General features: G+C 40.5%; 2 protein-coding genes across 2 annotated transcripts; both read right to left on the minus strand.

The window, feature by feature from the left end:
* Positions 1-401: 401 nt before the first annotated feature.
* LOC121326865 (G-protein coupled receptor 54-like) lies at positions 402-64,695 on the minus strand. The gene is made up of 9 exons (XM_041270455.1): positions 64,599-64,695; positions 38,403-38,569; positions 37,940-38,025; positions 19,680-19,754; positions 18,226-18,443; positions 17,649-17,773; positions 16,653-16,788; positions 1,573-1,811; positions 402-834 (listed from the first exon to the last, which is right to left on the minus strand). Exons 1-9 carry the CDS (start codon positions 64,693-64,695, stop codon positions 484-486), a joined length of 1,494 nt encoding a protein of 497 aa, XP_041126389.1. The 3' UTR covers positions 402-483.
* A 10,094-nt stretch (positions 64,696-74,789) lies between these two features.
* Positions 74,790-83,757, minus strand: isca1 (iron-sulfur cluster assembly 1). The gene is made up of 4 exons (XM_041227177.1): positions 83,598-83,757; positions 77,196-77,249; positions 76,864-76,969; positions 74,790-76,295 (listed from the first exon to the last, which is right to left on the minus strand). Exons 1-4 carry the CDS (start codon positions 83,676-83,678, stop codon positions 76,147-76,149), a joined length of 390 nt encoding a protein of 129 aa, XP_041083111.1. The 5' UTR covers positions 83,679-83,757; the 3' UTR covers positions 74,790-76,146.
* Positions 83,758-109,288: the final 25,531 nt, after the last annotated feature.

The following is a 109,288-nucleotide window of genomic DNA, read 5'->3' on the forward strand; positions in this document are numbered from 1 at the left end:
TTAACTAACGCAATATTTTAAAACAGTGCTTTAACTTAATTTTCAACAATATTTACAACACAACCCAGTACACAACAAATGTTATCAGTGTTTCCCATCATGTATTCATTTTGGTTCTAAACATTTGGCACATTTGTATTTATCAAACTATACTCAACACAGAGTTGCACCTATGAATAAATACCTTTTCATATTTATCCATCACTGCTTCCTTCAATATGAACAAATATTACCAACCAAGGAGTGATAATACATTACTTAGACTAAGGGTCTAAATCGATCAGAAAAAAAACTAACTTTACGTTAATGTTTAGAATGAGTAACAACATAATGAATCAAATCAATCCTCTACTACTTGAGATTAGCTGTAATGCAGTCTCAATATACATGTGCGGTGAGTGGAGGAGATAATCATTAGATTCAAAGATTTTTTTTTTTTCTTTTTTAATTCTAATTTTATGAAACCTCCATCGGGCCTTGTGTTTATGTTCCAGATGAAACAAAGTGCATTTCAGTGTTGACAACAGCTTCCCCCGTGGTGCCAACTCTCTGTTTGAAGATAAAAGGAAATGCCTTTTTAAAAGACTTTCTGAAGTTGGCCCCCATGAAAGCATACACGATGGGGTTGACAGATGAGTTGGAGTAGGACATGCAGTGGGCCCAAATTTTGATCTTGTACGTCTCATAATTCTTCTGAAAGTTGGAGTCAAAAGCCTGAAAGAGGATGAAGAACTGAATGGGACCCCAGCAGATTGTAAAGAGCAGGACAATCACCACCACCATCTTGGAAATCTTGATGCGTATAGCCTCAGATCTTTCTGCTAAAAGCTGGACCTGCAAGATATTAGACATAGGCAAGCTGTAGATATTGTCATTGGTATCATTTGCATCTCTTGACCAGAATTATGATTTTTTTTTTTTTTAAATAAACTGATATTAATAGATAAATGTACCCTATATAATTATAATATTTGACAATTTTTCATAAAGTTACAGAGGTATTGGGCTTGTTTTATGGTCTGAAGTCCCTTTTGATGTCCCATTTGGTTGGTCTCCCACTTTACTCACTAATTACTTCTCACTGTTGCCCCTTTTCTATGTGTAACATACTCTCTTGGCTAGTGAGCACACAGCAACCCTCTTTGACTGGATGGCACCAAGGTTTAATGAAGGGAAGGTTGTTTTAAATTTTTAAGTTGGATGCCATTTTGTATCAAAGTGTTCTGTAAGTGTGTGAGTAATTTTACATGCTGGCAGTTGATACAAAAGTTATGCCTCATGCTCACATAGCCTCTTTTTTTCTTTACACATTTCACTGCACCCCCCTGATGTTACAGCATTTCATCTGACACAGTTTCACTGTGTGTCACTTCTGTGCTCAGAAATAGAGAAACCCTTATAACAATCTACTAGTTTTCCATTGTGACAGGGTAGAAAATCAGACTAAAATGGCAAACCAATTATAAGCATAGTAAAGACGATAAAAAAAAAACAACATTGTTGGCCCTGATTAAGAACACATGACATTATACAAGACTGTATTGTTCTATTTTTATCATGCACAAATCTTACCTGGTAGTTGTTATCTGATGGTTCAACCACTGGTCTGCTCATTCTTTGCAGCATGAATGCATAGCAAACACAAATTGTAACAAGTGGCAGAAGATACACAACCAAAAAGGTGTAGAGAATGAATGTCTTCTGGTGGTACACTGAAGGGAATGCCTCAATACAGTACGTCTGAGGTCCATACCAGTATCCTGTGTCTAGCGTCTGATACGCAGCAACAGGAACAGACAGAACAAAGGAACCTGAAATACAGACATTAAAACTTGGAAGACTCTCTGTTGTGACTATCTGGAAGGGGAATTAGGTTGTAATAAACAATTAAGTTTACAGTTCATTATTAGTTTTTTTTTATTCAGGCATAAAAGAAACCCTGTGACAGAGAGCAAATGAGTCCTAATCAACAAACTCCCTCCCGACCTGTGAGGGCGCTGTATACCAGGAACACGGTGCCCAGGACTGGATGGTTTGGCAGCTCATTCCAGGGTCAGTCGGAAGCCGGTCATTCAGGAAGGGGGCGGAGTTACAATGCCAGAAGTCATCACCCTAATGCGGTACGCGAAGTCAGTCATGGATTGGAGGAGATGTGATTGAACTAGCTATCGCAGGGGGCGTGACTGAAGGTATAATAGGGGATATGATGATGTAATCTGTTCCTTTAATGTGGTTACTAAAAGGATCCATATAGGAGACGGAAGTAATTTATTATCATGAGTGTTTCATGTTTTGTTGTTCTAACTGTTTTGTCATTTCATTGTTAGTTGGCTAAACACTAACCGGGAGCTGTCACTACAAGCCAGCACCAAACCCGGACAACACTGCACTACTGTTTCGCAAACTGTTGTCTTTCACCACACCTGCAAAAGAGCACTCACTATCTAGAGAAGTGATCGTATCTGTGTTGTGTGTTAGTTATTAGTGTCTTATTGTTTCGGGACTGAAACCCTGGTTTTGCAATGTGTATCGCTCCGTGCAAAACCAGGGTTTCAGTTCCGTGCTTATTATATAAGTGTTGTTAACACACAACCCTGTCACATAAATAAGTGTTTTATTGAACTTTCACTGTCTTGTGTGTATTATTCCAGCACCAACTAAATCTATACACTGCAAGCCACCTGTCACAGACCCCTGTGGCAACAGTTTCACTGTAGTCTCCAGGACAGAGGAGTAGTAACTCTTTAGTTTAAGGATTTGTTTTAAGTGTTTATATACATGAATTATGTTATAATGTTCATATACACCTTGATATTCTTAAATGTGTGTACCTGTGACACAGTACATTACTTTTATATATATATAAGCAGAAAGTAAATTATCCAAACTAATTGGGACCGATACTAGTTTGCATAATCGATTTGTATGGGTAATCAAACAGGTATTAATAACACTTGCTGTACCATATGTCACCTATTTCACATTGCAATCTGATTATATTATAATAAAATACATTATAATCGTGTTATAAAAATATATATGTATCATTTATACTTTTGCGCTGTAACTGTAAGAAATTTACAATCGCAAAGCTTTTTTTGAGTGCTTCCGACAAAAAAAGCCCTGATGTCGAATCTTGACATCAGTGACGTCACTATGGGAAAACACGAACCATAAACCATAATCCATGCATATGTCCATGGCATAAACAAAACGATCATACATACAGGCCTATTTCGAAATGGTTAAACTGTGTCAAAAATACATTTCACCTCAGATAGGTGCATTGAAAAAAAAGTACTGCTTTACCTAAAAGTAAAATCAACGAGTTTGTCAGTACAAAATGTAATGATCACTTCGTACAATACGGAACACAGAGACTAAAGCTTTTGTTTGTTGGTTTCTGGCAGGTACAAATTTTATTTTTTCTCTGTTGTAAGGCACTGGTGCACAAGTTCACAAACACAAGCAGACCTTTACAAAAACAGCTGTTAACGAAGACAATCATAAAGTGACCATTGATTTATTTTCCCCTGACGACAGCAGAACTGTTTAGAAACTGTTATACTTTTCTTTTTTTTTTTTTTACCAGCCTTAGCTAAACAATTTCATACCGTTTACTTTTATATCAAAAATAAATTTTTAAATAGCTGCATTCATACAGATATAAAAATGATTACCATAGATTTTTTTTTTCTTACCCTGTGCACTAGTGCTCAATATTACTAGGCTATCTACTGTGCATAATCAGTTCTCTGCAAGTGTTGCATTTGTTTTTTTAGACTGCAAGTAGGTCCTGAGTCGCTGCTAGATGAGCCAGGAAACAACGCCTCCTCCCCCTGCTGCTCAGAAAACAGCTCCTATTCCCAGTCCTTCTTTCACTGGCAGTGCTGGCAGCCTTCCTCCGCACGGGGCCGTCGTGACAGGGAATCCACATTGGTGTGGTGGATCCCAGCACGGTGCTTGACTGTGAAGTTGAAGGGCTGCAGCTGCTCAATCCATCGAGCAACCTGGCCGTCTGACTCCTTGAATGTTAGTAACCATTGCAGTGCAGCATGGTCTGTGCAGATGGTAACTGGAAGGACACAGAGGTAATGGCTTGCCACCATAGCTAGCAACTCCTGCCGGATGACACAATATCGCCTCTTGGCTTTGGACAAGCCCCGACTATAGTACGCCAAGACCAGCTCTCCATCCGGCCCTTGCTGGGAGAGGACCACCCCAATCGGCAAGTTGCTGGCGTCCGTATCAAGCAGGTATGGCAGCTCTGGTTCAGGGTGTCCTGTAGCCGCCTGATTGCATCCTGACAGTCGGGGCTCCAGCAGAAGGGCTCCCCCTTCTTCAGTAGGGGAGCTGCGATGTCCGCGAAATGCACCACGAACCGGTGGTAGTAGGATGCCAGTCCGAGGAATGCCCGCAGGTGCTGCTGGTCAGTGGGGGTGGGCCAATTCCGGACCGAGCTGACCTTGTCTGCCTCAGGGCTGGTGCCGTTGCCCCCTACCCAGTGTCCCAAGAAGGTAACCTCCTGCTTGAGGAAGCTACACTTGTCCACGTTCAGCTTTAGCCCCACCATTTCCAGGCACTGCAGCACCTGCTGCAGAGAGGCGATGGCTTCTCCGAAGGCAGATCTGCCAGGGAATACCATTCAGGGTTCTTTCCATCAACCGCTCAAGTAGCATTGCAAAGCCCGAATGGTATCACGCGGAACTGCCAAGGACCCTGCCTGGTGGAAAAGGCAGTCTTTGGCCAGGCTTCAGGAGCAAGGGCTACCTGCCAGTAACCAATTTGTAGGTCCAGAGACGTGAACCAGGATGATCCAGCCACCAGGTCCAGGGATTTGTCAATGCAGGGAAAGGGGTAAGAGTCCTTCCTAGTCACCCCGTTCAGCCGCTGGTAGTCAACACAGAACCTCCACTCGCCGTTCTTTTTACGTACCATGACTATCGGAGCCATCCAAGGGCTTTCAGAAGGCTCCACCAAGCCAGCGTCCACCATTCCCCACAGAATCTTTTCTGCCTCCGGCTGCTGAGCCAGCGGGGTCACAGTTTTATCGGCATGGCATCCCACGTGTCGATTTTGTGCTGGACCAGGTGTGTCCGCCCTCCTTGCTCTGCTTTTGTGGTGAAGCTGTGGCGGAAACACATCAATAGCTCCCGCAGCTGGCTTCGTTGCTCCAGGCAAAGCCCCTCACAATTTCGCTGCCATACTGCGGTTGTTGTCTCGTGTGCCACTTTCTCCATATTTCAGAGCCAGAGCTGGACCCAGTGGTGGTGTTGTCTGGTGGCAGGAGTTCGGCAAGAGGCTGCTCCTGGTGAGGTGGGGAAATCGGGGTACCCTTCTCCCAGGATGATCGCCGGGGTGACCGATTTCTCTTACTGCAAGCCACCGGAGCTGGAACGCGGACAGACACAGTTGACGAGTCGGGGAGGGGCTTTGTGGTGGCTGCACTCCGTCAGCCGATGGGCCTGATATTCTGGGTCCAGCCAGGGTAAGGGCTGGCCCTCCAGGAAGACGCAACATCACTGCCTGTAAGTCCACCTGGCCCCCGATGCGATGGAGGAAATCCAGTCCCAGAATGCAGGAGTCCTGGACTGGGGCAAGCCACACAAAGTGCTTTATTAACTGCCCCCCAATGTGGATAGTCATTGTTCCTTTTCCCTCTATCGGCACCAGCTCCCCTGTCACAGTCAATAACTGGGCAGTGGTCCCCTCCATCAGCCATCGTCTCTCTTGATGCCTTTTCAAGATGTCCGACCACACAATGGTGACTGTCGACCCAGTGTCCACCAAGGCGGCGCAGGTCACTCCCTCCAGTGAAACCAGGACATGGCAATGGTCTTCCACGGTGGTCCTCCTGACCACCATCCCTGAGGGACCTTCTTCTGCTGTGACAGGGTTTCTTTGCGGAGTCCGCTGGCCTCCAGTTAAACGGATCCCTGGGCATTTCCCAATGCTGGCCGAAGGTTGCTGGCATTCACAGCACGACCGCTCTCCAGACACTCAGCATACTGATGCACAGGTTGTCCACATCTGCAGCACAGGAGGGGTGGTCGCGGATGGACTCCCAGGATCTCGGCCGCTAGGCCACTACTGCCCTGAGAAGAGTGATGACCTCGGGGAGCCAGTCCGGTGACCCCTCACAGGGAACAGCCTCTTCTGCCTCTACCTTTGTGGTCCGGACTCGTGGTGGCCCAGACCACCTCCCACTTGTACGCCCGTTCCACCACTTCCCGGAGGCTTTGGGTTCAGAGAAGTCTCACTTCCACCCGCAGTTCTCCCATCCCAATTGCCTCCACAAATTGGTCCCTGGCCAGCTTGTCCTGCACCACAGGGGGCATGTCGCAAAGGCGCGGCGCGTAAAGACCTCTATCGCCACGGCTAGCTTACAGAGGGTCTCCCCCTGCTCCCCGAAGCTCATTGCAGTAGCCCTGGCTGTTGGCTGCTGCCAAACCGGTTCCAGAGTGCTTTACTCAGTGCCCCGAAGTCCATCTGTTGCTCCGGGGACAGAGTGAGCAGGCAGGGTAGTGCATCCTCTGCCAAACACCCGGCGAGTTGGAGAGCCTTCTCCTCCTCAGTCCATCTTTCCAGGCGGACCACCAGATTGAACTGGGAATGGAATGCATCCCAGTCCACCTTCCCATTGAACTGGGGGGTGGGTCTTTACACCACTCTGCCCGCCGCAATGCAGTGTTGGGATCACTGGCGCCAGTCCTCCTTTGGATACGCTCCCGGGGTTTGATGGCTCACACCCCTCTGGCCGTTCGGCCAGCAGTCCCCATCTTTCCAGTAGGGGCAGCTCTGACTCCTCCCCAGGTTCCTTCTTGACTGGTCGCCACATCCTGCTCCTGACGCCAAATGTAGCGATGTCAAGAAGGAGACAAAACAGAGCTTCTCAAAGTACAACACCTGGCTTTATTTCACACACAAAGCACTGAACAAAATAACAAGTTTAAACAATTTCCAGGTCTCGGTCCCTTTTCTCTAGTCTAACCCCAATGTTCAGCTCCTAGCCCCTTTTATAGGGGAGCCGGAGGAAGGCAGTGCCCACTTCAGCCAATCCAGAGCGGACGCTTCACCAGCCGGGAAAGTCCCTGCCCGGCAGCTGTGGGGAAACTGCCCAGCCCAGGGATCCTGGAAAGTCCCTTCCCAGCAGCTGTAGGGAAACTCCCCAGCCCAGTGATTTTGGAAAGTCCCTGCCTGGCAGCTGTGGGGGGAATTGCCCCAGCCCAGGGATCCAGGGAAAGTCCCTGCCTGGCAGCCGTGGCACCCGCGGTTACATTATGCACATTACTGGGTAAGGGCGTCTGCCAATAATAATAATAATAATAATAATAATAATAATAATAATAATAATAATAATAATTGCGTGCTGTTCACAAGGAGGTTAGGCCTATTTAATTTCACTAAATCGGGGAAAGCATAGGTGTGTATTTCATGAAGTTGAAGAACTATAACCACGCAATTCATCTCGGCCCTATACTATAAACAGTGCCTTATTATTGAAGTGGATGGGAAACGGTAAACAACATTTGCAAGATATAAATGCTACAACAAACCAAATATAGAAATACGCTTTTTTTGTATTGCCATAAAATAAATGTTAGCCGGGGTTAACTTTATACAAAAACTCTTTGCCGACCTGCAGACAATGGAGCCTGTCGCTTGTATTCTTGATGCCAGCGTGATTATTTTCTCCTGCTGGAGGTTCAAAACAGTTTGGAATCGGGCCTCAAACCACTCATTCTTCCTTCCCACAATTTCTTTCATTACACACCACACTCCCGCTATCCTTATTGTAATATAGACTACTCAAAACATCAGACAGATTCGTAATGATCGCTTTCACAGTCTAAAGCCATGTATATCTCTTATCTGTTCCTGATACTTCGTGCATCATCGGTACATTGTTGGTATTTTCCGGAATTATTGATAGTTTTATTGATCATGGAGATTTAGTTTCTTGCTCACTGTGAAAGAAAACCCAAGTATGATGATTTTCTATGTGAGATATGGACTTTAATAATGTATAGAGTAAAGTTAACATACACAAGTACTTAGTACACACATACCTACTGATGATGTATAGCTAGTAACCTATTCTATCACATCAAGCATACAAAATTATAAAGCTTTACAAATAATTAAATTAATGCAGTTCAGTAAAACTTTAACACCTACAGTTATGGTAATGAAATATTAAACATACCATATCGCCTACCAAACTTTGAAAACCATCAAAGAATACAATTCAGTACAATTGTGACACATTACAGACCTTTAGGAATCATTCAGTAAAATGTTTCTATACTTTGATACTTGTTGTTAAGGCATTGTAAGTTCTTAGCTGCTCAATGACATAGACAGGATGTCCAGCCCTTACTGACAAATTCGAAGAAAAATCAAGAACAAAATTTTAGTGGTCTGAATAATTCTGTAACTTTCATTTGCCTCAGTCTGCTGGTCCTTTTTTGGCAGCACAATCTTGTGGCCTTGTTAGCAACAGAAGCTGCTAGAGAGTCAATTATCCGATCTTTGATCAACCGTACTGTTTAATCAACCGAACCGTGTGTTGTATTATGCACACAGTTTCAGCAGTAGACTGAAGCAAATGAAAGTTTCAGACCACTAAAACCTTAGATGGAGCATTGTGTGCTATAAATTGTTGGAGATCCTGGAGATCTTGTCTATGTTATTAAAATCTAAGGTTTTATGGATCACTGTGCCATTCACAATCTATATTTATATTGTTTAATGCCTGTCACTGGCTCCTCTGCGTATGCGCTGCGGAAGCAGCTGGAACGTGCAATGGGAGATGGGAGAGGCAACCAATTGAGCAGGGAGGCTTGGGGCTTTGCTGATCAAGAGTCCCTGATTGGCTAGAGGCCATACCATTAGGAGCCTACAGCCAATTCAAAAAGCAGTTGCTCCCCATATCTTGTCTGCCTGCTGCTAGGCCACTGACCCACAGATGTGTACTGCTCTCACGTTTTCGGGTTTCACTGAGGATGAATGTCCGCTCCGGGGAAAAAGACTACTACGGAACCCTTCATCTGCCAGACAAATTCAGTGAAGGCACTGGCCAGCCGGGATCATTGGAAGGAGCCAAAGTCGCAGGGCAGATGCTGAGACTCCGGGAGCAGTCGAGATAGTTTAGTTTAGGGATGTTTCTCCCATACCAGTATAGTGAAGATTTCATAATGTACAATTAGCACTCACATATCTGACCCTATAAAATTGTGACTTCAGTTTCGGTTAAATGAATGTGACGCTGTGGAAGGGGTGTGGGTAATTCACTGACCAGGAGACAGACAGGTGTATTTGGAAACACCACACAGGTGCCCAGTTTTATTTTAGACCGGTTCTTATTTCTCTCCGGCAGAGGGCACTGTTGACCGTGGGCTGCCTATGAACGATGATAGACAGCACCACGGAAATACCACAGTCGGTACGTGAACAGCAAGAGCACTCGCAGGTGCTCAAAGAAATAATAATGAAAACAGAAGGCGAAAAGAACAAGGGAAAATAAAACAGTAATAAAACTACAAATAAAAGGTGCTGCACTCGGCAGCATTACCCCGGTCACCGCTACCCGCACGACCCGGATCACCGTCCTATTCTATCGGCTATCTAGCCTGCTCTTTTACAATACGCCAGGGTCTGCCCAAGGATTCCCCGCTCTCTCTCTCTGTCTCGCTGTGAATCTTTATTTTTCTCCCGGCTGATTCCCGGTCCTGAATCAAAGCTTTCGCACTCTTGGCGCGTCTAAGTGGGCAGACCTGAGGAAACAACAGAGCGTTATTTTATAGGACCAACAATCACCCAAGACCCGCCTCTCAGCCATTCAGAGAGGTGGAAAGTCCACACACCCACTTTCCCACCTCCCCGTGTCACTGCCATGACTCACAGGCGGCTGTTGGGCGACTGCCGCCCTCTTCCTGCAGCCCGTGAACAGACCTGCAGAGTCAGCACAGATCTCTCCCTGTTATATATCCTTCCCCTCAGAATGACACCACCGGTTCATTTGAAATTCTTACACCCCCATGCCTTCCCGAGAGAAAAAGTCTGTGTTTTGATGCAGCTTTCCTGCTCGGTGGACTACCCTGAAGGCATAGGGCTGCAAGGCCAAGTACCACCGTGTGATTCTGGCGTTGCTGTCTTTCATCCGGTGAAGCCATGCTAAGGGGGCATGATCTGTAACCAGGGTGAAGTGTCGCCCCAGGAGGCAGAACCTTGAACTTTCTATAATAGCCCGCTAGTCCCAAGAAAGAGCACACCTGGGTTTTGGTTGTAGGAACCGACCAGTCAGCCAAGGTTTTCACCTTAGCAACTAGTGGTCTGATCTGGCCGCCCCCTACTCAATACCCCAAATACTCCGACTCACTCTTCCCTATGGCACACTTCTTTAGGTTAGTAGTAAGCCCCGCCTCCCGCAAGGATTGCAGCACCGCCGCTACTTTACACAGATGACTCGGCCAATCCTCACTGTGGATAACCACGTCATCTATGTAAGCAGCGGCGTACTGCTGATGGGGCCACAAGATGCGATCCTTCATCCGCTGGAAAGTGGCAACCCAAAGGGCATGGTCCTGAATTGGTACAACCCGAAGGGAGTTGAAAACGCTGTCCTCTCTCTAGATTCCGGAGTCAGGGGTATCTGCCAGTACCCCTTCTTTAAATCCAGTGTCGTCATAAAATGAGCCATGCCTAGACGCTCCAGCAACTCATCTACTCGGGGCATTGGATAAGCATCAAATTTCGATTTCTCATTGATCCGTCTGAAATCAATGCAAAATCGAGTTGACCTGTCTGGCTTATCGACTAAAATGATTGGACTGTCCCAGTTTTAGTCGATAAGCCAGACAGGTCAACTCGATTTTGCATTGATTTCAGACGGATCAATGAGAAATCGAAATTTGACGCTTATTACCCCCAGTCTCAGCATTTCGTTACGCTCAGGTATACGATACGGCCTCTGGCGAACTAGCGCCCCCGGCTCAATATCAATGTGATGATGGGCTACTCGAGTCTGCCCCGGGATGGAAGAGAACACGTCAGGAAACTCCGCCACCAGACCGCGAGCCTGACATTTCTGCGTTGGTGTCAGATTCTCAGCAATCTGTACCGATCCTTTTCTTGCCAACACAGAAAGATCAGGTCCCACGTCCGTGACGTCATCTGCATGCGCCACTAACAACGCCTCTGGTTGTAACCAAGGCTTTAAGAGATTGATATGGTAAATGTGTTTCTCTGTCCATCGCTCCGGCTGGCAGATCTCATAGTCCACCTTCCCAACCTGGCGTGTAACCTCAAAGGGTCCTTGCCACTTAGCCAAGAGTTTTGACTCGGAACTGGGTAATAACAGAAGTACCTTATCCCCCGGCTGAAATGTGCGCAACCCGGCTCCTCGGTTATATTGTGTCTCCTGTCTGTGCTGCGCCTGCTGCAAATTGTCATGCGCCCATTTTCCAACAGACTCAAGACGTTTGCGCAGGTCCAACACATACCGGACGGTATTGGTCGAATTGTCCTGCTGCTCCTCCCACATCTCTCTGACCAGGTCGAGCACGCCCCGGGGTCTCCGCCCATACAGCAGCTCGAATGGTGAAAACCCCGTAGAAGCCTGGGGAACCTCTCTGATCGCAAAGAGAAGAGGAGGAATCAGCTGGTCCCAGTAACGCACATCACTACGAATAAATCTGCGCAACATGTTCTTAAGGGTCTTATTAAAGCGTTCCACCAAACCGTCGGTCTGAGGATGAAACACCGAGGTCCTAATGGTCTTAATTCCCAAAAGCTTACATGTTCCGCGGATTAGCCGGGACATAAAATTGGTGCCTTGATCGGTTAGTATCTCTTTGGGAATCCCCACCCGGGAGAAAACCTTCACAAGCTCGTTGGCAACAGACTTAGCGGACATAGATCGGAGGGGAATTGCCTCTGGATAACGCGTAGCGTAATCCAGAATGACAAGTAGGTGGGTGTATCCTGCCGCACTCCTTTCTAGTGGCCCAACTATGTCCATCCCAATACGCTCAAACGGAGCTTCCACTAGGGGCAAAGGCACCAGAGGGGCTCGTGGAACGGCTCTAGGGCTGGCCTTCTGACATTCCCCACAACGCTCACAAAACCGCTTAACATCGCCATCCAGCCCCAGCCAGAAGAACCGTGACACAAGCCTTGCTTTAGTTTTATCCCTTCCCAAATGACCAGACAGGGGAATAGCGTGAGCCAGCTGCAACAAATCCTCCTTAAAGGGCTGAGGAATGAGCAACTGATGACGCACTTCACCGGTCTGGGGTAATTTATCAACACGGTACAGTAGGTCTCGATCAATTTCAAAGTGGGGGTACGTGGCGGCGCGTCTGGGCTCGACCACCCGACCATTAACCACTGCTGCTTGGTCAAAGAGCCTGCCCAGCACGTCGTCACGCCATTGCTTGAGTCGGAAGTCACGGGAGCGAGCTAAGAAATCAGCTCCCATGGCTTCCAACTCGGGGTCAGGTCGGTCCCGAGCAGAGGCAGCCGAGCCAGACCCCTGCGCTGGCTCCCCGACCTCCCCCCCGGACTCTTCACCAACCGCCCCCACCTGAAACTTCTCCGACTCCCTCCATTGCCAGCCCTCATTCTTAGCGATCCGGCGCTCCCGTTTAGTTTTACGGGGTTTAAATCTATGGCAAAACCATTCTGGATCGCGAAAGGGAAAAATCTCTCCAATTACTTCCTCTTTCTTAGCCAATAAAGAAGACGGGGCTGTCAGAGCAGCCAACCAATCTTTAAACTGCTCACAGTCCCGTCCCAGAACTACTGGTACCGGCAATCGAGGACATAATCCTACCTGCACCTGCGTCACCTGCTGGCCAATAGTCATACACACATTTATCTTGGGATAGGAGCGGACATCCCCATGAATACATTTAATATGCACCCGTCCCAATATACGTTTATGCCCCGGTGAGATTAGGGTCTCCTGTACTAGAGACTGACCACACCCTGAGTCCAGGAGAGCCTGGGTTTTTGTACCATCCACTGTCACAGGAATAACAAAACCTGTGTGCTGAAGTGACTGAGGTAATTGAACGTGCCTACCTGGTCGGCTGAGGTCACACTCCATCACGGGGTAGTCCCGGGAGAGGTGGCCCACCTCCCTGCACGTCCAACACCTCGGTGGGCTGGTTTCTCTCCCCGAAGTTTTGGAAAGAGGGGAAAACACTGGAGCCATAAAAGGGGCCCGCCGATAAGGCGTCCGCGCGAGACCCCGGTCCGACACTGCAGCAGCCCGTGGATATCCCCACCCTGCCCCAGTACCCGGGCCGGGAGCTCCTGCCGACACCCCCCGACCAAATCCTGGACTACCCCTTCCCCCCAGTCCCTTCGCCCTTTCCGGGGCCAGTTGAGGGGATGATCCAGTAGCCACACTCCTCCCGGGCAGTTTCGCAGGCGTTGGCTCCGCTGCCTGGTACTGCTTGGCAAGTTCAACCACCCGGTCCAGCGTGTCCGGCGCCTGCCGCTGGACCCACAGCCAAGGTCCCAAGGCTAGACACTCCAGGAAGCACTCCACCACGATCATCTCCACCACCCTGGCTTTGGTGTTTAGATCGGGATTCAACCAACCCAGGGCGTAATCCTTCAGACGGTGGGCGATGGCTCGTGGGTGCTCCCCTGCCGCAAACTGCTCCTCCCGGAATTTCTTCCGGTAGCCCTCCGGTGTGGCCCCCACACGATATAGGATGGCTGCCTTCAGCTGGGGGTAATCCAACATGTGCTCCGGGGACAGCGTCCTCGCAGCTGCTTCAGCCTCCCCGGTGAGTTGGGGCAACACATAACTAGCCCACTGGGCTTGGGGCCATCCGGCCGAGATCACCATAGCCTCGAACACCTCCAAGTAGGTGTCCGGTCGATCCTCGGCCGTCATTTTGGTGGGTCTCTGGATGGAGTGGTCTGGAGCTGCGGGTCTAGCCGCCCCCTGTACTGCCGCGGTGAGCGTCTGGTGCAGGAGGTCCATCATTGCGGCAAACTGAGTCGCATCCATCGCTAGTCTGCTCCTTCTATAGCTGCACTGCTTGGGGCAGTGCCAGTGAATCCCACTGCTGACACCACGTGTGGAAGGGGTGTGGGTAATTCACTGACCAGGAGACAGACAAGTGTACTTGGAAACACCACACAGGTGCCCAGTTTTATTTTGGACTGGTTCTTATTTTTCTCCGGCAGAGGGCACTGTTGACCGTGGGCTGCCTATCAACGATGTTAGACAGCACCACGGAAATACCACAGCTGGTACACGAACAGCAAATGCACTCGCAGGTGCTCAAAGAAATAATAATGAAAACAGAAGGCGAAAAGAACAAGGGAAAATAAAACAGTAATAAAACTACAAATAAAAGGTGCTGCACTCGGCAGCGTTATCCCGGTCACCGCTACCCGCACGACCCGGATCACCTTCCTATTCTATTGGCTATCTAGCCTGCTCTTTTACAATATGCCAGGGTCTGCCCAAGGATTCCCCGCTCTCTCTCTGTCTCGCTGTGAATCTTTATTTTTCTCCCGGCTGATTCCCGGTCCTGAATCAAAGCTTTCGCACTCTTGGCGCGTCTAAGTGGGCAGACCTGAGGAAACAACAGAGCGTTATTTTATAGGACCAACAATCACCCAAGACCCGACTCTCAGCCATTCAGAGAGGGGGAAAGTCCACACACCCACTTTCCCACCTCCCTGTGTCACTGCCATGACTCACAGGCGGTTGTTGGGCGACTGGCGCCCTCTTCGTGCAGCCCGTGAACATGCCAGCAAAGTCAGCACAGATCTCTCCCTGTTACAGACGCATATCTGATTATTTCATTTTGGCCCTTTCCACCCTTATCTGTTTTTTCAGGGCATGCAAAAAAGGTACAATGTCAAAAATACATAGCTGAAAGGACTGTGTTATAAAAAAAGTAGGCTTCTAGCTAGATGTACCGTATTGGTTTTGATGGTACAGTACTATCTTTTCAACAGAAGTATTTTAATTCAGAACCATATGGTTCTGAAAATATCACTTGCCAAAAGAGACGGCAGGCAGACTGTAATAATTACATACTTTTAAATCCAGTATGTATTCTAACAGTATGTAAATTTCCCCGTTAACGTTCCAACAGCAAAATTAAATAAAAAACCAAGCACAGAACTGCATAAAACCTAAAAGGCAATGCAATTTAGCAAAAGATAAAAAAAACACACTTTTCAGAATTAAAACAATATCATATGTTAGTATTAAAAATTGCACAATATAGTGCTCGATATGGCCCTAATGTTACAGTTCACTTGCAAATGAAAATGCACAAAAGCAACTAAAGATCACTTTTTTTTTTAAATGCATCACAGTATCTAAAACTGTTTAACTGTTTTACATTACTGTAGCTTGTCTCTTTTCATTTGTTTTGTTTTTTTTTTTGCTGCATTTTCGTCATGTGAAACTGGAGGAAGAGCTATGTAAATGCACAATAAAGATAAACATTTTGGCATACGAGAAAAAAATGTGGGCTGTGATGGATAAACCACTAAATTGTAACATTGAAGACATGGGCTTTGTATCAGAAAACTCGTGATGGAGTCAGAAATCGCATGTGACAGGTAAGTTCATGAATTTGTTACATATATATGGGAATTAATTTGTTTTTTAATACAAGAACGTTATCTGAGTACTGAATGTAGTAGGTTCTGACATGTATCTGAGTGTCGTATATCCGAGTCTTGACTGTAGTAGGTTCCTGGCCGTCAGTGGACAAACTTTTATTTGATAGCTGTGTTTTTTTTTAAATTAAATCTGGTACTAGGGCTACCATTGTTGGTATGCTAGTGCCGGCACTTGTATGTTTATTAAATATGCACTCCTGTGTGGTGTGTCGAACACCAGTACTCTGTGTCTTGGCTCTTATTATCAGTGACGAGCCACAAAGATAACATCTCCCCCTGTTACACCTACATCAATAAATAGCTTTGGTATCTGCTCTATATTTGATGTGTTCAAAACATAATTCTGCCTTTCGTTGAATACAGGTTATATATAAACGATTGTTTATGCTTCCAAATACATATAAGTATTGCTTTGACCTGTTTTGCTCTATCAAAGATTAGTTTTACTTTTGTTCTATTTAAAAGAACTACAGTGACCTCTAGTGTATTAAACAAATACTGTATGTGTTTGGGGCAGTGGTGCAGGAGGACATGTTAATTGTTATACTTGGATGTACCAGCTGTAATAAGAGAGAAGACATGTTGAGTGGTATTGAGGCGTGCTTTAAACTGTTGAGTTTTATAAAGTCACCAAGGTGTGATGGCTGAAACAGAAAATGACATACTTCAGAATACTTCAGTTGAGGTAACTGTGATATTTCATACCAAGTTTCTCTTTAAGCAATGAAAAGCTAGTATCATATTATGACAACAGCTACAGCACAAACCTTAAGGGCAGGAAAATGATAAGCATAAAAGCAAACAGACTTTGGGATATATTTTTTTTTAAAGCTGTAAAGGAGGCCCAACAATTAAATCAATTATGCACACAAATTATAAAAAATAATATATGTATTTTTGTTTCATTTTATATAATATTCTGCTCCTCGTGGTACTTGAAGACAAAAATACTTTTGATCTAAGATATAGCAATAGACAGATACCTATCCAGATGCCAACACTGACTGCCATCGCCACTCTGGGAGTACGATGCCGCAATGATTGTAGTGGGTAGACAGTGGCGTAGCAGCGGTCCACACTCATGGCTGTAAGGGTGATGCAGGTTGCTTGTGCCGTCACCTGCAGAGGTAGAAGAGGATATGTAGTACAAAATGATTACTGTTCTTACATATGATTACCAAGTTAAATAACCTGTATAAAAAAGAATATCTGTCTATAATGATCAATTTAAAATTATAAGGGTATTTACAAAGTGTTTTTTTTTTTTTTTTTTAAAGGAAAAATAAACTGCAAATATTCTAGAATTAGCAAGACACATCTAGGGTACCTGTAGGAGAGCTTAAATTAACCTGTGGGGATATTTATTGGAAGCTTTGGAATCAGTACTTCCTTGAAATGTAAAATACCACAGCAATACATAAAAGCTAAAAAAATACATGTACTGTAATCCTAATTTCACACTTCCTAATAAAAAAAAAAAAATAAAAATATGTTACCTGTATTATAATATGAAACAATAACATAAAGCAATTATTAGTAATAATAAATAGCAAGGGTAAAGGTCAGCGTAAACCATTTGTAATTGTAAATGCTGTCTCATAAGCAATATCTGGGGTTGTTTATTAGAAGCTTCAGGACATCAGTGCTCCGTTTTATATTTTAAAAATAAATACAAAATCTAGATCTTAAATGTAAAAAAGAGTACGTAACTGCCTCTAAAGTCTACAGTACAGTATCACAAAGTTAAGTTATTGGTGCCTGCTCCACGGTCAGCATATTCTACCTTGATTTTCCAGTGTTGGGCCATATTAACAAATCAGGCTTTCAATGTGAATATGCGTGAATAAATTGCTTTATACTGTGTGTAATTGCATTTTCTCCACCTCATATTGCTTACATCAATAATATTATATTAATTGGTTGCTTAGTTATTTATAAGTGTTAACCCAATGCCAGCATGAGTTACATAAGTCACAAACCTGTTGCAGGTAGTTGACGATTCTGCACATGAAGTCTCCAAAGACCCAGCTAGGCAGAGGGTACAGCGTGGCAGTAAAAGGCACACAGCAGACAAGGAAGAGTATGTCCGTGGTAGCTAAGTTTGCTGTTGAAATAATACAATCATATATAAATTAAATTACAAATTAAAAAATTATTTTGCATTAACTTGTGATGTACTTCACATAATTTGAAATGTGTGGGTAAGACTGGTGGAAATCACTGGGTTGTTTTTAGTCCCTTGTAAAAGTTTATCATGGTAAATCTGTTTAGATCAATTATGTTTGATATAAACTAACTGTTCTTGCAGAAACCAGAGACAATCTAGAACAGCTTCATATGTTAGTAATGAAAACTGCACTGTGAGTTTTTAACCTCAAATCAATTATTAAATTATGTGTTGTTGTTTTTTTTTTGTGGTATTTGTTTCTTTTTTGCTGTAGTTTAGACATTGTTATCCATTAGACCAAGTGGAAATATAATAAATGCTACTTGAACAAAGCAATCAAGATATCTGGATCTGTACCAGTTTTGGAATTAAATCTTGTTAGATCTTACCTATGTAAAAGTTAGTGACGGTCCTCATCTGTCTGTGTTTGGTAATCACATAAATAACCAAAGAGTTCCCCACCAGCCCCACCAACATGATGAGGGCAAAAAAGAGAGGAACCAGCCATGCATCTACCAGAAAAGGTGGGCTTTGGTCCAGTTCGACAGCAGACCCATTAAAACCTGAACTCTGATAGGGTTGAGCTCCTGGTCCCTCCAAAGGAAGGCTTGAATCAGTTCCACAAACAGGCAACCCAGTGTCATTTATTAATTTCATTTCAGCTTGATCTGTACCCATCAGAGGATCCATGATAAGTCACTGCTGGTAACTCTGACTTGCAGCTAATATGTTTCAGTACAGCCAATCAGCACCAGCCAGGTTTTACGTAGCACAAGCAGCTATTAAAACATGATGCTCACAATTGTTTATTCCAGTAGTATCAAGGATACTCCTTTAAAAAGACAGATCTCAAGTATAATTAACACTGCGACACATGTAAGTGCTTCATTTAATAGCCTTGTCTTTTAGTTATCAAACAATACCACGAGGAACAAACACAGATTACCTTTTTTTAATTCCATTCAAATAACAAACCTGTCATTTCTGATACCAGCCTCAGTTAATCTAAAATCTTCAAAGGGGAGCTTTCCCCTATTCATCAGTGGAATCCCTATCCCTCTGCAATCTCAGAAAGATCAGTGAATTACTTTTATATAGTGACACTCCATCTAACACTTTTTAGCAATCAAAGGTCAACAACAAACTGTTATTGTAATGCATCTCATTGGTTTAATTTCATTGCTTTCCTTGTCTCTTTTAAATAAAATAGGTCTATATATCAATGTTATTATATACTAGGTAATTACTTTTGTGTAAGTTTGATGCATTTATCGGGGGTGGCATATTTATTGCTTCAGTTTTTCACAAAGGGGCTGTGGTACACCAAATATTGTCAATTTGTTACTGTGTAAATGAATTTTTAATAAAAAAAAAAAATGTTTGCATGTATTTAAAGAGATGACAAGTATATTTTCAGTGTAGCATCCAGTCACTACTCGCACTGAGCCCCCTTCAATTTAATTAAAATGACCAAAAATGTGGTTCAAGCACCTTTCAAGCAGATAGCAGCTAGGTTTACAGAAGGCTAAAAATAGTTGTTATTAAGGTTATGTGCAATAGCAAGAAGTTGGAGTTGCCACCTGCCTTGGCTGGAGTGACCCGTCTTGCAACCTGTGCTGCCTTAGTTGGAGTGCCCCGTCTTGCAACCTGTGCTGTTGCTGCCGGAGAGCACCGAACCATGGCCTGGGCTGTGGAGGAGAGGGCTTGGTCTTGAAGGCTGAGGCCCCAAGGATCTGAAAAACATAAGAAAGCTCTGACGCGGCAGCGTCACCTCACGGGGTGAGATAATAGGTCTTGGCACTACTGAAAACTGAAAGGAAGTGATAGTATATGGTTCCCTGACCAATATGGTGCTGCCTTGAATGAAGGGGAGGCGTGGCCTCCGAAGCTGGGAGCAGAGGGGTATCTCGCGGGGTACCTGTGAAGAAAAGGAGTAGATGGGTTAATATCACTGCAAATTGCACTGATCCTCACTTCTACAATAAAAGCCTCCATTAGTGGTATTTCAGGACAAATGTGAAAATTACAATGTAAAGCTGCATGAGAACTCATTCTTCACCTAAAGTTATTAGATCTTTTTAAATTAGCATTTTTATGTTGTACACCACCTGCAGCTTAGTTTAAGAATACTTATTGTACCATAACTTAATTCATGACCTTCCTTTATAATTTGAAAGATATCACGTGTCATATATAAAGATATCATGCAGCATATATCATATATCACAGAATATATATCATATATCACAGAAAATTTACTTTTCTTAATTAATAACAAAGACATATTTAAACATATAAAATAATGCAATAAAATAAAAACAAAGGTGTAAGGGTGATTATGTGATGGAAAGGATAACATATTTACAGGAGGTGTGGTTTAATTCCATGTTGGAGGGTTTTTAGGAATATATTGTTACCTGTGTCACTCACCTTTTTGCGTTGCTTTGCTGTAATGCGGGGTGTGATGCACGTCCAGAGGGCCAGTTGCAGTTTAAAAAGTTTTTTTTTTTTAAAAGCGTTTAACTTCCATTTAACCAGAGAATAGAGGTTGTAAAAATGAAACATGCTTGTAACCAGGAGGTACAGAGTTCAAATCCCAGCTCAGCCATTGATTCATTGTGTGCAGAGGCAACGCGTACGGGGGGCATGCCTGGTCACATGCCCCCCCAGATTTCTGACAGGCTTAGCCACTGCGTTACAGGAAAAAATAAGTGGCCTCAATACGCTTTAATCAGTACCGCTTTCAATAATTAAACATGAACCGCCACTCACAACTGACGAATGACATGCTTGCTGTCTGCCAATGCGCATGTTTCACATTTCTGTTCAACCGTGAACTCTTCTGATTGGACAATGCACACAGCTTTTACACTTTACAGTACAAACGGACGCACAACGTGACGGAACACTGAGTGAGAGACGTGAAGGATGGCCTGACAGCGGTAGGGGAAATAAATAAAAAAAAAATGCTATTTGTTTTGGTCTAAACAGCAGAAAACAGTTGATGAACCATCTGAAGACAACAAGCTAGCAGCTACCACCAGCAGTCCTGCGCCATTCAAAAGGTAATTAAATTAGTCAGGAGATTAAATAAAATTGTTTGTTTTGCTTTGAACACAAAATGTTAGTTAACAAAAATGAACAACCATAATTACGAATTAAATTATATAGAATTATTTTTATTTATTATCATAATGCGAAATTGAAATCTGATGTACGTGTTAAAAGTTCAAGTGTTTTGCTTTGCATATCCTTTTTTGTTTTTAATCAGAGGTGTTCTAAAATGAATAATTTTTTTAACTATTTTGCACAAATGTGTATTTGGTCCCATGTTAAAAAAAAGAAAAGATTGTTCTTTATTTTTTGAAAATAAAACGTCAATGCACGAATAAGAAATCAGGTTGCCAGTTGCACCACTGTGATTACTCACCTTAAAGTTACCATTTTCATCCCTTCCCAAAATAAAATCCTGGCTACGCCCCTGCTGCCAGGGTTTATTATTTCAAAATAAAAATATATATTTTTATGTTTTTTGTAAATGGGTAGAGAATGTGTAAATGCACAGTTTGTTTCAAACTTTCAAACCTTAATAACGTAACCAGCATGTCAGTCAGGGAAAATATATGTTAAAACAGTGAATTTGATGTAGCCCTGTACACTGGTAAAAATGACGATACTTACATTGCCTGTAAAATGTTGTTTGTAGCTCTCGTGATTGTGACAACCTGACATATAACTGTTTGTGATGAAAGATCTGGTAATGTTAGAAAGCTAGCTTAATGTTTACATAAAAATAGTTAAAATTGTACATTAGCAGTTTCGCTTCTTTAGTTCTTTTTTTTTTGGGAGGGTGGGTGGGTGCTCTGTCCCACCAGTTTTTCAAGCCACGAGTCGCTTCTGATCCAGTGTGACCCACATTGTGTGACCCCAAGCAAGTCACTTAACCTCCTTGTGCTCCATCTTCTGGGTGAGACATTGTTGTAAGTGACTCTGCAACTGATGCATATTTCATACACCCTAGTCTCGTATCTTGTAAAGCGCTTTGTGACGGTGGTTCACTATGAAAGGTGCTATATAAAACTAAAGATTATTATTAGAATGTTTCATTATTACATTATATAATTTTTTTGCAATACCCTCCGAAAAACAGTAAATGTTGTGTTTTGTCATGATTTTTCGTGCTCACGATAGGATCGTGCCCCAAATAATTGAAAGTAAAAATAAATTGCACAAGAAAGAAATACAATTATTCTTTGTGGTAAATCTCCCTCCTGACCTGTGAGGGCTCTAAGCAGCAAGAACAGAGTTCCCTGGATGGGCTGGCCTGTCAGTTCTTTCCCAGGGTTCAAGGAAAGTCAGCCAGCTAGATAAAGCAATAATACATTGACCCGGAAGGGAAACGACGTGGCAGCTGCAGATTGGAGAGGAGGTTGCACTAGTTTAGCAAGGGGTCATGTGTGACAGCATAAAAAGGGATAGAGAATCGCAATCCGTTTATTATTTTGGACTGCATTTCCTCTGTTATTTACCCCGTGCAGTACACATTGGTGTGTATTGCCAGGGGATTATTGTTGGTTGCCAGACCTGGAATATAAATAAAAAAAAACACTTTCCAAACCGTATTATAAGGCTATGTCTGTTTCATTACTGCATTGCTTCACTCCTGCACCTGTTTCCACTCAGCCACTTTACCACAGTCCCATACACAAAATAATGCATTTATGTATTTTTATGCATTTTACTTTAATATTTGCGCAAGAAGGCAAGAGGCTACTTATTTTCCGTGACACCGGCTCACACCCCTCGAATCTCGAAAAAAAGGTTAAAAATGACTTCACTGGAGGCTAACATTTATGGTAACATATACAAGTAGGTAGTACAGGTTGCAAAATCTATTTCCACTATCCATCTGTTCAAATCCCAGTTTAAATATTCGATCAGACTATTTCTCTACTGTACAACTGTAAAAGAAAGCAGAAAACTAAGGAAACAGCATTAAAAAAAACAACAAAGCAGAAATGTAAGCAAATTCAAAGAGGCAAGTTAATCTATTATTTTAGTGTGGGCTGATGAGTCATTCAGTATAGTCTTTGAGCTGAACAATGTGGAAGATTGGGAGCAGCTGAGATTTTTTCTGGTTTCCCCTACTCCCAAACCCTTGCAGAAAATACAATGCAGTCTGTGATATTTTTTGTTTTTTTTTCAATCCTAGATGTTGGGCATTATTAAAAACCAAGAACATTCCACATAGTGAACAGCTGAGGATTGTTTGTTGGCTGTAGAGCCCAAAATCACAGCACATATCGCCAATCCAGCTCAGCTTGAAACTTTTAAAATCACTCTTCCTGATTCACTGGACAACCAATTCACTTTAGGAGGGGTGGGTGCTGGTGGGAGGTGCCACTCAAATATGGTCCAAAATCCACTGGCCTAGTCTGTTTAATGGCACTTGAACAACACCTCAAAGCGTACAGATACGGGACCATATTTGAACGCCCTGCTGTGTGTTTTATAATACACTGTTATAAATAACATATGTTTTAGGTGAAGCTAATGACAACTCATGTTGCCGAAACATCAACTTTGAAATTAGCATTATTGTTTAAGTACAGTAATTCTGTAAATACTGTTATTTAGTATAACACCTTACCAGTTCTATCGTAAAAGTCTTTAATAATTTTACAATAGAATTGCTAAAAGATTTAATTATAGAACAGGGACTCAGTTAGTAATTGACAAACTGGTTGCAATTCTTGTTTATTTTTGTTACAGATGTAATGTTTGCAGAACATCCCAAATTAAAACCATGTTATTTAGTTAATGATCAGCAGCATTAATTATTGTGCGATATATTTAAAATTAAAATGACAGAAAAACATGTTAATGGCTTTTGACTGGCTTGTAATATGTACAGTATGTGCTTTGTGTGGGTAAGGATTTTGCAGTGTCTATGTAACTTGTGTTTTCCGCATATAAAGAACCTGTAGCATTGCTGTATTACAGGTATTATGATTTGTATTTTTACTTTAACAAAATGTCTTTTAGGAAAATACAAAATAATACATTTTACAAAATACATTATTGCATTTTTTTTTCTTTTAAATTAAACATTTGTGTTAATAAAATCCCCAATAATATCCCAAGTTCCTGTTACTGAATGCATTTATGTTTGTCTTTAAATGCCTTTTCCTACACCTGTACTGTTAAAATAAAATATTTTAAATGCAGCAATTTAAATGTAAAATTCGCCAGATTACAATATTTTTTGTAAACTTTCATACATCTACTAACATAATACTAACAAACGGGGACTATTTGTTAATCGAGCCCTAAGATTGTATCAAATGGTTTATGAGATAGGAGCTGTTCAAAAAGCTGTGGTGGAGTGTAAGAAGGAGACCGATCCTCAGTCGTCACCCCTCCTCGAGTTAATCCTCACCCCTCCTCGAGTCAATCCTCACCCCTCCTTGAGTCAGTCGTCACCCTTCCTTGAGTCAATCCTCACCCCTCCTCGAGTCAATCCTCACCCCTCCTCGAGTCAATCCTCACCCCTCCTTCAGTCAATCCTCACCCCTCCTCGAGTCAGTCGTCACCCCTCCTCGAGTCAGTCCTCACCCCTCCTTAATTGAGTCAGTCGTCATCCCTTCTTGAGTCAATCTTCACCCTTCCTCGATTCATTCGTCACCCCTCCTCAATTCAGTCATCACCCCTCCTCAAATCAATCCTTACCCCTCCTCGAGTCATTCGTCACCCCTCCTCGAAGTTGTGACTTGTGACGACTAACTCGAGGAGAGTGATGACCGAAGATCTCCTAAAATTAAACAGTGCACAACCAGGCTGGGACCGTGACCATCTTACCATTTACATGCAACATTGATTTAAAAATCACAAACCTAAGACTGGTAATGTAAAATACAAAAGGACTACCCATAAAACATTTTGCACTGTCAAATCTAGTATGTTTAGTCTGTTTCATTCTTATTACTGTTTTCAAATCATGGAATCGTTTTGTTTAACAAAATGTAATCTAAATTTTTGACTAATCAAAGTAGCCACCTTTTGCAGATATAACAGTCGAACACACTCGTGGTATTCTTTCTACAATGGAAATCAAATATTGTTCGGAAAGTTCTTCCCAACACTGTTGCAGAAGTTCCCACAAATGTATTGCACTTGTAGGTTGCTTTACTTTCACCATTCTGTCCAGTTCATCCCAAACCAGCTCGATGGGGTTTAAGTCTGGAGACTATGCTGGCCATTCCATGATTTGAATCCTACCATCTTGTTCTTTTCTTCTACGGTAGTTCTGACATAGCCTGGAGGTATGTTTTGGGTCATTATCTTCCTGTAGGATGAACCCCTGACCAACTAGATGTATACCAGAGGGTATTGCATGGTGCTGCAAAATGCTGTAGTAGCTGTTTTGGTTCAGGGTGCCTGTGCAAGTCGCCGACTCTGGCTCCAGCAAAAGAGCCCTAGACCATCATGCTTCCTCCTCCATGTTTGACAGTTGGAGTCACACATTGAAGAACCATCCTTTCTCCTACTCGACGGCGTACAAAAACCCTGTGTGATGAACCGAAGATTTCAAATTTTGAGTCTTTGGTCCATAAGACCTTCTTCCAGTCTTCAATACTCCACTGGCGGTGCTTCATGGCCCAGGCAAGCCTCTTTTTCTTATTTTGCTATCTTAGCAATGGCTTTCTTGCTGCCACTCAACCTGTCAAACCTGCAGCTTGAAGTCTTCTCTTCACAGTTGAAACTGAGACTTGCTTACTTCGACCAGTGTTAAGCTGTGCTTGAAGCTGTTGCCTATCACGCAAGCTGTTGACTCTCAGAAACTTGTCTTCTGATTCTGTTGTGACTTTGGGTCTGCCAGACCTCTTCCTGTCAGTTTCCTCCAGTTTCCAAGTGCCTTTTGATGGAAACTGTACTCACTGACACCTTGGCTTTCTTTGCAATTTCTCTAAAGGAAAGACCTACACTTTTAAGGGTTATAATGGTATGTCTGTCTTCCTTTGATAATTGCCTTTTTCTCACTATTATGATAGCAATATACTACTTCCTGCAGTACAATACTGTCCAAATAATGCTTAAGAGGGTGTAGTAACACAGTCTGTTCCAACACTGCTTTTATATAGACAGGGGGTTTGTAGGTAATCAATAAAAGTTGGGACACCTGTAGGATTTGTTAGCATCAACTTTCAAGGCATAATTTACTTCTATTGCTGCAGAACAGCTGTAAGTTGTTAACCCATTACTTGTTCCCTGAAAAAGGCCTTTTTGTATAACTCTGAAATTTACATTGTTTTTCAGTTTTTGGTAACCTTTTTTAACCTCTGGCAGTTTACCGCTTACCTTTGTGCCATTTCAGGTTATTCACTGGACTTTAACTGCTTAAATTTCAATAAAAACTGGAAAAATGGGGGTGTTCTAAAACTTTTGACCGGTAGTGTAGATAGAATGGAAGCTGTCAAGTGAGAGGACAGATATTCAGATCAGTTACACAAAGAACACAGTAGACACATATGTAGGAGAAACAGGTGGTGTCTAATGAAAAACCTTTTAAGAACTAGCAAGGCAACAGACCTTTTGCTATAGTAACAACAAATGGAGCTAGAGAGGAGACCTCCTCTAAGTTATTTTTACCATGTGTTATCAGTGCTGAACTAAATGTTATGTTTTTATTGTGCAGATGTTTCTGTAGTGGTACCGGTGAAGGCAAGATTGTTTGATTCACACGTTGGAATTTCATGACAGCATTTCATTTTAATTCCTTTGCAGATGTTTCTGTTCCACGTTTATTCCAGCAGCAATGAAAGTGAGAGAGGTCTGCAAATACAAGTGTTAGGGTGGCAGTATTAAAGGTCATGGTTGAAGGCACGTTGTTTGTCCCTTGTGTATATTTGTAACCCATATCAGTATTGCTAACACTGAAGAAATCAGCATTGTCAACAAAGAGTAATACAGGCATGAACAAGTACACATATGTATTAAATTGCTATCATAATTTTGTTTTTGCACATCAGGGGACATTCAATAGAAGTGAACAAGATTGTTACAAACAGATTATTGTAATTGCCTTCACTTTATTATTTTTTTTTAATTTATTTTTTCTTCTGTCACATGATCAGGTTGGATTCAGTATACAGAATATTTTGTGGGGCCATAAATCTCTCAAAGTAAAACCTGTACCCCTGTGTTCAGAGAACCCAAAATGTCAGGCAGTGCCCTGTTGTGTTTAAATTGCTTTGTTTAATTGCTGTTCTAAATCAGATATCTACAGTCACTGGTCAGATGATACTAATGCTCAGTTTCAAGATTATAAATTCCTATTAGTGGTTAGAATAAAAATGTACTTGTTTTAATCCTAGTTTTACATCATTCCAAGATCTTAGAGAGTGTAGTCCACTAAATTATTTTTTAGTTTCCTTCTATTCTTCAATAACAAATTGCTAAATTATGCCCTTTCATGTACTGTACACAACATTTTAAAACAGTTCTTCACAGTTTCCCACTGGTTGTTAATTATGCATTATGCTACCACAGGATGGTGTAATGTTATGAGTCATATGATTCGCTGGGGGAGTTCTGTGGCACAACACTGCTTTGTGCAGTGAGTTTCTTGGTAACAAATGATTTAGACCTGTGTGTCATTTGTGTAGTTGTGTCCTTACACATATAATGCCAACATGTTTTGTCAAATAACAATAACCAAAAAAAGACCAAAACTAAATTTGCATAACAGGAAATCTTAACTTTTAATTTTTAATATTTAAGTGCTTTCTATATAATTGTGGCAGGAAATGGAGTTGCAGTGACGTCAGGCCAGAAGGCGGAATAAAAACACAGAGGTAACTGCAGTTGCAAAAAAGACGCTGCGTGCGCTGTTTATTAAACAACAAAAATAAATACAATATTTAAACAAAAATTAACACTGCTCACAAAGCGAAATGAAAGGTTTTTAAATAAAATAAAACACGAACACAAAAATATAAATATAGGTCAGGCTGGGCGATCGCCTTCACGGTTCCTATATCTTTCTGTTTGTAAATTAATCTCTCCTCTTGCTCTCCCGTTAATTGCGTGACTGCCAGCTAGTTTAACAATGCACTAGCCGACAGCCACACATTACCACAAGGTTTTTAAACATTCCTGGCACATTCCTGTGGAGTGGAGACAGGTTTACTAACCTCAAATTGTGCCAGGGGGGGTTTAAACACAATGTAATTTTTATTTGTGTTTTAAAACAATTTAGTATTTGTTTGTGTTTTTACAACACCATAATACAAACACAAAATAACACGATACAGGGGCGGGGGGGGAAACCCCGTTCTAAAAATATACAAACTGAGCATTTAAGCAGGGCTTTCCTACCGCTCTGCTACATATCCCCCTCCTTGTGAGAAGCACACAAGACCCCAACGGCCACCTCTCCCCTCAGTCTCAATGTCCCAGAAGAGGGGTCTGGAATAATCTATGGGGGTGGCCTTGGTGGGATGTCCAGAAGCAGAGGAGAGACAGGAAACCCCAGGCGATGCAGGACCCTCGACAACCCCAGGCGAAGCGGGACCCTCGGCAACCCTAGGGGATATAAGAGAGACACAGGCAGCCCCAGGTGATGCGAAGCCCACAGGCAGCCCCAGGCGATGTGGAGCAACAGGCAGACCCCAGGTGATGCAGACGTGGCATCCTTGGAGGGTGCGAGGCAGGCATCCTTGGAGGGTGCGAGGCAGGCATCCTTGGGCGGTGCGAGGCAGGCATCCTTGGGTGGTGCGAGGCAGGCATCCTTGGCAGCGGACCCTAGGGCGGCAACGGCGGGAGGAGAGCCAGGCCTAGCTGTGGTGCTGGGGTTGGCCCACTTCACAGCCACTGTGGCCGGGCGGTTTTACCCCGTGTTCCCCTCAGCAACCTGTGCAGGGGCTGCTGAGGTCCGGCAGCATCCTGCCTTGGTCCCTCCAATGCTGAAGGGGGAGGCAACTCCTGCTTCTCTCCCTCTAGCGGGGGTGGAGACAGAGGCAGCTCCTGCTGCTCTGCTTCTGGCAAAGGAGGCAGGGGCTCCTCCCCTTCTGGCAGTGAACGCGGCAGGGGCTCCTAGCCTTCTGGCTGCAGTGGGGAAATCAGCAGGCATGCTTCCTCTGCTGGAGTGGCACGTAGTCCTCCCCCGGTGATGGATGTGGAACCAGCAGGTATTCTCCCTCTGCTGGTGGAGGTGGGAGCTGCAAACAGTCCTCCCACTGAGGTGGAGGTGGAACCAGCAGGTGTTACTTTGGATTGTTTTAGCAGCAGAGCTAGATTTTCAAAATATAAAGCAGTATTTTTCATACAATTTCTTAATGCTGGTGAGATGCAAATGCAAATTACCTCACTAATATTAAAATACGGGTGGGTATATTTAAATGTTTATGTCTGCGTTCCAATTTGACCTTGTGCGACTACTGATATTGTGGAGCTTTCTTAATCAGAGTTTACACAAAGTTTTTAGGTTGTGCTGAAGAACATGCGCAGCCTGTCTCATCTGGCGACCAAAAAAATACAATAATTGACTTATTGGTAATGACAGCGACAGACAGACTTTTCTAGAATTAGGTTCTGCATTATCATATTGAAATGTCTAGCGCCCTGTAGACAATACTATCATAGCATCAAAGGGTATGAATACTTTTGAATTAGCATTTCAGCACGAAGAATCCGCCAAGGATGAGATTTATTGATTGCAATTGTAGATTGTTTAATGACTGTAATGGGAACTCGAGGCACGCTGCAAGGTAGTGGCTGGGGTGGAGGAGGCCTGAAACACAGAGCATCTATGTGCTTGGTGATGACGTGCTGGATTCTCCTGCAGAAAAGCAACCAAGTTTACAATTTTGGAGCTTTGCAAAAAAAATAAATGCTGAAATAAATAATTGTATCTATTTCTTGTAACTTTTTTTCCTCATCCACAAAAGCAAAACTTTTGCTAGAATATTCTTTTTCGAGAAATGCCTAGAAATTATATATTTGGGGTATGTAAACTTTTGACTACAACTGTTTATAATATATACATGTTTTCCTACAGAACCGTAGCTTCAGCACCTGTTATCCTTATAGCGCTTTAGGTTAATTATTTAATCATTTTCCAGTCAAAATGTCTAGTACACTAAATTTTAAAAATACTCATCTTAAAGTCACATAAATTTGCTGAATTGTGAAAAAAATTATATTAAAAAGAACTTTAAGGGCCAAACTCAGTACATTGTGCCCCTTTCAGATGGGCATTTCCTTGTTTTCTGAGCTAAAATCATTTGCGCATTCCTGGGCAAGCGCAGTATGTTACTTTTTTACATGTACCACAAAATAACATCCCACTGGCGATATGTGACACGGATGGCTTGTGGGTGACGTCAGACCATGAATAGATTGATACAATACGCAAGTACTATAGGTGAAGCGCTGGTGCGCCTGTTTATTAATAAATAAAAAGGTTGAAACAAACACAAAACACTTTGTAACAGAAATACAATGATTCTTGGTGGTAAATCTCCCTCCTGACCTGTTAGGACACTAAGCAGTGAGAACAGAGGTCCCTGAACGGGCTGGCCTGACAGTTCTTTCCCAGGGTTCAAGGGAAGTCGGCAAGCTAGGAAGGGGGTGAGACTCCGTTGCAATAATGCATTGACCCAGAAGGGAAACGACGTGGCAGCCACAGATTGGAGGGGCGGTTACATTCGTTTAGCAAGGGGTCATGTGTGTCACGTAAAAGATCGTGGAGAATCATAATCTGCTCCTTCGCATTGGTTTGTTTTGGATAGAAGCAAGAAGGACTTTGACAGCGTAAAAAGAAACTGAATCGTGAGTATTGTGTTTTGGTTTGTAATTGTCTTGTCTTGTCTTGTATGTTACTAGACAGCAAACACAGTTCCGGAGCTGTTGCCAAGGGGCCTCACTAAGCCGGAACAGCACTTTTTCACAATTATAAACTCGTATCACCCACTATTAGCACTACTGCACCACCCAGGACTGGTGACCATGTCTGTATTATTGTGGGGCGGATATTGTTTATTATTTTGGACTGCATTTCCCCTGTTATTTATCCCGTGCTCTACACATTGGTGTGTATTACCGGGGGATTATTGTTTGGTCGCCAGACCTGGAATAAAAGAATAAAAACCTTTCCAAACAGGATTATAAATCACTCTGTCTATTTCATTACTGTACTGCATCACCCTGGCACCTTCATCCACTCACCCCACCCATGCTGTAAAACAATTAACAATAACACATTGTGTTTTTACACACTAAACAATATATTTAAATCATAATACAACACATACAATACAAAATAACAAAAAATAAACAAAATACAACTCTAGGTGTGGGGTGTACCCCATTACACAGTAATATCAGTTCAACAGATTTCTCAATTGATGCTAATCCACCATTCCATTTCTGGAATTTTTGGAGCAAGTTAATCCTAATCCCCGTATTTGTCCTTTTGAACAAAATTGTGAAACCAACATTTGTTTTCTTTTTCAAGTTTTCTTTCTTCTGAAACAAATTTTGCTCAATTAATTAGGTTTAAGAGATTTTACTTCAATTCTAGGTGATCGTGCAAGCCTGGTGCTGTCAGTAAACCACAGCAATGTACAGCAGAATACTGGCACCAATTCATAGCAGTTGTAATTTAATACATTTTGAGGGTAAAAACATGACTTTTTTTGTCCTTGGTTGATACCCATGCTAGATGCTACTTAAGGCTAGTGTACAGTGAATTGCATCTTATTGCAAAGGGACAGAATAGTCTAGGCTTAAAGCAATCTGCTATCCGATGACCAAACATGGTGATAGCAAAAATGTAAATGGTAAAACAAATCTTTGTCTGCTTTGCAAAGGGCTTTTTTTTTTTAACTTTGTAGTAGCTTCAGTATTTTTTTTTATAATATTACATATAAAATAACTAAACTATAATGCACTATCATTGTAAGAGTCAAATGACAATAATTTGAAAAATTAAATGAATTATATCACTTAAAAATACTGAATGAAGAGGTCTCTAAACCCCTCGTACTGTATGCTTATTTTTATTCCTATTTGGTCAAAGACACTTGCCAGGGCTACTTCCAACAGACTGCAATTGTTGGTATGACCTTTGGTTATGGTAGAAAGTTGTATGAGGTATGTCACAGAAGGGATTTTCACTGTTGTCTAAGGTACAGCTTTCGGACTTGTTTCCATGAAAAACAGATTTAGTTTTTTGTCAATTACCCACACTTTTAAGTTATACCATGCTTTAATTTAGTATGCCCAATTATTTTACTGTATTTGGAACATTTCATGCAAAGTGCTATGTGCCAAACCAATGTTATTTAATAGGAATCACCCTGTCTTAACCCTGTGGCTGATCAAAGACTGATGCCGGGAACTCAGACTCTTGATTCCTCTTATCAAGACAGCCCTGCTTGGGTGATTTTGTTTGTATTTTGTTTATTTGCTTGTTATTCCTGCTGGTGGTCAGCGTTCGCCACAAAAACGACCCTTCCACAATTGTTTTCTTTATTTCTGATTGTAAACTGACTCTGTCAATAAATCTTTCCCAACTCCATGCGGTACCCTACAGTACTTTCAGTCAAAAAAGTGTCAAAAACTTGTATGTATTATTTGTACTGAGTGAGTAATGCATTTATTTAGTTATTTTACAGAGTGAAGGACCACTGCACTTCAATAGGGTTTAATAGACTTGCATTGGTATAGTGGTACATGGATCATTTGGGCTGCCCTCTTAAGAATCCTCTTCAACCTGCCCTGTGTCTGATACATATAAGGTCCAAGTTACAGTAACTGTCAGTTCTAGCCAGAATAAAAGGAAGGTCATTATATGTCACTCCAGAAAGCACTTCCTTTCATTGGAGAACATTATTGATTCACAGCTGAGCATCAAACACCAGGGCCTGAAAGTTAATTTTTCATCTTTGACCTTTTTACATTTATGATCTATTTCTGCTATATGTGGCACTGCTGTGTCATTTAAAAGTAGTGTAAGAAAAACAACCAGAACATTTTTCAGTTTTCCTTTTCTGAGGAGTAAACTTGACAGCCCACAAAATTAGCGTGAATGTAAAGAACCAGTTTGTTTTTAAAGGCACTTTACTATAAACTGTATTAAAACCTTTTAGAACATATTCTATCTACTTAACTATTAAAAGGCTACCTTTGGTATCTGGCTGGGAATGAAGCATTTTGCATGTGATTCAATCATCTCTGTTAGCCAATAATTTGTGATGATAGTTTAAGTGTTGACAGTTACATAGCCAAGGGTGTGTCAATACTGACATCTATTGCTGTGGTACTAAATTAAAGTTTCAAAAAGAAAATTCCAAGGGCTCTCAATATAAAATGTATTGAATAAATATAATCTGCAAGACATGTGGTATCTGCTTCTAATCCTGGCTGGAATTCATGTAGCTGTTTGAATCAGCATTGCAATAGGTAAGTGGATTGTAGTTTGAAACATTTTAAAAAGTAATTAAGTGATCCAGACTGTGGTTGGGGTGTGTTGAATTGTGAGGTTTATGCAAATTTAGTGTTAAGTACACGGCTCCAGGCCTACAGGATAGTATAAATTGGCAATCAGTGTCTTAGAATGCCAGCCAGTCTAAGCACCAGCCAGTCAAATGGTTACAATTCCAAGGGCAATCTGAGCTGTGGCAGTCTGAGCGAGGACAGGTAGAGCGAGGACCTTTTCCAAATCTCTCCCAGTAGCTACTTGAAGCCTCATTCCAACTCTTAAAATATATTTAAGGAACATTATTAAGGTTGTGTTTTAATTGGGTGATCTGTGTTTTATATTTGCTTTTATTAGGACTATTCTATTCTATTTTGTCTCTTGCTCTTAATTGTACTGTATTTCTTTATGTATTTTATTTAACTGTAAGTCACCCTGGGTAAGAGCGTCTGCTAAGAAATTAATAATAATAATAATAATAATAATAATAATAATAATAATAATAATAATTTAAGCCTCTTAAATAGAATGTAATAGAATTGGAGTAAAATGTCATAAGTGAGTTTATTTTACTTGTGGGCAGGTCTATCTCTTATAGAGGAATACAGTTTTTCCTAAGTCAGCCTGATAGAGGGACTCCTGGGGGGACAACATGATACAGGGTGTCAGTGGCAAATCATTGGCAGGGCTGAGCTAGGACCCTTTTTATAAAGCCAGGTACTTCCTACATTTTTTAAAAATTCTGCTCAACAGGACAACAGGAAAAAATAAATAAGCCAGTCCTCTCTCCTTCATAATTTATTATATTCTCTGTTTTCAAAAAGAGCTGTGTAAAAGCAAAAAAAACTTTTTAAAAAGGGGTCAATTTTAAATAGTACCATTATGTCAGTTTTTCTGACTATATTGAACTGATCAGAGATCAGAGTTTGAATTTTGTTTATCAGATTCAGAGCCATTTGCAATAATTTGAACTTTGTAAGGATTTTGACAGCAATCTTCATTCATGCATTCACAGACTTCAGTGCAGGCAAGTCTGTTCCTAGTGTAACTGCACTAACTTTTGCACTCCGTTCCTACATCCTACGATTTCCTACGCCCAGATGCAACTAACTGTAAAAGTGTAACAGAAGCTGCTTGCTGTGTCATTAACGTTGGCACCATTATACAAGTGACATTAATCCTGTGCCAGCCAGATGAGCTCATATTTAAATAATCTAAATAACACGCAGTCTGCATTTAACACTTATGTTCCCTTTCAAGTGGAATGACAACCTTTATTGAATTGGAAGAGCCTCTCTGATCGTCAATCACTGTGCATATATAAAAAAGCTGTTGCGTCCTAGATGGCCTTCCCAGCCTGCAGGGACAACTGGGCCTGAACACCGCCCTCCACCCCAGACCAAGCAAGCAGGCAGAGGAAGGGGTAACCGGTTCTCTGGCTGGAGACAAAGGCCGGAGCCTAAGAAAGACGTCTCCCCTCCCAAGCCAAAGGGAGACCGCCCCTGGGGGGCTCCGGCTGCCACCTTCCCCCCTCACAACCGGACTGACCACTGGACATGACCCATGGCAAGGCTGCACCCAGGAGTCCTAGGTGCTATAGACTATGAGACACTGTTACAATCTGCAATTCCACCACCCTTCAAGGGTGTGCTCCTTACCACCATCTAACCAGTGTGTGTGATTCTCCTTCAACAGGAGATCGACAAGAATGCTGTGCGCTTGGTAAACCCAAGTGATGCCCTCAGCGGCTTCTACTCCAGATACTTCCTGGTGCCCAAGAGGGATGGCAGTTTCCAACCTATTCTGGACCTCAGGGTTACCGCACAGCGTATCCTCCAGTCTGTCCAGCCGGGCGACTTGTTCACATTGATCGACTTGCAAGACGCCTACTTCCATGTCCCGATCAGTTCTGCGCATAGAAAATATCTACACTTTGCCTTTCAAGGCAACGCATACAGATTCTGCGTGTTGCCATTTGGCCTCTCACTGGCACCCCGCACATTTTCCAAGTGCATGAATGCAGCAGTGGCTCCACTCAGGCTGCGGGGTATTTGGATCTTGAACTATCTGGACGATTTGCTAGTTTGCTTATGTTCCAAAGCACGCACCGAGGCGCAAAACAGACAGGTCATAGATCATGTGACGAAGCTGAGGCTCTCCACACATCAACAGAAGAGAAACTTTGTACTGTCTCAGTCCACAGTGTTCCTGGGGATCAAACTGAACTCTGTGATCATGCTTGCCTCACTGTCAGAAGACAGGATTCGGTCACTGGAAGTCACACTCTCCCAATTAAGAGAGGATGCTTTTCTGCAGGTCAGAATATTTCAAAGGTTGTTGGGGCTGATGGCAGCCGCCTCGAGAATCCTTCCCCTAGGGCTGCTGAGAATGTGCCCGCATCAAACATGGGAAAATACACTGAAGTTGCACTCGGTCCGCGATCGGTACCGGCTGGTGCGCGTATCCAGACAATGCTGGAGGACACTGGAGTGGTGGCTCCGTCCCAGCAATCTGCTCCTCGGATCTCCCCTCGGCTCCCCTCACAGAAGGAAAGTTGTCACTACGGACGCCTCCAACCTGGGCTGGGAAGCGGTCTGGAATGGGAGGGAAATAAGAGGTTAGTGGAAAGGACATTGGCAGCAAGCGCACATAAATGCCCAAGAGCTGCAAGCAGTAGACCTGGAGTTATCTCATTTTTGCCAGCAGTTAGTGCACAAACATGTGCTGGTCCGGACGGACAACACTACACTGGTAGCCTACATAAACCACCAAGGCGGCCTGCGCTCGCTGGGTCTTCACCACACAGTGCACTCCTATCCTGGACACACAGAAAAATTAGTTTACCTACCGTAAATCTGGTTCCCTGGAAGAGAAGATGGCCACCAAAACATTGTTATGGGATATACGCCTGCCTATTGGTAGGTGTAACTGAGCTCTTTCTATCAAAGCTGCCAATAGGCCCCCTCCCCTCGGCGACACCCTCAGTCCTGCCTACCGAGGGTATAGAACCGTCATGCAGGAGACCCTCTTTTCTCAATGAAACCGTGATGTCAACCGACACAACCTCGCGGTTGGTGACAATCTTCTCTTTCAGGGAACCAGATTTACGTTAGGTAAACTAATGTTCCCTTTCAATTCGAAGATGGCCACCAAAACATCATTATGGGAAGACGAGTACAAGAGCCATCGCGTGGGAGAAAAGAACAGCAGCATACGAGGGACGCCTTAGCCCTGCCTGACCGTCAGTGGTGCAAGTGTGCAACTTCAAGGACCCTAGTGCCCATAGAGGGCAAGGAGGGATCTATCACATTCAAGTGATAGAACCTGGAAGAAATATGCAGAGTATCCCAGCTAGCCGGATCACAGATCTCAGCCATGGAGGCACCTCTGAAGAGGGCCCATGACGTAGCCACACCTCTCGTGGAATGTGCGGCTACCCGCCCAGGCGGAGGTAAGCCAGCACCATCATAAGCAGCAGAGACTGTGTCTGCAATCCAATGCGACAATCGTTGCTTCGAAAGGGGCTGTCCCAGTGTCCGTGTCCCTTGGCAGACGAAGAGCTGGTCAGACTGATGCAGTGCTCTTGTCCTATCCACCTAACATCTCAATGCCTGAACTGGGCAGAGAAGGTTCAAATTCCTATCCTACTCCAAAGCGAATGGTGTAGGATGAAAGGACTCCAGTTCCACAGACTGATTCACATGGAAGGCTGAAACCACCTTGGAGAGAAAATCAGGGTTTGCATGCAGTGACACTCTGCTACCATCATCCCAAATACACATGCAGGAGCTATGCACAAACAGCGCCTGCAGCTCACTAACCCACTTGGCGGAGGTGATAGCCAAGAGGAAGGCTGTCTTCTTGGACAGATGCTTCAACTCAATGGAGTATATAGGCTCAAACGGGGTCTGTGTGAGAGCCTCGAGTACAATCTCAAGGCTTAAAGGGGGGAGAGTAGCCCTCCTAGGAGGGTGCAACCACCGAGCACCTCAGAGAAACCAGGTAGCCAGGAAATGTTCGCCCGGGGACACCGAGTCAACGGGGCCATGTAAAGCAGAAATAGCCACTAGGTATACCTTCAGTGTGGAAGGTGATCTACCAGCCTCAAGCAGATCTTGCAGAAACTGCAAGATGACCGGCATGGGACAGGAGATTGGATCATGACTGTTAGTACGGCACCTATCTTGAAAATATTTCCACTTATAGACATACAATGACCTAGTGGAATGTGCCCTAGCAGTCTGCAGAGTACCCAAAACTCAGTCTGACAGCCCTAAGGCTGACCAGCGGTCCGTTTCAGGGGCCAGACCTGTTGGCTCTGGGTGCCAAAGTGTGCCTCTCATCTGGCTTAGGAGATCTCGGTGAAGGGGAATCTCCAAAGGTGGGCCGTTCAATAGCTGGCACAGGGTTGAGAACCAGGCCACCTGGGGGCCACTAGGAGAACTGAAGCCTTCTCTGACTGGACCTTTTCGAAAAAGGCTAGGAGTAATGACAGAGGCGTCGACACCAAGTGGACCACCGCAGCGGTGGAGGGAGTACCACAGGGGACAATGTGTCATCTCCACCAAAGCGAAGACATCGACCTGTGCCTTCCCGAACCATTCACAAATGCACTCCACCACCTGAGGGTGGAGCCATCACTCCAACAGATGCGGGCCCTCCCTCGAGAGGAGGTCCGCTGCCCGATTCTCCATGCCTGGAACATGCACTGCCAAAACGGACAGCAGGTTCCGTTGTGCCCAAATCAGGAGCCTGAAGGCTAGGCGAACCTTGGGGACCGAAGGCAACCCTGGTGGTTGACATACACCACCACTGATGTGCTGTCTCTGTGGATCAACACGTGCCTGGGATCTAATTGAAACACATTGGGCCACGCCTGTAGTGGGCACATGTGCAATAAGCCCAGCTTAATGGCTGATATCGCTGCCGCCATCAGACCCAGTAATTTCTGGAACAAAACAAGGTGCACCCTCGATCCCTGTTGAAACAGGGAGAGGTGGTGCTGGAGAGCTGCTACCCTGTCGTCCGGTATGCGCGCATTGTAGTGGAGTCCAGCCAGAGCCCCACATATGTTGTGCACTGCACCGGCGTCAGCTGACTCTTGGCATTGTTGATGGTGAGGCCCAGCATCACTAGATGCTCCATCACCAGCGCTATGTGGGCCATAGCTCCCTCCCGCAACTGTCTGCTCACAAGGGATCCCCCTGAGGGGCTCTGTGACGGCGTCAGGAGGCATGGCTGGGAGGGGCCTGCTGCGGGGGAAAAAGAACGCCCCCGTGCAACTCTCCAGGTGATTGGCAAGCACTCGGGGCTGAAAAGCCGTGCAGATGCGGCAAAAGCCTTGTATGGCTAAGGAAGCCCTAAACACTGTGCACACATGGTGTGCCTGTCCTCCTGTGGAATATTAGTCCCACAGGCCTCACAGGTATGGAATCCAGCCCTGCCTGTCATAGCTGGTATGTATACTGCGTGCAACGTGTACCGCGCACCACCACAGTTAATAAAGAAATACTCCCCTTTTTCCAACCAAGGTATAGCTCTAACTAGGGCTTACAACTTGAGATGTAGGGAAAAGGAAGATCCTCATGATTTTTATGATGAGCTTAAGCACACATAGCAAGTAGGTTGTGGTCCAGGTGAGGATCCCGATAAAATGGTACAGTTTAGACAGTTGTATTTGAGTAGCTTGCATCCAGTGATAGGAGAGTTAGCCAGTTTGGTTATGAACTCTGCTATGGATGTGATAGTGGATAAGGCACAAGAAATCTGGTCCCGTAAAATAAGGTTTTTCCATAGGAAAGACGCAGCAGCTGCAGATATGATTTATGAGGTAGCAAGCGAGGAGCCGTCCCTGCAGATAGAGGGATCAGAACTGCTGGCCGCTAAAACAAGTAAACCATAGTACCGGGTAAAAGAGGCAAGACCTCAGTGGCCTGAGAATAATTACTGTGGCAATTCAGCCAGCAGAAACCAAGCTAGCCAGCACTGGGGTAATAACAAAGAATACTGCAAGCATAGAAATAACGGGGGTAAATTTAAAAACACTTCGTACCAGGAAAAGAACTCCCAGGCTACAGCATAGGTCAAAGAACTCAGGGAATCGCTTAAGCAGATACAGGAAACTTTGAAGCAGCTGACTATTAAGCAGTCCTCAGGTGACACGGGTGCCAGCACTGCCCAAAGACAGAACACACAGGCTGCAGCACCAACAGCTACCTCCACATGACTAGACAGTGAAAAAATACAGCTTCCCCAGATTAATACAGTTAGGCAGAGAGGAGCCACTGAAACAGAAAGTGAGGTGGGAAGCATGGAAATGCATACTGTGTCAGACCTGGGTGGTGTTACAATACCGGGAATAAAGTTTGGAGATATCGTAATGAAAGGTAATCGAGCATATTTTCCGGTTATGATGCAGGGAGCTGTAACTTGCGAGGCATTACTGGATTTAGGTGCAGATGCTACACTAATGACTAAAGAGATGTTTGATCATTTGATTCAGGTAATAGGAAACTCAAATAGACAGGTGAGACTGACACCCAGCAAAAAGGAGTTTCATAGCTATACCAACGATTTTATCCACCCCCTGGGAATTAGCTGGGTCTGTTTTAAGTTTGGGAAATTCAGTTACTCATCCTGTGTATATTACAAGCGCAGCTGCAGAGAAATTGTTGATTGGGGCAGATCTATTGATGAGACTCCGACCCCTGATTGATTGCAACAGTAAAGTGTTGTGGACCGGTGTAAAGGAGCCAAGAACCTATAAGAAACTGGGTTTGGCAAGTGAAGTACGTTTGAAAAAAAAAAGAGACCTGTAAAAAGAGACGGGTCAGTGTTGAATGTTTATGATTGTCCCCTACAGCCCTCAATTTCAATACGAGCGGGGTCCGTGGACCTGATAGGAAATCAGTTCAAGCAGACCCCCCCCAAAACCAAAACAAACAGTAAGACCCTGCAGGGGCAAATAATGTCTCCAGTATCCATAGCTGACAGGACTGAAGGCAGTCGGGGTGCCGAAGGAGGCTCAGTGCTAATGCATGTGCCTCTTTACCTCAGAGACGACAGGATGTGTGCCTGTGTGAAAGTGGCTGAGGCTGTAGTAACTCCACAGTATGAGAACACTTTGGTTTGATCAGATTCAAGAGAGTAACCCACAGCTGGTACAGGTAAACAAAAGAGAGATGTTAAATGATGCCCCCAACAGTAAGCTCCCCATCCTCAGCACAGGTATTAGCACTATCAGTGTTGAGATTGGAGATAGGATGTTTACACATTATGTGCATGTGGTCATAGATTGGTGGTAAAATGTGTGGTTGGAGTCGACTATCTCGTAGGGATAGGGGAACAGATTGACTTTAGACCAGGCATACTGCATGCAAGGGTTAGAGACATACATGACACAGGCATAGGCATGGTCGTGGGCGAGTCATTTTATGATCTTGAATTAACCCTTCCCATTGTGGGACCTTGTCCTGATCACTTGGAAAGGGGGGACAAAGAGGTTAGGTATACTAAACCCCATCAATGGATTCGAGTACAGTATATTAGTGAGAATGAGTCAAAGCCAGGTCCTGTTCTCTCCCCCATAGCACTGGATGCCGTGATGACTCTCACAGCTGTACAGCAGCCAACACAAGAAATTGTACAGCCCTCGCAAGTGCATTTAGGGTACAGTTTAGGACCTGCCGTCTCAACGTGGATACAAGGGCAAGAGAAGCCGCTTTTTTGGCTAATTTGCCAGTGGTGGAGTCTCTGAATGTCTATCAATTGAAAGCTGTTTTGAATGTAGGATTCTGGCAGGGTGATAAGCATGTGCAGTTAGTCACACCTCCTGTGGTTGTGTACCAAGATAGGAGTCCTAATCTCTATTTGGTGCCTAACTTAGAAAGGTGCAGCACTATTAGGGGCATTCGTTGGCTCTGCCCTAGCAAATCCTTTATTAGGGATATGGCTCAGATATTGTGTGGTTTGAGGAAAGATGCTACTACAGAGAAATGCGAAGTACTGTGACAATGCCGGGGGGACAGGCAAAAGCCTGAGCCAAAATAGTTAATGCTCAATGACTCATGAACACCCCACAACAAGAGTTTACACTGTCATATGACCAGCATAATACTGTTAAGGTTGTCAATCTACCAGCAGACCCTATGTTACTCACGTTACCGATGGGGTCAGAGTGAAAATGCTGAGGCCACAGTGTAATGCAAAAGTAACAATAACAAGCATGAAAACAGATATATACCAGTGTGTGGTAGCTTTATATCTTTCCTCTATCTTTCTATCCTTTTAGGGTATATATATATATATATATATATATATATATATATATATATATATATATATATATATATATATATATATATATATATATATATATAGTGTTTAGTGTGATATATACATACTGTTAGGGTTAAGATATGTATATATCTATAACTTCACCTCTTCTGAGTGCAGATGGAACTACACTGATCACAGAAAAAGACTAAAACCTTGTAAGATGGGCCGAACACTTCAACAATATCCTTAATCAACCGTCATCCATAAACGACACAGCTGTTAGAAGGCTGTCTGAAATAGATTAACACATCTCTTGCCAATCCACCCACCCAGGAAGAAACCAAAAAAGCCATCAGTCTCCTTGCAACGTACCACAAACAATCCTTAAATAACATAAACAACAATGCATTTTACTCTTAGAAAATCATGCATGCTAAATGAATATAAGACACAAAACATATAATTTGAGGCGATACACTTTATTGCTTTGCAGTGAAGTACTTTACAATTAAAAAACTTCTTTTTTAAAAATTTTAATAACAATGAGGATAACTAAAGGTAACTTTATTAATGTTTTTATATAGCACAGGTAATGAAAATAAACATAGAGAACTTCTATATTAGCAAAAGACTCAAACACTGTTTACTATAAATGACACACCTTTTTCTGTACCATCAGCAGTAAGATTTTCACTATTATCAATGCTCTTTCCATTACCTGTGATATATAAGAAATCCATTAATGAAGTTACATTTAGTTTATATAAACATGTTAAAACAAACACTTTTCATCTTGCTTTATTAGAACACTTCATGCCGTATTACCTTGAGTTATTTCATCTAGCCGGAAATTATACAAATATATATATATATATATATATATATATATATATATATATATATATATATATATATATATATATATATATATATACACACACACAGTGCCTATAGAAAGTCTACACCCCCTTGAACTTTTTTCACATTTTGTTGTGTCAGTGTCTCAGAGTTTCATGCATTAAATGAGGATTTTTTTCCACTTATCTACACATCATACTTAACACTGTTAAGGGGGAAAAAGTTTTTATTGAGAAAACAATTATATATTAAAAATACAAAACTGAAAGATCATAATTGGAGAAGTCTCCACCCCCCTGAGTTAATACTTGGTGGAAGCACCTTTGGCAGCATTACAGCCGTGAGTCTGTTGAGATAGGTCTCTACCAACTTTGCACACTTCGATATGGCAATATTTGGCAATATTTGACCATACTTCTTTACAAAACTGTTCATGCTCTGTCAAGTTCCTTGGGGAGTCTTGATGGACAGCAATCTTCAAGTCACGCCACACATTTTCGATTGGATTTAGGTCGGGGCTCTGACTGGGCCACTCAAGGACATTTACCTTTTGTTCCTTAGCCACTCCAGTGTAGATTTGGTTATGTGCTTTGGGTCGTTGTCATGCTGAAAGGTAAACTTCCATCCCAGTTTCAGCTTTCTTGCAGGGGGCAGTAGGTTTTCCTCAAGGACTTCTCTGTACTTTGCTGAATTCAATTTCCCTTCTGTCCTGACAAGTGCCCCAGTCCCTGCCGATGAGAAACATCCCATAACACGAGGCTGCCACCACCGTGCTTCACAGTAGGGATGGTGTTCTTTGGGTGATGCGCTGTGTTGGGTTTGCGCCAAAAATAACACTTTGCATTTAGGCCAAAAAGCTCCATTTTAGTTTTGTCAGACCACAAAACTTTTTGCCACATGGCTACAGAATCTCCTGAGTGTTTTTTTGTTGTATACATTACTGGTCAAAAGTTTTAGAACACACCCATTTTTCCAGTTTTTATTGAAATTTAAGCAGTTTAAGTCCAGTGAATATCCTGAAATGGTAGAAAGGTAAGCGATAAACTGCCAGAGGTTAAAAAAAAAGTTTAGGTTACAAAAAACTGAAAAATAATGTACATTTCAGAGTTATACAAAAACGGCCTTTTTCAGGGAACAAGTAATGGGTTAACAGCTTACAGCTGTTCTGCAGCAAAAGAAGTAAATTATGCCTTGAAACAATTCCTACAGGTGTCCCAACTTTTGTTTATTACTTACAAACCCTCGGTCTGTATAAATGCAGTGTTGGAACAGACTGTGTTACTACAACCTCTTAAGCATTATTTGGACAGTATTGTACTGCAGGAAGTAGTATATTGCTATCATAATGGTGAGAAAAAGGCAATTAACAAAGGAAGACAGACAGACCATTATAACCCTTAAATGTGTAGGTCTTTCCTTTAGAGAAATTGCAAAGAAAGCCAAGGTGTCAGTGAGTACAGTTTCCATCAAAAGGCACTTGGAAACTGGAGGAAACTGACAGGAAGAGGTCTGGCAGACCCAAAGTCACAACAGAATCAGAAGACAAGTTTCTGAGAGTCAACAGCTTGCGTGATAGGACAACAGCTTCAAGCACAGCTTAACACTGGTCGAAGTAAGCAAGTCTCAGTTTCAACTGTGAAGAGAAGACTTCGAGCTGCAGGTTTGACAGGTCGAGTGGCAGTTAGAAAGCCATTGCTAAGATGGCAAAATAAGAAAAAGAGGCTTGCCTGGGCCACGAAGCACCGCCAGTGGACTAATGAAGACTGGAAGAAGGTCTTATGGACCGATGAATCAAAATTTGAAATCTTCGGTTCATCACGCAGGGTTTTTGTACGCCGTCGAGTAGGCGAAAGGATGGTTCCTCGGTGTGCGACACCAACTGTCAAACATGGAGGAGGAAGCGTGATGGACTGGGGCTCTTTTGCTGGATCCAGAGTAGGCGACTTGCACAGAGTGAGTGACACCCTGAACCAAAATGGCTACCACAGCATCTTGCAGCACCATGCAATACCCTCTGGTATACATCTAGTTGGTCAGGGGTTCATCCTACAGCAAGATAATGAACCAAAACATACCTCCAGGCTATGTCAGAACTACCTTAGAAGAAAAGAACAAGATGGTAGGCTTCAAATCATGGAATGGCCAGCACAGTCTCCAGACTTAAACCCCATCAAGCTGGTTTGGGATGAACTGGACAGAAGGGTGAAAGCAAAGCAACCTACAAGTGCAACATATTTGTGGGAACTTCTGCAACAGTGTTCGGAAGAACTTTCCAAACAATATTTGATTTCCATTGTAGAAGGAACGCCACAAGTGTGTTCGGCTGTTATATCTGCAAAAGGTGGCTACTTTGATGAGTCAAAAATTTTGATTAAATTTTGTTAAACAAAACAATTCCATGATTTCTTTTTTTATCTCCAATTGTTTATTTGTTTGATGTTGTTCTAAAATTTTTGACTGGTAGTGTACTTCAAACGGAGTTCAAGGTGGGCTTTCTTGAGTAATAGCTTCCTATATACATATACAGTACTGTGCAAAAGTTTTAGGCATGTGTGAAAAAATGCTATAAAGTAAGAATGCTTTCAAAAATAGACATGTTAATAGTTTATATTTACAATTAACAAAATACAAAGTGAGTGAAGAGAAGAAAAATCTACATCAAATCAATATTTGGTGTGACCACCCTTTGCCTTCAAAACAGCATCAATTCTTCTAGGTACACTTGCACACAGTTTTTGAAGGAACTTGGCAGGTAGGTTGGCCCAAACATCTTGGAGAACTAACCACAGTTCTTCTGTGGATGTAAGCAGCCTCAGTTGCTTCTCTCTCTTCATGTAATCCCAGACAGACTCGATGACATTGAGATCAGGTCTCTGTGGGGGCCATACCATCACTTCCAGGACTCCTTGTTCTTCTTTACGCTGAAAATAGTTCTTAATGACTTTCTCTGTATGTTTGGGGTCGTTGTCATGCTGCAGAACAAATTTGGGGCCAATCATATGCCTCCCTGATGGTATTGCATGATGGATAAGTATCTGCCTGTACTTCTCAGCATTGAGGAGACCATTAATTCTGACCAAATCCCCAACTCCATTTGCAGAAATACAGCCCCAAACTTGCAAGGAACCTCCACCATAATTCAACGTTGCCTGCAGACATTCATTCGTGTACCGCTCTCCAGCCCTTCGGCGAACAAACTGCCTTCTGCTAAATATTTCAAATTTTGACTCATCAGTCCAGAGCACCTGCTGCCATTTTTCTGCATCCCAGTACCTGTGTTTTCATGCATAGTTGAGTCGCTTGGCCTTGTTTCCACATCAGAGGTATGGCTTTTTGACTGCAAGTCTTCCATGAAGGCCACTTCTGACCAGACTTCTCCGGACAGTAGATGGGTGTTCCAGGGTGCCACTGTTTTCTGCCAATTCTGAGCTGATGGCACTGCTGGACATCTTCCGATTGCGAAGGGAAGTAAGCATAATGTGTCTTTCATCTGCTGAAGTAAGTTTCGTTGGCCGACCACTGAGTCTACGGTCCTCAACGTTGCCCGTTTCTTTGTGATTCTTCAAAAGAGCTTGGACAGCACATCTGGAAACCCCTGTCTGCCTTGAAATTTCTGCCTGGGAGAGACCTTGCTGATGCAGTATAACTACCTTGTGTCTTGTTGCTGTGCTCAGTCTTGCCATGGTGTATGACTTTTGACAGTAAACTGTCTTCAGCAACCTCACCTTGTTAGCTGAGTTTGGCTGTTCCTCACCCAGTTTTATTCCTCCTACACAGCTGTTTCTGTTTCAGTTAATGATTGTGTTTCAACCTACATATTGAATTGAAGATCATTAGCACCTGTTTGGTATAATTGTTTAATCATACACCTGACTATATGCCTACAAAATCCCTGACTTTGTGCAAGTGTACCTAGAAGAATTGATGCTGTTTTGAAGGCAAAGGGTGGTCACACCAAATATGGATTTGATGTAGATTTTTCTTCTGTTCACTCACTTTGCATTTTGTTAATTGATAAATATAAACTATTAACATGTCTATTTTTGAAAGCATTCTTACTTTACAACATTTTTTCACACCTGCCTAAAACTTTTGCACAGTACTGTATATATATATATATATATATATATATATAGGACTTTTGACAGTAATGTGTCTTCAGCAACCATCACCTTGATTCAGATGATGACTGGTTCCTCAATATATAGTATATATATATATATATATATATGTATATATGTATATATATGTGTGTATGTATATATATATATATATATATATATATATATATATATATATATATATATATATATATATATATATATATATATATAAGCAAAAATGCTGCAGGATCAAGACAAAACTGTCCATACAAGGTATTAAAAGGGGTCTGATCTTACTAACACCTATATTGAATGGTTCGCCTTTTACCTCCCCATAGACCGCATATAAAAATAATTATCGTTATAGGAGTTTCCCTGTTTTTTTTAAAAATACATTTTAATGCTTCCAGACGCAACAATACTAATCACTGTGTAACACAATTTTTGTTCCTGGGTAGTAAGTGTTATTTCCTAATTGCTTATGCCTCAAAAGTATAGAAAATGGCTATTATTCCCCACAAACTTTGCTTTTGTGACCAGGACAGTGATATTTTGAAATTTACCTATTTCCAGTGAGAAAACAACATATGAATCCAAATTGACATGTATTTATACTAAAGTAATACAAAAATGACTACAAAAGAAGTGAGTAGTTTTTCAAGATTTATGATTATACTGTAAATCACTTTCACGAATCAGCCCCCAGATGTAGTCTCACATCATGTTCTCATCATACTGTCCTTGGTAGCGGCGTTCAAAGTCCAGTTTATCCTGGTGGAAGTGCTCGCCTTGCTCCTCCGAGTACGCTCCCATGTTCTCCTTGAATTTATCAAGATGAGCATCAAGGATATGGACTTTGAGGGACATCCTACAGCCCATTGTGCCGTAGTTCTTCACCAGAGTTTCAACCAGCTCCACATAGTTTTCGGCCTTGTGATTGCCCAGGAAGCCCCGAACCACTGCGACAAAGCTGTTCCAAGCCGCTTTCTCCTTACTAGTAAGCGTCTTGGGGAATTCATTGCACTCCAGGATCTTCTTTATCTGTGGTCCGACGAAGACACCGGCTTTGACCTTTGCCTCAGACAACTTAGGGAAGAAGTCTTGAAGGTACTTGAAGGCTGCCGACTCCTTATCTAGAGCTCTGACAAATTGTTTCATAAGGCCCAATTTGATGTGCAATGGTAGCATCAGCACCTTCCGGGGGTCCACCAGTGGCTTCCACTTGACGTTGTTCCTCCCCACAGAGAACTCGGTCCGCTGTGGCCAGTCCCGCCTGTGGTAGTGCACCTTGGTGTCCCTGCTGTCCCAAAGGCAAAGATAGCAGGGAAACTTGATAAAACCGCCTTGGAGACCCATCAGGAATGCCACCATTTTGAAGTCTCCTATGACCTCCCAGAAAAATGCAGATATGTATCCATTTAGGCAGCTGGAACTAAACTGAACTGATAGGCTTAAGGCCCCTGTATTTATACTACTATTTGTATTACTGGAAAGTTCTAGAAAGTTCTAGAAGTTACTTCAAGTTTACTCAGCACTGAATCTATCTGGAATGTTCTGGAAAATAGGTACATTTCAAAATATCACTGTCCTGGTCACAAAAGCAAAGTTTGTGTGGAATTATAGCCAATTTCTATACATTTGAGGCATAAGCAATTAGGAAATAACACTTACTACCCAGGAACCAAAAAAAAAAAAAAAGTGGTGCTTGACTCTGAACAAACAGTTCTCTGTGTCAGGAAAATTTGTAGCTGAGCAGGAATATGCGAAATTAGGAACCAACTACAGCAATGCAAGAAAATGAAGCTTTACTGTCTCTGAACCCCTCATAAGCAATATATGTATAATAATAATAATAATAAATCAGACAGAATGACAGACCAGTATCAGCTACTAAACCCTCCGGACTGGCCCAGACAGGGCAGTTAATTCAATTTGAATAAAATACAACAAAAAAAAAAAAACATTGGTGCTTCAAGAATAATAATTTTTGATAATTATGGATAGCAGTTAGATATTTGATTGACATATGATATGTGATATTAAGATTTAATTAAGTGCCCCATCCAGACAGTTTTGTTTTGGTCCAGCTTTTACCTATTCCCATATTGCACTTTATAATACTGAAGAAGAATCCAAACACCAGAGACCAATGTTTTTTCAGTATTATACAATATTTGGCTTTTAAAAAAACAGGTACAGTAATAATATTGATATTACATTAAAAAAACAAAACCATTTTGTACATAAATATTTTCATAGGATGAGTTGATTGTTTTATATGTTTATGACCTGTTTCAGGCACATAGATAGCAACCACAAGCTTATCAGCTGGAGGATGGTATTTCATGGATGTATAGATGGCTATAGTCGAACTATAATATATTTTGAATGCCTTGATAACAATAAAGCATCTCGTGTCCTATCTCTTTTCTGCAATGGAGTTCGCTATTTTGGAATACCATCAAGAGTGCGTGGTGACCAAGGCATGGAAAATGTGGAAATGCCACGATACGTAGAAAGAAGAGGTCTGAATTGCGGAAGCTTCATAACCAGTCGCAGTGTACACAACCAAAGGATTGAAAGGCTGTGGTCTGAACTTAACAGAGTAGCTTCGTCCTACTTCATCAGTTTATTTATGTTCATGGAAAAACACAACAAACTAGATTCTCTTAATGAGCTCCATTTGTTTAGTCTGCATTATGTGTACTTACCAACAATTCAAAGGGCAACAACAGAATTTGTGTCTCAGTGGAACAATCATGGCCTTTCCACACAAGGAGGAAATTCTCCCCTTCTGTTGTGGCATGGAGGTGTTCTGCAGCAGCTGGGCTCTAATCATCCTGTCATAGATGGAATTTTTGACCAGGATGGAGAGGCATTTGGCATAGATAAAGATGGTCCACTACCTGACCTCCAGACAAATAATAATGTGGTAAATCCAGAAAACAGCCTTAATTTAAGTGAAGATATTAATAATGATATTCATCAATTAATTGATACTATGGTCAGAGGTGGCAATCATGGGATTGAATTATGTAGAACACTTTGCAATTTTATTGAGAGCAGAATATTGTATCCTTAATGAGCAGTTGGCTTTGTTGGTATCCAATCTTTCTGCATGAATTTCTCTGAACTAATGTACTGTGTTACTTCTTGTGGTAAAAGGAGCAAATATCTAGCAAACACTAACACTATTTAAGTGTGTTGGTGGTTATTTGACCTTCAAAACCAACAATGAAGTTCAAAGAACAGCAGTAGGAGTGTAGTTATTTCATAATATAACAATTCCTTATGTGGAAAACCCTTTTTTGGTTCAGATTGTGAAATTATATCTAAAATGTTATATTCCATCAGACATTTCTTAAAGTGAGACTAAACTAAAAGACATAACTCTCTTCATATGTGTTTGAAAAGTCTGGAAAGTATAAAGTATACATTGTTTAGTAAGCAGAATACATTTCCTTGATGAGTTTGACCAAATATTTAAACCAATTATAACAAATTAGTATGATAGATTCTAATTAGTAATTAAGCCACATAAAGTGATGTTACAAACAATACAAAAAGAGTATTGATTACATTTTCTTTTTGTTTACTATTCTACAAAATCTTTAATGAACAGTCCAGCTCAAAAATAATTTAAAGTCATACAATACACATACAGTGTTACAGAACATGCCTGATCAGTTAAAGCAACTGGGTCTTTTAAGAAAGGTGTTTGTTTTTTTGTTTGTTTTTTTTATTATTTTTATTAAGTGAGAAAAGAATCAAGATTGAAATCTGACTGTTTATTACTTGAAGGTTTGTAAAAATACAAATGTAAAAGATTAATTAAAACATTTTCACTGTTTAACTGTTTCATCTGTAATTGTCCAGGATACTGGTTTGTTATAAACTTAGTAGCAGTCAAAACTTTACTAACAATAACTGGATATTTCTCAATAGTTTCATTACAGCACTTCACATTTCTTAATGATATCTGCAAAGGTGGTTAAACCTCAACATGCACTAATTCCCCAGGTTAAAAAGGGTTATTCTTAGAAGGCACCCATCATTTTACTATGACACATTAGACATATGAGAAAAACCTCTCGCAAACTGGGTTTAATATACATTGTTTGTGTACTTCAACACAATAGAAAGATTTTTCTGGAAAAATAAACAAAAACATTAGGAGGTAGAAAACAAATTGTAAGTATATTTTGCCAGAACTTTATACATTCAACGCAATCACAATGGATGAATTATTCTACACATTGTAGTAATATTTCAACTTGAATACACTGAAAATGAAAGCTCACACCTTCATTTAAAATAAATGAAAACAAATGAACACCTAGAAGAGCAAATAGCGGGATCAGGAAAAATCTAGCATTATACATCCCGAGTGTTTCTATCACTGCAGGAAGAGAGATTAAAAAACAAAACGAAAAAAACCCAAAAACAAGTGCAGGTACACAAAAGCTGAAACGTTTTTTTTGTTCTTTTTTTTTAAGTCGCTCTTCCTGCAGGGATCAGAGGACACACCCCTGATCTCAGATCCGTCTCCACTATATCTGCCATGCTGAAAAGACCTTCGAAACAGACTTTGAACTTATACTGGTAAGTGTGAAAAGATGTCAGGATGTTGACAATGAAAAGAAAATGACAGCTATGTTAAAACAGTTGTAGAAACACGCAGGGATGTATAATGCAAATGTTTCCTAACCCCGCTATTTGTTCTTCTAGGTGTTCATGCATTATAGTAAAACAAGTAAGTTGCGATACAAATACTGCAAATGACAAAGTCCATATTTGTTTTAATTTTCATAATTTTCTAAAAGAGGCAAAAGCAGACAATTGACAGGTGTTGGCAATGGGAAACTTAGCTGCAACATCTTGTGGATGAAGGCACTCTAAAGATGGTTTAGCACAAAATCTAACTGGACCTAATTGCAAATGCAAGAATGCATTCTAAACTTGATTCATGTTCCCCTCTGAAAATAAAAAAAAATGTAAGTAGTGTTGGTTAAGGTTTGAATGACTATGCTAAAAATAAAAACAGCATATTCTCTGTCCTTTTCTACAAGGGAAGATAGTACCTTAGGGTTTTAAAGGGTGATTGACATCTTTACTGATAGTAAATAACTTTGCAGTTCAAAAGGAAAACTTCCTTCAGCCACGAAACTTAATGTGGAAGAGGTCATCCAAGATGCCAGCAATAAGTTGAATGGGTTTATGACAGAAGTTTCTTCCTCTCATACGCCTCATCCACAGCATCCTCCCATCGCACTGTTAACTCTACCAGATGAACAAGGCGTGCTGATCCAGAGCACAAGACAATGTTTGGTTGCAGGTTAGTGGTGGCAATTTTAGGTGGAAAAATAAGCCGTTGACCAACATCTGCCAGCATCTTCCAGTCTCTAGCAGCTTCTAGTTGTCCTGGGCAAGGCTTGGTTTTAACACCTTTTCTTGGTGGTTGCTCTCCTGCAAAAAAAAAAAATGTAATTATGTTATACTCCCATCAAGCTTACTACTGCAGTTTGGTGAGTCACTGGACCCGAGATCAAACTAATGGCCTTTTTTGTTGAAACCGTGTACCCTAATCTTAAGAGATTCTGAACAAAGAAGTTTTGTTTCCAATTTATTTCCTCAGGTCACCGTAATACAACAACTTGTTTTAAGTTGGTCTTTAAAATATAACTTACCTTTTGATCTGAGTGCTACATTTTTTTATTCCTTCAGCTCCTTGAAACATGGGTGACTGCTCAAGGCTGTGCATTAGCAAACGCAAAAACTCTCTGCGGGGACCCCCTAGATCCCATATCATCCGAGAACTTAACAGACATCCTTTTGTTCAGATTATAGGCAGCTTTTCAAAATCCTCTCAAGGCTCCATCCAACATATTTGCTGGGTTTATGTGAAACATGGATGCCGTATTTTGGAAGCAAGATCTAATAAAATTTATTTTGCTGGCAAAGGGGTGTCTGCAGAAGTACTATTTAAATAAAAATAGAGAAGACAATTAGTACTGCTTAAAAACATAATTGTATAATGCAATCTAATACCATTACCAAAAACACAAACCCATCTGTGGAAGGGGTGTGGGTAATTCACTGACCAGGAGACAGACAGGTGTATTTGGAAACACCACACAGGTGCCCAGTTTTATTTTAGACCGGTTCTTATTTCTCTCCGGCAGAGGGCACTGTTGACCGTGGGCTGCCTATCAACGATGATAGACAGCACCACGGAAATACCACAGCTGGTACACGAACAGCAAATGCACACGCAGGTGCTCAAAGAAATAATAATGAAAACAGAAGGCGAAAAGAACAAGGGAAAATAAAACAGTAATAAAACTACAAATAAAAGGTGCTGCACTCGGCAGCATTACCCCGGTCACCGCTACCCGCACGACCCGGATCACCGTCCTACTCTGTCAGCTATCTAGCCTGCTCTTTTACAATACGCCAGGGTCTGCCCAAGGGTTCCCCGCTCTCTCTCTTTCTCGCTGTGAAATTTCTTTTCTCCCGGCTGATTCCCGGTCCTGAATCAAAGCTTCCGCACTCTTGGTGCGTCTAAGTGGGCAGACCTGAGGAAACAACAGAGCGTTATTTTATAGGACCAACAATCACCCAAGACCCACCTCTCAGCCATTCAGAGAGGGGGAAAGTCCACACACACCCTTTCCCACCTCCCCGTGTCACTGCCATGACTCACAGGCGGCTGTTGGGCGACTGTCGCCCTCTTCCTGCAGCCCGTGAACACGCCAGCAGAGTCAGCACAGATCTCTCCCTGCTACATATCCTTCCCCTCAGAATGACACCACCGGTTCATTCGAAAATCTTACACACCCATGCCTTCCCGAGAGAAAAAGTCTGCGTTTTGATGCAGCTTTCCTGCTCGGTGGACTACCCTGAAGGCATAGGGCTGCAAGGCCAAGTACCACCGTGTGATTCTGGCGTTGCTATCTTTCATCCGGTGAAGCCATGCTAAGGGGGCATGATCTGTAACCAGGGTGAAGTGTCGCCCCAGGAGGTAGTACCGGAGTGACTCAACTGCCCATTTTACCGCGAGACACTCCTTCTCGATGGTGCTATAATTTTTCTCGCGGGGAAGGAGCTTCCTGCTGATATACAGGACCGGGTGCTCGCTTCCCCGAACCTCCTGAGACAACACTGCCCCGAGACCTGTCTCTGACGCATCCGTCTGCAGGGTGAACCTCTTACCAAAATCCGGGCTGCATAGCACTGGCTTACTACACAGCCTCCGCTTCAAGGCGAGAAAGGCCCTCTGGCACGACTCCGTCCACTGAACCGTATTTGGGGCAGCCTTCCGGGTGAGGTCTGTCAAGGGAGCAGCGAGCGTAGCGAAACTCGGGATGAACTTTCTATAATAGCCCGCTAGTCCCAAGAAAGAGCGCACCTGGGTTTTGGTTGTAGGAACCGGCCAGTCAGCCAAGGCTTTCACCTTAGCAACTAGCGGTCTGATCTGGCCGCCCCCTACTCGATACCCCAAATACTCCGACTCACTCTTCCCAATGGCACACTTCTTTGGGTTAGCAGTGAGCCCCGCCTCCCGCAAGGATTGCAGCACCGCCGCTACCTTACACAGATGACTCGGCCAATCCTCACTGTGGATAACCACGTCATCTATGTAAGCAGCGGCGTACTGCTGATGGGGCCGCAAGATGCGATCCATCATCCGCTGGAAAGTGGCGGGGGCTCCGTGCAACCCAAAGGGCATGGTCCTGAATTGGTACAACCCGAAGGGAGTCGAAAACGCCGTCCTCTCTCTAGATTCCGGAGTCAGGGGTATCTGCCAGTACCCCTTCGTTAAATCCAGTGTCGTCATAAAATGAGCCGTGCCTAGACGCTCCAGCAACTCATCTACTCGGGGCATCGGATAAGCGTCAAATTTCGATTTCTCATTGATTCGTCTGAAATCAATGCAAAATCGAGTTGACCCGTCTGGCTTATCGACTAAAACGATTGGACTGTTCCAGTCACTTTGGGACTCTTCTATTACCCCCAGTCTCAGCATTTCGTCAATTTCCGCTTTTATTACCTGTCTTTTATGCTCAGGTATACGGTACGGCCTCTGGCGAACTAGCGCCCCCGGCTCAATATCAATGTGATGATGGGCTACTCGAGTCTGCCCCGGGACTGAAGAGAACACGTCAGGAAACTCCGCCACCAGACCGCGAGCCTGACATTTCTGCGTTGGTGTCAGATTCTCAGCAATCTGTACCGATCCTTTTCTTGCCAACACAGAAAGATCAGGTCCCAGGTCCGTGACGTCATCTGCATGCGCCACTAACAACGCCTCTGGTTGTAACCAAGGCTTTAAGAGATTGATATGGTAAATGTGTTTCTCTGTCCGTCGCTCCGGCTGGCAGATCTCATAGTCCACCTTCCCAACCTGGCGTGTAACCTCAAAGGGTCCTTGCCACTTAGCCAAGAGTTTCGACTCAGAACTGGGTAATAACAGAAGTACCTTATCCCCCGGCTGAAATGTGCGCAACCGGGCTCCTCGGTTATATTGTGTCTCCTGTCTGTGCTGCGCCTGCTGCAAATTGTCATGCGCCCATTTCCCAACAGACTCAAGACGTTTGCGCAGGTCCAACACATACCGGACGGTATTGGTCGAATTGTCCTGCTGCTCCTCCCACATCTCTCTGACCAGGTCGAGCACGCCCCGGGGTCTCCGCCCATACAGCAGCTCGAATGGTGAAAACCCCGTAGAAGCCTGGGGAACCTCTCTGATCGCAAAGAGAAGGGGAGGAATCAGCTGGTCCCAGTAACGCACATCACTACGAATAAATCTGCGCAACATGTTCTTAAGGGTCTTATTAAAGCGTTCCACCAAACCGTCTGTCTGAGGATGAAACACCGAGGTCCTAATGGTCTTAATTCCCAAAAGCTTACATGTTCCGCGGATTAGCCGGGACATAAAATTGGTGCCTTGATCGGTTAGTATCTCTTTGGGAATCCCCACCCGGGAGAAAACCTTCACAAGCTCGTTGGCAACAGACTTAGCGGACATAGATCGGAGGGGAATTGCCTCTGGATAACGCGTAGCGTAATCCAGAATGACAAGTAGGTGGGTGTATCCTGCCGCACTCCTTTCTAGTGGCCCAACTATGTCCATCCCAATACGCTCAAACGGAGCTTCCACTAGGGGCAAAGGCACCAGAGGGGCTCGTGGAACGGCTCTAGGGCTGGCCTTCTGACATTCCCCACAACGCTCACAAAACCGCTTAACATCGCCATCCAGCCCCAGCCAGAAGAACCGTGACACAAGCCTTGCTTTAGTTTTATCCCTTCCCAAATGACCAGACAGGGGAATAGCGTGAGCCAGCTGCAACAAATCCTCCTTAAAGGGCTGAGGAATGAGCAACTGATGACGCACTTCACCGGTCTGGGGTAATTTATCAACATGGTACAGTAGGTCTCGATCAATTTCAAAGTGGGGGTACGTGGCGGCGCGTCTGGGCTCGACCACCCGACCATTAACCACTGCTGCTTGGTCAAAGAGCCTGCCCAGCACGTCGTCACGCCCTTGCTCGAGTCGGAAGTCACGGGAGCGAGCTAAGAAATCAGCTCCCATGGCTTCCAACTCGGGGTCAGGTCGGTCCCGAGCAGAGGCAGCCAAGCCAGACCCCTGCGCTGGCTCCGCGACCTCCCCCCCGGACTCTTCACCAACCGCCCCCACCTGAAACTTCTCCGACTCCCTCCATTGCCAGCCCTCATTCTTAGCGATCCGACGCTCCCGTTTAGTTTTACGGGGTTTAAATCTATGGCAAAACCATTCTGGATCGCGAAAGGGAAAAATCTCTCCAATTACTTCCTCTTTCTTAGCCAATAAAGAAGACGGGGCTGTCAGAGCAGCCAACCAATCTTTAAACTGCTCACAGTCCCGTCCCAGAACTACTGGTACCGGCAATCGAGGACATAATCCTACCTGCACCTGCGTCACCTGCTGGCCAATAGTCATACACACATTTATCTTGGGATAGGAGCGGACATCCCCATGAATACATTTAATATGCACCCGTCCCAATATACGTTTATGCCCCGGTGAGACTAGGCTCTCCTGTACTAGAGACTGACCACACCCTGAGTCCAGGAGAGCCTGGGTTTTTGTACCATCCACTGTCACAGGAATAACAAAACCTGTGTGCTGAAGTGACTGAGGTAATTGAACGTGCCTACCTGGTCGGCTGAGGTCACACTCCATCACGGGGCAGTCCCGGGAGAGGTGGCCCACCTCCCTGCACGTCCAACACCTCGGTGGGCTGGTTTCTCTCCCCGAAGTTTTGGAAAGAGGGGAAAACACTGGAGCCATAAAAGGGGCCCGCCGATAAGGCGTCCGCGCGAGACCCCGGTCCGACACTGCAGCAGCCCGTGGGTATCCCCACCCTGCCCCAGTACCCGGGCCGGGAGCTCCCGCCGACACCCCCCGACCAAATCCTGGACTACCCCTTCCCCCCAGTCCCTTTGCCCTTTCCGGGGCCAGTTGAGGGGACGATCCAGTAGCCACACTCCTCCCGGGCAGTTTCGCAGGCGTTGGCTCCGCTGCCTGGTACTGCTCGGCAAGTTCGACCGCCCGGTCCAGCGTGTCCGGCGCCTGCCGCTGGACCCACAGCCGAGGTCCCGAGGCTAGACACTCCAGGAAGCGCTCCACCACGATCATTTCCACCACCCTGGCTTTGGTGTTTAGATCAGGATTCAACCAACCCATGGCGTAATCCTTCAGACGGTGGGCGATGGTTCGTGGGTGCTCCCCTGCCGCAAATTGCTCCTCCCGGAATTTCTTCCGGTAGCCCTCTGGTGTGGCCCCCACACGATTTAGGATGGCTGCCTTCAGCCGGGGGTAATCCAACATGTGCTCCGGGGACAGCGTCCTCGGTGCTGCTTGAGCCTCCCCCGTGAGTTGGGGCAACACATAGCTAGCCCACTGGGCTTGGGGCCACCCGGCCGAGATCGCCATAGCCTCGAACACCTCCAAGTAGGCGTCCGGTCGATCCTCGGCCGTCATTTTGGTGGGTCTCTGGATGGAGTGGTCTGGCGCTGCGGGTCTAGCCGCCCCCTGTACTGCCGCGGTGAGCGTCTGGAGCAGGAGGTCCATCATTGCGGCAAACTGAGTCGCATCCATCGCTAGTCTGCTCCTTCTATAGTTGCACTGCTTGGGGCAGTGCCAGTGAATCCCACTGCTGACACCACGTGTGGAAGGGGTGTGGGTAATTCACTGACCAGGAGACAGACAGGTGTATTTGGAAACACCACACAGGTGCCCAGTTTTATTTTAGACTTATTTCTCTCCGGCAGAGGGCACTGTTGACCGTGGGCTGCCTATCAACGATGATAGACAGCACCACGGAAATACCACAGCTGGTACGTGAACAGCAAGTGCACTCGCAGGTGCTCAAAGAAATAATAATGAAAACAGAAGGCGAAGAGAACAAGGGAAAATAAAACAGTAATAAAACTACAAATAAAAGGTGCTGCACTCGGCAGCGTTATCCCGGTCGCCTCTACCCGCACGACCCGGATCAGCGTCCTACTCTGTCGGCTATCTAGCCTGCTCTTTTACAATACGCCGGGGTCTGCCTAAGGGTTCCCCGCTCTCTCTCTCTTTCTCGCTGTGAATCTTTCTTTTTTCTCCCGGCTGATTCCCGGTCCTGAATCAAAGCTTCCGCACTCTTGGTGCGTCTAAGTGGGCAGACCTGAGGAAACAACAGAGCGTTATTTTATAGGACCAACAATCACCCAAGACCCGCCTCCCAGCCATTCAGAGAGGGGGAAAGTCCACACACACCCTTTCCCACCTCCCCGTGTCACTGCCATGACTCACAGGCGGCTGTTGGGCGACTGCCGCCCTCTTCCTGCAGCCCGTGAACACGCCAGCAGAGTCAGCACAGATCTCTCCCTGCTACACCATCATTATTTAATAGATTTTATAACGCATATAAACTATTTCAGTGGGTTCAATCTAATTGATTAAAAGCGCTCAAATTCAAACATTAACTTTTGACTATTTAGATGAATAATGGAAAGTTGCTCCAGTTTGTGTTTTCTAGTTGGCAGCTTCGATTTTCCACAAGAAATGTTGTAATTTAGTATTTTGCCAAAACTCATACATTACATATCCATGTGTGTGTGTATATATATATATATATATATATATATATATATATATATATATATATATATATATATATATATACATTAATATTTGGTAGAGCCACCTTTCGCTGCAATAACAGCTTTAAGTCTTTTGGGGTAAGTATGTACCAGCTTTGCACACAGTGTCGGAGTGATTTTGGCCCATTCTTCTTGGCAGATTTGCTCCAGGTTGTTCAGGTTGGTTGGATGACACTTGTGGACCGCAATTTTCAAATAATGCCACAGATTTTCAATGGGATTGAGATCAGGACTTTGACTGGGCCACTGTAGGACATTCACCTTTTTGTTCTTGAGCCACTCCAATGTTGCTTTGGCCTTGTGCTTGGGATCATTGTCCTGCTGAAAGGTGAATTTCCTCCCAAGCTTCAGTTTTTTAGCGGACTGAAGCAGATTCTCTTGCAGTATTTTCCTGTATTTTGCTCCATCCATTCTTCCTTCAATTGTAACAAGATGCCCAGTCCCTGCTGATGAGAAGCATCCCCACAGCATGATGCTGCCACCACCATACTTCACTGTAGGGATGGTGTGTCTTGGGGCATGGGCAGTGTTAGGTTTGCGCCACACATAGCGCTTTGAGTTTTGGCCAAAAAGCTCTATCTTGGTCTCATCTGACCACAAAACCTTTTCCCACATCGCAGCTGGGTCACTCTCATGCTTTCTGGCAAACTCCAGACATGCTTTCAGATGGTACTTTTTGAGTAATGGCTTCTTTCTTGCCACCCTCCCATACAGGCCAGTGTTATGCAGAGCTCTTGATATGGTTGACTGGTGCACCATTACTCCACTCCCAGCCACTGAACTCTGTAGCTCCTTCAAAGTGATTGTTGGCCTCTGTGGCTTCTCTCACAAGTCTCCTTCTTGTTTGAGCATTGAGTTTTGAGGGACGGCCTTTTCTTGGCAGTGCCTGGGTGGTGTGATGCAGCTTCCACTTCCTGATTATTGATCCAACTGTGCTCACTGGGATATCCAAACACTTGGATATTATTTTGTACCCTTTCCCTAATCTATGCATTTGTATTACTTTATCTCTAACTTCTGTAGAATGCTCTTTGGTCTTCATTTTCATTTTGCTATATATATATATATATATATATATATATATATATATATATATATATATATATATATATATATATATATATATATATATATATTCAGTGCCTATAGAAAGTCTACACCCCCTTGAACTTTTTTCACATTTTGTTGTGTCAGTGCCTCAGGGTTTCATGCATTTAAATGAGGATTTTTTTTCCACTTATGTACACACCATACTCCACACTGGTAAAAAGTTTTTATTGAGAAAAAAATTATATATTAAAAATACAAAACTGAAAGATCATAATTGCATAAGTCTCCACCCCCCTGAGTTAATACTTGGTGGAAGCACGTTTGGGTCGTTGTCATGCTGAAAGGTGAACTTCCATCCCAGTTTCAGCTTTCTTGCAGAGGGCAGCAGGTCAGCAAGGACTTCTTTGTACTTTGCTGCATTCATTTTCCCTTCTATCCTGCCAACTGCCCCAGTCCCTGCCGATGAGAAACATCCCATAACACGAGGCTGCCACCACCATGCTTCACAGTAGTGATGGTGTTCTTTGGGTGAAGCGCTGTGTTGGGTTGGCACCAAAAATAATGCTTTTAGGCCAAAAAGTTCCATTTTAGTTTCATCAGACCACAAAACTTTTTGCCACATGGCTACAGAATCTCCTGACTGTTTTTTTGTATACTTCAAACGGGGTTCAAGGTGGGCTTTCTTGAGCAATGGCTTCCTTCTTGCCACCCTACCATACAGGCCAGATTTGTGGAGTGCTTGGGATATTGTTGTCACATGCACACTTTGACCAGTCTTTGCCATAAAAGCCTGTAGCTTTTGCAAAGTTGCCATTGGCCTCATGGTAGCCTCTCTGATCAATATCCTTCTTGCTCGGTCATTCAGTTTGGAGGGATGGCCTGATCTATGCAGGGTCTTGGTGGTGCCATACACCTTCCACTTCTTAATAATCATCTTGACTGAGATCCAAGGGATATTCAAAGCCTTTAATATTTTTTTATACCCATCCCCTGATCTGTGCCTTTCAACAACTTTGTCCCGGAGTTCTTTTGAAAGCGCCATGGTGCTCATGGTTGAGTCTTTGCTTTGAAATGCACTACCCAGCAGAGGGAACCTACAGGAACTGCTGAATTTATCCTGAAATTGTGTGAATTACAACAATTTAACACAGGTGGAGGCCACTTGGTGTGTGATTTCGAAGGCGATTGGTTACACCTGAGCTAGTTTATGATTGCTATTACAAGGGGGGTTTGGACACTTATCCAGCCAAGTTATTTCAGTTTTTATTTTTAATTAATTTTCTACAAATTTGTAGATTTTTTTTTTTCACTTGGAAGTTGTGGAGTAGGATGTGTAGATAAATGAAAAAAAACAAACAACTATTTTAATGCATTTTAATTCCAGGCTATAAGGCAACAAAAGGTGAAAAATTTGAAAGGATGTGTAGACTTTCTATAGGCACTGTATATTGTATTTGTTATCACTTACATCAGTTGATTCTCAATGCTCGCTCTCCTTCCTTCATTTAAATCTTCACAGAACTCAGAATCGCTGTCGTTGCTGGTACTGATGAGGTTAAGGTAAGTGTTATATTCAGAAGCTGCTGACAATTCTGTTATTGGCAAATGCACAGAGATCTCTCCTTTATTGCCTAATGTTTTTTTGATTTACTAGTAGTTCTGTCTCTGAAGAAAAAACAGCTCTGTGGGTTGGATTTGCAATTTCATCATTCACAGCAGTTGTAACTTCATACTTTGTTTTCTGCAGGCATTCTGTCATTTTCCTCCACAATTACAACGATCTGGTCTGCTGATGCAGGCAGTATGTCGTGTCTATATGCTGACACATGGGTTGAAGCATGGGCTTCCTCTTGAAAGGGATTCCTTGATTCAGGAAGAACAATTTTAGACTCTTTCTCAACTTCATCTTCTGACTTGGATTAATAAGAGATAAACAATGTATACATGAACAACATCACAAACATTTTTGTATTTACTTTGTATAGCATGCATTAGTTCAGTGTATATTACATTCTCCTTACCACATAATATGACTAGTTAACCTTTTCAAGTCCCAAGTTGACCTTGTGTTCTGTGGTACCAAACCAAAATATCTCGTATGACAATAAAATTACATAAGAACAGTAGACTGATGTTTTGACATTCAGATACTTAATGTTCATGTAATTAAGCACCTTCCATTCGAAGTGGTGCAGCTGCCTTGCTCCTTGCTTTAAAATACAGTTATTAACATGATACTTACATTAAGTGATCTTGAAGGCTTTAAATATAACGTTTTCTGTCCAAAAACGTTGTGAAGCATTCTTTCATTTAGCTCTTGATTCCCTGACAATGTTGGGACGACCAACTTGTTTCCACAGCCCATCATGGACTCCACACTGCAAGAAAGGAAATCAAGCTTTTATGTCACTTCACATAACTGCACCACCAGTCTATACTTTTACTGTCTTTGTTATGCATATTTACAACATGAATACAGTAAAATAAGGCTATATTAAATATAACTGTATATTGGCTGACTTGGGTGAAGTGTAAATACATACTGTAAAATACAAAAAAAAAAAAGCTAACCCTAACCCTACAATATTAATGTTATGAACAAGTTATGAGTACACTACCTTACACCATCAGGAATTTTTGCATGGAAGGCATCCCTTAATTTGAACATCACTGTCATACTGTCCCAATTCTTAGAGAACTCAAAGGCATTCAAAATAGGCCCCATTTCATACAGGTTTTGTTTACTGTTATGCTTTACAACATTCTTTTCTTCAGGGTTTTGCAGGCGAATGACATCCTTCTAGAAGTTTTCATGGGGTGTTACACAGCTGCTCGGTCTAGGATAGAAACACGCTGTGTAATTGATTTATCGTTTTGTACAGCACTTCATTTTCATCCCATAGGAGTCATCAGCATCCTAACCATTCAGTTATAATCTTTACTATATCCTTTCACCACTTAATGATAATTTAAATGCATTTGTTTAAATTGTTGCTAAGCAGTGGGCTAATTAGAACTAGATCACAACATAGTTAACAGCTATTATTTTAACTAATTACTCATCTTTGCTTTCTTTACATTTGGCTATCAGCAAATAACCCAATGACCAATGTAACCGAGCGTTTAAGCAAAAACTGTTTCGATATTTTTGAAAATTGAAAAGCCAAAAGAGCATTGAAAAAGAACACATGCGACATGCCTGCAGGCATCCGTTAGTGTGGAGTATAGAAATATACTTGCTATTTCTCCCCTAATTATTTACTTTCTGTATAATTTCAGTTGGTAGAAAGAGAGCACTGTCGCTTTAAAAAGCGTCAAGCTAAATTTCGCGGGACGGGGAAGTTTGGGCTGAGGGAGTTGGTGGAATTTAGCTTAGGCTCCGGGTGCTTTTGAAACTCTTACTTCTTAACAGAGTGTGTAAAGCTTGTTGAACTATCATTTTGAATAAAGAAGCTGAAGATGTTGAAATGCAACAAGTAATGTGTCGTGTGCAATTTTTCGATGTTCCACGGGAAGTACGAGTTACTATATAAAGCAGAGAGGCAGGATTGCGGCTGAGAACACCTGCAACAGTTAGCTAGGCCTACACTCTTTCACACTTACTGTTATCTCCTAATACAAAGCATATTTATTTGCGCAACTTTGCTTGAAAAAAAAAATCGCAGAAATACATTTCATTACAACTGTAAATGCATTTAATAAATAAATATAATCGTGGTTGTTTTAACTGCTATCAGCAAGACATGTGTTTTGAAGTACAACTTTTAATTTGTGATTTGTGATATTGAAAAATATACTGTATCTTTTCCTTGACTTGGATGCCAAGAACCAAAATGGTGGTAGGGCTGTGTGTCTTCCATTCTTCAATGTGTCAGGGACGTGATATTCTGAACTTCATTTGACTTGCAAGCAGTTTGACATGTAGTACTAGTAGGCCTAAGAAACAAATTCTTAATTTCTGAATTGACAGTGGTATGTGCAGGGCGTGCTTCAGCCGATGCCCTTTGATCAAGTGCATTTGAAAGAGAATTTATGATTCACCGTCTAGTTCAAATTTGTTCTATTAGCTCTGCCGCTATAGACCTCGATCCCTCCATTCTGACAACATGTGCAACTGAAATGAACACATTTGCCTGACGCGGGAGTATTTTATGAGGTGACGTCACTGACCTTGTTTGAATTTTCAGTATGTAGCGTATGAGATTTCACTATGTAGCGTATGCAATTTCACTATGTACTGTATGCGATTTCACTATATAGTGTATGAGATTTCACTGTGTAGCGTATCTGATTTCATTATGTAGCGTATGCAATTTCACCATGTAGTGTATGCGATTTCACTATATAGTGTATGAGATTTCACTGTGTAGCGTATCTGATTTCACTATGTAGCGTATGCAATTTTACTATGTAATGTATGCGATTTCAGTATGTGGTGTATGAGGTTTCACTATGTAGTGTATGCAGGGGTGGGTTTGTCAATTTTGTGGCCCCAATCAAAGCTCAGTTTAGGGGCCCCTCCTCCTCTACCTGTCATGATCATTTTAGTGTTACCACACACACCAGTGTCTGCCACAATCCTATGTCATTATAAGGGTGGCTACAGTATCGACAGTGCATTTGAACTAAGGTGTTCTCTTGTAAGTTAAAATAGGAGAGTGAAAGACATTTTCTTCCCTTCTAGTAGCTCTTGCTGCAATCAGAATCTAACCATCCTGGTTTTGGCTTCAGCAAAAGCTTTGATTATGTTCTCCATATTCAAGGATCATTTTAATCAGCTTCAAGGAGGAGAAACTCCTCTCACCTGAGGTGACAGTGACGGGCAACGTCAAGAGTAAACTCAGGGCAATGCTGAAATTGCCATACAGCTCCAACAGATTCTTGTAGATGTAATCCAGCATTTCTGCTGGAGAAGAAATGTGACCTGGCAAAACAATGACAGCTGCCCTCACTTCAAGGACCAAGTCCTGGATGTTAATGTCCCCTAGTGTCTGCTCCAGGTTTCTGCATGACTCCTTCAGTGTGTCTTAATGTTATCTGCTGAATATAAAAATCCAAACAATGAAAGAAATTGGTCCACCTGTGTGAACCTCTCACTGACACTGTTCAGTGTTATATCAACCAGGGGAAGGAAAAAATCTTGCTTAAAGCGCTGTTCTGGTGTGCCTTCATAGAGGAACTGGCGAGTTGTTCTTCTCTGTCTCTCCACTGGGAATGTCATGTCTATCTGCATTTTCTCAGCTATTTCTCTTGCAGCTATCTGGGCTGAGGCAAGTCCACCATCCCTGTGTTCCTGGAGAAACTGTTTAACACCATCAGTCTCCCTCTTCACTGTCTCAATCGACACACTGGGGCTTTGCAGGAGTTTGCTGATGTGGTTTACCTGATACAACACATTGTACCAGATCACAACACAGAGAATGAACAGCCATGTTGTCAGCTCCTTACACAGGCTCTCTGATGAAGACAATGTCTCCCCAACCTTCTTCTCTGTTGCGTGTTCAATGAGTGCAGTTAAAGCCTCCACCACTTCATGCATTTGGTAGTGAAGTGCTTTCACACTGTCAATGCAGGCATTCCCATCTTGTTGTTGACAGACTTTTCTGTGTGCTTCACATGCTTTTGTAGTATTGACCAGCGCTGTACTAAGGAGCTGAAGAGGTTGTAAAGGCACTGAAGAATGCCGAAAAAACTCAGAGAGAGTACAAATGACTTGGCTGCATCAGCCACAACAAGGTTCAGTGTGTCTGCGGCAGGGAACACACATTGCCTTGTTCAGTTCCAGCACTCTATTCTGGACCACCTGCTTGTGTCCCATAGTATTACTTCCATTATCGTATTGCACCACGAGCACTATAGCACTCATTCTGGACTTGTGAACGTGTGTCTTTGTGTGAGTTCTACTGTGTTTATTTACAAACTGTGTCTTATTATTTCGAGGCTGCGACCCGTTGTTTTGGAGCAGTGCAACACACATTGCTGTGTATTGCCTGGGATTAATCTTTGTGGTCACCAGACCAGGATTATAAAAATAAAACCAGTTTGGATCATGAACTTTGTTGTCTGTCTTCTGTTTCGTAATCACATCACCACTACACCTGCGCACTGCAACCCACTTTGCCACAGCTCCTTCTAACATGAATTTATTAATGAGTATCTACAACTTGATTCAGTCACACATTTGGATTTCAAAGCGTGCTTAAACTAAAAATCTTGTCAAATGTTTATTTTACGTTTTTATTTATTTATTTATTTATTTATATTATTATTATTATTATTATTATTATTATTATTATTATTATTATTATTATTTTTCTACAGCATAAACAGTTTCCCTTGTCTTTAGATAAAGGTATTAGTTACATATGTTACATATATCATCTATCATCTTAACCCTTCCAGAATGAAAACCCTTATGACAGTTTATCATGGGAAAAGCACAGCAGTGTGATAAGCATAGCTAAGCATTGTACAGAACAGCAAGATATGGGTAAAGTATGGTAAATTTATAGTATAACCATGGGAGAAGTATGGTAAAACTGCAAAAAATACTGTGCAAAAATGGGAAAGGCTACATATTTATGCTACACCTGTCGAACTGCAAAGGTGAAAATCCAACCTGGACTGGGGATGCCAATTGACATCATCTGCAGTATTGCATAAGTGATGCAGAGGCACTAAAGTCATTACAATCTAAACCTCTGCTTTTGTAAAACTTCATACAATAAATATGTTTTGCCTGTTATTTTATATAACATTTTTAAATAAATGGTTTGCAATGTTAATAGAGTAAAACCTTCTTTGGTATACTCATGTGACTGTGTCACTGATCTATAAACATGGCTTTATAAAATAAAATAAAACCTTAAAAAGCCCTGAACTGCAAAATCTGAATTTTTCTTCTGGTTGCTAGTTTAATAAAAAGCACACACACACACACAAATATACCTGTTTAAACATTTTATGTCATTTATGATTGTAGGTTGTAAAATAGATATTATTTTTGCTAATTAACGGAACAATACATTCTCTGCCTAGATTCCTTTTCACTAATGTTGGTTCTTCTTTTTTAACTGCTGGAGCTTTTGTTTTCTTCTGATCATCGCTACGAAGTTTCCACTGTAGATCTTTCAAATCTTCAAAGTGTGCAGCACCTAGAGCATATTTAATATATAAAAAACACAGTGCCTATCATAACCGTGGGGTTTATTTTATTGATCTGAACAGATAGAGTTAATAGATGCACTAAAAGGTATAAATCTCTCTTTTAGTAGTAATGTTAATAAACAGATAAATAAATCATCCTGCAGGAAATACCGCAGAATTACTACAAATCATTAAAATGTACCCCTATGACACCTACCTTCAGGTCATGTATTAGCACGTAGTCCTTGTGTAAATGCAGTTGCTAGGATACATGCGTTAATTTGCAGTATGACATGTCATACTAATAATAGCAAGACAACAATTACCAGCAATTTCCATTGCTGTAAGATATTACAAAGTTGTCTATATTGTAACATATGTGTGCATGTACATAATGTACCTGTTGGAACTGAGCTTTGGGGCTTTGAGGGTATTTCAGTTCCCGGTTTCGGTGGCCTTGTTCCATGACACAACATCTTGCTTGATATTTCCTTCTTGTTAAACATATCTTGTATTGAAAACAATGACGTTGACTGAATAAGATTTTTCCCAGAAGCAACATATGGTAGAAAAATGCTTTCTTTTCGTGAAATAAAGTTAAGGCTTTCATGATGCACAGCATCCTTTTGTGAAACATTTTTTTGCTTGTGCGTTTGTTGTCTAACACAACCTTTCTTGGTTTGAGATGCTGACAAAACGTGGATATGTTTGGAAAACACATCAACGCATCTGTAATTATTTTCTCTTTCTGTTTCCTCTTCGGCTATGAATTCTCTAAATGCATTTCTTGAAAAGTTGAAAGCCAAGGCCATGCTCTGTTCACAAATGGACTGTTGATGCCCACTTCTCAAACTAATCATTGACAACAAATCTGATACCTGTAGAGAAGACACGTAATTTCAAATTGACAAACTAAATTATGACAGCACAGCCAGAATTCCATATACTCAAGTGATAAACAAATGGTGTATTGAATTTATTAGGAGATAAAAGTGTTCCCAGTGGATACAGTCTGCTAGTACACCTAATGCGACCTCTAGTTATAGATATTATATGACAAGTGTTTGGTCTTTCCTTGTCTTAGGCTCTTAATTTTTTTTTAACCATATCACTTGACTCAGGTACAGTGCTTTTGCTATGTTAATGAACTCTATGGTGTTTGGCAATCCAAAATGTATTGCTTTATCAAAGCATAGGTAGGATTGGAATCCCAATGAAAAGTGAAAGGCAGAGTGGGAAACATAGAACAAGTATTTTCCAATTTGCATTAATCAATCCTAATTGGTTTTACTGTCAAACAGCCTCTCAACTGCATTCTACAGTATGATTACCTTGCAAGAGTATGATGACAATTCTGTATCTTCATTCTTATTTCCTTGACTTGTGCCTTGATCGCTTATCATGATGGATTCCGACCATGCACCTGTCCTACTGTACTTGTACTCTGATGATGACATTAAAAAAGTAACATGATTCTTTCAAAATGAAACATCTGAGACCTACATATTAGCTAATGTAAGTGCAAAACAGATCAAATGTAGGGAATTATTGTGTTGGTTACAATTACATTAATAAAAAAAAAAACCTTCCTACAGCTCATAAACCTTATTTTCAATATATTAATTTGTTTTTAATGTAGTTAATAACAGGGTCAGTAAATCAGCAGAGGGATTAATATAAATAGTGGCTGTATTAGATACGCTGCTATCTAAACAGACCTTGCTGTGTGGAACAGTACGTGCAGAACGTGTGTGTGTGCAATGGGCAGTGTTGTGTGATACACTGCCATCAAAGATTGTGTCCTGACAACTGTCGGTGAGATGAGATGAGGTTAAAAGCTCTAAAACCATGAATGCAGATAAGTCTGGCTCTTTTGCATAGTGGTTACGACGATCACTTATGGTGTGCAGGGTTACAGGTTTGCATCCAGCCCCCATCCTGTTACACAGGCACCAACTGAAATGATCCAACCACCATAAAATGGAACTTATTTATGGAGTAGGATACTCCCTGTCATTTGTGATACTCTTGACAAATAGCTTTGTGTTTGGAGGTGCCACCTTGCCAGGAAGGTCACATTGAAGTTTTTTCTATCCATGGGATGGTATTTTATAACACAGGAGAACTAGACTTTGTGTCAATCTCACAGCCCAAATTTTCAATTAGCATTAATTACAGATTTAACCCCATCCCTGCCAATCTTACAGTCCTACAAACACACTTTACATGTGCATATAATATAAGTGACAATTTGTTAAGTATACATTTTCTACTGGTAGCAAATTTAGCAAAGGGAAGCACATGCTACCCCAGGACACAGCAATGAGCCGTTACCTAGCTAAGGTTGAATCAGATTAAACGTAAGGCTGCCTTATGTGTCAGGAGGCATTGTAAACTGTACTTGATCATAAACACAAAACAAATGAGCACCATAGACACTGTAGCTACATGAGTTGAATGCAGTGGGTGAGCACAAAGAAACACGCCATGTCATTCTGATGAACCTTCATTCTCCAGATTGTCAAGAAATGCACAAGAGAGGGAGGAGTGCAACCCAGATAACCCTGACCTCCATATTAAATCCAGTGTATTTTTTCAGCATCAGTAGTTCTATGTGCAGATCATGTATCTCAAGGGCACAGAGTGTACAGAAAACATACCATAAATCAGGAACAGAATGCTTAAGGTTGTTTCAGCCAATTGGAACACAAATAGGAATTCATTTATTACGCTACAACAGCACAGATCCGACTAAAACCATGTTAATATACCCTAAGCAGACCAGTTAGACTGCTAAACATATTGCCAATCAGTCAGCTACAGACCCAGGTGAAACTTGCATCACAATTGAATTCGACACAAATTATGTGCCATGGTTCCGTTTTAACACAACACACCTCAGTTTTGTTACCAAAGTTCTATACTCTGTGCCTCTGTACTGCACTAGACCAGCCGCCGCTAAGCTCTCAACATCTTTCTTGCACTGCATGGACAGAAGGAACAGTAAATATCCAAAGCATTGCATAAATGAAATAATATAGTGGAATAATAACACTTAGTCAGCGCAAACATTCTTGTTTATTAATGTCCGCATATAAATATCTCTGATGCTGCTACGTGAGTATTCAATGCAAATGCTCGACATAGGTATGGCAAGGTATGGCTCTATTGCTCTTCTGTAATTTCTATTTTGTAGGTTACAGTGCAAAGGAACAGTAAATAAGACTGCTGCCTCCCACACAACAAACTTTAGTAAAAGTTTACTTTTTGTGATACTAAAGATTTGGGTATATGTTTAAGTGTTTTATTTTATTTTATTAGCAGCTGTTAACAGGCTATTTTAAAACAACTTATTATATGAAAAGTGCACAGTACAACATTCCCATAAATCATTCATGTATCTCCAGATGACCTCATGGGAATTCATTACAGATTTTATGTCAAAATTCTTGAGAACATTTATTATGGCTGATTGTGAGGCCTATGCCAGAACCAGAGGCCAGACAGTAGAGTGCTGACTGTAAATTTAAAAAATAATAATAATAACTTCAAGGATTATTTAAACCAGGGGTCTCCAATCCTGGTCCTGAAGGACTGGTGTCCCTCATGGTTTTTGTTCCAACTGTACCCTAAATTATTTAATTGAACCAATTAAGTGTTTATTAGAAGCTTGACTTATCCAATTAATTAATTTAGTGTACATTTGTGAACAAAAACCAGGAGGGTCACCAACTCTCCAGGACCAGGATTGGAGACCCCTGATCTAAACCAATCGGGTTTGAATAGAACTTGACTTAATTTTAAAAAAGTGCTTTGACTGCAGACAAAGGGGAAGTAATTTTGGCTAGATTTATCTGAACTATGCTCCACTGGTTAAGTATTTGTTTTACTATATTTGAGAAAGGTACACTCTTGAGTATCTTGTGCCCCTCTTGCACCTACCTGCAGACGCCCATGCCCCCACCCCTCCCAACAACACACACAACATAGCTTCCTACCTATTTGTGCCTCAGTACTAAACACTGCAGTATGCTGCTTGGACTCTTGATGGAGATAATAGAGACAGAGAGCAAAATGTGAACAGGTGGGATTAAAACCACATCCTGTCTAGCCTGTCATTAGCAATGCAATTTATATCACTCCACAGTTTATGGTGTGATTGGTTCAACTGGGTGCCATTTATAATCCCCAGCTGGGTGGAGGCACTGGAATAGATGGATGAAACATATTGTGATGAAGTTTATACTGTCACACTACAACAAACAATGGTTTTACCATGTTGCTATGGGTGGAATGACACCATTGCAACACAGTGACATCACTAACACAATGACTGCCTGAGATATTGAAGATGATTTCCTTGGGAGGAAACAAACCTGAAAACCCACATTTTCATTTTCTTTAGTAACTATCATCCACAACTATTAAACACTCAATACTGCTACATTTAGAAACAGTTCACAGATTAAATAACAAACAATATGTGAAGAAGTCTCAAGGTCAAGTAGAAGACATTTAAGACAGAGAAAGACTTCTAGTTGAAACATTTGTTATTTATTATTATTCACATCTATTCCTGCAAACAACTGGTTCTGATGTTGGGGCAGATAGAAAATACACAGAGCCATAAGGATATTTGTTGCTACTTGCTGTACAGTTTAGGATCATTACAGCGTCTCTTTTTACAAAAGAAATACTAGAAATCATCCATTTCTGCTTGCGATAATGTATTTAATCTCACATTTCTGTTGAATCTCAACTATACAGTGCCACAAGTTAGTTTAGTTTCAACTGGGGGTGGTAAACCATGGCAAGCCAATGAAATAAACCCACACTGTACTTATCTTAACAGAAGAATATTTCAATTTAAGAGAAGGAGTGTTCATTAAAATAGGTCAAGTGGATGAGATGTAAAAACCGAGGTCCTATTGTAAGTGACTCTGTAGCAGCAGTTGTTGATGCATAGTTCACCCTCTAGTCTCTGCAAGTCACTATGGATAAAAGCTGCTAAATGACCAATAATAATAATAATAATAATAATAATAATAATAATAATCCACAATCCAAGCCTACAAACAGTTAAATGTCTCTACGGACGTGACAACATCATGGAAACACCATCAGCACACAAAACTGAAAGCCTAGAAATTAGAAAAGGTAAAGCACCCAGCTGTTTACAGAAAACTAAAAGGTGCTAATTGCAATAGTACAAAATGTTTTTCATCTTGTTGAAGTGAAAAGCACTATAAGAGATTATGTCAGATCTTGTGGCAAAGCCACCATCTCTGACGCTTTTAGCTTTCATTATACTCTCATGGAAGCTTGCTAAATAATCCTCCACTTAAACAGCTGCTTGTTGCACCTGAACATAAATTCAACAGTCAAGGCTTTTATTTTTTCCAGTTAGCTTCAATTCAAATGACAGTAAAACTGGCAGGTGAAAAAGAAAATCACAGGAAACACTGAATAATAATGAAGCAAATCATTGTTCCTACCACAAGAGACCAGCACCCTAGCAATGTCTCCGAATTAGATTAAAAAAATAAATAAAAATAATAGGTACACTATAATTATTTGTGTAAAATGTGTACATTTTAATCTGATTGCAGAATTGTAATCACTTTTAACCCAGTTCAAGAAGCAGACTGTCTTTGAATCTAAATAGAACACTTTTAGCATGTTTAGCATAAAGTGGAGTTAGGTGGGAGTTCAGCCTCCCACTGTGGAATTGGCTTTAGTTATACTTAAAATCGTTTGTAGGATTTTAAGTATTAGGCAATACAAAAAAAAAAAAAAGGCTTTGTATTTCCCCTGTATGTATTGCAGAAGAACAACATGGTGTTCTTGCATTACATCTGTACAATTTTAAAGAAACCCAACTGTTTTTCACATGAACATGACTTTAGTTTTACTTAGTTAAGGTCTCCCTAGAGTAGTTATCACCCAGCATTAAAGCTTGCCTTCATCTAAAAGATCATTTCACATCATGTACCCCTATCATTAAAACAATCTTCTGCCACTAGTGTTACTCGTTAAGAATCTGACATTTTTTAATAAAATACACAATACATTTAGGACCAATTTTTCCACTGTGGGCACTTTGCCCATGTCATATATGTACGGTCAGCCTTATGGTTCAAAGATAAAAAGGTCCTTGAGAACACCTCATTCTGTCTAATGCAATAGACTAGAAGGTTGGTCAGTGGAGAAAAAAAAGGCACATAATCACTCACAACTGTCTTTATTGATTTAATATGACAATTCATATCTATATAAATATTGCACAAGTTACAATTCTAAAGGTATAACACCAAGCTAAAAATAAAACAACACACACAGTTAAAATCAATTACACTTTTTCAAAGAAAATCATTTGTTTATTACATTCTGATTAGAAGAGGTATTACATTCTTGTTATTGTCTGCAAATTTTACAGCATTGAAGCAAGGTTTTTATATTTTCTTATATACTATTGCAGTGCATACAATATACAAGCACAGACCGTTGTACTCGTTGTATGTAGTATATATGTTGTTATGGAGTGGTGCCGAAATCGGGCAGTTGGCGAAGTGCTCAGCTGCAGCGGGCAGATACCAAATTAGCTTAGAATTTTATATAATTTCAGCAACTGCCCACAGCCACCCAGGCTGTTAGCGAAGAAAGAATAAAAAAGGCTAATGGAAAGTAACACAGCAGTGTTCATCCACTGGGTATTTACTGCAGTTCTCAATAATAATAAGTCAGTCGAATAACTTTATTTAATCATTAGACTGACTGAATTGTTTATTTATTTTAATGAGATACTGAGGCAAACATCTAATTACACCATGTAACAATTTTTCTTTTTTTTTGTTCCTGGGTAGTGTTATTTCCTAATTGCTTATGCAAAAGTATAGAAAATGGCTATTATTCCCCACAAACTTTGCTTTTGTGACCAGGACAGTGATATTTCAAAATATCACTATTTCCAATGGGAAAACGGGCAAATGTGTGTCTTTTCGTTCACATAAAGTCAGAAAAAAACAACATATGAATCCAAATTAACATGTATTTATACTAAAGTAATACAAAAATGACTACAAAAGATTTAGAAGCGAGTAGTTTTTCGAGATTTACGATTATACTGTAAATACAGTATAATCGTAAATCTCAAAAAACTACTCACTTCTAAAGTTTGTGGGGAATAATAGCCATTTTCTATACTTGAGGCATAAGCAATTAGGAAATAACACTTACTACCCAGGAACAAAAATTGTGTTACATAGTGTTATCTGAGTTCAGGTGTCAACTAATATCAGACATGAAATAATACTGTTTGAATGTGTAAATAATATTTTCTGCAGAAAGAAAACTAAACTTTTTATAAGAAAACGTTTTCTTCCGAGTCAAATTGTTGTTCATATTTCTAAATAAGAAAAATACAAACTTTATGCTGTCAAATAATGATTAATTAATATTACTAAGATAAATTAGTTTTTGCACTTTGTTCTTCCTGAGTTTCAGGTAACTATTTAATTGGGTGGCTTTTACACATTAAAAAAACACATTTTAAACTTAACTGTGATTATTAGTCTCTTGCTGATATTGAATGATCTCTCATTCAAACAACTCTAAGAAATTTGTATTGTATAACATAACATTATATATAAATAAAACTGTTTTATGCCCTGCTACTCAAAATGGGAAAATCCAATAAATACATTATTATTATTTTTATTTAAATCCGGAGAGGTTTTTTTTTTTTTTTTTTTTTTTTAATTCCACAGGTTAGTTAAATAATGATCAAACCCTTGGTCCCTGAAAACTGCACAGTAATTTTAATCTGTATATGAATTAAATCCTACAAAACCATATACTTGAAAGCTAATGTGAACTGTATACATTAGTAAGGAGTGTAACAACAAAATCAAAACAATCCTTTTACAGAGTCTGAGTATATGGAGTACATAAGGGGTTCATATATCAAGGATACGATTATATCATGGTGGTCACGGCTTTCACGGAACCCGTAGATTTTGCTATTTGTTTCCACTAGGAAGGGAGCAGTTCATGTCATTTGAATTGGTGGCAAGACAAAGGTAAAGAAAGCAGTTAGCATAAGTCATGATGAATTATTAAATAAACAGAACTGCAAAAAAGTAAAGTTCTAAGCAATATCCCAAACAATTTCACGAAAGCAGGGGGCGCATCTTTAAAGGAGAAGCAAACTTTTTAAATTAACTGAAGCCTTCTGTGCAGAAAATAACTCTGCATACCCTTAATAATGCAAAATCTAACAGGGAGGGCAGTTTACAGTTTTGCAGAAGCATGAAACCCAGATTTGCAGCTATTGCAGTAGTTGCCCTGCAGTGCTTAACAGTACCTGTCAACAGTGTAGAAGCATCAAAAGTGAACTACTACAAATTTACAATATATTATATATCTTCTTTAAAGTTAAAATCTTAGCCATGATCATTTCGGGAAATTGTCTATTAGCTGTGATTTTTACATATTATTACCGTGACAAGATTGTATCCTTAATTATGGTCAACATGAAGTCTGTGTCTGAAATGTTTTTCCAGATATTCGGCTTCAGCAGCTGTTTTTTTTTTTTCATACCTATAATGAAAAGTGAGCAAAAATATTGTAGACCACAGCTGTGTACCTAATGTAAAGCCAGTCTCTCAAAGTGTTTAGTCTGCGTCACCTAAATGTAAAAGAAAGCTGCACCAGCACATCTTGACCATGGTGAAATTTTACTGTACTGCTAAAACATCCATGCTTTTTCAAGCGGTGGAATACAGGCTTACAGCATGGGCTTCTTTTAAACAAATAATTGTTCACTGAAAATGCAGGAAAACAAGGGCTGAGCAAACAAAATAATAATAAAAAAACAATAAAAGGGAACAAAACCATACACTGTCTCAATGAGGATAAATATTTTTATATATGAAAGTGTACTTTTAAAAACACTACATTTTCTGTAACTTGTAAGCCTCAGCAGGATATATTTTTATGAACCATAGTACTATACATTCAACAGTAAATATGTTATTTTCTTTACTGGCTTCATGAAGGGAAATGGTAGTTGAGAAATGCACTTGTTTATCTTGAAACAGCGACGTGTGTCCAAAAAGCACCATGAAACAATGCTGTGTAGTGAAGCAATGCTGTGTAGTGAAGCAATGCTGTGTAGTGTACATCAGCAGCAGAACAGGCAGGACTCTTCAGATGTTAAAGCTCTCTCCACATCCACAGGTTCCTTTGATATTTGGGTTATTGAAAACAAACTCACTGGATAATTTGTTTTCAACATAGTCCATTTCTGTCCCCAAGAGTGTCAGCTGAGCTTTTTTCTCAATAAAAACCCTAACCCCTGATTTAAAAAAAAAGAGAACATTAATACAATTGAAAAATCATATTCCATTATAATCTCTTTTTAAATTATATACTATTTAAAACAGAGTTTGATTACATTTTATAATAATATAAAATATATATATATATATATATATATATATACATATATATAAGATACCCAGAGGTTTACAATTATGTATTGACTTAGTTCCTGTCGGTAAAATATTCAGCATAAAGTCTTTTTTGGTTTCACAAACTCTGATTAGCACCAATATTCGGCTACCTAATGTTAGTTTAGGTAAAACAGTCTTAGATTAGTGCTGTTCTGGGTCTGTGTAACCAGCTTTTGTTGAACACTGCTTATGCCTTTTATATCAAATCATCATTTGGATCTCTTCAAGTGACTATTGACACAAGACAGAAACTAACCCAATGCGTATATTACCAGAACCACTTTACAAATAAAAGTGTGTGTGTGTGTGTGTGTATATATGTGTGTCTATATATATATATATATATATATATATAATTTTTTTTGCTATTATATATGTTCAGAAATGGAACTAGCTTATAAACAGGCTTACCGTCCTGAACAACCTCTTCATCTGCTTTTCCCTTTTCCTTTGTGTAGTCTAAAGTATATGAAAGACCATTACATCCTCTGGTTCGAACACCGACCTTCAACCCAATCTGTTCAATGATAAAAAAATAAAAAAATAAACAATTGTAAATAGATTCTAACATGCCTGCACTTACTTCGCACATGGTAACAACTACTTTCATCAGATGCTGCTCTCAGCTCATTTAACAGAGAAGTAACCCTTGCACTACACCCTTGCACTGCTTGTGTTAATGCAGACTGGTAGTCAACCTGCTTTGCACACATTTTACTAAAACATATGTTAAAAATACTTACATAGTCAGGTTTGTTCTGAAGAAGATGCTTTATTTTGTTAACTGCTGCAGGAGTCTAAACACACAAAGGGAAACAAGACATTTTTTCAATACAGAACTGCATGATCCATTTTAATTGTAGTGTCATTCAAATAGACTGTGTTAAATTTGGGTTTGTAAATGTTGAAAGCCAGAAGTGCAAACTTAAAGTAGCTTTACCAAACACATCCTGACTATCATGCACTACCATTCACTCTGTAGGTCTCAAATACAGTTTTCAAAGAAACGTTACAGCAAACACATATTTTAATTTAAAGCATAGTATTTGGTACTTCACTAGGTTAAAGAAACAATTTTGCCTGTTTTTCAGGTAGTCTTGACTATCCTTAGTCATTTCACCTGGACAATGAAATAGCCCCTATTTAAAGCCTTCTTTACGGTCATAAACCAACCTGTTCCTCTATTGGGTGACAGCAAGACAGGGAACCTTGTGCAGTATCAGATATGTTTTAAAATGAACATACTTTTGGAAGACAGCTTCCAGCAGCAAAAAAAAAAAAAGTCACAAATTATTATTTTTTTTATTATTATTATTATTATTATTATTATTATTATTATTATTATTATTATTATTAAGAAACAGATATTTCGTGGGTAATGACTGTGCCAATTCAGAGTATTTATCTTTGCGTAACTTTCCTGTATTTATTTATTTTTAAAAACACAGCCAAAGTTTAATTGAATGTTATTTTTTTGTGGCTCCTGCCCAGGTCACATCACAATATGAAGTGACATACAGTGGCTTGCAAAAGTATTCAGACCCCTGACCAATTCTCTCATATTACGGAATTACAAATGGTACATTAAAATTTCCTTTTGTTTGATATTTTATTTTTAAATACTGAAACTCAGAATCAATTATTATAAGGTGACATTGGTTTTATGTTGGGAAATATTTTTAAGAAAAATAAAAAACTGAAATATCTTGCTTGCATAAGTATTCAACCCCTGTGCTGTGGAAGCTCCCAGTTTGCACCAATGAAAGAAATTGCCCTAACGAGGACACAATTACCTTACCATTGGCCTCCACCTGTGAACCATTAAAGTCATATTTTCTGGATAAAAACCCCACTGTTGAAGGATCACTGGCAAGGCTGTGAATCTGAAGGAAAATGAAGACCAAAGAGCACTCTACAGAAGTTAGAGATAAAGTAATACAAATGCATAGATTAGGGAAAGGCTACAAAATAATATCCAAGTGTTTGGATATCCCAGTGAGCACAGTTGGATCAATAATCAGGAAGTGGAAGCTGCATCACACCACCCAGGCACTGCCAAGAAAAGGCTGTCCCTCAAAACTCAGCGCTCAAACAAGAAGGACACTTGTGAGAGAAGCCAAAGAGAGGCCAACAATCACTTTGAAGGAGCTGCAGAGTTCAGTGGCTGGGAGTGGAGTAATGGTGCACCAGTCAACCATATCAAGAGCTCTGCATGACACTGGCCTGTATGGGAAGGTGGCAAGAAAAAAGCCATTACTCAAAAAGTACCATCTGAAAGCACGTCTGGAGTTTGCCAGAGGGCATAACAGTGACCCAGCTGCGATGTGGGAAAAGGTTTTGTGGTCAGATGAGACCAAGATAGAGCTTTTTGGCCAAAACTCAAAGCGCTATGTCTGATACAAACCTAACACTGCTGATGGCAGCATCATGCTGTGGAGATGCTTCTCATCAGCAGGGACTGGGCATCTTGTTACAATTGAAGGAATAATGGATGGATCAAAATACAGGAAAATACTGCAAGAGAATCTGCTTCAGTCCGCTAAAAAACTGAAGCTTGGGAGGAAATTCACCTTTCAACAGGACAATGATCCCAAGCACAAGGCCAAAGCAACATTGGAATGGCTCAAGAACAAAAAGGTGAATGTCCTACAGTGGCCCAGTCAAAGTCCTGATCTCAATCCCACTGAGAATCTGTTGCACTATTTGAAAATTGCGGTCCACAAGCGTCGTCCAACCAACCTGAATAACCTGGAGCAAATCTGCCAAGAAGAATGGGCCAAAATCACTCCGACACTGTGTGCAAAGCTGGTACATACTTACCCCAAGTAGGTGGCTCTACCAAATATTAATGTGTGGGGGTTGAATACTTATGCAAGCAAGATATTTCAGTTTTTTATTTTTCTTAAAAATATTTCCCAACATAAAACCAATGTCACCTTACAATAATTGATTCAGAGTTTAAGTGTTTTAAAAAAAAAATCGAACAGAACAAAATTTCAATGTACCATTTGTAATTCAGTAATATGAGAGAATTGGTCAGGGGTCTGAATAGTTTTGCAAGCCATTGTATGTTGACACTAGGATAATACCCTTATTATTAATGTTACCCAGTAACATCAAAATAATTTATAATTTTGTTATTTTTTAAAACAATACTAATCAATCTCATGAATCAATTAAGAACATTTCTCCATCAAATAGCATGTGGATGACATTGTCTTAGTAGAGCAAAAAACATTGACAAGGTTATATTTGACATAAAATGCCATAACCATTACTAAAATTATTATTAATTACTTCAAGCTAGTGATAGAAATGAAGACAAACATTACAAGCTATTACCAGGGCTTTAAACTTGCAACATAAAGGGCAAGGCCAAAATGGCTTTTATTTCAATACATTTGTAGAGGGCACCAAAGCCACTAAACTTAAGTTAAGGTCAAAGTGTAGGATGCTTTGTAATTTTGCTTAGGATTCATATATAAAGCCAATTACTGGCCACAGAAAGAAACAAAACAGTTTAACCTAATAATAACTAACTATTCATTTATTCTAAAAATATTTCCCATCACCTAGAATTTCAGGACTGAGACAATAAAAAAAAAAAAAAATTTAAAAATCTTTAGGAACAGAACTTATACCACTTTCACACACCAATGCCGCTATTGAGCCATCTCAGAGACGTTTAAAAAATTATTTAAAATACCCATTCACACAGCACAAAATTGTACAAATCTATGGTGGTATATTAATACCGTCATAACCATTTCACACAGCCAAAGGGATCCTGCAAGTACAACTTTCAAACCTGTCAGTCAACAGATTGTTTTTATGGCAACGGCAACAACATAAATTTTGACCTTCGAAGGTTCGGAACACATTACCGAAGGAAGGTTCGAACCTTCAATAGTACAAATTTGCATAATTTTCCTGGCGACGTCACCATAGCTACTTGTTTATATTTGATTGAAAATCCTATTACTTTACAGGTAATCCATATAAATTGAATAAAACAAACAAACATTCACATGTAGTTTAAAAATATGTTATACATAAAGGAAATCATGTAATTATAATTTAAATAAAAACACACATTGTTTATTTACATGTAATTGATGCTGCTTGCGATATTATATATATATATATATATATATATATATATATATATATATATATATATATATATATATATATATATATATATATATATATATAGCTTGCATTGCAGCAGCACCAACTGCAGCTGACTTAGGCAAAACAAAGCTTTATTTAACAGTCACCCTTCCAAGCAGGTTATCAGTCACGGTCACATTTTACTACTGCTAAAAATATGATTATTAATAATAATAATAATAATAATAATAATAATAATAATAATAAGCTTGTCAAGTGATCCCAGAGATTGAAGTTCCTCCATGATAAGAGTCGCTTGCACAATTTGCATTCAATTTTTTTTTTTTGATCGTCTGGGCATTTAACCAAAAAATCCCAAATAACAGACAGGTTTCAAGACACTGAGGTCAGTTCTGTTTTCAAAATTTAAATTATCACTGTTAGTGTATATATTTTGTATGTTTCAAGCATATTCTACCGTAGCACTTCTCTTACACTGGGTATTCACTACACATTGAATATTTTACTGAAGCACTACAACCGCTACAGGTATTCCACCAGTGCTTTGGTATACTATGCCCTGCTCCATACAAGGCAGTGGTTCCATATAGAGTTGCAACAATTTGGTAGTGGATTTTAATAAACAACTTTTGTTTACATAATAAGCATTATACAAATGAAAAGATCAAATTTTGCAAGTGACATTTAATGTGCGATTTATAGTATTCACACATTGTCAAAGAGTTTCTGTTAACAGAGTAAAAAAAAAAAAACAGACAGTGCAAGAATATAACTTGATGAACCTTCAAAGGTTTATTTCTTTATACAGAGAATGGGTTATACATTGAACATAAGCAACCTAAATTAAACTAGTGCTTAGGGCTGTGTTCAAAGGTTTGTTCGCTAGCCAGGAATTCAAAGTTAGTTCTAAACATTCAAAGGTTTGTCAGCAGCATTCAAGCACTATTTTTCTTTTTTTATTCTGTTAACAGAAATCGTGTGTGTATAAAATCACACATTAAATGTCACTTGCATGCAAAATCTTTTGATCTGTATAATGCATATTACTTAAACAAATGTTGTATTAAAATCTACTACCAAATCGTTATATGTAGGAACTCTGTATGGCGCCACTGTTGTGTATGGAGCAGGGTATATTATGCCAAAGCACTGAGGGGTGGGGTGAGGGGTGTAGTACTTCAGTAAAATATGTACCGTATACCTAGTGTACAAAACAATGTTAGAGAAGTGCTACAGTAGAATATGTTTGAAATGTCTCAAAATCCCTCTGCTGTTTGGGATTTTTTTTGTTAAATGCCCAGACGACCCAAAAAAAAAAAAAAATGATTTGAATGCAAACTGTGCCTGTTGATGTATCAGAGGCCAACCCAATCTCTGGGGTCACTTGACAAGCCTACGTTCATAATCATAATAATAATAGTAACAGTAGTAGACGTAGTAAAATGTGACTATGACTGACAACCTGCTTGGAATAGCGCTTTGTTTTGCCGCTGCAGTTGCAAATTAGTACCATAGAAGGTTCAAACCTTCCTTTGGTAATGAGTTCCAAACCGTCAAATGTCAAAATGTACCCTTTGTTACAGCCCTAAACTCTAAAGTGTGACACAACAAATAGGGTTGGAACTACCCTTAAGTTCAGAGTATAATTGAAGTTATCAGTCGTCATAAGCCCCTTTCACAGTAGCATGCTCTATTCGGGTTGGAACCTACCCGGGTCAGGACCCGGTGTCATGCGGGTCACCTATGCGATTTCACACTGCTTTTGATAAAGCAGGGTTGACCTGGGTGACAGATGCTAGTAAACAATGTGCGTATCAGTGCCCCGGAAGAAACTTTTAACTGATTCTTCCATCCAAGCTTCTCTGGATTGAACCACCGTCGGCCTAAATTTTGATTAGCGCAAATGGTTCTTCACCCCTGCTGCAACCTGGCTCATGGTGCATCTCAATCAACAAAAAACATGGCTAAACAATAAACAAAACTTTCTTTACTGAAGTGAAACCTTCACGCAGGAATGGCTGTTTGTTCTTTTGTCAGGTTACGAACGGCCATCATGCATTTTATCTCGCTCAACCCGGGTCAAAGCGTGTCAATCCACATCCTGAGGTGGGTCGCTGGACCCAGATTAACCCGTGTAGAAGTGCCAGTGTGAAAGCGGCTATAGTTGCATGAACACCTTAAACCTACAGGCCTGACTGCTGAAATTCATGGCACTGCTAATTTCAATAATATACACTTCTGAGACCCCAGACTGGGTGCAGGGCAGAAGTTAAATTTGAACACTGTAGGGCAAGCTGTAAACTCTCTAATCCTTAAAAATGCAGTGTGTGCTTATGTTTACCAACCACACAGTTGCTTGGGACAGATTTCAAATTAACAATACTAATTTTTGCAAGATCCTTAAGCCAATTAACTGCTCTTGTATTATCAGATTTATTCCAGAACATTTCAAACTGCCATCCTGGAATATCCGATTACAACTTTTACTTTGAAAACTCCCCTTCACTAGTAACAGTACTAACTAACAGTATCTTATCTACTGGTCCCAACACTATCATTAGTACTCAGAACAACAGTGTAGGTTAAAGATAAATACTCTACTACTTTTTTTTTTTTTGCTAGTGTTTTTTTTTTTTAATAGTGTTATACTTCCCACATTGTTTCTATGTAATTTATTCACATTGTTGTCCTAGTTACGTGCCTTATTGGCGTTCTTGTTTTATTTAATCAAGCATACAAATATACTACAATTGTTTTATTATTATTATTATTGTAATGTATTAGAAAAAAATAAACAACCTATCATTTGCTCTAAATTGTCATATTTTTACTACTTGAATCTTTAGTTTGTCAAACAATAAATGTGGGCACAACACTAATATGCAATGTCACATTTCAGGGACAAACTCCCCCTCCCCCTCCAGTCTCCAAAGGGTACAGTAAGTACGCGTAACTTCTAGCAACACAGCATACTCAGTCTTATTTAAGGAGTAAAATAACAATACACTTACCAAAGTTAACGCTGCTCTTGTAGCTAGCAGTTTCCTCTTGCTGACAGCTCTAACTGTGGCTCTTGCTATGGAAGCAGACATCTTCTGAAGTACGTTTCCCTTCCCTATCCAGCATAAACACTGGCATACAACAACATAAGCAGGCACGTACCGTACGTCTGAACTAGAACAGCGACTGATTCAATAACATCCACTGCAATAGGACGATACTGTGACAGGCACTTGAGCGAGCCTATTAACGTTGCGCTTACAGTGATGCCTTAGGGGGTGGGATTGGGTGACTTTGTTACAAAACCATAATAATAAGTTTACGCAAGATTTAAAATACACGCAGAACTTGCTGGACTGTTTAAATCGTAAACAAGAGTGCATGGGTTGATGACGGGGTGGATTAATACCTGGACGTCTCACTTTATCATATGCATAACAGCCAAAGCGGCTCGATCCTTTTTTTTTTTTAATTAACCATTTGCATGTTTTAGAAGTTAAATATTGCTCGAATCAGACCAACATTTTAGCGCTTCTTGAAACAACCAAGTTAAAATAAGGAGAGCTAGACACACGTCATTTAAATGTTTAGCAGAGAGCACATGCAGGTTTTTTTTTTTTTTAACCTCACGTTAAAATTTAGTGCGATTACCCAAACCCGACTATTTATATACAAACGTAAGTCATGCAAAAAAACACAAATGACGTGTTAAACGACCAGAGGAAGTTCGTAATTCAGGTAGTTACACCGACTGTAATATGAACAAATAATCTGACACATTCGTAAAACATTTTGGGTTACATTTTATTGTTATTGTCAGTCTCCAATCACGTTGCCTTGGCATGGGTCCAGAGGTACAGTCTATCCGAATAGGTTGAATTGGACGGGAATGTAATATCACCGACGGTCTTCCTGCCATATGTATTTGTTACAGGATTCTGACAGTACAGTTACTGTGAAGAGCCTCCCTTCTGACTGTCCAACGAACTGATAAGACGAGAGTGTATCTAAAGTTCATCGTGCATTCGATACACAAAATTAAGAACGGAAGTTATTTTCATTCCAGGATTTTTTATTTATTTATTTATTTTTTTAAATTTGTATTATTGCTTCGCAACACCTCTCTCTCTCTCTCTCTCTCTCTCTCTCTCTCTCTCTCTCTCTCTCTCTCTCTCTCTATCTATATATATATATATATATATATATATATATATATATATGATATATATATATATTAAAATTCAAAATTAAATTGTTTCTAGCCCACAGAGTAATTTTGGGATTGAACAATCCAGAGTATTCTTAAAGTTGTCTAGCTGCTTGTTTGAAAAGCCTGAAAGAAGGCAAAGCCCTGCTAATATAAAGTATATTATGATGATGGTGTATAAAGCACGGCGAGTGTGTTATTATTGTTGACTTGAATGGATGTTGTGTTTTTTCAAAATACAATGCTTTCTTTGTTATTGTTTGGTTTGGATATGGTTTGGCGGATGCGATGGTAGCAGCTCGTATCTGCCAGACAGCTCGTGAGAATGTGGCTGGTGCCGTTTATTGAATTATTGTTTAAGTGTCTGTAATTATTTTGTTGATTTCCACAGCATGAAAGGCTGCAGCTCTCCATGTTCCCGGTGGGAGTACAGAGGAGAAAGGAAACTAAAAAAAAAAAAAAAACACCCCAAAACAAAAACCTGGAAAAAAAAACAAAACGGAAAAATAAAGCTCTACTCGTCACAAAGTGTTTTTTTGTTAAAATGTTTTATTTATTTTTGTTCATTAAAAATAAACGGAGCCGCAACCTCTTTTGTCCTGCAGTACCTGCTAATGTTTTTCTTCCTGCATCTGGCCTGACGTCACTACTCGACTTACCTGTCACAGAAGGTTATTGTTTATAAATTTTGATTTATGAATATGAAACGTTTCCAATAAAATAATACAGTTAACAAAACTGGATCGCTTACTAACATTTTCTTCATAACCAAAGATAATATTATTTATGTCAAATGAAACAAAATGAGAGCTATGTTTTCCTTAAAATAAACAATGAAACAGACTTGGTGTAATCACCGATTACAAATAAATTACATATATCCTCCTCTTCTTGACCACAGAATGCAGATGCACTGGAACCATGGCAAATCTATAAGGACCAGTTTAGAGGTCCCAAAAGCTGTTACCAAAATATTTTAGATTTTGAAATGTGATACTGGGGCAAGCAACGATTACGAATAAATGTATTATTGCAATTACCTAGAATATCCTTACCATCATTAACTAAAGAAGGTAAGGCATTATGGCTTATAGAATTATAAAGCAAATTCCTTAACATTTAAGCGGCATTATGGCACTTATATTGAAGTTTTCTACTCAAAATTGCTGAAATGTCACTTCTTTAGATAATCTTTATATTACGGAAATAATGCCTTATTAGCCCAATTCTCAAAATACTGAAAACATTATGTATTGATGAACTAGTGTTTAGTCCACAAATCATTGTACTCACTGTGCATGAAAAGCAGAAAGTTGGGGAAGTTTTCTAATATCAAAATCACATTTTTACAGAAATTCTAAACCACCACATTTTTTAAACATTACAGTGGAAATCATAAACCAGATGGAACCCTTGTCACGTAACATTTGTTTTAATCCAATTAATTTTAAAAATATTATTGGTGGAAGAGAAAGGTTTGCATTTAGACCCCCTTCATTCAATGTCCTACAAAGCAAGTTTCTATTTATATATGCAGTTTTATTACACCATATGAACTTAAACAGTAGAACGTCTACAGATTTACAAATCTGGGGAGCCCCAGGGAGAGAGAAAGCTGGGTATACAATTCTAGAAATGCCTTCTGCTTTTGAGAGGAGTATCCTACCATAAATAGACAGATCTCTTCTCAACCACTTATCAAATGCACATTTGGCTTTTTAAATTTATCTTAAAAATTATGAGAATTGCTACACTGTTTATCTTTACTGGCTAGAATCCCAAGGTATTTAGCTTTATCTTTAATTTCGATATCACAAATTACTTTTTAAGGGTGATCATGACTAGCTAAAAGCTCACATTTCTTAACATTTCATTTTAAACCTGAAGCTTCCAAAAATACAGAAATGTTCTTATAGCCCGAGAAATTTGACTTGCATTGTATAAAAAGAAAGTGGTATCATCAGCTAATTGATTCAAGTTCCCAGTCTTAATACCTTGAAGCGTGGAATGTTTTATATGAATAGCTAAAGGTTCAGCAGCTAAGATAAACAGGAAGGGAAATATAGGACATCCCTGTCTAATTCTTTTTCTAAATTAAATTGAGATGCTGTTCCACAAGGGAGAGAAATACTACTATTAATATCCTTATACAGGCATTTTATGGAATTTATGAAAAAATCTCCAAAGTCAAAAAGTTCCAAAGCCCTAAATAAAAAGGGCTGTTCAACAGAATCAAAAGCTTTATAAAAGTCTAGAAACAGAATTAAGCTATCTATGTCAACTAAGGAATTATAATCTAAAAAATCCAACACAAGCCTAATATATGATATATGTCGACCTTTCATAAAACCAAATTGAGTGTCCGAGATTACTTCATTCAAACAACTTTTGAGGTTGAGTTTGCTGCAAAAAAAACCCCATCTATTTAATGTGATCCCAGAATTTAATTAAAAAAAACTCAACCTGGTGCCCATCTGGGCCCGGCGCTTTTCTTTTCTCCAAAGATTTAACTGCTTTTTCCAAATCAATTAATGAAAGGGGACTATCACAAATAGTTTTGGAATCTCCATTAATTTTTGGAATATGAATTTCAATAATTCTTAGAAAATAATCTAAAGCAGATGGATTAAAGCTAGTGGCATAAGGCTTTTATAAAACTGAAAAACTAAATTTGAAATTTCCTCCTCATTTCTTGCAACTGTCACCAATCTTTAAGGCTCCAATTAATTTATTTTTGGCATTTATTTTCTCTTCCGTGTACTGCTGAATGCTTTTAGTCACTAGGATATGAATTAATCTCAGAAGACTCACACTTAATTGTCAGATTATAGATAATTGTTTCCTCATAGTTGAAACAATAGGTACTCTACTTCAAAGCTACAGGTACAGTCTCACTTTTTAACCTCTTGATCCTGTGCAAAGTTAGTTCCATACTTTTATGTCTGAATGCTACCTTTTTCTTTTAAATCCTACTGAGAACAATGGAGCAAAATGAAATCTGGAACATAGACATGGACTCAAGCATGAGCACTAATGGGCTGTTGATGATTAATGATTGATGGAATAAAGAGATGCTGTCAGTTAAAGAGAAGGTTTCATTTAACAAAATAAATGTTCTTAAGGAGCATAATGGAAGCAGCACTTAAAAGAAAATCTATTACAGTAGTTTAATTAAGAGAGTTATGGTTCTGTATACATCTCTTCGACAGAGGCTGTAAAGAAAAGCAGCAGAGTGCTCATTTGCTGATGCTGTAACAACTCTGAATCCTACACATTGTGTGTCTAAATAAGTTAAGTGGTCATCATGTATTTTGTAAGTTGAATATATGTATCTCTATAATAAAACAATGATTTTCTTGACCTGAAATTGTCTAATTATCTTCAATTCTGCACTTCAAATTGAAAGCCTGACTAAAATACAAGTTACAGACCATTAGGTGGAGCACTATAGGAACTCATTCTCCATGTATACAGTAGTCGTTTGCTAAATCAGACTTGTTGGGAGACAGACAGGTTGACCGAAACCCTCTCGCTGCTACAGTGTTTCCATAGTTATAACTCACTCGCTAACTAATGTACTTCCTACTGCCAAAACCTCATAGCCAGTTCCCACTAGCATATGTCCTTTGTATAAGTGTCCACTAGGTGACACTGGCACACTACATCCCACATCTTGGGCTGGAGGGTGTCTGATCCTGCGGGGTCAAGGCTGTTGCTGGCCAGCTATCCCTTCTGACCATGCTCATCTGGTCTGTCCAAAAAATTGACATAATCTTTTTTTATGTGTTTCTCAGCATAACAGAGCTTCAAACCACTGCTTGACACGAGACACGTTACGTTGAATCCGCCTCTCCTGGCTTCCCAAAATGACTCAGCTCCCTTTCCTTCCAAAGACAGTGTAAGGTTTGGGTTCAAATGTAGCGAACAGCATGTTGTGTTTAGATTGCTGTAGCAGGACTTTGCTGTCCGGCTTGATGACACTGTGTACTGCTTACAATCCCTTTGTCATGATCAGGCAGCACCTCCACACGTGACCCAGGTGAAACAGGAAGTTCTGGTAATTTTGTTTTCAGTTGCCTATTGAATAGGAGTCCAGCAGGGCTTTGGCCTGTCACTGAATATGGTGTGCTCCTATACGCCATGGGAAACTTAAGTTCTTTGAACCAGTCGTTATTTTCGGCGAGTGCATTCCAAATAGCCTTGGAGAGATTCCTGTTCTGTCTCTCCACCTTGCTGCTGGCTTGTGGCCAGTAAGGTGTGACCCAGAGATGGTGAATACCGTTCTCTTTCAAGAAATCCTGAAACTCACTGATATGAACTGAGCATCGTTATCAGAAACAATGGTTTTAGGGAGACCGTGCGTGAAAAACGTTTGAAGACTATGCATGATGTTGGATGCCATAATGTATGTCAAGATTCCAGCATCCATCCACTGTGAATAATAGTTGACCGTGACAAGGAGATACTCCCCCGAAAGGAATGGGCCGCTACCTGTCGCTGGCTTTTGCATGGATGTGTGCAGCTGGGACATGTAACAGGAGACACGTTGCTAAGCAACCAATTGAGCAGGTAGATTCATCCGGCGCTGAGCTGATCCGGAGGTCCGAATTGTCCGAACATTTCTTTTAGTGAGCGGGACGTCTCTTTTAGTGAGGCTAGTGCTCGCCTTGCGTGGCAAACCTTTACCATTGCTGGTACCCTAGTGGCAGCACCTGTGTGTTAATTAAATCTGTGCAGCGTGTTAACACCCAATGTTCTGTGTCTGACAGCAGCCTCAGCAGCCAAAAGTAATGTTAACCAGCATTTAATCAAAAGAGATAAACAGTTATGGGTGTGTGTGGTTTCACAGGGCTCATTCAAGGCATTTCACGATTAAACAATATTTATTCCTTCTGTATAGATGCAAAAGTCAACAGTATTCCACTGCAGTGCAATATTGTGTTTGTTCTTCTCCATGATATATCATTGCCTAACAGAGTATTGCTAAGATGCTGGGAGTGGGGGCCATCTTTCCAACGGGACCACCAATGGTGGGGTTTTTCCTCTCCACTGAGCAATGAGAGTAGGCTTTAATATCCTCCTGTAACAGGGCGAGGAGTCCTGTACATTATTTGTTTGTGTATTTTGAGAACGGGGTCAATCCAATGCCCATGTCTCCTGTGTTTATTTTGTATATTTTTATATTGTATTTATGACAGCGAAAGTCGTGATTATTGTTTTGTCTTTATTTTAAATGTGTTCTGGCAGATGCAAGGTGGTAGCTCGTCCTCTGCCAATTAATAAACTTGTGCAGATTGTGGCCTAGTGGTAATAGAATAATTACTAGCTAGTTAAACCCCTCGTCCATGGTATATAAACCTGCAGCTCTCTGCACTCGAGGTGAGTGTACAGAGGAGAGTATGAGAGCGAGAGCGCCATTTGCACCCTACCGGCAGTAACACTTGTTTGTTTTTGTTCCTGCTTCTGGCCTGAAGTCACCACTCACAGCCAGCCAATAAATAAATAAACAAATAAATGTGTAGCAGGGCGATAGGAAAGCCCTGCTATTTAAATGTATTGTTTTTAAGAACGGGGTTTCCCCTCCACCCCTGTCCAGTTTATTTTGTGTTTGTTTATTATGATTTATTGTATTTGTGATGTTTTGTTTTTTATGTATATAAATGACGACGAAAGCCGTGTGTTTTTGTTTTGTTTGTGAAACCTTGTGGTAATGTGTGGCTGTCGGCTAGTGCGTTGTTAAACTAGCCGGCAGTCACACATAGTTAACAAACTTGTGCAGATTGTGGCCAAGGGGTAATAAAATAATTACTAACTAGTTAAACCCCGCAGCATGGTATATAAACCTGTGACGCTGTCAGTTCTGGGTGGGGTGTTCAGAGGAGGAACAAGAGTGAGCGAGAAACGAGAGAAAAATTTTAAAATAATACAGAGGATCCGTGAAGGTTACTGCCCAGCCGGACCTGTGTTTTGTGGGCGAGATTTGCTTTGTTTAACCTTTTCTTTTCGCTCTGTGAGCAGTGGTTTTTTGTTTAAACATTTAATTAATTTTTGTCTTTAAATAAATGGCGCGAAGCACGTTCTAAACTGCAGTACTTACCTTTGTTTTGCTTCCTGCATTCTGGCCTGACGTCACCACTCATCATCCTGTCACAGAATGGTATATGTATTGTGTGTATGTGTGTGTGTGTGTGTGTGATAGTGTATATATATGCAATAAGGTCCGACAGGGTGTCCATATACTTCCAATATACAGACGCCTTGGGGCATTGTGTGCCATGAAGTGAAGCCAAGTGCCCAAGGAGTCAGCATATTGGACATATACGGACACCCTGAGGGGCCTTATTGCATTTATAATCCAGGTCAAACTGGATTTTTAAAAAAAGCAGAAATCCTTTTTATGGAAAAAAAATGTTTTTTTTTAAATTTTTTTATTATTATATTAAATATCCTTATGCCAATAAAGGGACCACAAAAGTAGTCCTATTTATACCTTTGAATTACACATTAATTAAAATTAAAACATGATTTAATTAACATATGCAAAAGTAAATATTTATTTTTGATGTGTTGAATATTATTGTACATTGTCATTGAAAAGATCCACCACGAGGCGGAGTTGAGATGGCACTGAATTCATTTTTTTCTCTCAGTTGAAGATGTTGTTGTTTCAGCAGAATGGAGGGACAGGAGTAAAAAAAAATTCTCTGATTTCATACATTTTTCAGGTCTGTGTCGGAGAGGGGTGGATAATGTGCATAAGTGTCTTTTTTTCTGTAGCATTTACAAACCATTAAAATGATATTATTTGAAGTGATGAATTCAGGATGAGTGTGTATATTGACAGATTCCCCAGTTTTGTTTTCATTTAGATAGTGGTTTATTACAGCTCGGAGACTAATGTAGCTTGGCATTGTGTATTCTTCTCCTTGGGCATTTCTTACCATAGAAATCCCTTGGTATAGATGTGCATTTTCCATAGTTGAGATATGTATTTCAGTTTTATCCAGTCTTAAAGATGGCAATTGCCCACTTTTCATTTTATTTTGTATTTTTCTCTGTTTTGCTATCTTCCCGTTCATTTAATTGTTCTTCATGTAAATCAGCATGTCTACTTACCTTTTTTTATTTTTTTTGGAAGTTCAAAAGGGGAATCCCTGTCCATCCCTTATCAATTCCTAGGGTTCTTCCTCCATGCAGCTCTTGCTCTTGTCCTGTGAATAGATGCTTGAAGGATTTGTTCTGTGGTACTTCTTGATTATTGCCCTGATTGTGGATTTTGGTATTCCATATTTCTTTGACATTTCCTTTGTTCTAGTTTGCTACGAGCGCTTTTCTCAAACATGAATCCAACTCCTTTATCTTGACTATCATCTTCTGTGTTGCCAAAACATTCTTTTCCAACAGATGATGGACATAATGACCTATTTTTCTGGCTGTTGATTTTATAATTAAGCAATAATGCAATCAATTAATATATTGAAATTATTTCATGTACATTTTTACAGACTTTTAACATGAACAAAATATTTAAAATTGTAAGTGCTGTTATTAAATGAACAGAAACTGTGAGTTTTGTTTTTTGTCATATTATTTAACGTGTTTTCTAGAACTGTCCTTGTGAAAGGCTAGCATTGTAGCAAAGGCTGTTGAATGGCAGGAAGAAAACCTAGAGGCAGAAAGCTGCAGTTTTAGCACTGTTGCACACTTTTATTAACAAATAAACACAGGAACAAACAAACAAAACAGTAAACTTGGTTGCTTTTCTGGAAGGAGAATCCACCCCTAACCAATACTTCATCAGCAAGCGCTTAAAAGCTGTGTGTATTATTCTTTCTTGTCGCTTCTTTTTGTATCGGCTGCTCAGTCAAGCGCTGGGTAGCCAAAACGGGAGTGTCCGTTTAGAGCCTGGAGGAAGGGCTTTCCCTGAGGTTTTCTCCTAGAAATTAAAAATGTCAGTAGAGGGTTTTTCCTTACCTGAGTGCTGAGAGGTTCGTATTTTGTTTTGCCGGTTGCGTGGTCAGGTTGGAGAGGCTGGGCTCTCTCCCCCGGCGCAGTCATGCTCTGGGGGGACGGGCCGTGTCTCAGCTGCTGATTTTCATTAAATTCAATATTTGGGGGATAAGTGGCAGAGTGCCACTGTGAAGAGCGTTAATTATAAGAACATAAGAAAATTTACAAACGAGAGGAGGCCATTTGGCCCATCTTGCTCGTTTGGTTGTTAGTAGCTTATTGATCCCAGAATCTCATCAAGCAGCTTCTTGAAGGATCCCAGGGTGTCAGCTTCAACAACATTACTGGGGAGTTGATTCCAGACCCTCACAATTCTCTGTGTAAAAAAGTGCCTCCTATTTTCTGTTCTGAATGCCCCTTTGTCTAATCTCCATTTGTGACCCCTGGTCCTTGTTTCTTTTTTCAGGCTGAAAAAGTCCCTTGGGTCGACATTGTCAATACCTTTTAGAATTTTGAATGCTTGAATTAGGTCACCACGTAGTCTTCTTTGTTCAAGACTGAACAGATTCAATTCTTTTAGCCTGTCTGCATATGACATGCCTTTTAAGCCCGGAATAATTCTGCTCGCTCTTCTTTGCACTCTTTCTAGAGCAGCAATATCTTTTTTATAGCGAGGTGACCAGAACTGCACACAATATTCAAGATGAGGTCTTACTAGTGCATTGTACAGTTTTAACATTACTTCCCTTGATTTAAATTCAACACTTTTCACAATGTATCCGAGCATCTTGTTAGCCTTTTTTATAGCTTCCCCACATTGTCTAGATGAAGACATTTCTGAGTCAACAAAAACTCCTAGGTCTTTTTCATAGATTCCTTCTCCAATTTCAGTATCTCCCATATGATATTAATAATGTACATTTTTATTTCCTGCATGCAGTACTTTACACTTTTCTCTATTAAATGTCATTTGCCATGTGTCTGCCCAGTTCTGAATCTTGTCTAGATCATTTTGAATGACCTTTGCTGCTACAACAGTGTTTGCCACTCCTCCTATTTTTGTGTCGTCTGCAAATTTAACAAGTTTGCTTACTATACCAGAATCTAAATCATTAATGTAGATTAGGAATAGCAGAGGACCTAATACTGATCCCTGTGGTACACCGCTGGTTACCACACTCCATTCTGAGGTTTTTCCTCTAATCAGTACTTTCTGTTTTCTACATGTTAACCACTCCCTAATCCATGTACATGTGTTTCCTTGAATCCCAACTGCATTCAGTTTGAGAATTAATCTTTTGTGCGGGACTTTGTCAAAAGCTTTCTGGAAATCTAAATAAACCATGTCATATGCTTTGCAATTATCCATTATCGATGTTGCATCCTCAAAAAAATCAAGCAAGTTAGTTAGACACGATCTCCCTTTCCTAAAACCATGTTGACTGTCTCCCAGGACCCTGTTACCATAAAGGTAATTTTCCATTTTGGATCTTATTATAGTTTCCATAAGTTTGCATATAATAGAAGTCAGGCTTACTGGTCTGTAGTTACCTGGTTCAGTTTTGTTTCCCTTTTTGTGGATCGGTATTACGTTTGCAATTTTCCAGTCTGTCGGTACCACCCCTGTGTCAAGAGACTGCTGCATGATCTTGGTTAGCGGTTTGTAAATTACTTCTTTCATTTCTTTGAGTACTACTGGGAGGATCTCATCCGGCCCAGGGTATTTGTTTATTTTAAGAGCTCCTAGTCCCTTTAACACTTCTGCCTCAGTTATGCTAAAGTTATTTAAAACTGGATAGGAACTGGATGACATGTGGGGCATGTTGTAAGTATCTTCCTTTGTAAAAACTTGTGAAAAGTAATCATTTCATATATTTGCTATTTTTTTTTTCTTCATCTACGATTTTGCTATTTGTATCTCTTAAACATTTAATCTCCTCTTTGAATGTTCTCTTGCTGTTGTAATATTGGAAAAACATTTTGGAATTGGTTTTAGCTCCCTTAGCAATGTTCATTTCTATTTCTCTCTTGGCCTTTCTAACTTCCTTTTTGACTTGCATTTGCAGTTCCGTGTACTCTTTCTGCGTACTTTCTTTTTGGTCCTTTTTTAATGCTCTGTAAAGTGCCTTTTTTCACTGAATATATTTTTTAATTGATCTATTAAACCATTTTGGCAATTTAGTTTTACATTTAGATTTGTCTACTTTAGGGATGTAATTGTTTTGCGCCTCTAGTACTACATTTTTGAAGAACAACCATCCTTCCTTCTGTGGGTGTTTTCTCTGTTTTACTCTAGTCTACTTCTGTTAGTCTCTGTTTCATACCTTCATAGTTTGCTTTTCTAAAATTGTAAACCTTAGCTTTAGTCATTACATTTGGGGTTTTAAAAAACACTTCAAATGAGACCATGTTGTGGTCTGAGTTTGCCAGTGGTTCTCTGACCTCTGTTTTAGTTATTCTGTCTTCGTTATTTGAAAAGACTAAATCAAGGCATGCCTCCCCTCTAGTCGGTGCCTTGACAAATTGTGTTAGGAAGCAGTCATTTGTCATTTCCACCATTTCAATTTCATCCTTTGTGCTACCCATCGTGTTTTCCCATTTTATATGGGGGAAGTTGAAATCCCCCATTAGTATGGCTTCTCCTTTGCTACACGCATTTCTAATGTCATTGTATAACAGATTATTTTGCTCACCGTCTGAATTTGGCGGTCTATAGCATGCTCCTATTATTATGCCCTTTGAATTTTTGTCCGTTATTCTGACCCATATTGATTCGGCTTTATCTTCTTTGTCCAGGTTTAACACCTGCGGTAATTATTTATTATTATTCATTCATGGTTTGGCGGCCTTGTCTTTTTTGGGGGGAGATGGCCACAGCCACTTCTGTCTGCGGCACTGGGATGCATGTAATTGTTCATGTATTTCCGGCTGGCCTCGCGCAGGTAGCCGTCGGGCACCGGTGGACGAGACCTCCGGCCAAATTTATCTTTCGCTCAGGCCCTGAGTGCCCCCACAGTCATCGGGCTCTGAGCGCCCTTCACAGTCATAAATCATCTGCAATTGAAATCGCAATCATCATCATCATTATTCATTCAGTGCCATTCATTTAAGCGGATTCTCCATGCTGAATGAATGATTTTAACGCTAGAACCGCCACGATTATACTCATACCTAAAGGCAGTCATTATGTTGGTTACATTTTAAACAACATCAATATTAAAATGAAAGACAAACTATCGGATACAACTCATGGCATATGAAGCATTCAAGCATAGCATATGAAGCATCTGCACAGCCAAAACACTATTTAAATGAACAATTAAACATAAAAAAGGGTCTATTTTCTAATTTACCACATACAAAGCACTACTTCAAAAAATTAAAAAACTATAATACAATAAACATTTCAAAAGAAACTAGTGTGTAAACAGATATATCTAGATACAAAATTGTAAAAACAAATGTATTTTTTCATTTGAAACGAAAGTAACATGTTTTTTCTTGCATTGTGTCACTCGGTGCAGCACTGAATCCAGGTTGAGCTGCAGCACTGTTGCCGCTTTGTAGTTTTCTGATCAAAATGTTTCTGCTGAAGCACTGTGGCTAGCTTCAAGATGAAATCTCTCCTAGTGATATTTTCCCCAGTGCATTCTTGCAATATTGTAGGTTATATTCAAAATAAAAACATGTATTGTAAAGGCAGTCAAAATGACTGCTTTGGCAGTTCTTGGTGGACGGGATTATAACTTCCTTATTTATGTGATCCTGCCTTTCAAACGCCATCAAAAGGTATTTAATACATGTATTTAGGAAAAGTCTTAAACGGACAACCGCATAACATTCTGACACACAGGGCCTCATTCACTAAGCAGTGGTAACGTGTTTTGCAGGCAGTAAGCCCCTTTACTGTGTGCTTTGTACATCTGCTGTATTCACTCTCCAGTGGCAGGCAACCTAATGCGTGGAAAAAGTACAGCGTCCAAGTCATTTAAATATAATGAATAATGTTAATGTGTGGAAATGTATGCAAATCACATCACAAAATACCACGAAGGAAGCCACTTGGTATGCAAACCATATTCACTTAAGGGCGCTAACTGTACTAGGTACCTCAGCGTGTATTAAAAGTACGGCTTATTGAAACCAGGCGGTGTCATAGAACCAGCAGAAGAGCTGCACAGGAGAGCGAGAAGAAGAGTCAGGGAGAGAGTATTTCAGACCAGGCAGACTTTATTAGGGCTGTGTGAGGAGGAGGTATTAACTAGATACAGACTAAGCACAGAACATACTAGGGTCCTGGAAAATTTACAATATCGTGAATTTCACTGAAATTGTGTGTTTGACTGCCTACCATGAAAAATATGCCTTTTATTTTCCTTTCAGTATTTTATATTACTCTTCACCTCCCCTGTTCACGTCAGCAGTGCTACAGTAGCTGTATACGGTCCGGCGTCAATGCCATGCATTTGGCTACTAGGGCAACGGGGTCAAACAAACACCGGCTTCATAAATGGTGAATTCCTCATACTCTACAATGGCATAACATTTGAGTCAGAGGTGGGAAGCTTAAAATTGTAGTTTAGATATTGTTGGCTTATTAGCTTGCAGTGTGTGATTAACATTAAATATGCAGAGACAGCTGACAAATCAAATTAATTTCAGCAGAAGATTGCGTTCAGAGCTATGAAAAGGGGACATTGCAGGCAGATGGTGGCATTCTGTTTTGCTCAACTTGTAATGTGTCTTTGGATCATCTAAGAAAAGGTACTATTGGCAAGCATCTTGACAGCGCAGTACACTAAACAAGAAAATCAAACTTTTGAAACAGTTCAGGCTGAACAATTACCAGATAAGTCGGTCACAATCACAGGATTGTTTAAAGAGAGCACAGATACAATGGCTGGTCAATTAAATATTACCAATTAATAAAATCCAGAATAGACCACCTGGAAGTTTCTTACTTATTTGTGGTATAGTTGACAAAGCAGCATGTCCTTTTTTATGTGTGTTTAACTCATTTACACATCTTGCTCACTTAATATATTGCTATTTAAGATAATCTTTATATATATATTAATATATATATATATATATATATAAAATCTGTATCAGCAGCATAAGCCATGTACCCCCTCCACTAAATTTCTAGGTATCACTAGATAGGCTATTGCCTCCACTTTACAGAAAAAAACAAATATTTTAGTGAGCAAGCCATACCCTACGAGCAGCAGCACCCCAGAGTGTAGCCCATTATAACCAATACAGAATGCACAGAGGCACGTCTTTGAATGCCCCATGTACCCCCTTACATGCCTTGCTCACTAAATAGAGGTATCCCTTGATACAAATGTCGAGCGCCCTTATGTATATACAGTGCCTTGCAAAGTATTCAGACCCCTGACCAATTCTCTCATATTACTGAATTACAAATGGTACATTGAAATTTCGTTCTGTTTGATATTTTATTTTAAAACACTTAAACGCAAAATCAATTATTGTAAGGTGACATTGGTTTTATGTTGGGAAATATTTTTAAGAAAAATAAAAAACTGAAATATCTTGCTTGCATAAGTTTTCAACCCCCACACATTAATATTTGGTAGAGCCACCTTTCACTGCAATAACAACTTTAAGTCTTTAGGGGTAAGTATGTACCAGCCTTGCACACAGTGTCGGAGTGATTTTGGGCCTTTCTTCTTGGCTGATTTGCTCCAGGTTGTTCAGGTTGGTTGGACGATGCTTATGGACCGCAATTTTCAAATAGTGCCACAGATTCTCAATGGGATTGAGATCAGGACTTTGACTGGGCCACTGTAGGACATTCACCTTTTTGTTCTTGAACCACTCCAATGTTGTTTTGGCCTTGTGCTTGGGATCATTGTCCTGCTGAAAAGTAAATTTCCTCCCAAGATTCAGTTTTTTAGCAGACTGAAGCAGATTCTCTTGCAGTATTTTCTTGTATTTTGCTCCGTCCATTCTTCCTTCAATTGTAACAAGATGCCCAGTCCCTGCTGATGAGAAGCATCCCCACAGCATGATGCTGCCACCACCATACTTCACCGTAGGGATGGTGTGTCTTGAGGCATGGGCAGTGTTAGGTTTGCGCCACACATAGCGCTTTGAGTTTTGGCAAAAAGCTCTATCTTGGTCTCATCTGACCACAAAACCTTTTCCCACATCGCAGCTGGGTCACTTTCATGCTTTCTGGCAAACTCCAGACGTGCTTTCAGATGGTACTTTTTGAGTAACGGCTTCTTTCTTGCCACCCTCCCATACAGGCCAGTGTTATGCAGAGCTCTTGATATATTTGACTGGGGCACCATTACTCCACTCCCAGCCATTGAACTCTGTAACTCCTTCAAAGTGATTGTTGGCCTCTCTGTGGCTTCTCTCACAAGTCTCCTTCTTGTTTGAGCGCTGAGTTTTGAGGGACGTCCTTTTCTTGGTAGTGCCTGGGTGGTGTGATGCAGCTTCCACTTGCTGATTATTGATCCAACTGTGCTCACTGGAATATCCAAACGCTTGGATATTATTTTGTACCCTTTCCCTAATCTATGCATTAGTATTACTTTATCTCTAACTTCTGTAGAATGCTCTTTGGTCTTCATTTTCCTTCAGATTCACAGCCTTACCAGTGATCCTTCAACAGTGGGGTTTTTATCCAGAAAATGTGACAGCAACTTTAATGGTTCACAGGTGGAGGCCAATGGTAAGGTAACTGTGTCCTCGTTAGGAAAATTTCTTTCATCGGTGCAAACTGGGAGCTTCCACAGCACAGGGGTTTGCAAGCAAGATATTTCAGTTTTTTATTTTTCTTAAAAATATTTCCCAACATAAAACCAATGTCACCTTATAATAATTGATTCTGAGTTTGTGTTTAAAAATATCAAACAGAACGAAACTTCAATGTACAATTTGTAATTTGGTAATATGAGAGAATTGGTCAGGGGTCTGAATACTTTTGCAAGCCACTGTGTATACTATAAGACAGTGTGGGTAAACCTCATGCATAATTCCGCGTGTTGAATTCTGCATGCTGAATTTTTTCCGTACGTTGTGACAACTTGCAAATGAATCATTTAGCGCTCTTTATTTGTGCATATAATTAGCTTAGTGAATAGAGCTACAGCTGGTTCATTTTTTCACACAATGTGGCTTCCCCCTGTGTTAACAAAACCTACCTCTCCTTAAACTAGCCCACAAAGAATGGATCTCTTTTTTTATACCACGTGGCTGGGGATTGATTCACCATCAATTAGTCAAACAAGACCCAGGCACATTCCGCACATGGATTTGGCAGGGATACAATTAACCCCATCCCTGTTAAACTCAAATTCAACATTTTAAAACTTTACATGTACAAGGCTTTGGCCATGACATAATCTTATATTAAGTGTAGGATGCCAGTACTTGTGTGTGCAACTGTACTACACTTTACATATAAAAAAAACACTTTTAAATTGACATTGAAAATGTTAGTGTTCACATGGCTGCAAGTAAAGACTAATTAATACAGTCCACACCTTGCCTTTTGAACCAATGAAGTCCAGCAATATTTCTGAGAGAGTGAGTTTTGCAAGCCTAAACAAGTCCCAGGTAGAAAGCGTTAGACATTCTAACAGGCTTAGCAACCTAGGACCTTGTGTATGTAAAAGTTGTTCTAAAGAGGCAACAGAAAGCGATAAGACATAATTGCATAGTTTTCGGGCTTTATGAAGAATTTAAGTTGTTACACCCAAGCCTGTGGCCTGTAAGATAAGGATAATTGTAGTGTGGTGTAACTACACATAGTAAAAATCTCCACCCATCACCATCAATACTGCTTTCACTCACTAGTAACTACTGTTTGTCTTTGCACTAGAGGGGTATTTTCAATTCAGAATTCATTACTATATATAGGGAGGAAAAAGTGTGTGTGAAGGAAAATGCAATGCGATGAACCGGTATCTGCACTATACACGCCTGTTTACTTTCAACATAAACATAATCTCCTCAGTAATTGGGACTGTGTGTTTACAAATGCTTTCCTGATTTGTACTGAAGCATGGCTAAACCGTGACAATATGACATCACTGTTAAGAGGTAGGTCTGACTGTACATCTTATATCTTCCAGGATAAACATATGTTCCTAGTACTTACTCTCATCGTAAAAATTATTCTTTACTGTGTTGCAAGTTCCCTATTGTGAAGACAACGATGAGTGGCCCATATTAATTAGTCGAGAAGTGAATACAGAATAATAGCGTAGTAAAAAGTGACAGCAGAGATTCTGATTTTGGGAAAGCCTGTGCTTAGCAAACTTGATAGGGTGCTATATAAGAACTTTAGTTTTGTTTTCAACACTATCATGAAGCAGCAAAAGTCTTTTGTGTGCAGAGAGAAACATATTTGAGATTTTTTATATATATAACTATTGTATCAAAAAAAACAATTTACAGTACTACACGAGCAATAAATCTCAAGCAATTTACGGTTAAAACATTACAGGAAATCAAAACTAATGTCCACACAGTAATCTCACACTCCACCCCAGTACCCCAAACCTACACAGTCAATGCCCAAATTATATATATCGCATAACCCTCAATTGCAAACACATTTTTAATTTATCTTCCACCACCTCCCTACTTGCCCAGATTATCTGAAACATTTCTAGCTGGTGCACCAGTTTATAGAAAGTAAAATCTACTTTGATACTTGCTGTCACCAGCACTTTAAACACAGGCACTGCCGCAGCAGTTAACACCCCATTCATTTTATTTTTTCTACTCTTTAAAATGGCAATTTTTGCCTGGCCCAGTAGAAAATTACTAGCCAACTGGTATGTATAGTCAACACTCAGATATACAGTTGCGTTTTACTGCCCTTGTATTAAAAACTCTATCCATGACGGTAACATGGATAAATATAAATCAATAGCTTTTGAGGAAAAAAGGAAAAGAAAATAATTTATATAATTATATATGATCATATTAAAAATAAAGAAATTGAATAATTTCACAGCATTATAATTTGATAAAATGCATATATATATATTATATATATATATATATATATATATATATATATATATTTATTTTGGCACTGCAGTTATACTGTACTTACCCGTCACAGCCCGTGTTTATTTATACGGTAATGTATCGTTAAGCAGAATCTATGGCAACCATTATATATATATATATATATATTTTTTATATATATATATTATGTGAAATCGGTCAAATAATGTACACAGTAAAAGAATTACTGTTTACTTACCCGTCACAGACCGCTACCGTACATTTTTATTTAAGAAGCCTAATTTGAACATTAAAAATAAATCAAAATTACTAGATTTTTATAAATAGCAAAATACAATGCGTCAATTTATATAAGTTTATTACTATAAAGCCCAAAAACAAAGATTTAAACATTATAACTAAATGATAATGGGCCAATAAATGCTATAAAATCTACGTATAGGAGGAGTTTCTCATTAGTAGGGGCCAATAAATCGAATATTCGTCGTCCATTGTAAGACAAAATTTATTTTGGCACTGCAGTTATATAGTGCTTCCACCAAAAACAAAGTGAAAGAGATAAGCTACGGTAATGTATCGTTAAGCAGTTTTAGATACTGTGATGCTTTTTTTTTTTTTTTTTTTTTTTTTTTTTTAATTGTGACCTTTAGTTGATTATGTGCATTTTCATTTGAAAAATAAACTGTGATATTAGGGCCTTATCAAGCACTACATTCGTCAATTTTGAAGACTGACTTCGGATACTGTTTTAATTCTGAAAACTGGTGTTGTTATTTTTAAATCTTTTGCAAAATTGCATTGCCTCTACGTTTCATGCAGTTCTGTGCATGGGTAACATTGATTTAATTTTGCTGTTGGGTCATTGTGACAGGATGACAGAGGGCTGAGGCTCAGAGACAATGTATAGTCAAAAATAAAGTTCTTTATTAAATAAAATAATCAAATAAACAGGCACAAGGGCCAACAAAAAGAGATTCAAAAATAATCAAAGTGAACTTGCAAAATAAATTGTCAGGATCCAAGTCTTTCAAAAACAAGACACTCCTTTCTTCTAAACAAAAAAGAAAACCTCTCCAACACAAAGCAAACTCCCAAACAGAAAACACACCTTCCAACCAGGCCCTCTCCCCTGGCTTTTATCCCCTGTGGCTGGTGCCCAATTAATCAATAATTACTAATCATTCAATTAGAGCTCCAGCCACATTCTCACATGTTTTCCTGGCAGGGAGAAATTTAACCCCCTCCCTGCCAGCTCCAAACACATTCATATAGATGGGGCAGTTCCCCGTCACAGTCATTAACAGGGAATTTTAAATACTGCTACAGTACGTACTGGATTTAAAAGTGCGTACTGGTATTACAGTTCACATGTCCAGTCGTCTCTTATAGCAAGTGATATTTTCAGAATCATATTGTTCTGAATTAAAATACTTTGTCTGTTGAAAATATAGTACTGTACCAACAAAACCAACTACAGTATACCTAAATGGAACCCTACTTATTTTAAAACACAGTTCTTTCAGCTATGTAGTCTTGACATTGTATCTTTGTGTTCCCAGAAAAAACATGTTATCTTTTACTGTTGTGTTATTCCCCCAACTCGTGCGCTAACAAATTTCAATGAAAGAATCAGTGAAAGACCCCTCTGGATGAAAAATTAAACTAATAGGAGAGCCATCTTCAAATAGTTAAATATTCGAGACAGATTGCTGTAAATATCACGCCAACCCTGCTGAATCAAATCTTCCATCATCATGAGTCATCTCTTGTGATATGTCAGATATAAGAAAAAAAGATTAAAACGGCAAGTGCCAAAGAAAAGAAAAATATGCACAACAATATAGGTCTCCCTGTACAGTTCCTCAAACCCAAGTCATATTTATCTTTCGTAAGAAATGTCTGTGTGTGTGTGTGTGTGTGTAAAACGCAGGGGGTGGTTTGTGTGGTAGGGGGCAGGTTATAACATGCTCACCTACATACATGTCAAATCAGATGACTGTATTTTTATTCCCTCTGGTGTACTTCACACCATAAATAAAAGCGGTTTGAGCAAAGTTCAAACCCATTGCACTGAACAAATCATTTAGTACCTCAGACAAAGACTTGAACTGGGGAAAAAACAGAAAGTAATGAAATACTGTCTCCCTTTTCAAGCAAAATGAAGTTATCATCCACTCCTGGCTGAATGGTGGATAAAGGATTTCTGGCTACAATGGTGTGCAGTACTCTCCAAGGTAAATCACTCTTTTTCGTATAGGTGGCCTATATAGATTCCACCATGCAGGTGTGAGGAATTCCTCTGCTTGCAGCCTGTAAACCCTGAGAACTCTCCCCTTTGAAAAACTGACTCATAACCTTCAAGCCCTCACTAGACAAGGTGGCCAATAGCTGCATTAAAAACCCTTTAATTATCCTCACTGATCTCACTCCCAGCTCGGATGCTAGGACAAGGCTTTTCCAAGCCTGCTCTTTAAGAACTAATAAATGTGCAAATGTAATCAATCCTTAGTAATTAGCAAAATTTGACTCTATGGGGCATGTCAAATTAAGATGATATACTAAAGTTTTTTCTAAGAGCCAATACATCCCCACACACTTAAAATTTCTTTGTATGATGTCTACCTCAAGCTCTCTCATGGTTTTATTTAAGCTCTTTGTGACATTTCTCACCATTGCTACAACAAGGAGAAAGCCCTTTTTTTTGCCCACATCTGTCAAAAAAAAGAACAACTTTTCTAAAATGCCTGTCATTAATTAAAGCAGTGTTGAAATGTTGGTATGCACTTTGTAGCCTCAGAGAGGGGAGCAGGACACTAACAGAAGCTAAACTGTGATCAGATAGGCTTGTGGGGGTAATAGAACAAGATATACAAATATTTAACTGATGTTTAAAAGTATAAAATTGATCCAGTCTGGCCAGGGCCATATGCTTTAACCCAAGTGCATTGTCTATCCTTTTCATTAAAGTTTCTCCACACATCAGCTCTCAGATTGTGCTAATGAAAATATCAAAAATATTAAACAAATAGGAACTTTACCTGCTGTCACAAGGTTAAATGAAAAGAGTGCAGGTGAGTGTAAAGTTATCTATAATAATGGTGTTGCATTATTTTGATAGATATTGTTTACTGTATAAAAAAATGCAAGCAATATGATTAATCATCGTTACGAGGCTCTCTGGATAGAATCACCACCACAGTTAAACAATGAAATACATTTAGTAAACTGCTCGAGCAATGCACACGCACTTTACATGTCGAATACATTGCAGTTTAGAGGGGCCAGTTAAAAAAAAAACCTGACCTGCCTCAGTGTCCCGGAAAGTGATAAAGGGTGGTAGGTTAGATATTAGTGCCCAGAGCCACATATATTGCAGAGTGAGCAAAGGTTGGCTGAGAAGAAGACACATTTAAGCTGTAGTGTTTTATGAAGGTCACGGAAGAGTCCCACGTAGCTGCATTGCAAATGTCTTGAATTGGGACAGATTTTAATTGTGCCCATGTAGTAGCTACCCGTCTCAGTGAGTGGGCTTTTACAGCTCCTGGAGCCGGTTTCTTGTCCAAGTTATAACAGAATTTGATGCAGGATGTAATCCACCTAGAGATTGTCTGCTTAGAGACAAGTTTGCCTTGAGCTTGCGAGTTAAAAGCTACAAAAAGCTGTCCTGATGGTCTTTTTTGATAGTCCTGTAAATATAGAAACTCAGTGCTCTTCGGACATCATTTAAGTGCTGCCTGGTCTCCGATTTTGATTTGTGTGGTTTTAGGAAAAATCAAGAAAACTTATGATTTGATCTAGATGAAATTGTGATACCACTTTTGGTATAAATTGAGTATATAAATAGGTCTGCAGGCAATCTTGTCCATGAAAATTTGAAAATAGGAGATCTAGAGCAATTGCGGTGGTGCTGTGGAGCCTATGCAGAAGGAATACTTTGCACAGGGGTTGGCGGGTAGGGAGGCCTGAGATCCCGAGGACAGCTCTCCTAGGCTGGCTGCAGGGTTCTTGCCCGAGAAAAGCACAAGTCTTTTTTGTAGAGCGCTCTCCTTGGACCTGGCGCAAAAGGAGCAGGACGACCTGACAGCCAAGACAGCAGAGGCGTAGACTGTACAACACTGAGACACCAAAAACACCCCCAGGGGACTGAGTGTGCTGGTGAAACGCTGCGGGCGTCAAAGCATCGCGTCCTCGAGGCACCGAGGGTGTTGAAGCACCGAGGTACCGAGTGAGTGGTGATGAGCGCGGTCTGCTGAACAGTAAGGCCAAGGCCTAACGAAGGAAGCACGCGGTTATTTATTTATTTTTAAAACTGCAATGCAGTAGCAGTGAAGCGGAGCACCCAAGATGGCGTCCGGACCACGTGGAGCCCTCAACCGGTGCAGCACGTAACTTGCAGTAGGGTATTGCAGTCACGAACCTGGAGAGAGAGACAGAAGAAAGAAAAAGAAAAACAAACCTGTTCCCTTTTTTTTTTTGTTTACACACTAACACACCTTATGGCCTAATGAAAGAAGCACGTGTTATTTATTTTTAAAACTGCAATGCAGTAGAAAAGAGAAATTCGAAAGCAAGGTGGCGTGTTGTCATTTTATCTTTTTTTTTTTTACTGACAGTAAAATCAATAGTAATCGGTGGCCTGTAGGGGCGATAAGCCGCACACACCAAGTGGCTGTACTAAGGCCATCCAAAGCCTTCGAGTCAACAGCGGTTGCAGAGCAAGGCTGAACTTGCTGGAGGGTCATGTCCCTTTCTCACATTTTTTTTTTTTTTTCTACAGTTGCAAAGAGCAGAAGGAACGTGCAGCAAGCTGCAGTGGTTAGAAAGCAGGCTACAATCGCCAAGAGATGTAGGCTGATTTTTTTTTTCAAAATGAAACACAGTTGCGTATGCATTAGCTCAAACTTCAGTTGCAGAGTTTCCGATTCCTGGGAAGTGGCAAGCCAACTTCCGGCAATTAATTGCAAGGGAACTCACAAAAACACGAAGGAGGAGCTCTAAAGAGTCAATCACAACTGGAAAAATTGGTTAGTGTAATACTCACCACTTTACCTACCTGTCTGTGAAAGGCAAAAGAGGCTGAGATCTCCACGTAGTGAATATTTATTATCTCGGTGAGGCGGGACTGAGGACGTCACTCCTCGGCCCCTATCAGCAGCTTTGCTATAAAATGCTCAGCGAATACCTGACAAGCAGGCATATACCAAAGGTATTCAATTTGGCAGTCATCTTTGAATTGAAAGGGAACTACAAATCCCATACCCTACCAATTTCACTGATTTATCACTGCCATGGCTGCTCGTTTCCAGACAGTTTAAAAACCACGATGAACAAATGTTATATAAGAAAGGAAGGAAAATAAGATTTGTAGATATTCAACAAGGAATTTTTTGTTTTTTTGTGCGCGTCTACATTTTGAGTTTGCCGCGTGCACGTGCCTAAAAAAAATTAGCTTAGCGCCCTGTCTACGTAAGTTTCAGGACAAAGATGAAAAAATGGTAGTAGGTTTCTGTTTTATAACTATGCTTAATATGAAAAATGCTTTGATTGCGCGTGCGTTACGTTTATGTTGTTGTGGTTGTTTTGTTTTATTATTTCTACATTACATATTGGACACTAGTAGTATATTAAATCCCGCTAATAATTATTGGTCGTAGCTTATTGGTGGATCACAGAGCCCACTGAGATCCACCAACACGAATCGCAGTGTAGGGTGTACTGGCCAACACTGACTTACTGCAACAACAGCAAGAGACACAGAGCAGCACAAAAGCAATATAATCCACTAGTTAAATTAGGTATGGATTTCAACAACCTCCTGTCATTAAACTCCCAGAGTTCACAGCTGATTATCTGTCCTACATATTCCAGGTCTATCCTGTTATATAATCAAATTATATATTGTGATTGCGACTACTTAAGTATGAAATGTACTACTATGAATCATTGGCATTTGGTATAACGTTGATTATAATGGTAGTAGTTCTGAAATGCAGACATTTGATTACCTTCATAAACAGAATATGATGTGCAGCATCAACCTAGGTGGTGCTGCTCAAGAGTAAATTGTTACAGCAGTCATCTTAACCGTTTGGAATGTTTTGTTGGTATTTCTGGCAGTGCTCTTAGTTGGTTCAGATCCTATCTGTCTGATAGAAAGCAGTTGTGACAATGGGAGGTTGAGTCCAATACTACTTTGGTTTCCTCTGGTGTTCTTCAGGGCTCTATATTGGGGCCGCTTATTTAGCATTTATATGCTACCACTTGGCCAGATAATTCGTTGTCATGGCATCACTTGTCATTCTTATGCTGACGATACTCAAATGTGCTTGCAGACTAAACCTGACAATGGTTTCTCTGTCTCTGTACTTACAGAAATGTCCTATAGTGGTACTATAGGACATTATGGGACTAAAAAGGTTTTTAGAGAAGTCCTAAAGGATTCTTTTTAAAACAAATATCGTCCTATAGTACTCAAAAGGGTCTCCCTACAGTAGTACTACAGGACACTCTATAGGACTAAAAAGGTTTTAAAAAAAGATATGTTATAGGACTTGACCAATTTACTATAGGACTTTCTATAGGTTATTTCCATAAGGGGAACGGCCAAAAGTAGTAATTTCGATGATTTGTTACAATACTTGATTTTATTGTCACTATAACCTACAATACGCTATTTTATATGTATACAAGCCAGTTTGTTATATTTACCTCTGCTGAGTTTACAGCTTGTTTGAATAAAATATTGCTCTTGAAGTCTAGATATGTGTTATCCAAATCTCTATGTAAGCCTATCAATTCCTTGGAGAACTGCCACCTGGCTGGCTACATGAGCACATAGTCTGCTGTCATATAATACTACTATTACATTTTTTTGAGAATTCTTGATATTTTTGTGTTTTGATTTGTGAGCAGCTACAGATATATTTGCATTGGCAGACGGAATTTGCAACGACTTCACTGAAAACAGCATTGCCTGTTTCAAGCTATACATAGACAAGCAGTTGTTTCTGACAAAAGCAGGGCGTCGCTGGACACAATACACGTCAAACAAACCTGTCAAAGTTGGGTTCAAGTTTTGTCTGGCAGCGCTGACCCTACCCCTACCTGTGCAAGGATGAAACTTGTGCTGCAGCTGGTCAGATACTGGGTGGCAATGTGGTACTTAGGCTGATGTAACCGTGCTTAGGGAAAGGGATGAGTGTTACCAATGACTTTTTCACTGTAATTAGCAAAGCAGTTGAAGAAAAAAAAAAAAAACAAACAGTCTGGTTTGAACAGTAAACAAAGCGAGAAGAGAGTTTCCACCATCTGCGCAAAACTTAGTACTCTGTGAAAGCAATCACCGGTGTCCAGTTGCTGTACAAGTTTACAATGTGCTGGGCATGGCAGCCTTCATGGATAATATCTACAGCCAGGAAGCTTTGGCAGAAACATTTCGATCAGAAAGCTACAAAGCGGCAGAGAAACGCAGCTCAACCTGGATACAGTGCGCATCAAGTGACACACGCAACAGACAACAATGAC

Source organism: Polyodon spathula, chromosome 2 (genome assembly GCF_017654505.1).
Source record: "Polyodon spathula isolate WHYD16114869_AA chromosome 2, ASM1765450v1, whole genome shotgun sequence".
Taxonomy (NCBI): domain Eukaryota; kingdom Metazoa; phylum Chordata; class Actinopteri; order Acipenseriformes; family Polyodontidae; genus Polyodon; species Polyodon spathula.

Bases quoted from the DNA above. Each gene is read 5' to 3' on its own strand.
- LOC121326865 (XM_041270455.1), bottom strand. From the start codon at position 64,695: ATGCTGGATTACATCTACAAGAATCTGTTGGAGCTGTATGGCAATTTC. The intron at 17,774-18,225 runs GTAAGATCTAAC...TTATTTCAACAG, and splicing joins CGTCACTAACTTTTACATAG to CAAACTTAGCTACCACGGAC. The intron at 1,812-16,652 runs GTATCTGTCTAT...TCTGTATTTCAG, and splicing joins CAGTGTTGGCATCTGGATAG to GTTCCTTTGTTCTGTCTGTT.
- isca1 (XM_041227177.1), bottom strand. From the start codon at position 83,678: ATGTCTGCTTCCATAGCAAGAGCCACAGTTAGAGCTGTCAGCAAGAGG. The intron at 77,250-83,597 runs GTAAGTGTATTG...TTGTGTGTTTAG, and splicing joins CAAGAGCAGCGTTAACTTTG to ACTCCTGCAGCAGTTAACAA. The intron at 76,296-76,863 runs GTAAGCCTGTTT...TTTTTAAATCAG, and splicing joins TGAAGAGGTTGTTCAGGACG to GGGTTAGGGTTTTTATTGAG.